At 42.9% G+C, this 144179-nt stretch overlaps 3 protein-coding genes across 5 annotated transcripts; 1 reads left to right on the forward strand and 2 right to left on the reverse strand.

Annotated features, from left to right (window-relative positions):
• Positions 1–1813: 1813 nt before the first annotated feature.
• Positions 1814–77280, reverse strand: cntfr (ciliary neurotrophic factor receptor). 2 transcript variants are annotated; one of them, XM_079524828.1, is made up of 11 exons: positions 77218–77280; positions 63512–63570; positions 40742–40823; positions 28763–29002; positions 15707–15824; positions 13796–13962; positions 10396–10559; positions 7134–7202; positions 6882–7002; positions 6200–6344; positions 1814–5447 (listed from the first exon to the last, which is right to left on the reverse strand). In XM_079524828.1, coding segments are annotated over exons 3-11 (1107 nt in total). In that variant the 5' UTR covers positions 63512–63570; positions 77218–77280; the 3' UTR covers positions 1814–5446. The 2 variants fall into 2 exon arrangements, with proteins under 2 accessions (XP_079380954.1, XP_079380955.1); XM_079524829.1 differs by lacking the exons at positions 63512–63570; positions 77218–77280 and adding an exon at positions 54442–54458.
• Positions 77281–87673: 10393 nt separating this feature from the next.
• Positions 87674–93826, reverse strand: LOC306939294 (uncharacterized protein). Its single transcript, XM_079523881.1, has 2 exons — positions 92247–93826; positions 87674–89647 (listed from the first exon to the last, which is right to left on the reverse strand). Exons 1-2 carry the CDS (start codon positions 92919–92921, stop codon positions 89552–89554), a joined length of 771 nt encoding a protein of 256 aa, XP_079380007.1. The 5' UTR covers positions 92922–93826; the 3' UTR covers positions 87674–89551.
• A 531-nt stretch (positions 93827–94357) lies between these two features.
• Positions 94358–120418, forward strand: LOC306939165 (methyl-CpG-binding domain protein 2-like). 2 transcript variants are annotated; one of them, XM_079523682.1, is made up of 7 exons: positions 94358–94880; positions 97407–97569; positions 102542–102673; positions 106671–106761; positions 107305–107485; positions 118595–118712; positions 120314–120418. In XM_079523682.1, the coding sequence occupies exons 1-6, from the start codon at positions 94768–94770 to the stop codon at positions 118683–118685; spliced, it is 771 nt and encodes a 256-aa protein (XP_079379808.1). In that variant the 5' UTR covers positions 94358–94767; the 3' UTR covers positions 118686–118712; positions 120314–120418. The 2 variants fall into 2 exon arrangements, with proteins under 2 accessions (XP_079379808.1, XP_079379809.1); XM_079523683.1 differs by lacking the exon at positions 94358–94880 and adding an exon at positions 94920–95033.
• Positions 120419–144179: the final 23761 nt, after the last annotated feature.

Genomic DNA, 144179 nt, shown 5'->3' on the forward strand with positions numbered 1-144179 from the left:
CCCCCCAAAGTTTTCCTTTAAGCACATTGATTGGGGGCCAGTCAAAATTGTGTCACGGGCTGCAATTGGCCCACTGGCCAGACTGTGTCCAAATTTTACTATAATAGACTGTCTCAGCTGAAGTCTACCTGAGGCTCATCACTGATGAGTCATCAGCCACGGCCAATCAACTACTGAGGCCCACCACTGTGGTTGTGTGGTTTATTTTGTGGTGCAGACCCGTAAAGGGCATAGGGGTAAAGGGTTGTGTCACGCTTTTCTTGCCACAAAGCGGGATGTTGCCTCCTGTAGTTCCAAACATTGGAACTTTTGCATTAAGATAGAAAGAGAACTTTCTTACAATGGGAGTCTATGCTATAGTGACGCAACTCTCTTTCTCTACGGGTCTGGTGTGGTGAGGGGCCAGGGCTGAGTAAAAGTGGTTCTGCCATGCCGTGCCTGTACGCTTCTCATACAGAATAAACAACACAGACACAAAAGTGAATTTCCTTCTTTTGTCAAATGTCACATTTAATGAAGTTTTGAAACATTGTATGTACAACTAGAAAAAACATACAAGCTAACGCTAATACATACATTATTATCATTATTATTATTAATATTATTAATATTATTGTCATTAAATAATATTATTTTTTTGTGTAGCCTACTTTCCAGGTAAAGTTACATTTTTTATTTTTTGTAAAACAAAAGAAAATAACTTCTTTTCTTGATGAAGGGAGAGGAAAATGCAGTGAAAATGCATTTTGGGGATTTTAAGAAAAGGAAAAAAAATTCGGACACATTCTGGTGAACATTTTTGGATGTGAGAACAAAAGAGAAAATAAATACAAAATATAAGAATTCATGAGAAATTCAATTCAATTTTTTTATTTTTAAAACAAATCTAAAATCTCTAATGTGAAATATGTACTATGAGGGCATAATTCTGGCAAAAAAAACCTTATCACAAAAAAGTAAGGAAAATAATCAAAGGGGACTAAAAAACTCGAGGATCCCAATTTTGGTTTGAAAAGCTGTGGCCTTATTAAAAAAATAAAAAAGCTATAGATGAAGTGGACATCCTTTATTAAGCTATAAGGAATTAACTTCAAAGAACCCTGACGATGATTGATGACATTAGTAAAAGTGTGATAAATGTGTGGAAAAAGAAAAACAACATTTATTTATTTTACTTTCAGTGGGCTCTTCAGAATGGCTGAAAAGAAAACAGAACAGAAGGACCCTTTCAGAATTTTGTTCTGTATATGTTTTGCTATGGATTCCCATCTCAGAAGTTTTATTAAAAAGTCAAATAAATTCAGGACCCCGTTCTGAATTATTTTGGTACATGCCTGAATGAAACAAACAAAAATAAATAACATTATTTGAGTATGCTCTCATGAATGCCTTAACGTAATTTCACAAAATGCACAAGGACCCTGTCTGATTATTATGATGACATTAGTAAACCGTTACGAATGCCTAAACACAAAAAGAGCAACATAAACTGGACCCTTCATGGATATTTTAGTAAGCAGTTAATTAAAAAAGAAAAAAAGGTAGGACCTTTGAGTATTTTTATTTTAGCTGGCCATTATGAATGTCAGAATATAAACAACTGCATTTTTTTTCAACTAAAATAAAAATCTAAGGGTACACAAAACCTTGATTCTGCCAATGTGGAAAATTCTGCCAAAGCTTTTCAATGGGAACAGAGCGGTTGGTTACCATTCTGCCAATGCTTTTCAATGGGAACAGAGCGGTTGGTTACCATTCATTTCAATGGGAACAGAGCGGTTGGTTACCATTCTGCCAATGCTTTTCAATGGGAACAGAGCGGTTGGTTACCATTCATTTCAATGGGAACAAAGCGGTTGGTTACCATTCTCGGATTTAAAATACAAAAAAACAAAGGCAACTTTCAGCATTGGCTGAGTTAAAGTTTGGTGTGTCCGCATCCTAAGGACCAATTTAAGGCCAACATGTGAGGGCAAAAAATGTAAAGACCCCTCTTGAATCTCTTTAGGCAGCCATCATGGAATGCCTTAAAACTATATAAAAAGTGCCTAAATAAGGACCCTTAATAGACATTTTTTGTCAGCCATTATAAATGTCTAAGGAACCTTTTAGAACAGTTTTTAGGCAGCTAACAGTAATGCCTGAAAAAAAAGAAAAAAAGAAAACACAATAACAACAGCAACAACAGACAAATAAGGACAATGTATAAATACATTTTAATAATCTATGATGAATGCCTGGCAAAAAGAAATTATAGAAATAAAAGTCAAAGGACCCTTTTTTAACCTTTAAGACAACCATCATTATTGCCTGAATACAAATGACAAAAAAGTCAAGGACCCTATAAATGGACATTTTTAGTAAGCCATTATGAATGACTGTGAATGACTAAAGAAAACGAACAACCCTTTTTGAAAACAATGTTGTAGGCAGTCATCATGAATTCCTGAATATAACAAACCCAACAATATAAGGACCTTCAATGAATATTTTAAGTAACCGACATTGAAAGTAAAAAAAGAAGTTTCGTCAGTGAAACATCACAGTAATCATTTCAGTCGAGTAATGAAAAAAGGGAGTCGTAACGAAAACAAAATTATGAAAAGAAAAACTGCGCAACACAAAAAAACAAAGCCAGATAATCGTTATTCTTCTTTTCCGCGTCTGTACAAGCGACAATTTAAAAGTCTTGTAAATCTCTAACGTCTACATTTATTTGATCTTTTGTCATCAACGTTACTTAATTTACTTTATGATTTTTTCTTTACATCATTATTATAGTTTTTTTTCTTTTTTTTACAGCACAGCAAAGAAATTGTAATCAGGTGTTTTGCCTTTCTTTTTCATTTGTACAAAAAAGATTGTGAGCTTGAGGCTCAACACACACACAGAGAGAGAGATAGGAAGAGAAAGGTCAAATTATCATTTAGATCAAGTCGCTTAGATTGATCAGCAAAATAGAAAACACAAAAACATTTATTTCAACGTTATAATTTCCTTTATGTTTTTGAGGGGGGATTTAATTTTAAACTTATATTGTTTATTTAAATCCTGCACATATAGTGAGTTCCCCTTTGGATATGGGGGATAATATCCTTCAGTTTGAACCATTCAGATTTAATCATTCAGATTAAGCTGCCCATATCAAATAGTTCAGATTAAGTCATTCGGATTGAGTCATTTTGATAGAGTCATTCGGAATCGAATTGAATTGTTTTGATTAGGTCTTTTTGAGCCATTCAGAATAAATCGACCTGTAGAAAAGTGATTTACAATCATATCCAGGGTGGGTGTGCATTCCTTCATAATGTACAACTGCGCAAAAATAATACTGGAAAAGGTGTACTAGCAGTGGCTGTTCATACTTTTGTGAGTACCTTTGCGGACATAATAATTTGGCAGCTATTTTGGAACAGTGTGCGTGTGTGTACACTTTTTTATACTACTTTTTTATTTTCTAATACTTGTTTCGTGTTTACTTTGGAGCAATAGTAGTAGAGGAGGCTGAAACAACAGCCAAAAAGGAACACGCACATCCAAGTGCCTATTAGGCAGGGTGCTGGATTAAACAAAGTCACAAGTAAAGAAATAAAAAAATCCGCACACCATTTTATGCTCCCAGAACTCTTTACTTAAAGTGGTAAAATACTTTGGAGCAATATTCACACCTTTTCTTTCTTGCAATAATGTTTTAGATTTTTTGCCTTTTCCTCCAAATTATGTGTTATGCCAAGTCCAAATCCCCCTTATACTGTAGTAGGCCATTGCCATTACTGATGAATACTGGCTGGTTTATAAGGGAAGGTGTTGATTAGCATGTTTTTCGGTACGGCGAGGCACCCGCAACCAACCTGCAGGATTCAATAGCAACATAGATAACCACCCCAGCTCGGCTATCCCTCAAACACGGTCAGTTATGAATGATTGTTAGAGCAGCGCCTGGCCAATTTGGATGCACAGTGGAGCGTTCAAAGATCCCTATAGTCTCTTGGTGGATGGGAAGGAAATTTACCCCTACGCCCATACATTTGCATTCTATTGTTGGAGTATTGCACTTGTGCATGTCGTATGTTTTGTTTAGAAGTCTGTTTACATCGAAATGCTCTTTGTACGAGTGTGTTTTGCGTTCAAGAAACACAATTTGTGTGTACATTTTGTATGTGTGTATACCTTTTGGGTACAGCTGATACGTTGTAGTGGAAAAGTAATTTTACTACTTGATGTGTACTAATTTGTGTACATAATCATATTTGGGGGAGTGTACATTTTAGCATATGACAGTAATTTTCTGGGGGTATGTGTGTATCTGTAGGGGTCATAAGCGGAACTAGTAGTAGTGGTGGTACTACTAGTACTAGTATTACTACTAAAAGTAGAACTAGTAGCACTATTAGTAGTAATACTACTTCTTCAAAATCTTTGGCAATATACATGTAGCTTGGCGGGAAGGCTAGCGTTAGCATTAGCTACTTTGCTACGTTAGCGAAGGCGACATTTTGTTTTTTCAATACGTTAAAAAAGTGAGAGAGCAGGTGAAATAAAAGTACACATTTTATTTACAACATGAGAGAGAGAATGGACAGATTAAGAGAGGGCGATGATAAGAGAGAAATAGATGAGAGCGATAGAGTGAATGAAAAAGGGAGAGAATGTTTGTAGAGTGACAAATTGCGCCATTGGATGCTATTCTTTCGTCTATTTCCTTTAATGCATTTTCACTTCCTTTTCCCATGAAAAAAAGATGTAAATAAACGAAACATTCTGGCAAAGTTTCCATTAGCACAATATATACATTTTCCTTTTCCAAGAATTTCACTTTCATGAAGTCGTATTTCGGGAGGGGGGGGGGGGGGGGGGAATTTGATGTTACTCATTGCCACATTTTCCCCAACTATTGCAGAAAATATTCTAAAAAGCACTTTTAAATTTTCAGCGAACGTTTCCAGTTTCTCTATTTTATTCGACTGCGCATTTAAAATAATTTCAAATCCACTCAAAAGGTCCTTCTTTGTGATTTTTTTTCTTCTTTCAGTTTTCTTTTTTGTCCTATTCTACTAATTTACCACCATAGGCAGGGAATCATTCAACGGGACAGTTTCTTCCACTCACAATTTTCAAAATTGAACCCAAAACCTTACCCCACACACCTGCGGGGAATCTCTCAACAGTTTTGCAGTCTCCAAAGTCCTTGGAAGCTTTCCAAGAATTACTTCCCCGACGATGGCTTCCTCTCTTCGTTTTGATCTCGCTTCCTCTCCTGTCTTTTCCTCCACGAAGCGTTCTGATGCTAGTCATCGCTACGCAAAAGTTTGTCGTACAAATCGGATCTGGAGGACGGATCGGAAAGAATGAACAGATGGATGGATGGATGGATGGATGTGTGCAAAAATAGAGAGAGCGAGTGAATGAAGGAATATCTTCCTCTGTTGTGTTCCTTTCGATTCTGTCTGAAGGAGAGAGAGTAACAGAGAGAGAGAGAGAGAGAGAGAGAGAGAAGAGGAAGGGTTAAGTGAAATAAATTATTGATAAATGATTTAATTGAGGCTGATTCTCAAACTATTTTGTATAATTCAAAATTATATAAAGAAAGAAAGAAAAAAATCTAAAATAGCAGATGTACAAACTGGCAGCACTGCATGAAGTGATGCGCTGTGAGCAATGTTTTCAAAAATTTTAATGCCATGGCCCATTATATATACGGCGTTTTGAGCCACGGACCACCATTTGATGACATTTAGCCTCTCAGACCCAAAACTAAAGAATATTTTGTTGTCGTTGTCGTTGGATTTTCAAAATAAAAAAATCTTCTACATTTCTCTAATCGTATAGACTAAATTAAGAATGCAGATGTTTAACAATAATTTTACTTTTGAGAGTCTAATGATAAAAAAATAAAGGGAGGCTCCGCACACTCAAATCTGTGCACAATCAATAGATTTATTGCAAGCTTTCGGTCTACTGACCTTCTTCAGGCATCGCAATATTTTTTCAATACCTTTGTGACTCCAGCAGCTACATTTTTGTCTAGCCAAATTGAAACGCTCTCAAGAGTTAAATATCTATAAGCGTCCATTTGGTTACAAACTCTCCATCATTTAGCTGGGGACCACCTGGAACCCCCTCGAGGACCACTGGTGGTCCCCGGACCACTGGTTGAGAACCACTATTTTAGAACCTTTCAAAAAACATACTCACGTACCACATGCACATTAATATTGGCATCAGTGTTGCGGATCCGCCCAATAGCAGGGAGAGGAGAAAGGGGAGGTGCCTATCGTTGGCTCTGCCCACTGGAGAGCCGCCCAATCGTGGCTCAGCAGAAGCTGGCGCGGGAGAGGGCGTATCTAAACAAAGCACAGAGCGAGAGAGAGGGGGGGTGGGGGCGACAAGTTTTAGTGCTTTTTCTGGTTTTATCCTCGTAGCCGTTTTTGTATTGACCTGTACTTTCGTTGAACTGTACTCATTCTACAGTTATTTCAATCAATCAATCAATCAATCAATCAATCAATCAATCATCATTTAAAAAAAAAAAATTACAGAACATATCTCTGCTGTCGGGAAGAAACCACCTAACTCCAAAATATTCATTTTTCAGGAAATTATATATTTCTTAACCAACACAGAAGGGTGTTCAATAGCATTGATTTATGGAGAAAGAACATCCCAAACCTCAAAAATGGAGTTAGGTGGTTTCCTCCCGACAACAATGATGGACATACTTTGATTGATTTTATTGAATCGTTAATAATCTTTTCATAACTAATTGTGATACTTCAAAATTGACAGACTTAGTATTACTATTTAGAATGAATACTAGTGGTGCTACTACTAGAACTAAAATTATGACTACTACTACTACTACTAGTACTACTATTACCTACCTATACCAATATCAGTGTCAGTAGTAGAAGTAATTTGTTTGGGTTCTTCGATCCAGGGAGTTGCATGGACAGCCACACTCCAGTCACTCCAAGTTCCTATCTCAGTGTCCTTAGCGGCGACCTAGGAGTCAAGGAGAGGATACAATATATGGAGGAAACAATAAGACATGAATACAGGCAAGAAAAAATTAAGAAAACATACATTTCTATAAAAAATATATAACTTAATATTAAATAACTTAGACAGATTACCTGAATAATGTACTCTTTTCCTGCGTATGCGTCAGTAATTGTATGGGAGGTGCTGTCTGACAACTCCACCTGCAGCAGCCAATCAGAAGAAAGGACCCATAGAGAGAGAGAGAGAGAGAGAGAGAGAGAGAGAGAGAGAGAGAGAGAGAGAGAGAGAGACGGAGACGGAGACGGAGATGGAGACGGAGACGGAGACGGAGACGGAGACGGAGACAGAGTGAGATAGACAGACAGACCAGGGCCGGTCCTGAGCAATCTAAATTATGAAAAAAAAATTGGGAGGCACTGGGGAGGCACTGTGGGGACACTGGGGAGGCACTGTGGGGGACACCGGGGAGGCACTGTGGAGGCACTGGGGGGACACTGGGCACTGGGGAGACACTGGGGAGGCACTGGGGAGGCACTGTGGAGGCACTGGGGAGGCACTGGGGAGACACTGGGGGGACACTGGGGAGGCACTGTGGAGGCACTGGGGAGGCACTGTGGAGGCACTGGGGAGGCACTGTGGAGGCACTGGGGGGACACTGGGCACTGGGGAGTGCATATGGTCGCAACATAAGCACAGTGCAAGGAATGAGTGCATTCGCCATGTATTTGAAGGAAGCCTGATCTAACCACTCTTAGATTTTCTCCAGTTTAGTCCTGAGTTTAAGTTTACCCTATTGTTTTAGGATTTTTGGTTTATTTAGCCTTATTGGGCTTTGTTTAGGGTTAATTCACCCCATGGCTCCTCAATTAGCCAGTGGCAGGTTTTATGACTAGCTTGTGGCTTCCTGTGAGGTTTAGGTTTAGCGTTGGAATTTTAGGTTTACATATTTGGTCTATTTCTTTAAAACTAGATATATTTTTTTGTTATTTGAGTTTTTACTGTTTCCATTTAAAAAAGAAAAACCCCCAGGCTCTTCTAATTAACATTTATATTTCAAGGTGTCCCTGTCATATGTTTCTCTTTTGTTTCCTGGGCCCGGTGTCTAATGGCCCATTTGGTGTCAGTAGGTGCGTTTCCATAAAGCCGTTTTTTTTGCGCATTAAGGCTCTTGCGCAAAATCTCCTGGATGGAAACACATCAAAGTGCGAATAAGTCTCCATTTTTCGCAAAAACACTTTTTCGCTTAGAGGTTGCGGATTTAGGCTTTTTCGAAAAAATGGAAATGCGCAAATAGTGTATGGAAACACTTGCGGAAAAGGTTTTTAATTAGAAAGCATTGAACTCGCATTATATCGCTTTTGAACAGTTGGAAAATAAAAATAAAACCGATGGGGAGGCAGTGGAGTGAACGGTGCATGGGAGGGTGGCTAGGGAGAGGGAGTGATGTTGTGGATACATATAAGGTCCCAATTTACTACTACCCGACCCGTCCGATTAATAATTGTGTAGTGTGTTCAAAGATCCCCAACCCGACCCCATATGAAGTCTGAATCCTCCCGAGTTGATCGGGGCGCTCCGATCATTTTGATATCTGGATCGCTAGGCCTACTGTATGGATGCAAGACACACACACACACACACACACGTGGTGTAGTAGACTAAACTTTTATATAACCTAGCTGCCTGGGTCCCTGCAGGCTATTCGATTTCGATCCATGCATATGCTTCATCTATTCTTATATATATTCATTGCATAAGATAAGCAACCTAAACGTGTAGGCTAAGTTATTTACAACTGTTTGCAGCTGCAATCAATCAATTTACAGTATAAACGACCAGTATGCTCCAATCGAGTCCCGCGACATATAGGCTACATGTGCCCCGAATATATTAAGACAAGCATTACACAACAAATCGTTCTTTGTACGTTCTTTGACTGTATAGGTGTCGTCAATACTGTGAAAGCAGCAGATGCCCGCTGGGCGCTGGCTTGCTGTAGACTTGCTGACGGTCGGTCAGCCGCTGACCAGGGATCAGATTACAGCGCAGTATATGGGGTCCCGTCCGTTAAACTGAGAGCACGCACAAACGCATCAAATCCCTAAATCAATGGTGTGAACATGGATTAGGACTACTTTACATGAGCCTCACTTTACTGGCAAAACAGTGCCAACTACTGCATATTTAATGAACTTATTTCATATGCGCATTTTATCAGTTTAATGGAAACACCGACAATTCGCTTTTCTTTTTTCGACTTAATGAACAAACGCTTCCTTTTTTCGCAAAGGCTTAATGGAACCGCACCTAGTGACACCTCTTGCTTCGTGTCCCAGGTTGGCTTGGTGTGGAATGTGCTAATGTGTCCCCTATTCAAAGTCTGATTTCCATTGAGTGTTGGCTTTGTTTATCTATGTGGCTGTGGAGTTTTGGTACAAAATCAAAACAACTTGTCTAATATTTTGGCGGGGACACTGGGCAGACAGAGTTGGGACAGAGTAAAACTTTTTTTTTGCCCCCCATGGCGCCCCAGGCGGCTGCATGCTCGGCCTGTAGGAAGGGCCGGGCCTGAGACAGACAGACGGACAGACAGAGAATGAGACAGCACAATCATGGTCCAGCCGTTAAGAGTATCCCACAACAATCTGGCCTCGCTCCCAGCCTGCAACGTCCTAATGCAATTCCATCGTCTGTGCTTCCCCCGCAAGCTGCCTTTTTCGACCAATCAAAACACGGGGGTTGACGCACCGGGGAACGTAACAACAGACCTGCGAAGCATCAAACTCAACTTCCTTCGGGCCGTACTTCCGCTTAGACATTCTCACCACGTGGAATGGTGGAAAGTAACTAAGTACATTTACTCACAAACTGAACCTCGCATCCGCCAGTGTTGATTTTGATTTCAGTATTAGTCATAGTCTTTGAATTAAAACTTTTTTTAAGTCACGTTTTAGTCATCTGAAATCTTTTAGCGTTAGTCTAGTTTTAGTCGACTACGTGTCATAAGAGTTTAGTCAACTAAATCTACAGTTGATTTTGTTGATGAATGATTGATGGTGTTGTAATGGCAGATTTTACACTTACTTGGTTGCATGCTGAAAATAGCCAACCTACAAGCTCACAACGCGTCGCTCTGCAACACGCGTGTAGATGTGCTATTTTCAGCATGCAACCAAGCATAAAATGTATTTTAGTTCTACTGGATCTCTTGTCTACTAATCCCTCCCTAACATTTTAGTCTAGTTTTTATTTGTTGATGAAATTGACAATATATTTAGTCATAGTTTTAGTCATCATATTTATTCCGGTTTCATTCAGTTTTCCTCAGTGAAAAAAGGTAGTCGACGAACATTTTTCGTCTTTATAGTCGACGAAATCAACAGTGCTACTCACATGCTGCCACTGGTCCTTGATGAGCGGCCGGTAGCGCAGGAAGTACTTGAGCGGGAAGTTCTCGACGTCGGGCCACGTGGACGGGCTCTGCCAGGACACCTCCAGACGCCGGGCGTTGTTGGCGATCGCTGTGGCCACCACCCTCTCCGGGGGGTCCGGTTTGACTGGGGGGAGGAGAGAGAGAGAGAGAGAGAGAGAGAGAGAGAGAGAGAGAGAGAGAGAGAGCATGGGACACAGATCCAATTCATAGATGCAGGTTTACCTGCATCCAACTTTGAAATGCAGGTGACACACCTTTCTGTCCAAAATTAAATTAAAGACTTTTGTAAAGCTGCAGGGATGACGTGAGCAATTTTGCACGGCTTCTAAGCATGCATAATCAGTTTTGCCTGTAAGTGTCAGAATGCAATTTTAAGTAATACAGGGGCGCTCAAGTGGACAAAAGTTAGCAGAACTGCCACTGAATTATTGGCCTAATTCAGATCCTGAGTCTATGGGCCCCCTGCGCCTGAAGCTGCCACAGGGCCCCCACCACCCACCCACACACCCCCTCATCTCCCAAATACACATTTGCATGCCGGTACCACCAGAACCAGCCTACAGACAAGTGCCTGCCCGTAATAATTATTCTTAATTTATATGGTTGAGTAGATCGCAGCTCTTGCAGAATTAACCCATTACGACCCGAGGGCGATTCCACAAATGCCTTCTAAATCAGTAGTTCGCACACTCTCAAGCTATTTTTGAGGGGTGCTAGCCCCTCCCATGTCCAGCCTTGAGGGTTTGTGTAAACACAAACATTGAATGCCATTGACAATGAATGGCCAGTTTTGAGTGTTTGTGCAAACACAAACATTGCGTAAACACAAACATTGAAGACAAAAGTGAGGACGCAAATAATTGTGATTGGCCGGAATGAGATGATGTATAATATGATGATGTACGATGATAAGAGCGCCCCTCACTTCACACGGGTGGGATTTTTTGATTAGCCAATTCGCTAAAATCTAAAATGACGCAGATGATTTTCCGGTTTTAATGCGTTAAAAAAACAAAACAACATCATTTGAATTGGGAATACACCGGGGAGGATAAAATGCACACTTCACATTCAATCAAAATCAGACACAGCTCCACTCGGGTGTTTAGAATCCATAGACCTCAGCAATACATTAGAAATTAATTAATACAATAACATCTAAATTTAAATGCAACGTACGTACGGTATTAGGTGCTGTACATCGTCACTGTTTTAATTGTTTGTGACCGATTTTCTATCAGCAGCCAGAGAGAAATCCACCACCTAAACTTTAGTCACCTTTTCAAATAGTAAAGACAGTTTGCACAGCTTTTATATTCAGAATTTCAGAATTAATGAGATACAGTAGGTGGTATCAGCCAAGGGCATAATAATAATGTGCTGTCATCTGTATTTTAAGAATGCATTTGTCTCATCAGCAACAAACTGCACAGTGATGGTGAAGAAAGGCAACTTGGAAAGACACTTTCAGGCAAACCTTAAATCATTCCACAATAGATTTTTCCAGTGACCTTGGAAAAAGAAAGAAGGAACTGAAATGTCAACCATGTGCACTGTACATAAAACTGTGAGTACCGTCATCAGTATTTTAAGTCACTTTTTTTACGTGCATAACACATCATTTATCTTGCCTTTATTATTCATATTAAACTATTGCCTTATTCTGTGTTTGCAGTACTACCAGGTGTTGACACTACGGGTTTCCCACCTGCCCCTGACAGGTAAATAATACTTTGGGGCAGGTGGAATTTGCTTTCAGGTTGCCCGACTGGGCAAGTGCTCGTTTGAGAGGGGACGCAACCGTCTATGAACACAACACGGGATATCTGTCTAAACACCTGAGCGTGGCATACAAATTGAGGTATGACATAAAATGTGTTAAATTGAACGTACAGTAATTCAAATTTGATCTATCATTTTATAATGGACGATTTACTTTTCGGGCAAGTGGGCATGACCTTTGGCAAGTAGAACATGACCTGTATTTGCCCGACAGGCAAGTTGCCTGTGAGACCTTACTTAGTGTCAACCCCTAACATGCAAAAGCAGTAGTGATTTTCAGTGTCTGGTGAAGCTCAACAGCCTTGGAAAAACAGCTAAGCAGATCTCTCATGCCCCAAACGGATGACCTGCTCTTGAATAACCTATACAGAAGGTCCAGGGGCTGCTGTGGTGCAACCAGAACGGACAGCGAAACTAAATATTGAGCCTTTCACGAGCAGAGCTAATTCTTGAGACTGTGCGACCCTGTGCGGAAAATCCCCACAGGGTCCTGAACATTCTGATCATCTCGAATGAGTCTGTTCATAAAAACGTTAAAAAAAAATGAGCCTGTTGATAAAACGTGCCACTGTTTGTGGGGTCTTTTTGGTTCAGCTTCTGAATTTCAGGGTCAGGCTGTGGAACAGTGGGTCTCAGTTGGTCTCAACCCCCCATCCCCCCTCCCGACCTTTGGGTCTGGCCAGCCCGTTCCGGGAGCCAACTCTGCTGCTACTAAATTACTGGTAGACCACGTGGTTCTCAAACATTTCCATGTCAAGTATCCCCAAATATGTATATATTTTTGTTTGCTTGCTCGCTCTCTTAAAGTGAGGACGCTTCGCTGCTTGCTCTCGCCTATGCTTAGATTCTTCAACTGATATCCTGATGTTTTGTTTGTTCTTTCTTTGAGGAACCACGAGTGGATCCTGGATACTTGAAACCCCCTGGGACTGTATTTCTTCTATAGATGGTGAAGCAGCATTCATGACTTGGAATAAACTCCCATTACACCTTAGACAGGCCAGCCTTTGTAGACAGCTTTAAAGCACAGCTCAAAACCTATTTCTTCAAACTTGCTTATTATTAATTCCCTGTGTTGTTGTTATTCATGTCCCCACTGTTTTGACCTTATTCACAGCCATTTTTTGCTATTGCCGGTATTTTAATGTTGTTTCATGCTTTTGCTTTTCTTTTTTCTTTATTGCTCTGTAAAGTGCTTTGAGCTGCATTTCATGTCATGAAAGGTGCTATACAAATAAAGTTGTAATATTATCAGTGTTGAGCAATATTACTTGTGAGAGTAATATCATTAATATGTTACAAAATTACAACGCTTATAGATCAGCCATTTAAAAAAGATTTTTATACATTTGAAAACTTGAAATGGAACATTCTGCATACCGAGAACTTGGGACTCCTCATGCATGGAAGGAAGCATGAGGTCAGTCCGTTGCTCTCCCCAGGTTGGTGGAGGGAGTGTAGAGCCCAGGATTACATTAGATAATTGAGACTGGGTGAAAAATGGGTTACAAAATCGTGGGATAAAAGAAATGAAAAAAGTAAGAAATGTGAGTACTTGTGAGTACCACTGGTACTCACCGATGGTGGACTCCTCAAAGGAGATGGCGGTGGAGGCTCGTCCGAGTGCATTCAGCGCAGTGACGTTGACTCGGTACGGCACGCTGCTGAACACCTCCGGGAATCGAACGTGCACGCGGTTCTTGTGCGCGGCATCACGCTGCGTCTCCAGAGGACGCTGGTTGTGCCTGTGGACGGAGACATGATTTGTAGAGTGAGACATTAGAGTGATTCGACCCATTAAGACCCGAGAGGACCAGATTCTGCAAAATGTCTTCTAAATCATGACAGTTTTCTGAAAAGCCCCATGTGTCTATGTCAGTGGTTCTCAAACTGTTTCATGTCAAGGACCCCCCCCCCCCCCCCCCCCCCAAATGTAATTGGCCGCCGACCCCCATCTGAAAATATGTTGTTCCAGGGACCCCCCTAAAAACGTTCGATGTGAAAGAATATATATTCAAAGATTTGCACCACATTTTCAAAAATAGCAGATCTACAAGCTCATAGATGTGCATGCTTGTAGATCTGCTATTTTTCAACAGCTAAAGTTTGCCTGAAGACACAGATGCGTCTGTGTCAAAACGGTGACGGACGGATTTGTCCATACGGCACCATTTGACGTTTCGGGGGTACCCGGCCACAACGTTGCCTACTGACACTTTGAAAAAGTATCACCTGCACGGAATGTATTGACAGAAAGTATAGCTCAAAACACATGTATGGTGGATTTTAATGAAACAAACACTTTGCATATAGAAAGAGGATCATTCAAGCTTTTTGTACAGCTCCAATGTTGGCAATTTTATCGTCTCATCATCTGTTTCGATGTATGGGCTGTCAAAAACCCATTAAAAAAATCTAGTGTCGCAAATTGTGGCTAAGTAGTATAGTAAAAGTAAGTACTGAAATACTGTACTAAACATTTATATTTTTTGATGGATTGTACATATTCATTCAGTGACCCAGCCAGAGCAGATATCTAGAGCCAGAGATCTGGGGGCTCCATTTTCGTCACCGCTAAACCCCTTATCCCTAAACTTCTTTGCCTTTTTTTCCTATTTTGAAAAACATTTTTGAATAGTTCAACTAGCCAATCTACATCGATATGTTGTGAGCTTGTAGACTGGCCATTTTAACTATTCTAAAATGTTTTGAAAAATAGTAAAAAAAAAGGCAAATAAGTTTAGGGATAAGGGGTTTAGGTGACGAAAATGGAGCCCCTAATCTCCTTCATCCTTATGCGTTATCTTCACTGCTGTTGCTCATATGACACCTGGAATTACCTCCAGCGATCGATAAAGGTCTGTCTTATCTTATTTGATCTTGTCTTATCTGTGCCATGTGCAGGTATTGTGTATGTTGTGTCTACATGCGAAGTGGTTAGGCTGGGTTAGTGATTAGGATTTGGCTCTTTGCCGCCGTGTGCCACTCTGCGAGGGTAAATGAGGGGATCACATCGGAGGAGGAGGTCACTTCACTCAATGATGGACACTTCCTCAGTGAAATCAAAACAATGCAATCTACGTGGCAGATTCCATTAGGCGAAGGACTGTTAAAGTAATTATCTGTGACACTTCTGTAACTTTCAAGATGGACACAAGCACAGATTGCAGCCTAAGTAAGTAATGTCAGGTGAAACCTGTCACAACCTCAGATTCCTGCCCCGGTTATCCAGTGATTATGCACCACACAGCCCTGTTCATTACTCAAAGTGAGGACCCCACCGGCCCTATATACATCAGCCATTTTCAAAAACAATTGACATTCTTTGAAAATCTTTTCAGATGGGGGTCCACGGCCAAATACACATTCATTTAGGTGTCCACAACATGAAAAGGTTTGAGAGCCACTGATCTATACAATACTATTTTCATTTTAGCAGCAGCAGTAGTAGTAGTAGTAGTAGTACAACAAGTAGTAGTGAGTACTTACAGAACTTCTACCTCATACTCAGTAGGTATGAAGGTAGGGTGCTGGAGGTGCCAGCTGCAGTAGAATCCTCTGGGATACGTGTTGGATCTGCACGTCACACTGGGCTCCCTTGGGGGCACTATACACACACACACACACACACACACACACACACACACACACACACACACACACACACACACACACACACACACACACACACACACACACACACACACACACACACACACACACACACACACACACACACACACACACACACACACACACTCACACACACACACAAGAAAACATAAAATATGTGGAGATAAGAGGTTTCTGCCTGACAGCAACGGCACGCACGCACGCACGCACGCACGCACGCACGCACGCACGCACGCACGCACGCACGCACGCACGCACGCACGCACGCACGCACGCACGCACGCACGCACGCACGCACGCACGCACGCACACACACACACACACACACACACACACACACACACACACACACACACACACACACACACACACACACACACACACCCACACACACACGAGCGGGCAACATGGTCCTAATTAGCTAATTGATGGCCATTGATTGGCCAATCAGTTATTGGGTGTGATTAGAATGACACCCAATAGCAACTCAATTGAGGAGAGAAGAGAATTAGAGAAGAGAGGAGGCGAGAGTAGGAATGAGAGAAGAGACATCAATACACAATCCATCAAAATGTGTAAATGAACTCTGGAATTGCACAGACAACAACATTCTTGCAATTAAACAAAATGATACAATTTGAGTATTCATAGAATTAACCCTGTGTCTCTCTCTCATACACACACACACACACACACACACACACACACACACACACACACACACAAATATGCACGCACCAAATAGCAGTTGCCTCAGTGTCTGTGGCATAGCAACCAAATCCTTTTCAGTGTCATTGTTGCATTCTCTTCCTATGACATCATACAAGCAAGTGAATAGCTGTTTCTATTGGTATTACTATCACTATTGCATTTTACTATCACTGCTACTAAACCTACTACTACTATTACTAATAGTACTATTACTATTACACAACTACCAGTGAAACTACTACTATTACATTGATAGTAATACTGTGTGTGTATGTGTGTGTGTGTGTGTGTGTGTGTGTGTGTGTGTGTGTGTGTGTGTGTGTGTGTGTGTGTGTGTGTGTGTGTGTGTGTGTGTGTGTGTGTGTGTGTGTGTGTGTGCGCGTGCGTGCGTGTGTCTTTCTGTTGAATATCTCGAGAACCGTTCGACCATTTGACATGCCGCCCGTGTGAATTTCCGAGGACCCCGTTGTGAAGCCAGTTGCATGGATCAACGGCTGGTTCTCAATTAAAAGATCTACAAATCTCTGTCTGTCTGTCTGTCTGTCTGTCTGTTTGTCTCCGTCAAGTTTACACTCATATGGAGATCCCTGATGTCATCAATATGACGTTGGTGACGATGGGTACTGGAATAGTGACTCAAAAACGGTAATTGCGACCGTATGAAAACCTGCAAAACCTGCCAGTCAGACCGTCGGTCACGCCTCGTGACGCGCTCCATATATGGCCAATGCAGCAAAACGCCAGCGCTCGCCCAGCTGTCTGCCGTCACCCAGGCGGATGCGTGCACGCGGTGGAGGAATATGTCTGGACATGTAACGAAGTGACATTTACAAATCCGCGGAATGCAGCGAATAGGCTGGAACCCACAACCCAGGCTATGTGAGTGCAGTAGTGTCAAGTATTAACTTGGTCAGATCGGTGATTGTCAAGAGCCAGCGTGTTAGTATCGGACAATATTATTACAACTATACTAGGCTTACTACAACTACTTCAACAATTACTATACAACTACTACTACTACTACTACTGCTACTACTGATACTACTGCTACTACTACTACACAGTATAGCGTATTAGTAGCGTGCTTAGCTTCATTCTTTCCTGATGTCATTTTGGACAAAAGGCTTCTTTCCAAATGCGTGTCTGGAATGTGTGTGTGTGTGTGTGTGTGTGTGTGTGTGTGTGTGTGCGTGCGTGCGTGCGTGCGTGCGTGCGTGCGTGCGTGCGTGCGTGCGTGTGTGCGCGTGCGTGCGTGTGTGTGCGCGTGCGTGTGTGTGTGTGTGCGTGCGTGCGCGCTACAATATCATGACATACCAGGCATAGCTAGAAGAGAGGTGAAAGAAGAGAGACAGAAAGGGAGAGAGAATTGGAGAGAATGGGAGAGAGGGAGAGAGAGAGAGATAGAGAGAGAGAGACAAAGAGACAAAGAGGGAGAGAGAGACAAAGAGAGACAGGGAGAGAGTGACAGAGAGACAGAGACAGAGGAAGACAGGGGAAGATCAGGGGTCAAACTCCTTGATTTTTAATTGGCTGGAAGGCTTTTTTTCATCTGTTGCTGGGAGACACTTCCTTGTAGGTCGCTGGGGAACTATTTGGGTGTGAGAGTGCATGAGACACTACTAGACCTCTGGACCACTACCATCCAATGCTTCCAAATAAGCCCCCAATAGGACCAATTACTGCAAAACGCTGCCTCAAAGTATCTAAATTGCACTTCAATTCATATCAGAATATGTATATGCACGCACGCACGCACGCACGCACGCACGCACGCACGCACGCACGCACGCACGCACGCACGCACGCACAAATCTTATAAGGAATCAGACTCAGACAACCCAGAATGCACTTTTTGTTTTGCATTAAGAATAATACATAGGCCTAGAAAAGACATTTTCAGGTCTGGGTTGTCAATTTCATCCGATCAGGAGAGACTATATCCGTTCATCAGTTTCAATTTGATGGTGTTCCGTTCAATTTTGTCTGCTGTCTTTGTGTTATCACTTTACAATTACACTCCAGACAAAGTCATCGCTCCTGATCGGATTAAGGTAGGCCAGTATAGCCAGACCTGAAAATGAATTTTCTGTTTACTGAAGTCCAGACAGCCAGACCCCTTATTTTAGTTCTTGTAAAATTAATGTAGGCTATACTACGCATTAATACACCGTAAACTGCAGAATTGTGGGGGTCAACTCAATTGTTTCTTAATTACATATTTTTTTGTAATTATAGAACAAATTAAATTCAATTAAAAAATAAATATTGCACAGATCTCCGCCATGCTTCTCCATTGGGACGATATACTTGCTTTAAGAGGCAGAATGTGACATTGGCAGGAAGATGTGTGGCGCTGCATCAACCCACCCAGGAGGCACGCCCTACCACTGTTGCCAGATTCTTTTTTTTGTGTGAGAGAAACAAGCAACTATGTCTATGAAAACAAACCCAAAAGACGCAACTATATTAAAGGCACTTTAAACCCATAGATTGGCTATTTGAAAATAGCCTGTAGCTTGTAGATCTGCTATCTTACCCTAAAATAATCTTGAGGAAGTGGAACTTTTAAAATCTATACAAATACAAAATCCACACAGGCGACTTGACAGAAAAACAAGCCCATAAGTCGCTTACAATAAGCAGACATGGCAACACTGCACCCTGCCTCTCTCCGTCTGTCTGGCCCATGTGATAACAATGTTGTGGGGTTTTGTGTGTGTGTGTGTGTGTGTGTGTGTGTGTGTGTGTGTGTGTGTGTGTGTGTGTGTGTGTGTGTGTGTGTGTGTGTGTGTGTGTGTGAAATGGCAGGAGCAAAGGGGGGAAGGAATATAATGAAGGACTGTCATCATGGCATCATCACTGCATGGTTTAAAATATCTTTACTAGCCAATTATTTCTTTTCCCTCCCAATTAATTTAATCTCTATGCCGATCAACAATTCCCACAGCATCTCCACTGATATTGTCCCCCACAGATTTACACATAGATACCTCATTAGCTCCGCTCTTCATTGAAGCGATGCATCATCGTGGCCATATTAGCTCGGTCAATCCATGCCTCCTAAATGCAAACATGCCTATTGAAGCGGGAGGTCTTTAAAATCTTCATAACGCGCTGAATTCTCAACCGAAGTTCAACTGGTTTGGTTTATTGCAAATATGTAGCGGCCGCTATGATACTATGATATTTGTGGGTTTTCAAATCGAAATACCGCATGTTTCTGTAACTGCATTGCCTATTATTTGTCACATCAATCGTTTTCAGATACATGCGCACTGTTTAATCCATTAAACCAGGAAAGCATTTTCAATTTTAGCTAGTTTTTAGCTAAAATAAATCTTTCATAAAACTCTTAGGATTTAGAACAGTCTTTCTCAAAAATAGCAGATATACAAGCTCACAGTGCATCACTTCGTGCCACGCTGCATGCTCGTATACATCAGCTATTTTTGAACATTCTTGAAAGGGTTTTGAAAAATGCGCTTGCAAGCTTGTACATCTGCAATTTCTGAACATTTTTGGTTAAAGTTTCTTTAACACAAATCTTCTCTTCTGCATGGGGGTTCCTGCCTGCCACAAAACATTTTCAGATGGAGGGGTCCGCGGCCAAATACATATCATTTTGGGGGTCAGCATAGAATAGATATCACCACACTTGGCATAAAAGGCATTTGTAGAATCCGCCTCCGGGTCTTAATGGGTTAAAGACGTAGTGAAATGAAAAATAAATGTTCACACTTTTAGAGCATTATCCGTGGTCATCATATGGGGTATACCTAACAAGTATTATTTATATCGAAAGTCCATAAAAATCTAATTTTAATGACTTCCTTTGAACGAAAACGTGATGCGGGATGACGTGTCGTCGAGTCCCGCATGAATAAAATGAATCTTGATTTCATTCACCTGTTTGATTCCCATAGCTGCAGTTCCTCCAAACACAGCTGATGTGGATTACAGAACTACTCTGTTTTTAATCTCATTCAAGATGACATCCAGACAGTGTATTACTCATTTTAAACTTAATCAGGACGCTAAAATATGTATCTGAAAACATTATATGTTAAGCCACGTAGTAGCTGCATGCTCTGTATCTGAGTTGTACAATTTCGTAAACCAACACCTCCAAGCGTCGCAGAGCTCTGACCCAAAGCCTGAAGGGATGCGACACTCTGATTGGTTCAGAAGCACACAGCCTTCCGTTTTAGACGGAGACATCAAAATAAAAAAACCCAAAAAGCCATTGCACCCTGTCTTTAAGGTTGAAACGGGAACGAGAAACGGGCCGTCATCATTGAATTGGATTGAGAACAGAGTAGGAGTCCTGTGTAGTGTCTCCATAATGAGAAAAGGCTGTGTCTTTGAGCAGCGTTGAGCCAGGGGAATCCCACAGGTGAATGAAATCTTGCTTCATTATGGTTATTCATGAGCGCTTCATGCTGATGTGATCACGCATTAGGTTTTCCTTTTGACGGGACGCGATCGTGATTGGACTTTGAGGAAGTGATTGGGATTGTCTTGGGTCATCTATTGTTCATTTAATATCTCCACTGTGACCACACGGTTATACGCCTCCATCTGGGAGTGTGAAAAACATTTTTTTCATTTCATGACAAATAATGATCGTCCGATTGATAGTCCAGATGTAACATAAATGGAGCGGGCGGGGACAGACAGACCCTCGTATTATTCATTTTATTCACGCAAAATGGTCCACAGCTGCGTGATGTGCACAGGTGCTTGATGTGCATCAAAAGCAGCTGTGTGTCAGTCAGTGTATCGATCACAGACATGAATACAAATGAAAGGAACCCAGCATGATATGTCTGTGGCTATAGCGGCTCTGCAGTGGTGTAAAGTAACTAGGTACATTTACTTAGGGACAGTACATTTTGAGCTATTTGTAATGTACCAATACTTTTGATGTCGATACTTGTAATTGAGTAAAAATGTAATTTTACTCAATTACATTTTGGATTCCGGATTCTATATTGCAGTATTTATACTTTTACTTAAGTAAAAAATGTGAGTACTTTTTCCAGCAGTTGGGGAATCCCAGGGGTCCTTGAGGGAAGGGGTTCCACTTTGACAGAATATACATCGGCCATTTGAAAACATCTGCTATTTATCAAATTTGGATGGGGGTCCCTGGCACAAATTTGGGGGTCTTTCCCTACCTTTTGTTTTGCAATTTTTTTTTAGTTTTTAACAATATCTGAACAGCAGTTGCTGTTTAAATTTGCATCAAATATAAATAATCACATCCAGTGGGCGTGAAATTGAAACCAACCTGTTCACCTGCACGAACCATCTGGATGGGTTTTCTGTTCCTGATGTCGGCTGGCGTTTCCAAACAGCGAGTCAGAGACTCGCTAGAAGTAGGTCACCACTTTCGGTGTAAATAGCGACCTGAAGCCCTCGGTTGTAATTGTCGCCATGAGGCGTGGCCGAGACTATGACTCCACCCCCGTCCGGATCCGTCCGTGTGTGTTTGTCCGTCTGTGTACAGCAAATCTTTGCCCGATCAACATGAAACCGTGCATACACACTCCCTGGAGGCCAGAGCAGAACCTCCGCCCCCAAATATTTCACATCGGCCTGTTATAGCGCCACCAGGAGGTGGATTTTTGCTAAACACATTTTGTTTTATATTACTCCTGGCTAAGATTGGAAGCCAATCCGTTTTGAACACAATGTCTCAAATCAGGCTAAGCCTACTACTTGGCCTAACTCCCAGAACCCACCTCACCCCCGCTCATTTTGATGGGCTGGAATGGCTTCGGGTTGACGACAGAGTACAGCAACTCACAATGGGCCTGGTCTTCAAGATTCACTACACCACTAAGATGTGTCACAACTCTGAGAGTGTACAAATAAAATCAAATTAGACTATAGCACTGTGGGACATTATAATGCCGATCGCAATAATATGCCGAGGTAGGCTATACAATAAAATCCCTGCTGTTAATTTATCTGTGAGAGCGTACAAATGAAAGTGTGAGAGTGAGCAAGCCCTGTGATTAAGAGCAACCCTCGTTTTTAGTTAACTCTCTAGCCAAATTCCGATTCTGTTTTTTCCAGCCTTGCGTCCCGCACTTGCGTCATTTCCTCACGTCAGTGTGTCTAGTGTTTGTGTTGGTCACTGTGTGTGTGTGTGTGTGTGTGTGTGTGTGTGTGTGTGTGTGCGCGCGACTGTGCGTGTACATGCCTGTAAACAAAGTTTATGTGTGTGCGCGTATGTGTCTTGAAAACGTGGTGTTGAATGACACACACTCGGTCTGTATACAGTCCAGATGGACTGATATAGTTATCATTGTATACAGTCCACATGGACTGATAGTTATCATTGACAGATTGGAGAAATATTTGGGGAGTGTCTTCCTTGGCCTGCTGGCAGCAGGCCTGTGCTCAAGGTTTGGCGCCGATTGGTCCAGTAGTTTGGTGAGATTAACTGTGAAAACCCACGCACATAAACGCCCACACCCACTCATGTGTTTCGTGTTACGTGGGTTTTTTTAATACTATTTGCAGCTATTCTATTTTATGTGCTATATGTATTTGTGAATTACATTTCTGTGGTGTAATGCAGTGGTGTAGTCTACCGTTATGCGCTATACATACGTAGTATGCCGTGAGAAAGTTTTCGGGGGAAAAAAAGAAGGAAAAAAAGCGTATATACCGTCTGCAAATCATTGACATCCATAGACCACGTGCGAGCGTATAGCCTATAAGTGCACAGGGAAGATGGAATAATTCCCTCTTATTAGATGGAATAATAAGAGGGAATAATTATGGTATAACCTAGGCTACAGCACTACCGTAAAGTACTGTATATCACTGCCTTGGACTGCAGGTAGACTAGTTTAGGCGTCAGCAAATACGGATCCACTTTAATAAAACAAATGAACAGTGAACACGAGGATGAAAACATAATCTCCATCGCAAAGCAACGTTATTCCTCTTGTTATATTAGTTCTCATTCATTCTTATGCCTTCGTTGTATTTTGATACATTTTTGAACAATCTCACCATCTTTGCAATATTTTGTAAAATGATAGTTACTCGCAGATATGGTTATGAAGATGCAATCTGAGTACCAGTGTATACATGCAGATGAACTGAGGTTATACTAGTAACTAGAGGTCAGTGTGCATGTAGCCAAGAAAGATGAAATCAGATGATTAGTATAAATGTTTTTCACTGTATTACAGTAGACGTATTCAGATTAAATGGGGGAGGAAAGGCGAGAGAATTCCTGTGTGCAAGTTGGATTTCAAACCCGCAACCTTGACTTTCAGCCTGACTGACCACAGTGTGTGTGTGTGTGTGTGTGTGTGTGTGTGTGTGTGTGTGTGTGTGTGTGTGTGTGTGTGTGTGTGTGTGTGTGTGTGTGCGCGCACGCGTGCACACGTTTGTGTAAGAATTTGTGTGTGTTTGTGTGTGTGTGTGTGACACAAACAAGGTCATGGTTTGTCAAGGTTGTGGGTTTGAAACCCAACTTGCACACAGGAATTCTATCTCCTTTCCTTTACTCTCCTCTCCTCTCATCAAAATAAGCAACTATATCATTAGCTAACACTAGCCTACAAATGTGTGTGTGTATGTGTGCGTGTGTGCGTGTGTGCGTGTGTGCGTGTGTGCGTGCGTGTGTGCACTGACGGGCGTGTGCGTAAATGAATAGGTTCAACAAGCCAATGTTGGGAAATTCCAAATTAAACTTTTGTGAGTACTTGTACTTGTTGCTATGCATTTATCTCTCTCTCTCTCTCTCTTTTACTGGAAGTAGTTACATGTGCAAGTACTTGGAAGTACTGTGGAACACTCATAATATTATGCGGAAGTACTTTGAAGTACTAGTAAGCATCTGCAAGCAGTTTGGAGTTCTGGGTAGTAATTTGGAGGAGTAGAACTATTACTATTATTATTATTATTACTATTATTATTACTATTATTATTACTATTATTATTATTATTATTATTATTATTATTATTATTATTATTATTATTAGTAGTAGTAGTAATAGTACTAATAATTCACACATTGGATACAGTGTGTGTGTGTGTGTGTGTGTGTGTGTGTGTGTGTGTGTGTGTGTGTGTGTGTGTGTGTGTGTGCATGCGCGCACACATGCGGATGTGTGTGTTTACATGTCTGAGAGGATGATTTGTGTGTGCTTTTTGTGTGCAGCCATACATTCAGGGTGTGTGTGTGTGTGTGTGTGTGTGTGTGTGTGTGTGTGTGTGTGTGTGTGTGTGTGTGCGCACGTGCATGCCTGTGTGCCTGCATGCATGCATTTGTGTATACAGTGTCATACTACAACAGCCCTACTACTTCTATACTACCAGTAAGATGCCTGAGGGTGAGAAGTGAGGTCAACATATGGAATCAGATCAACATATGGAATCCATATATGGAGATCTAAGGGTGGCAGTGGGGGCAGTGTCTTGAATGTACAGGGTTTGATGAGGGCCCAGGTAGGGCACGGCCTTCATTTTCGGGCCTGTTGAGAACTCTAGTTTTTGCCAGCTGCCCGGGCGCGGCTGCACAAATAACTTTGGGGCAGGCCCGTCTAGAGTAGAGGTCTTCACGGGTCCAATTTGAAGGACCCGCACCGTAAAAGAACCGGAGATAATGGAGCCGACCTCCGAATACACCCGCTGCTATTATTAGAATTCTGGCTCCGAGTCCGAACAGCACCGACGGTGTCGGAACCGCAGCCCGAACGGAACCAAAGCCCGAACGGAACCGCCTATGATAATGAATATGAGAACCGTTACCCGCACAAAACCAGATTACCCGAAATGACCGAATGCCGTTATTATTAAGAGTTCGATATTTATATATTATATTATATTATATTAATATTATATAATATTAACTTCTTTCTTACCTAAACGTAGTCCGCTGTTGTTGTTGGTGGTGCTGCAGCGGCGGCGCTACATGCTCATTAACGTGAATGACACGCCACATAAATCCCAGTCAATCATTGCGGTGTGGACGCAGTTTGTAAATGATTTTTTTTTTAAATAAATCCAGCTGTGTGTAATCTTTCTTCTTAGCCATTGCCAATCCACCGTTAATGTATGTTGCACCATGGTTGTTTATCATTATATCTTCAGCTTGGCGTTTCCATCCGTCTTTGCACTCAGTGCCGAGCATAAAGGTGAACACGCTATGATGACAACTCGATTATATTACCAAATTGTCACGAGACCTGGGCACAATCTGGGGTTTTTTCCCCATGTATGCAGACTTTGAATGACAAAAATGTATGGGGATTTTGAGTGACAAAAACGCAAGATGTCAAAGTTAACATATGGGCTTAATATCAGGGATCTCCATACAGTACATGGGCTTAATTGCGACAGCAGGTCGCAGCTAACTATGAAACCTTGCATTCTTTGTCACGTCACGTCACGTCACGTCACGTCACGTCACGTCACGTCACGTCACGTCACGTCACGTCACGTCACTCACAATTGTCACTCAATCTGTCACTCACAATCCTGGGCACAGCCCAGGTCTCGTGACATCACTATGACATCTTCAGGGATGGTAGTAAATCAGGGATCATATCATAGTTAACTACGACCTGCTGTCGCAATTAAGCCCATATATGGAGATTCCTGATATTAAGCCATATGTTAACTATGAAATCTTGTGTTTTTGTCACTCAAAATCCCTGCTGTACTACTACTACTAATACTACTACTCTAGTGTCTGCTGTACTACTACTACTAATACTACTACTCTAGTGTCTGCTGTACTACTACTACTAATACTACTACTCTAGTGTCTGCTGTACTACTACTACTAATACTACTACTCTAGTGTCTGCTGTACTACTACTACTAATACTACTACTCTAGTGTCTGCTGTACTACCACTACTAATACTACTACTCTAGTGTCTGCTGTACTACTACTACTAATACTACTACTCTAGTGTCTGCTGTACTACCACTACTAATACTACTACTCTAGTGTCTGCTGTACTGCTACTACTAATACTACTACTATAGTGTCTGCTGCACTACTACTACTAATACTACTACTATAGTGTCTGCTGTACTACTACTACTAATACTACTACTCTAGTGTCTGCTGTACTAATACTACTAATACTACTACTCTAGTGTCTGCTGTACTACTAATACTAATACTACTACTCTAGTGTCTGCTGTACTACTACTACTAATACTACTACTCTAGTGTCTGCTGTACTACTACTACTACTAATACTACTACTCTAGTGTCTGCTGTACTACTACTACTACTAATACTCTAGTGTCTGCTGTACTACTACTACTAATACTACTACTCTAGTGTCTGCTGTACTACTACTACTACTACTAATACTACTACTCTAGTGTCTGCTGTACTACTACTATTAATACTACTACTCTAGTGTCTGCTGTACTACTACTACTACTAATACTACTACTCTAGTGTCTGCTGTACTACTACTACTAATACTACTACTCTAGTGTCTGCTGTACTACTACTACTAATACTACTACTCTAGTGTCTGCTGTACTACTACTACTAATACTACTACTCTAGTGTCTGCTGTACTACTACTACTAATACTACAACTCTAGTGTCTGCTGTACTAATACTACTAATACTACTACTCTAGTGTCTGCTGTACTACTACTACTAATACTACTACTATAGTGTCTGCTGTACTAATACTACTAATACTACAACTCTAGTGTCTGCTGTACTAATACTACTAATACTACAACTCTAGTGTCTGCTGTACTACTACTACTAATACTACTACTCTAGTGTCTGCTGTACTACTACTACCAACGGTATGCCCCTCTGTGGGAGCATGTGTGCGTGTGCATGTGTGGGTGCGTGCGTGTATGTGTGTGTATCTGTGTTTGCTGTCAGCAAGCTGTGACCTCATGTATACACACTCCATTAATCAAGTATGCATTTATAAAAACGCTTGTACGTGCGCACACGCACGCACGCACGCACGCACGCATGCACGCACGCACACACACGCATACACACGAACACACACGCATACACACGAACACATGCACACAGACAGATGGTTGAGGTTAGCAACTGACACTATTTACACAGTGTGTGTGTGTGTGTGTGTGTGTGTGTGTGTGTGTGTGTGTGTGTGTGTGTGTGTGTGTGTGTGTGTGTGTGTGTGTGTGTGTGTGTGTGTGTGTGTGTGTGTGTGTGTGTGTGTGTGTGTGCGTGTGTGTGTGTGTGTTTACAAGCTGTTACATTTCAGCAAGGCAAAACAGAGAGAGAGACAGTGAGAGTGAGGGAGACAGAGAGAGGGAGGAAAGAAGGACTGAAGGAGTGACATTGAAGGAGAGAGAAAGGGTGGGAGAGAAGGAGAGAGAGAGAGAGAGAGAGAGAGAGATAGAGAGATAAAGAGAGAGAGAGAGAGAGAGAGAGAGAGAGAGAGAGAGAGAGAGAGAGAGAGAGAGAGAGAGAGAATGAGATAAAGAGCAAGACAGAGAGAGATAGAGGGAGATATAGAAGGAGGGTGAGAGAGCACGGCCACACTCCCCCACACAGGCAGCACTAATAAGAAATCACTTACAAATAACCCTTGAAAACTCCTTGCACCAATAAACCTAAATAAAAAATCAGTAACCAAAGGCCCTTGAAAAGCGCTTGCCCCAATAGACCTAAATCTAAAGACTGGCACTCACACGCGCGCACGCACGTACGCACACACGCACGCACGCACAACAAAAAAAACAACTTGAGACATCATCAGAACCAACCAGTGTTGATTTCGTCGACTAAAACTATAACGAAAAATGTTTGTCGACTACCTGTAAATATATTGATGATTTGACAAATAAAAACTAAAATGCACTAAAATGTTAGGGAGGGACTAGTGGACAAGAGATCCAGTAGATTGCAACGCATTGTATGCTTGTAGATCGGCTATTTTCAGCACGTGCAAAATCTGCCATTACGACGGCATCAAGTCCCGCCAAAATTTTAGTCGACTAAATCAACTATAGATTTAAGTGTTAGTCTAGTGTTATAGTCTAGACTAAAACTATACTAACACTAAAACGTCCCAGGTGACTAAAACGTGCACGAAAACAAAAGGAAAACCATTCAAAGAGACTATGACTAAAACTAAAACTAAAATCCAAAATATTGCTGTCAAAAATCAACACTGCATCATCAGAACCAAGTATAACTCACTTCCGACTCGGAGGTTGATGGTGTCGCGCCGCTCTCCGTCCGGGTCCTGGAAGCAGCTGTAGAGTCCGCTGGAGCGCAGGTCCACCTGCTCCAGGGTGAGCAGCGGGCCGCGCGCCGCGTGCTTCTGGCCGGGGCCCAGGTCCGACCCGTTCACCTTCCACGACACAGACGCCTCGTCGGCCAGCGAGCCGCACCGCATGGTGGCGGCGCCGCCCACCCTCTCGTACTGGGACCTGGCGCCTGTGTCGAGAGAGAGAGAGAGAGAGAGAGAGAGAGACATAGAAAGAGAGAGAGAGGGAGAAAGAGAGACAAAGAAAAAGAGGGAGAGAGAGAGAGAGAGAGAGAGAGAGAGAGAGAGAGAGAGAGAGAGAGAGAGAGAGAGAGAGAGAGACATAGAAAGAGAGATAGAGAGGGAGAGAGAGACAAAGAAAGAGAGGGAGAGAGAGAGAGGGAGAGAGAGAGAGGTGGAGAGGGTTGGTGTAAGCCGGAATAGACAGTCAGACAGACAGACAGACAGACAGACAGACAGACAGACAGACAGACAGACAGACAGACAGACAGACAGACAGACAGACAGACAGACAGACAGACAGACAGACTAGTTTTTCTCCAATTGAATGCAGCATTACTATAATAAAGTGACAATAATACATGACAATAATAAAAGGCATGCTAATGTGTCTACTCTACCGTATATAAAAAGCAAAATGAATGCACACAAGGTAAAGTGCGGATGCCGATCCCAAGGAGAACAAAGGAATGACATTATTGTAGACGGAGATTGTCCCCTAACCCCTAAGTATCCTCCTTGCTCCAGCGTAAGATGTCGTGTCAGTGCAAGTGTAGTTTTCTGTCACGGTTGAGAGACACTGAGCGAGAGGTGATCACCTCGTCGACATAATGGGAGCTTGTCCACAATCCTTTGTGGATGTAGCGTGTTTGTAAAAGATCACATCTTTGTGCCGGCTGTTCCTTCCTCTCTTCCAATGCATAAGAAGCAACTTCCTTGCAATCACCAGGCCATAAGATAGGAAACATTGCCGGGCTTCGGTTAACTTCATAACATCATCAGATATTCCTTAAATAACAATGACTGGATCCGGTTCTAATTGAATTTGAAGTATTTCAGATATTAATTTTTTTTTAACTGTGGGGCATAAAGCAATGCTATATGGAGCAACGAATCATCGATTGAGAGCCATCTGTCACAGGTCACAAAGACCTCAGGATATATTTTCTGTAACCTCGCTTTAGAATAATGCGTGCACTACTACTACTTGTTGCTGTCATTGTGCATATACATGAATGCAGTTTTGTTTGGTTGTTTGTTTGTTGGTTGCTCATTGTTTATTTTTATGAAAAGTGTATTATTATTATTATTATTATTATTATTATTATTATTGTTATTATGATGAATGTGGTTGACTAGCTAAGAGAATGATTTTCTCTTCTCTTTCTTTCCAGTTAGCGAGTGCTTAGTTAGGAGATAGGACGACCCATTAAAGGGACACTTCACCCCTTTTTCAACCAGATCTTATTATTTTTATGATGTTTAGGTAAACACTTACCTGGGGTTTTATGTGGTTAATATGTGTTTTTAGATATTTTAGTATTTCAAAGTGTCCATGATGTCATGGACAATGGGCTCACTTACAGTACTTCCTGGACTACATATTGTCTCAGTAAGACAGCCCTCCCCCTATCCACAAGGAGGAGTGGTGCACCAAAGCATTATGGGAATTGTAGTCCAGGAAGGAAGTGAGCCCAGTGTCCATGACATCATGGACACTTTGAAATACTAAAATATCCCAAAACACATATTATCCAAACAAAAGCCCCAGGAAAGTGTTTCTTGTCTCCTAAACATCATTAAAATAAGATCTGGTTGCAAAATGAGTGAAGTGTCCCTTTAAGAGAGAAAGGAGAGAGAGAGAGAGACAGAGAGGCAAATAGAGGAGAGAGAAAACAACAACACTGTAAATAATAATGGAACACATATATCTTTCATTATTTCATTCAAGGACCGAGGACGACTGCCTTTGATATTGAGAGCGGAAAAGTAGACTTCGCCCAAACAAAATTGCGGACACGGATGGATATCACTGTCCTACTACAGGAGACACGGTGGTAGAGACACTGCCCCGGAAACTACAAAGAGCTTGTATAGTCACAACAACCACCGAACTAAGAGACTCTGTCGGGTGGTATGCTGTTGTTGACCAAGTCGATGTGTTGTGCAGCATGTTAATACAATGAAAGCTGATGGTGGAACTCCAGTCCGGTCCGGTCCGGTCAGCTTTACACATCACGTTTGACCCAGAGTAGATATGGGCAATGTTGGCCTTAAAATGCAATATCGGTATCGAACCGATATCAATGTAATATATTTAGCCAATATTTTATTTTATAATAATTAATTATGTTTAAAAAAAAAAAATGCCTGAAAAAGCCTTTTGCGATGACGAAGGCTGCAGCTCCTATCAGTGTTTTCTGGGATGCTTTCATTCCATTTAATTAAATACTACATTCAAGCTGTTTATAATGGGATGTGGGCCAACATTTCAATTACGGTGCATCCCTTGTTTTTGAATAAAAAAAAGAAATATTTGATTTTTTTCAAATTGAGCCTTTTTCAGAATTACAAAATTTACAAAATTATTATATATGTTTTAAAATACAGAATTAGATCATATCGACCGTTTATATCGGTTATCGGCAATAACAGCACTTAATTATATCGGATACCAATGTCGGCCATTAATGTCATATGGCCCATCCCTAACCCAGAGCTGTGTTTTGACATCAAGGTTCAGTCCTTTGCTTTGTCCAGCTGAGACAACTGGCACACGTCAGGCCCTTCCTTACCGCTGCAGAGCGAGGAAAGGTCATCCACTTCAGCTTCTATCTCTCCACCAGACTTATGCAATGCCCCTCTCAAAGACGCTACTGCTGATACAAAACGCAGCTGCCAGGCTCCTGACTCACACAAAGAGAAGGGAGCACATGACACCAGTCCTTGTGGCCCTTCACCGGTTTACCTGTGAGGTTTAGAACAAGCTCATGCGTATATCTGTGATCTTTTAAGTAACTCCCTATGAGCCAGGCCGCTGCCTGAGATCATCCAGCAGCGCCCTATTGACGGTTCCAAATGTCCTCGCCTTTATTGTCACAAAGGGGCGACCGGGGTTTTGCCGTTCGGTCCCCTCGGCTGTGGGACTCACTGCCTGGGGACCCCAGGCAGGCAAACTCAGTGTCCTCCTTCAAAGCTCTTCTAAAAACTCACCTTTATCGCAGAGCGGTTTCTAAATGTATGTACCCTAACTGTTGTACTATTTATTGTATATATACTGTTGTTATTGTAAAGCACTCTGTAACTTGTTTTCGAAAGGTGCCATATAATAAAGTTATTGTGACCGTAGGTCGCAATTACTATGAAAACCGCCTCCATATGTGGTCACGCCTCGTGACATCACGCCTCTCCATATATGGTCACGCGTCGTACCATCACGCCTCCATATATGGTCACGCCTTGTGACATCACACCTCCATATATGGTCACACCTCGTGACTTCACGCTTCGTGACACGTCACGGCACCATATATTGCCATCTCCAAGATCACAACACTGACCTCATCTAACCCTGGATAGCCATACATGGAGAAGACTGGATCATCACCTATATCTGCATATAATTATGGAGCCGGCCAGCAACTCTAATCTGACCTCAAACCTCAAACCCTTAGATCTCCATATATGGAGCTGACCTGACATTCCATATGTTGATCTGACCTCATCAAACCCTGTACACTAAAAGACACGCTCCATATATTATGGCCAGTACAGAATTCATTCCACGTGTTGACCTGATCACAAGCACGCGTGCCAATTTACGTTTCTGCTGCTCAATTCCACATCCTCATCATAAACTGCAATAACCAGCCTAGACAGACAGACGCATGCATTTCAGCACCACAGGGAGTGAACAGCAACACACACGCACACACACACATGCACACACACATGCGCTTGTGTGTGTGTGTCTCACTCCGATCGCACTGCCACACAGACGTGTGTGGTTAGTGTTAAGACATCCCCAGAGTTTTGCCATTGACTTGAATGGGAAATCACATCGGTGCCAGAGCTCCATAATCTCTTCCTAATCTCGTCAACACTCCCTGCAGTGTGCTATGCGCATGTCTGCCCGTCTACATGGATAAATACATGAATAAGTAACAATATAAATAGACACACAATTCATCTCAAAATAGATCTACTAGTGAATAGTGTTGTTGTGTTGTTTAATGCTTCTTCTAAATTTCATTAGAGTAAACTTGATTTCCATGTGGTACAATCTGGTGCCGTTGATCTTTGTGCGTGCGTGCGTGTTTTCATTTAGTTTTAGTCACATTTTAGTCACCTGGAATGTTTTTGTGTTAGTCTAGTATATTAGTCGACTAAATATCATGAGATTTTAGTCGACTAAATCTACAAATAGCCGATCTACAAGCTCACACCACGTCGCAGCGTGACACGTTGTGAGCTTGTAGATCTGCTATTTTCAGCAAGTGTAAAAATTACTTGTGTGTTTGGTCTTTGTCCACTAGTCCCTTCCTAACATTTTAGTCAAATTTGTATTTGTTGACGAAATTGTCAATATATTTAGTAGTCGACTAAATCAACACTGGTGTGTGTGTGTGTGTGTGTGTGTGTGTGTGTGTGTGTGTGTGTGTGTGTGTGTGTGTGTGTGTGTGTGTGTGTGTGTGCGTGCGTGCATGCGTGCGTGCATGTCTGTGTGTTAGCATGCTGGTCTAACTATTCAGTTCAGTGCATTAGTTTGGGGGGGGGGGGAGGAGGTGGATCAGGAGGTAGAGTGGCCGTTTGGGAACCAGACGGTTGCCGGGTCGATCCCCATCTCGTCCTGTCTTTGAAGTGTCAAAGTGCCCTTGAGCAAGACAACTAAACCCCCCCAACAGCTCCCGACGAGGGTCGTACCTCGCATGGTAGCATCCATGTGTGAATGGGTGAATGTAGTGCACATTGTAAAGACAAGTGCTTTGGATTAAAAACAAATGCACCGTGGAAATGCAAACCATTAGTTCTCTTTTTTCAATCTTTTTTCCCCCGTCCATGGACCTCCCTCTCTCTCTCTCTCTCTCTCTCCCTCCCTCTCTCTCTATTGATTTAAAACACAGAGAAAGTAGTGATGTCAGAGATCAATATATCTCTTTGACAGAGTGAGTAATGAAGAGAGAATAGGAGAGAGCAGAGGAGAGCAGAGGAGAGCAGATGAGAGCAGTGGGGAAGAGAAGAGAAGAGAAGAGAAGAGAAGAGAAGAGAAGAGAAGAGAAGAGAAGAGAAGAGAAGAGAAGAGAAGAGAAGAGAAGAGAAGAGAAGAGAAGAGAAGAGAAGAGAAGAGAAGAGAAGAGAAGAGAAGAGAAGAGAAGAGAAGAGAAGAGAAGAGAAGAGAAGAGTGTACATTCCCTCCATCCAATCAGGATATGAACCTCCATAAATAATGCACTTCTCCCACTGAACAAAACAATGTCATCATCACCCTCTCTCTCTCTCTCTCTCTCTCTCACTCCATCTGTCTAACATAGCTGGAAACAGTACACCTGGTATAGAAGCAGCCTAGTACAAACTAAGTACACATAATGGTATACCAGGGGTAGGCAACTAAGTTTTTCCCCGGGCCAATATCTCTGAACGACCTTATGGGGGGCCGGACTGTGGCGCCGCCCGTGATCTAAAATAAATTAGAGGAATATCTCAATTTAAATTAACATTGTTTTCACCCCCATGCCAGCTGCTGTATCAGTATATTATACTAAGTATAATAAACCTTCTTTAGGTGGGCATAGTTTCTCTATTATGACATAAAATAATATGTAGGCTATTGGAGACTGTCGGTCTGATATTGTATTAAAAAAAATCATATTCTCCAAAATATCTCACAGGCCAGATAAAATTTCTGTGGCGCCAGAATATTAATATTAATGGTTAATCTTTGGAGGGGTAATGCACCTCAGGAAATTATAATTCATGAATATAAAATAATAATATCATAGGTGCTGGGGACCAGCATTTTGAGGAGGAACGAAAATGCAGGAAGCAGAGAAACATGAGGAGGAGGGAGACAAGTGAGAAATACAAGAGGGTTCGCTCAGAAGACCTGTCTGGGTGGAAATGTCCATTAAACCTCGAGGTCATATGTTTCTAATTCACACAGCACAATGCCAGAGTGGGAATTAGCATAGCTATTTATTCTATATCACCCCAGCCAGGGCTCGAACTCACAACCTTAGATACCAAGGGCAACGCATGAACATGATACACCTGACGAAGGCCACACAGGCCCAAACGTTTTTATTTTTTACCACTGCATAAATAAATATATCTTTCTGGGAGCATTACGACGGGGTGTGCAGACCTTCTCTCTCTCTCTCTACACTATTATTTATTCTGATCTAGCACCCGTCGAAGTAACCCACTTGTTATGGGTTGTTGTGCATGCAGTGGCGTGCACAGATAGACACTAGGGGGTGCTAGAGCACCCCCTGCCCTTTTGGCAATGTGCCCTTTTGAAAAAAAAAAAAAAAAAAAAAAACTTTTTTCTTTCTTTTTTTTGATTTTTCAAAAATAGCAGACCTACAAGTTCATAGCGCGCCACTCGGTGGCGCGCTATGAGCTTGTAGATCTGCTATTTTTCAATAGCTAAAGCATAACATAATGCTAACACCAAGTTTCGCACAAGGTGCCCTTTTTTAACTTGAGCACCTGCCCCTCTATATGTCTGTGCACGCCACTGTGTGCATGCACCTCTTGACCGCAATTGTTGAGCAACGTGTCACGCGAGAAACAACAGCTGGCCTCACACTTGTGTGAATGAACAAGACCCGAGGTCGACAAATGCCTTCGTAATCAGCAGTTATCAAACCTTTTTCATGCCAAGAAGAACCCCCAAATTGATATATAATATTAGGCTGCGGAGACCTCATCTGAAAATGTCTTTAAATTGGCTTTTTATACCACCACTTAGGCTAGTCTAGACCAATAGGCTTCAATTGAATCCATACATTTATTTAAAAGGTGTGCACAGAAATTGATTAATTGAGTTATTGAGTTTGCATCAAAGAAACACAGATTAAATCCCATATTACAAAAAAAATAAAAAATAAATCTTTAAATACAAATAACTAACTAAAATAAACAGAAAAACAATTTGGAAAACTAGCCTGTGGCACTTGCCCTATAGGGTGTAAAAACGTGTACGTCACCAAGAGGGGGGCGGTGTCTGAAAAGCTAGCAGCGCCATTCTTGTGGGCTTTAAACTCTAGCCCACATCACTCAGAATAGAGTGACGGTGGTATGTTTTTGTAAATATTGAGCTCGTTCTTGGCGACAACATAGTGAACCAACACCAGGATGGATAGAAAGGACGTCAGGCCCAAATACCTTACAAGGACAAGGAAAATGTCGTGAACAAACACGGCTGTGCTTAGATACTTTGTTGAACGTTATGTCTCTGCTACGGTGCTACCGTGCGCCGTACAGCCGAGATCTAAGCCATTCTACGTCTTTTTGTAAACTCGTCAATCTGGGTTCCTTGATGCTGTCTCCATGCTGGAAAGCTGAAAATCTAATTCCGTTTTCTGGCTAATTTCCTCGACGTGACCTGCTGTGGCACTTATTTACTGAGCAAGTCTGCACCATTGTGAGGTCAGTTTAAAAAAAGAACGTATACAAGCACACCGGATAGTCGCTCAATGTAAACAAACCAGACAAGCCAACAAGTATGGCGGCCGCTACCACGTGACACATATGTTGACGCCCCCTCAAGGAGATTTTGGTACACTATAGCCTTGCGGCCTTGCAGGCTAATGCAAAGGCTAAAATGTAATTTAGATAGCATGTTATGTAGACAGATGCCAGGTTAATTTGTAGACCTGGCATATCCCAGTGTGTGCACAGTTTCAATGTACAGATTATAGATAGACTGATGATAGGTTCTTGGTTTACCTACAGTATGATTCTAGATTACTATTTCTATAGGGCCAGTGCATAGGGAGGAGTTTCACTCAGAACGGGTTATTCTGGTTGCCATTTCCCTGCCTACCAGTATAGGCTAGTAGGCTATAGTAGTAGGCTGCTATAGGCTACATTTTCCAGCCTCACTGTGGAGACATATATACCATTGTAGATATACAATTAAATAATCACTGTATGGTTTGGGTGACAGATGGCAAAATAACATAACCTTGATCCACAACAGTAATGGGTCTGCCCTGTCCGTTTTTTATACTCTAACTTGTCCATTCCACCACGGGCCGTCAGAATTATGCTTCCATTGTAGCCTTGCAGTGCGTTTACTGTCGGAGATATCAAATAATTAAATACACGCTGTATGGTTTCTTTGATTTGGGTGTCAGCTGACAAAATAACATAACCATAGCAACATAGCAACATTCCCAAACACATGTATGCTCTACTCTCTATCTGTCCTCAAACGAGCATGACAGTGTAATCAAAATAAAAATGATTATTTGTCAGATCGCATACAGACAGATTATTTATTTACTGCGGAGAGAACACATGTTTGACTGATCACTCGTCACTCTCGTGGTGTTTTGCCCCTCTCCCTGGTTCCATAAGGATATCCACATGTCTTCTCGTCAAGTAAGATGTAAACATTGAGAACTGTTTTGACGTGAGGGGAGGGGAGGCGGCTATCAGATCAGAACACCCGAACATTTTCTAACGGCAAATAATAATAATAATACCACCGTCGATCCAGAGCCATAGAGTAGAAGAGTTGTGACATGTCAAAGATAGTAGAGAGATGGAAGATGGTGTACTGCAGTGACAGTATACACACCAGCGTCACTGACAAGCAAACTTACGAACTACAGACTGGCAGTGGCAGCCAAGTAGCCTAGCATGATAGCATCCTACTAGCTTACATGTAGGCAGGAAGATGGCGCCCAAATAAGCCAAAATCCTACCGAACTATGCCCTCCCCCTATATGCATTTGATGTATTTTCTAATTGCGAACGCAGTGAGCACTAACTATGAGACCTAGCAGAACATGTCTGTCTGTCTGTGTGTGTGTGTGTGTGTCACGCTGTAACACCACCCGCCCGCCACCAGAGGGCGCATCTGTATCACACACAAAAAACACACACACACACACACACACGCACACGCACACACACACACACACACACAAAAAACTTAACTTAAAAAAACCCTTAACTTAAAAAAAAAACTTAAAAAAACGTACAAAAAAAACGTAACTTTAAAAAAACCTTGTTGTTATTGCAATTTACGAGCTGCGTTCGCTTCCCGCGTTCGCGCGTCTTACTTGTTCTTGCTTACTGTAAGTCGCTCTGCTTTAAGAGCATCTGCTACATGCATGCCTAAATTGTAAATTGTAAAAGAAAATCACACCTGTGTGAAGTGAGGGGCGCTCTTATCATCATACGTCATCATACAGAACATCATCTCATTCTCAACCAATGGCACATCTCCCACCCAATCACGCCGGCCAATCACAATTGCGTCCTCACTTTTGTCGTGTTTACACAAACACTCAAAGCTGGACATAGGAGGGTCTAGAAAATATATACTGTATATATTTAAAAAAAATCACCGACAAAGAAAACTTACATAAATTAAGATGCACACAAAACCTTAAGAAGGAAGCAATTTGGGAACACAGTCCTGTGGAGTGGTGAATGAATAAAGGAAGATTTGTAGTGATCCCAAAGGGGAAATTGCTTCTCTGCATTGACCCAGCAGTGGCTTGCTCAGAGAGAGAGGGGGGGAGTGGGAGGTTAAGTGTCTTGCTTAGGGGTACTTAACCACTTAAACCCTATACTTGGTTGACCGGAGTCCCTCAGGGCTCCGTACCGGAGCCTTTTCGCTCTCCATTAAATATCGTTGCTGAAATTAGCCCGATCTACAAGCTCACGGGGCGAGGCGTTGCGGCGCGTTGTGAGCTAGTATATCGGTAGCAGTGCCGTCGCTATACGTATATGCGCAATACGCACTGTGTGTAGGGCAACACGCCGAGAGGGGGCACCAAAACGTGCCAAAAAGTGCCGAGCCGACCCTCATAATAACACTTTTCTCCGCGGCGGCTCCGCCGCATTATAACCGATCTACATGAGGAAACACAGCGCTCTCGTCGGGAGGGGCGGGGGGGCAGCACAAATATAGGGCAACCAAATGGTCAGCGACGTCCCTGATCGGCAGCTATTGTCTGCGACGGTTTTCTACACAGTACGGATGCTGGGGTTTAAGTGGTAAACCAGGCAACACAAAGCCTGGAGCTCGAGGGCTTCCACTCGACCTCCTGGGGTCAGTGGTGGAAGAAGTGCTCAAATTCTTTACTTTGGGTAAAAGTATCAATACTGCGCGATGTAGAACCGCTCCATTACAAGTAAAAGTACTGAACATTTTACGTATTCCAGTAAAGTGCAAATACCTCAAAATTGTACAGCACTTAAGTAAATCTACTTAGTTACTTTCCACATGCCTGGGGTACTGCGTGAGAGAAAGTACATGGAATCAAGCAAATTTGTTTCTGAAACATTGATTGATTGATTGATTGATTGATTGATTGAAGTATGTATTAACATACGCAGAATGGGTACATTTCAAACGAAAGCACAACTCAAAACAGCTGGGTAGAATCTGTAAGAATGCTGAGGGATTGTGTTGTGTACAGTAGTTTGACCCAAAAGTCTAATACCGTTATCAAGACAAATTTCGTCTTAACAACATAACGTGATAGTTGTTATATAGGTTTTCTTTGTTTTAACAAAGATTGAGAGCTCCATATGTGAAAAGGCTAATGTTGCCTTGACTGCAATTAGTTACATGAGTATGTAAATCAAAATACTGTCAAATATTGAACTTTTTGAGTCATCCAAGTTTTTTTCCAATGAACATTTATGTAGAGAATTTGCAGCTGTAGCTGTTTACAGTAAAACATTTTGGTGTCTTGTAGCGGAGGCTGGCGTCGATTGAGCAACAAAATGTGAGAGGAATTTGTTTCGTTTAGTTCACGGGGTAAATGGACTTCAACAATCCAGCACGATAGAAGCATCTTACTGTAGCATGTCTTTCCCACTTGGGCCTATGCAAATGGAACCAGCAAATTTTTTCTTCTTTTTTTTGCCAGAAGAAGGAATGCAGACAAATAATGAAACAGCATTAACATATTATCTATTATTATTATTATTATTATTATTGGATTTTTATGACAAGCAACTCAGCGGTCGGTGCAGTGGCTGTTCAAAGGTAACTTTAAACATAAGCAGGGAATCCTGAAAGACGGCCCGTAAATGGTCCGCAGTTAACCTGTTAATAATAATAATGAAACAGCATGGTTTCTATTGGTCCATACTGATTTCCTTTATAATGGTTTGGTTGTAATGTGTAGTGGTTTATATACTGTTGTTTCCTTTCGTTCATACTCTAAATACTGGTCTCTATTGCTTTACAATGGTTCCTTTTGGTTTCCATTAGTTTGTACTGAATTACTGATGACCGCTTGCTATTGTTATATACTAGTCTGTACTGATTTCTACTGGTTTGTTCTGTTGATTATTCGGTTGAAGTGACATGATGGTGTGTGTGTGTGTGTTGTTCTATACATAATCTATTGCTTAAAAGCTACACTACGTAACTTTCCTTCCACCCCGGATTTGAACCTGGTTTCCTGCGCAAGTACTCTTTTTTACCGTTGAGCTAATAGAGCCTGCCTGCTTGCTCAGGGGATAAATTTGAATCTTGACCATCAGGTTTAAAACGATCTAAATGTCGCAAGAAGGCAAAATACAAGCACCCCAGTTGTATACGTTATATTGTATAAACATGCACTACCATACAGATTGGACAAAATGACAAGTTGTTCATTCAAAAAAGAAAGTTTGTGTTGTTTATCCTGAACGGGTTTATATGGGTTTCTCACCCAATTGGCTCCGCCTCTGGGCGTAGACGACGACAGCCGTTGCCAAGACGACGTAGCGTAGTGATGCGGCAATGTTGGCCATCTGCGGAAGAGAGAGAGAGAGGCAGAGAGAGAGAGAGAAATATGTCACTATAAAACATATTGAATTGAAAAATTGATATACAACTTAAAGTGTGCGTGTGTGTGTGTGTGTGTGTGTGTGTGTGTGTGTGTGTGTGTGTGTGTGTGTGTGTGTGTGTGTGTGTGTGTGTGTGTGTGTGTGTAATATCACCACTTAGTGATATTGCACCGCGGATAAGTGTTCATATTTCAACGTCGCACAACAAACATCATAACTCACACACACACACACACACACACACACACACACACACACACACACACACACACACACACACACACACACACACACACACACACACAGAGAGAAATGTCTCTGTGTGTGACAGACTCATAGACGCCAATTGCAATTTCCTCTCTCTCTCCGTCTCTCTCACACTGTCTCTCTCTCTCTCTCTCTCTCCCTCTCTATCTGTCTCTCTCTATCGCTCTCTATCTTGTCTCTCTCTGTACTGATCTCCCTCTCCCTTTCTCTAACTCTCATTAATACATCTATTTTTCTCCAAATGCTAGAGTAGTACTAATGATAGTTCTATAGACTAATATACTAATATTATAGTATCACTAATACATAAGTAAGAGGTTTTGTTTAGTGCATATACTCATTGCTCGATCATACACTTGTATATGAGCATGCAAGACTGCCCAGCTGACCGCCAGACTGCAGACTGTTCTAACTAGGGTTGTCCCGATCCGATCGCGTGATCGGAAATCGGGGGCCGATCACGTCATTTTCAAATAATCAGAGTCAGATCGGGAGCAAAAAAAAAATCGGGACATCCCTAGCATCAATATTATATTCATAATATCATAATATTAGACTGGACATTGTCAGACTTCCCAAAACAAACTGGTCAGGCTACTACTTGGCCTCACTCCCAGAACCCACCTCACCCCTGCCCACTTTGACAGGTTGGAATGGCTTAGGGTTGACGACAGAGTACAGCATCTTGCAATGGGTCTGGTCCACAAGATTCGATACACCACCAAGATACCCATGTACCTGTCTAAATACTTCCTTAATGTCAACGAACACCAGAGCGAGCGCAACAAACCATGTGCAACCCAGATTTGGCACAAACAAGGGACTAAATTAATTTCGCTCCTATACCACTAAAATGTGGAATGCCCAACCAACGGTCATTAAGACATGCAAATCCCTTGACTCCTTCAAAACCGCTCTCAAAGGGCACCTATGGATGGCTGCAATTCGAAACTGGCCCCCATAAAATCTGAATCCCCCACCCACCCCTTTTTCCCCTCACTGTATATGTTTTCTTTTCCATTTTTACCTCCTTTATGATGATGATTTCCTGTTTTTTGGCTATATACAGTAGAAGTGTATATTTGTATGTCTCTAAATGTTATGATGAATTGAACAAGGTTGACCCTTTTGTAAACAAGTGTAGTGCTCTATTGGGTCGTCCACTCACAGTTAACAGTTTTTTGTATTGAGTTGTGCTTGAAATGTACTGTAATTCTGCAAACTGTTAATAAATACTTCAATCAATCAATCAATAGATTTAAAAAAAATAAAGTACAGTGTGTTTTTGATTGATCGAATACTTTATTCATCAGAAATGTAAACGCAACGCGGTATACAGTCAGACATTATAAGGCTAAATGGATAACACACAAAAAGAGTTCTGGGGACTTGTTTCCATTGTGGTCCTATGTATATTCAATTCATCAACATAGCATAATGAAATACCACAACAATACACATCATCAACAAACACACAACACTATATCAGTACAAAGGGGAGAAGGGAAAACGGCACCTCCTGTCTATGGGAATTTGCATTTAACTCCCCTTGTGGTCTCCAGGCCTGACAGACGATTTGTCAGGCCAATTTTAAAAGAAACCAGCGATTTAGATCTTTTAATGGATGCTGTCAGGGGGAGGGCATTCCACAGTTTGGTGGCAGAGAGCACTAGAATGAGCAGTAGAATAAAGTGCGTTCACTCTGACTGCTACACAACAAAATAATATAATCATGAGATAAAAGCAAGTGCACGCACTAAAATGCCGTTATTGCGCTCGTGCATCCCCTTTGTGGTCTTTTCCAATCAAGCATCATATCAGTCACTCCTAAGATGGCTTCCTCTGCTCTTCACCGCACTCATAATCAGCATGGGGTGTTAATGGGGAATAATGACGACTGGGCTCCGTCTGGCTCCCCATCTCTTCACCTTCCTCATGGGCAGCACACGGTCTCCCCATCTCTTCACCTTCCTCATGGGCAGCACACTGTCTCCCCATCTCTTCACCTTCCTCATGGGCAGCACACGGTCTCCCCATCTCTTCACCTTCCTCATGGGCAGCACACGGTCTCCCCATCTCTTCACCTTCCTCATGGGCAGCACACGGTCTCCCCATCTCTTCACCTTCCTCATGGGCAGCACACGGTCTCCCCATCTCTTCACCTTCCTCATGGGCAGCACACGGTCTCCCCATCTCTTCACCTTCCTCATGGGCAGCACACGGTCTCCCCATCTCTTCACCTTCCTCATGGGCAGCACACGGGCTCCGTCTGGCTCCCCATCTCTTCACCTTCCTCATGGGCAGCACACGGTCTCCATCTCTTCACCTTCCTCATGGGCAGCACACGGGCTCCGTCTGGCTCCCCATCTCTTCACCCTCCTCATGGGCAGCACACGGTCTCCCTATTTCTTCACCTTCCTCATGGGCAGCACACGGTCTCCCCATCTCTTCACCTTCCTCATGGGCAGCACACGGGCTCCGTCTGGCTCCCCATCTCTTCACCTTCCTCATGGGCAGCACACGGTCTGGCTCCCCATCTCTTCACCTTCCTCATGGGCAGCACACGGTCTCTCCCCATCTCTTCACCTTCCTCATGGGCAGCACACGGTCTGGCTCCCCATCTCTTCACCTTCCTCATGGGCAGCACACGGTCTGGCTCCCCATCTCTTCACCTTCCTCATGGGCAGCACACGGTCTGGCTCCCCATCTCTTCACCTTCCTCATGGGCAGCACACGGTCTGGCTCCCCATCTCTTCACCTTCCTCATGGGCAGCACACGGTCTCGACAGCGCAGCCTCGACAGGAGTGTTGACTTTGACAGCAGATTTTTTTGTTCAGTCATAGTCTTTTGAACAAAAGAAATTATGTTGTTTTATTTATATTTCAGTCATCTGAAATGTTTTAGTGTTATTCTAGTTTTAGTCGACTAAATAGTAATGACATTTTAGTCGACTTTAAGTGTCTATTTTATTTTGTCAACAAAAATGTATTTGGGCAGGTCGTGATAGCAGATTTTACATTTGGTTGCATGCCAAAAATAGTCGATGTGCTATTTTCTGAGTGCAACACCCGAGCGCGACTTTTAGTTCTACTGCATCTCTTCTCCACTAGTCCCTTCCCTAACATTTAAGTCTAGTATACAGTATATCTTGACAAACTTGTCAACTTAGTTTTAGTCATCGTAGCTTAGTTTTTATTTCATTTTTATTTCGTTTTCGTCAGTGAAAAAAGGTAGTAGACGCACATTTTATGTCATGTTGTTTTAGTCCACAAAATCAACACTGTTCGACAGCGCCATCGTCGTCAGCGGTCCCACTTTCCCCAGGTGCGGTTTGCTATGCGGGTGTAGTACTTTCCTACCTCTACGTTTTCTGCTCTGAATAGGTTCAAGGAGTTTTATTGTCATTCCCCACAGGCACAGAACAAAATTTGTTACCCAGGGCCTGGTCATGGCAGAATAAATTACACCTAAACACTACATAAAACACTGCATAATACCTAGTGCAAATAAAGTAATTGCACTTACCCAGTAAAATTGCACTTGGCCACTAAAAACCAAAGACTGATGCAATAGCAACAACACACCTTGAAACTTTTTTCTCAGAGTTTCAAAGAATAAGACCTTGGTTCTGTCCTCCTCCTCTAGAGAAGTGGTCCCAAACCTTTTAGCCCGTGTTGAGGCAGGATGCTGGAAGACCCAGAGATGTATCTTCACCAGAAGAAATTGCCTAGACCAGTCCCGTTGATCAAGCTTAGACAGTATTTATTTAACACGCATTAGACATACAGCAAATACGGTTTTAGGCAGCACTCGGACAGAGTATCCACTATCCACTCGATATCGTAGGGAGAGCCCCCTCATCCAAACCTTTTATACTTTCCGTTTAGGTGTCTGTTCCAAATAAACATCTCATTAGATGGATTACAAATATTCTGCTGATAGCCTAATGCTGGCAACAAACTCCTTGTTTGTCCAAAATGTTCTTTCCATGTTCTCCCCTTCGCCTATCTCCTTAAAAACATCTGGTGTGGCATGTCAAAGGTCAATGCTCCAGTTGGAAAAACATGTACTCAGCTAATATTCGCTGTGCTTGTCAGAGCTTAAGGCCTCAGTTGGATAACCCTTGATAACCCTGTTTTTAACCTTATATGATTGATTATATGTTTTTTAACCATGTAGCACTTTGGGATTCCCTGAGTACTGAGTTATATTGATGTACTTTTACTGTTTTTCCACTACACCCGTGACCCAAAAGTGAAAGCTGGGGTCTGTTCTTAGGTGCCCTGCAGGGTGGTAAGGTACAGTAAAGGAGCTATTATTGTCCTATTTGAACGGGCAGGTTCAAAGCGCTGACTGTCGACCTCGTTGACAGCTCGAATTCTATCGCTCGTTGTATTGGGATCAGAAGTGGGATATCATTGATCAAAGGAAAATCGTTGCTGGTCTCAAATGTCTTGACCGACCAGAGGACAAGAGAGAGAGCGAGAGAGCGAGAGAGCGAGAGAGAGAGAGAGCGAGAGAGAGAGAGCGAGAGAGAGAGAGCGAGAGAGAGAGAGAGAAAGAGAGAGAGAGATGGATGCCAGTGGGCAGACAGACACTCACAGCCGTGTGACGGTGCCGGATTATGTGGTTTACTATGAGGCACGCATGCACACGCGTACACGCACAACCCCCCTCCCCCCCACACACACACACAAACAGAAACACAGTGGTGGAAATCTCTTGAAAATAGCAGATCCACAAGCGACGCATTGTGAGCGTGTAGGTTGGCTATTTTCAAATGGCCAAAATACATAGCCTATAGGACTGAAGTGAGTAATGTATGTTCTGTAATAATAATCAAAACCTACAAAATAACTAGTAACACACATTTTCAAAGAATTGTAGTGCAGTAAAAAGTTGTGCAGTCCGGGTAGGGAATGAGGCATTACCCCAAGGAGACCCAGGGGCAGACCAAGGCGCAGTTGGAGGAAACACATCGACTCACTGCCCTCTGGAGAGGGAAGTCTGGAGCTCTCTGGTGGAGCTGTTGCCCCCGCAACCCGACTACGGATAAGCGGTGGTAAAAAGTGGGGTAGAAGTAAAAGTTACAGAAAATTGGAAATACCGGTACTCCAGTAAAGTAAAAAAAGAAAAGAAAAGAGAAAGGAAAAAAAATCCACATTGTACAAAATAGTACAGTACTTGAGTAAATGTACATATAGGTACTTTACACCTTTGGTTTTGTGGTCCTGTGGTCTCTGAGTCTAATATGAAGCCAATGCAAGAGCTTCTGAAACAGTGATCATCCTTATGTTGACAATACACTCTGAACACAACCTCTCTCTCTCTCTCTCTCTCTCTTTCACACAACCTCTCTCTCTCTCTCTCTCTTTCACACTCCCTCATTTCAAAAGCCAGCCGGGAGAGATTATCTTCCAAGCCTGTGAATTATCAAAACAGAAAAAGAAAAGAAAAAAAAAAGATGACATTGCACGAAAACAGACCGAACCATCTAAAAGTAATTTATAATTACTGTTGTTGCTGTTGCTTACCCCAAAAAGCATTGATAGCTTTTTGGCAAGCGACACATTGTGATAGTTGCGTCATGATCCAAGGAATCCAACTGGGACTGCAGGGAGTGGCGGATAGACGCATGAATGAATGAATGCATTTTTATTTGGTGATAAAAAGGAAAGAGCACATCAGCGCTTCCACAACATATAGCAGACACAATATCGGCAAGGATAAAAAAACATACTAAAGCCCTAAGGCAGGGGTCTTCAGCCGTCCCTGACACACATAGAGAGCATCCTACGTGCCAAAACCATGCCAGTTGAACCGTATGTAGTAGAAACGATATTTCCTAACAGAGATTCCATGGGTCCTGACGGCTTGGGTAGGCCACCCAGCCTGGTGGAGATACTGCATGTATGTGCTCCGCAGAGTGACCCTTTCTGTTACTTTGCTTTCTTTCTCCTCTCTTTCCTTCTTGTTAGTGGGGTTGGCCACAGGGCAACCACACTACTATTGTAAATTGTCAGTTTATTGTACCGGTATGTTACTTTCTAGAGTAACTTCTGATGTCATGTCAACATGGGTCTATGGGGTTTTCCATTATGATGTCATCATGATGATGCCATAATAATCTATGGGGCCTATGGGGTTTTCCATTATTATGATGTATGACATATTGCATAATATGACATCAGCATCTTTACTTATATAAAGTGTGCTGGTCAGTCAAGACACAGAGCACACCGAGCGTGACTTATTTGCTAATGACCAGTTAAAACTGGCTGTTTTAGGGGTGCCCGCATGCCCGCATGCCACATATAGGCTTTGGCCTGACAGCGCGTCAAGTGTTCTTGTCCCGTTCATGATGAAAAGAATCTAGCAAATTCCATAAATAAAAATATTAAATAATAATAACTGATAAGTAGTGAAGTAACTTGTAGATCTGCCATATTCACTATATTCACTATTCACGGGGAGACAGAAAATTTCTCTCTTGGGTCTTGAGCTAAAAAGTTTGAGAACCACTGCTCTAGATGCTACACTGATCTCTCGCAAGGCTAGCGCAAGGAAATGACCAAAAGAACAATAGAATCCTCACTCTCTCTCTCTCTCCATCCTCCACCTTTCCCTTCATCCCCAATCCGCTCTTCTTAAAATGCATGACTCATAGCATGATATCATTGCTTTTAGCCGTGTGTGTGTGTGTGTGTGTGTGTGTGTGTGTGTGTGTGGCATCATTTGCATTTAAATTGGAAAAAGCCAAGAGCGAGAGAAGAACGCCAGAGAGGGAGAGAGAGAATTCTCTTATTTCATTCATCCATTTAATCTTTCTCTCATTCACGGGCTGGAAGACAGACTACATTTCCCATAATCCCCCAAAGGAGAAGAGAGGGGAATAATTTATAGATGACACACATCTATTGTGAGGATATAAATATACACTATGTACAGTACATAGAACAATCACATCATCATAGATTAACCAACAACATACCGTATTGTGCCAAATATAAGACGACTCTGATTATAAGACCACCCCCATATGTTTTTTTGAGACTACTCATTTGTGTCAAATAGTCTAGTCCCCGATTATAATATGACCCCGTTTTTTTAAGATATTTCCATTGAAGAAAAACGAAGTCCTATATTCAGAACAATAGGGTTAATCACTTACGAACAAACAAACAAACATTGGCGGACTTGTCTGCATGTTAGACATTGAAAACCTGTATGTTTTTAATTTTATTGTCTTTCTTTTCTACTGTACTGTATGTTTTTTGTACTGTGATATGGATCTCCCTGGGTCTGAAATAAAGTATTGATTGATTGATTGATTGATTGATTGATTGATTGATTGATTGATTGATTGATTGATCGAAACAAATATAAAGAGAGAAACCGGGTAGGGGCACTCCAACATGCCCAAAGCGCACTCATGCCACAAAGTATAAGTCTATAATATTATGCACAGACATAAATGTGAAACTACACACTCAAAATATGTGTATGTACACACACACACACGCACACACACACACACACACACACACACACACACACACACACACACGCACGCGCACATGCACACACAAACAAAAACACACACACAGTCACACACACACAAGCGTCCCCTTGTTCTAAAAATAAAGTTTTAGGCTCCCTCGTCCTCCACTTACCTCCCACAACGGGACAAACTGGACTGGCAGCCCCAGCATTTCAATGAGGCTGCTCTAACTCAGCGCTTCTCAACCTTTTTTACTTAAGTAAAACATTTGATCACTTTTTCCCCACCACTGCTTGTGTGTCTCTATGTTTAAACGGTATATTCCCCAGCGGTGATGACAGTATGAATTTCCCCGTTGAGGATCAATAAAGTATATAATCATCATGACATTCCCTGCTGCCTCAACTGACCCTGGTGATGATCAGCCTCTTATTTTCATGGTTCCCACACATTTTTACCAATGCATTTCCAAAACTTTTCCTGAATATTTAACCCAATTTCCAGGCCTGAACAAACATTCAGTGCAATAATGAGTCTCTTTTACTCCTATGTGCAATGCCCAAAGACAGGCAGTGTAGCAACAATAAAGCATTGAATATAGAATGCTATAATTCTATTACAAATGTTGTGCCAAATGTTTTGCTACACCACATCCTAGGACCCCTAGGGCAGGGGTTCTCAACCCGTGGGTCGCGACCCCTTGGGGGGGTCGCCAAATTATTTTGGGGGGTCCCCAAATTATATATACAAAAAAAAAAGACATTGCCAAAGCATTTCCCGCGGTCCCCGGCCAAAACGTTGAGAACCCCTGCCCTAGGGCATAGGATAGGCTATTTTTGTCACATACTGGTACAAATTAGGCTGCAATCACGTTGCCCGTTTGGCGAATAATGACTTATGTTACATATTTCGTGTAATGTTATACATGTTTTGGAAAACGTTTTTTATGAACAAAATCAATTGCCAAAAACAATGCATAGCCAACTATTAAAACAATGCATAGCCAACTATTAAAACAATGCATAGCCAACTATTAAAACAATGCATAGCCAACTATTAAAACAATGCATAGCCAACTATTAAAACAATGCATAGCCAACTATTAAAACAATGCATAGCCAACTATTTTTCCAGGACTCTTGAGAAATTCCAAACCTTTTCCAGGACTGTAAAATGTTTTTTCTTCGAAATATTTCCAGGAATTTAATGACCGTGGGAACCCTGTATTTTGTCCTGGTTTTCCACGTGGCCAACTTTAAGCAGACACACCACATCAAACCCTACAGCCTATAGCCTAAGCAAGTGCTCTAGGCCAGGGGTGAAACAGTAAATATAACTAATCCATTGAATCGACTATAAAAAAAAAAGGAACCAATAATGTTTTAATAAAATAATCAATTCATAATCTATCTATCCCCATTTTGGGCATGTCATTATAGACAAACGATTCCGATTTTTTTTTAAATAGCCTTTCTACAAGCTTACAACAGTTATTTTCAAAATGTTTGAATGTTACCATTGACGAAGTATAAAGTAATGCTTAAGTTGTTCATTGATTCATTGATATATTACAACATTTAAAAAAAACATAAAAAAACACATGCATCTCGATGATTCAATGCATCAACAATGGAAAGTGCTCCACACAACAGACAGACCTCCCCCACAAATAAAAGCTGTGCCACATGTTCATGTGCAGTGGTGGAAGTACATTTACTCAAGTACTGTACTTAAGTACAATTTTGAGATACTTTTACTTCACTGGAGTCATTCCAATTTTAAATACGTTTACTTCTACTCCACTACATCTCAAAGGAAAATATTGTACTTTTACTCCACTACAATTATTTGAAAACTTTAGTTACTATAGGTTACGTTATTTTGATCTTGATAAGTCATTTTCTAATTCCAGACTTTTACTTGCAACAGAGTATTTCTGCATAGCAGTATCAACACTTTTGCTTAAGTAAAAAAAAAATCACACCTGTGTGAACTGAGTAAAGGTGGTTGCACACTGCACGAGTTTTTTAATTTTTAGCTGCGTTTTTCCGTCGGTTTTACGAAAAACGTGTCCAGTGTGCAACCACCTTTACTGTACTGTACTGTGCTCTGTACTGTATTGTAGTGTAGTGTACTGTGCTCTGTACTGTATTGTAGTGTACTGTGCTCTGTACTACTTTGATTATTTTTGGAAAAAATCTTTGAGAAATTACAGAGTTACCGTGTGGGGGTCCCCGGTAACCTGACTCTGCCAGATGGGGCAGCAGAGAGTACACTGGGTTCCCCCCCTCCTGCTCCCATCTGGGAACGCTCAGGCAGACTTGATACTCCGGCCACAAAACGGCCAATCAGCGGCAGCTAGAGGCGGGATCAAGGCATACACAGTGCTGCCTTGATCCCGCCTCTAGCTGCCGCTGATTGGCCAGGCCTTTTTGTGGCCGGGCATCAAGTCTGCCTGAGAGTTCCCAGATGGGAGCAGGAGGGGGGAACCCAGTGTACTCTCTGCTGCCCCATCTGGCGGAGTCAGGTTAGGTCCCCGGAACAACCAGACCATCGGGCCGGCCCGGTTCCGGCGAGCCTGTACCCGCATCCGAAACGGTAGAGAAATGACAGAGTTACCGTGTTGCAGCTTTCCGTGCTCGGACAGACACAGGGACACAGGGACACGCATACGTAGGGACACACATAGCTGCGAAATGGAGCGGAGGCACCGCTCCAAAAAGCGAGTACTTTTTTTCACCACTGTTCATGTGTAGCAAATAGCAATGGCCCCGTGTATAATCCTCCTCCACTTCTCCACTGGAGGCTTAGACACGCAGTAGTAACTCCTTACGGCACACTGCTTCCCCATTCCCCTCAGGCTGTCTGTGTGCGTGCGCGGTGTGTGTGTGTGTGTGTGTGTGTGTGTGTGTGTGTGTGTGTGTGTGTGTGTGTGTGTGTGTGTGTGTGTGTGTGTGTGTGTGTGTGTGTGTGTGTGTGCGCGTGCGTGCGTGTGTGCGCGTGTGTGTGTGTGTGTGTGTGTGTGTGTGTGTGTGTGTGTGTGTGTGTGTGGGGGGGGGGGGGGGGGGGGGAGATGATTTCCAGAATGCAGTGCAGTGGAGGGAACAAGTACTCAAAGGTTTTACTTAGGCCTAAGTAAAAGTAACAATACTGCAACGTAGAACTACTCCGTTACGGAGTAAAAGACCGGAATTCAAAATGTCATTGATTAAAAGTACGAAAGTATTGGCGTCAAAATGTATTTAAGTACCAAAAGTAGAAAGTATTCTTTACTCAAGTTTTCAAATGTATACACATGAAAATAGCAGATCTACCATTTGAAAATTGCCGATATACAAGCTCACAATATGTCACGATGCGACACATTGTGAGCTTGTAGATCGGCAATTTTCAAATGGCCGAAATGTATAGGGCTGAAGTGGTTACTGTATGTTTTGTAATAATAATCACAATCTACAAAGTTACTAGTAAAGTTGTCAAATAAATGTAGTGGAGTAAAAGTACAATATTTGCCTCTGAGATGTAGTGGAGTAGAAGTAAAAGTATTGGCAAATGGAAATACTCAGGTAAAGTACAAATACCTCAAAATTGTATTTAAGTACATGTACTTAGTTACTTTACACCACTGATGATTTCCAGAACGTGTGAAACTACAGACATTAGACAAGTATTCTCTCTGACCCGCCAGGCCAGGTTGCCTACCCAGCGCCCACAATCTTCGGGAAGTGGTCATAGCCAAATGGGAATCGCAGAATTTGAATGATACATCTTGATCACATCAACATGACCCCAGAGATAATGTGCACCGGTTTGTGTGAGTTTTGGACAAGATTTGTAGTAGCAGCAAAAAGTGTGTTTTCAACTAAATGCTAAATGGCGGAAAATCGAGTTTGGCAACAAACGACCGGGGCCTGATATGGTGAGTTGCGTCACGATCCAAGGGACGCCAGGGATAAGATTTTGATTGTATGACCTGGTATGGTTAATAACTTCCTTGGCTTACTGGCAGTATGCACAAGAAGACAGATAGACAGACAGACAGACAGACAGACAGACAGACAGACAGACAGACAGACAGACAGACAGACAGACAGACAGACAGACAGACAGACAGACAGACAGACAGACAGACAGACAGACAGACAGACAGACAGACAGACAGACAGACAGATTTCTCTACAGCTAGTCGTCCCCTACAGAGCCACCATGATGCTGTGCAAAACAATATTTTAAATGTAAAATTAGCAAGGTGCACTCAATTGCATGCAGCTAATTAACTAAAATAAAACAAATCCTTATGCATATTATTTTCATCAAAGTGAAACGTTGATTAGTACCGTCACCAAAGAGAAAGCAGAGAGAGGCCATGCAGCCGAGGAGAGTGTAGAGCTACAACCATCAAGAAGGCTTTCATCGACCTCTAGCACAGCCACGAAAGGAAACCGCCGTGTGCGTAAGGACTTATATTAGCAGTCGACCAAGCCTTCCCCCCCAAGTGTTGGGAGGAATACTGTGTATCTAGTATGCGTTCACATGTGTTGTTGTCAACAAAGCACAACATCCCCGACCTCAGTGGCCTTGTGGTTAGAGTGTACGCCCTGAGACTGGGGGGGGGTTGGGGTTCAATCCCCGGCCGAGTCATACAGTACCAAACCAAAGACTATAAAATGGTACCCAAAAGCCTCCCCGCTTGGCATTCAGCATCAAGGGTTGGATTGGGGCTAAATCCCATGTGACTATACTAGCGTCAAAGACTCAGATCCAGAGGCTGTGCTTGCACATTAACTGCTACCTCAAACCATGGAAACAGGAGATAGGCTCCTGACCCTATGGTAGGGAACTGTTGGTTCCCAAGGCTACTTAATTACAACATCCCCAATGTGTTGTGTGCACTTTGTTGCTTGCACATGGACGCCTAAAGCTCAAAAACACTACGACACTTGAAAACTATGCACCCCCCTTGCTGTGAAACCAGTGGATTTTTTTTCCACCTAAAGGAATGAGAGCTGGTAGGCCAAAACAAAGTTCTATGTCTAACCAAACAAACAACTATCCCTGCCAAAGCTCTAAAATACATCATATGAGGATGAGGTGGCATACTTAATTGCACAGGCTAACTAGAAAAGTGTGCTCCTCGGAGCACAGATCTCCGCCAGGCTGGGTTGTCTACCCAGGGCTGTTGTGTCAGCTGTGGGAGTTTGCATGACAAACTTCCCTATGGGCAGAAGTGACCAGAACACGTTTTTTGGATGGGCCTCGACATGCGTTTAAACTCTGGGTAAGCAGCCTGGCAGACAGAAAGCAAACCATAGTCCTAGAGACCTCTCTCCCAGTGTTATTTTTGGTTAAGAAATAGGCCTTGCCCGCAAATTTTTAAAGTCAATTACAGGCAAACGGTAGGGCTGTGAATCTTTGGGTGTCCCACGATTCGATTCCGATTCTGATTCTTGGGGTCACGATTCGATTCAAAATCGATTTCTTCGATTCAACTCGATTCTCGAACCAAAAAAGATTTATTCGATAGGATTTCAGCACGATCTACTCCAGTCTTCTGGCATGAAAGCAGAGTACATTTAGTAAAACGTTTTTAGAATTGTAAAGGTTTTAAAGGTAAATCCAAGACAACATCATGTACAAAAAAAATTTCTGACACTTTTTCTCACTCAGTTACCAGAACAATACATTCAAGTAAAAACTGCTGTAAAATAAATAGAATTGGTAGGCTTTGGCTAGCTGGCAGTAAAAATGCACACATGCACAGTATGCAGAAACCATAATGTATTGTACAGGTACTTTTGAACTCAATCACTTACTTGTGTTAGTGCAGAGACTAGAGACACACTCACACTCAAGAGTTGCCTTGATGCTACTAATATTAACGAGGCTCAGCTGGATCCTCGTTGACAGACAAACCTCAGCTGTTCTGAACTGAAGTGACTGGAGTAACTTGAAAATGACTGAAGACATGATGTTTACTGTGATTAGGGTAAGCTTACATTTCATATCACAGACACCATATAGTGAAAACCTGTAACTGTAACAAAAAAAATTTTTTTGGAAATTATGAATCGATTTTGAATCGTTCATAACGGGAATCGCGATTCTAATTCGAATTGACTCTATGGTAACGTGTCATTGTTCCGAGCGCTCGTTAGCCTGACCCATTACTAACCCTATCCCAACCCTAACCATAACCGCATGTGGAAGCCACAGGGTGAGTCTTAACCGGCCACGTAGTTGGACTAATGCTCTATACCGTTTGCCAGAAAGACCATAAAACAGGGTTCTGATACTCCATACAGAACTATTTTTGGTTGTCACATGGCTCACGAGAAACACATTTCAGCACTGAGCAGACATTTGTAGCATTTGTGGAGCACACAGTAAAGTGAAAATGCTTTCGGCTCAGCGTTGTTTCAAATATGGGGCGGATCGGACACAGTGAAGCGTTTCACGCCAATAATTGGTCCAGCTGTGTCAGCTGTGAGATAAGCTGCTCACAGACACAGAGACACAGACAGACACACATGACACACAGACACACAGACAGGGGCAAAAGCATAACCATAATCCCTGCTCTGGCAGTTCTGGCCTGGCAGAGATTAAAAGCCACAAACAAATCAGGGAAACCCTAATCAAGCGGGCTACAATAGCTGAAAGGGAATTAACTGGCCCATGAGCTAAGAGCAGTGCCACTGTCTAACAGCAACATTACCCGGTGCATCACCGACATGGCCCATACCAGGAGGATCATAATATGTCAGCTTTAGTAAATATGCTTTGCCGTTAGATGGATCCACATTATATTCCAAACCATGCCCCCGCTGCACATATTTGTCAGATACTGTTTTGATGGGAAACTCTGAGGAGGACGCGCGTACCTGCTTATTTGCACCGCGCCGGATCGGAACATGCACAGGCCAAGGTCATTTTCACAAAACCAGACAACAAACTAAAAGTCGACGAGCGCATCTGGGATCCGTGCAGACAGTGCTGGTGCAGCGACGGTAAAAAAAAGACGAGACTGAAATGTAAGTCTTACAAGTGGGGCCTCACATAAGTTCACGCACTGTGAGCACAGCGAAGCTCTTGCAAGAAAAACCACCCAGAGCTTAACGTCATTCTTGACACTGCCTTAAAAAATGGACAACTATATAAATTCACAACAACAAGGTGTATGCCACTCTCTTCAAGCTTGCATGCTGTTGCATACTGAGGTGAAGCTGGCTTTCGCGAGGATATTTTCCTCACCTGCCCGAATGCCAGCATTAGGTGTGGGAATGAGGTGTGCTTATTTCTGATGGAGAAAACCTCGCCGAGCACCTGACCTGACTGAAACTGGACTTAATATGTCATTGCAAGGTGAGGTATAAGCATCCATCCTGCCGCTGAATGCTAAAATCCACACGGTCAGGACAAAAGACATACAGACTGACCATGTGAAGTGTGTTTATGTCTCTCGCAAACCGTTTGAGCGATCAGCGCCAAACATTGTATGCATGCTGCCAGTAGGCCACAGAAAGTACTTCTAAAGACGTAGTGAAATGAAAAATACGTTTTTTACACTTTTACACCATTGGTCATCATATGGGCATACGTATACTTAACAATGGATGCCAAAACAATGGGAAAATGTCCATTGCTGTGAATTTTTATATCAAATATCCATAAAAATCCAATGTTAATTACTTCCGTTGAACTTGATGCGTGATGTCGAGTCCTGCATGAATAAAAATGAATCTTGATTTCATTCACCTGTTTGATTCCCATAGCTGCAGTTCCTCCAAACACAGCTGATGTTGATTACAGAACTACTGATTACAGATGTCAAGATGACATCCAGATTCCAGACAGTGTATTACTCGTTTTAAACTTAATCAGCACACTAAAATATGTATCTGATAGGTTAGAAATAAGCCACGTAGTAGTTGCATGCTCTGTATCTGACTTGTAAAGTTTTGTCAACAAACTCCAGGCATCGCTGAGCTATACGACCCATAGCCTGAAGGGATGCAACGCTCTTCACAGCCTTCCGTTTTAGACTGAAACTTCAAAATAAAATTCCCAAAAGCCATTGCATCCTGTCTTGAAAGTCCAGGGTTTTCTTTTTTGTGTATTTTTATATAAAAACGTCAAAAGTCCATAAAAATCCAATTTTTATTTAATACTTTGAACGAAAACGTGATGCGTGATGACGTGTCGAGTGTCAAATGAATATTGATTTAATTCACCTGTTTTATTCCCATTGCTGCGTCATCCTCCAAACACAGCTGCTTCTGATTACAGAACTACTCTGTTTTTAATCTAATTCAGGATGACATCCAGACAGTGTATTACTAGTTTGAGTCGTTTTAAACTTAATCATCGCGCTAAAATATGTATCTGAAAACAGTATAGGTTAGAAATAAGCTACGAGCTTTGCTGCCCGTGTCTCTGTCACTTTGAAAACAAACAATATGCATGTGTTGTGCGTGCATGCGTGGCGCACGTAACAAAGCTACGTCCCATAGTCTGGAGGGTTTTTCAGAGTGAAACTTCAAAATAAAATGCCCGTATTTTTCATTGCACCAGGCCTTTAAAGTACATATTGAAATACTTCATCATTCATTGAAAAAGCTCAATGAAATTTGGCCCAAATGTGGAGTCACAAATCACAGATGACTGATATGATTGATATCCCAGTCTGAGTTCCACTTTGGAGCCAAGTCTGAGATCCATATTGAAGCCATGCTGTATCCATTTGGATACCGAAAAACACATACATTCCAAGTTTTCATCTAAAACACAATTGCCCACAGACGTTCCTACCACTAGAGACCATGATTCACCTCGTTTGAGATGGCCTACACCGTATTAGGTAACTCCTGACAAACGTGTTTAAAATTGACTGCAGGAGTGGAACTCTTTTCAACTTTTAAAGCAAAATGCTGAAGGCACCGTTTTGGGGGGGGAAGTTATAAAGCAAGAGGTGGAACTGGGATTTTGAACCACCGTTTACTGTGGTCCCCCAAGGGGTCTGTCCTTGGCCCACTGATTTCTGACCTCCTCTGCGCAGAAATCGCTTTGCTGAAAACAGCTGATCTGCAATTGCAATCGGTTGGCTTTAACTCGGCTGGCGGTCAAAAATTATTACATAATCGTCTAATTGCAATTATTTCAAATAGTCACACATTTTTTGTCATCATCGCAAATATTTTGTCATAATCGTTTCCATGTTGAAAGATGTTCGTACATAAAAGAGCAGAAATAGCAGATCTATACGCTTGTAGATCAGCTACTTCCACAATTTTAACCTTTTTATAAAGTAAAACATTTATAAAAATGCCAGCAATTTCTTTGTATATTTCAGTTATTTGTCATATCTGCCCTATGCACTTTTTCATTATGAAGCCTAAAGCCCAAACCACACCAGTTGCAACTCCTTGATTTGCATTGGTGTGGTTGACCTTAAAACGGTTTTGTTGCAAAGTGGATTGGGCCCAAAAGGTGGAAAAAATCAATACATTCCAAATTTTATAGAATGGTACATAATGAGAGGCCTGTAAAGTACAATCTCAGTCCTGTTGCTAACAGGTCTTAGTTGGACTGTGTCTTTTGGTTTGCCAAAATCAGGCAGTACATGCATACCATACCAGAACGATTGGGATTGGAGAGATGGTTAGAAACACTTAGAAATAGGATATAAATAGGAGAGGTTTTTGGTACGGGTACAGTGCTTCTACGCGAGTCAAGTGAATACTCTGTCCGATTGTAACACGCTGTCTTGCTGCAACCTACTAAGCTGATTTCATCGTATCTGCCTAATTCATTTCGTCTGAGCTTGTCTTCTCCGTTAGCTGCTTGGCTCCCACAAAGGTAAACAGAAATATGTCATTTCTATTCACATTAAATGTTCCAATGTCCAATGCCAGTCCAATTACATTAAATGGTCCAATGTCCAATGCCAGTCCAATTACATTTGTGTGTAATCGTGACAGCCCTAGGATGTTCACAGCTCCACCTGCACGCAAAGCTTCTACAACTGCACACACAACGTTTCTCCACCTGCACTGACCTGCATACAAAGCTTAACCACCTGCACACACAGAATCTTCACCTGCACACAAATGCACACACGCACACACATACTGTGACACACATTATCTATCTGCATTCTGCACCTACAGTGGTCCCTTAATTTGCTACTAGGCGGATGAAGAGGGAGGGAGTGGGAATGGCTGGTTAACAAGGGGGATGAATTCTGGTCATTTTTGGGGGATGGAAGCCCTCCCGTGTCCCCTCAAATGGCCTGCTGGTAACACACATTTTCATTTGTTATTGTGACATGCTATTATTGTATAATTGAAATAACACCATATTTCTGGCGTTGCGGTGATGTGTTGGCGTGGCTCTCATTCAACCTACAGCATAGCGGCTTATATATATTAATGCTGTCAAATGATTAAAAGTTTTAATCAGATTAATCACAGCTTCAAAATGAATTAATCATGATTAATCACCATTAAAACTATTTAGTTCTTCACACATTGCTGCAAGCTATTGTCAATAGCCCATAGAACCACAGAGTAGAGCTGTTTAATTGTTTTTGGTAAAATAAATTCTTCAAATATGTTGTTTTTATAAAAAAACAAAAAACAAATTAAATAAATCCCTTTGGGATGAATAATAAAGTGACAACTTTTACAATATGTCCATCCATTACCATTATACAAATGAATTCCTTATTTATTTATTTTACATTTTGGAGGAAAAAAAGCCAATTTAACACTGAGGTGCCCACAATGTTTAGGTGCCCTCTCTTCCTGCACCCTTTTGCAATGTGAAATGCCACCGAATCAGTAGGCCTAACCTTTTTCCACTTTGCTTCTGTCTTGTCATATATATGGGCTATGTGAAATATGCCCATATATGCTGATACTGTAATATTCATTGTACCTTCCTTGTACCTGCAAATAGCCGATCTACAAGCTCACAACACGTTCCGGAAGCGATGCGTTGTGAGCTTGCAGATCAACCATTCTCATCAGCATGCAACACATCGTACGACGAAGCACAAGTCAGGCTTCACTTGACAGCTGTGTTTTGTTGGCCGAGGCGTCGTTACACAGCGCTCCTCGACACAAAAATAACATGGGAAGCTAGTTTTCGGTGGCAGCGTGGCACGTTGTGTTTAATCAAACAACATCAAGTTTACCTCAGTGTTTTTGGGTCGGGACATGACGACATGTCAACTCTATGATGCACATCATCATAGAGTTGTGACTCTGAGCTGCGCACATCAGAGAGTGATTACGTTTAATTTGCTGTCAGGAGTCAGGACAGATTGGTGTTTTTTCCGCTGTTTAGGGTGTGTTTTAGCATGGGTTTTCGCCTAGAAGACTATGGAAATCTGGGACACTGTTGAACGAAGTGAACTGTCAAGAGACTGATCGCACATGTTCAGGGACAATATTGCGGGTCAAGACTGTATGCGTTAATTGCGTTAAAATATTGTAACGCAATTAATTAACTCAATTAATTTGACAGCCTTAATATATATACTTTTTTGGAGAGAGAGAGAGAGATAGAGTGAGAGAGAGAGAGAGATATAGAGAGAGAGACCTACAGAGACCTGTATGAAAGAAGACGGAGAGAGAGGAAGAGAGAATTCTTTAGTTCAATTCTAAGAAATACAATGAATGCACTTGGTTAAAGATGAAACTAATGCCATATTTGCATTATGCAAATGAGAAGAGAACAAAAGAAAATAAAAGGGAGCAGGAGAGGAGAGGAGGTGTGTTGTAATACTAAAAAAAATGAATTCATATTTTAGTTGGACAGGAGCCAATACTTATACGAGACAGAGAGAGAGAAAGTGTGTGTGTGTGTGTGTTGGTGTGTGTGTACACTGCTACACTGAGTTTCACCATGTACTGCAAACTACCACAGCGTACTGCCTCCTATAGGGGAGGCCGGAGAGGAGACACATCCAAATATGTTGTCACCCTGACAGCAAATTGCGATATGCAAAACATTACGCAATATTGTATTCGTTATTTCCTAGAATGTTTTTCAAAACTAAACCTTTGTAGTTCTTCTGAACACAAATTTAACAGATAGCATATCTGTGATACTTACTTACACAATATTATCGCAAGATTTTGGCAACTTTAGTATTTATGTATGTATCTATCCAGTGACGTAGAGTCTGTGGGGGCCGGGGGGCCAGGGCCCCCATGAGGAATTGGACCAGGGATCTCGGCCCCCATGAGGAATTGGACCTGAATATATATTCGCCTCGGTTCGTCCCGTTTGTGCCGCATCAGGTCGCGCTTGTTTGTATGTAATCGCGCCGCTTTAACCATCCAAGTCTGACACCTTAACACGTTTGTTTTCCTCACTGTCCGGGGCGGGGGGTGGTGGGGGGTGAACCGCGTTGCGTGTCCTCTTTAACATGCAGATCAGGCATTGAAATGCTAATCTGGGTGCATAACCTGCCAGGTAGGGGGGGCGGGGCTGCACGGGCCCCCATGAGGATTATGAAAACTATTCGTCCCTGTATCTATCGCTTTCAACGTTTTGAGTTCAGACAAAGACACTCACAATATGCCCATCAACAACAGAAGCAGATCACAACCCAAGAATTACGCATTTAGGAGCTTCCACTATGCGTAAATGGTATCTTGCGGCCACTATACCCACTATACATTAAACATTATGCCGACACCTTTATTTGCGGGTGGAGGTGTGTCTGTAGGCGTGTTGATGCGCTTTCCCTTTAATTGCTATCTTATGCACACAGGTTTAGGACAACGGATTAATTTAAATGCTGCATATCACTCCCCTCCTCTCTCCCTCCTCTCCGGTTTCTGTACACTGTGACTATCGGTGAAGGCAAGAAAAGCAAGACAAAAGTCACTTCTGCATGGACTTCAGTTTTCATGGACCCAAAACCCAGCAAGGGCGAAATCCAAAAGAGCCGGCCGGCCTGCCGGCCGCTTCGTAAGGCCGCCCACAAATCCAACAATCACAATATATTCCTGTTCCCCATCTGCTAGCCATGGTGTGTGTGTGTGTGTGTGTGTGTGTGTGTGTTTGTGTGTGTGTGTGTGTGTGTGTTTGCGTGTGTGTTTGCGTGCGTGCGTGCGTGTGTGTAATGTGAACCATCCTCTCTTGACTCTCTCTTGTCGGCCTCTCACACGCACACACATTGCTCACATGAACTCTCTCTCACACGCACGCACGCACGCACGCACGAACGCACTCACGCACGCACGCATGCACGCACGCACGCACACACACACACACACAGTACACACACACACACACACACACACACACACACACACACACACACACACACAGATAAGTGAGGTCATTTATCTAGCTTATCTGTCCCAAGCTACATTAGCTAATTCAGTTAGTCCCTCTCTCTCTCTCTCTCTCTCTCTCTCTCTCTCTCTCTCTCTCTCTCTCTCTCCCACTGTCTTGCCTTCTCTTTGTCTATTTGTTTTGCACAGGAAATGGCTCCACAATATTTATACACACTGAGTGTATTACGGCCTATTAGTACAGTAGCAGTAGTAGTATTAGTAGTAGTAGTAGACGAACTAGTACTAGTAGAAGTACAATAGAAGTAGTAGTGGTGGTGGTGGTGGTGGTGGTGGTGGTAGCGGAAAAGAGCAATATTATTTCAGTCATATTATTTATTTTATAGACAGACAGACAGACAGACAGACAGACAGACAGACAGACAGACAGACAGACAGACAGACAGACAGACAGACAGACAGACAGACAGACAGACAGACACACACAAGTAGATCGTTCAAACGGTGTGCCCACTGCCCACTCTGAATTGTGAGGAGCAAAACAATTTATCAGTATTCTTTTTAGCAGCTTCCGGCGTGACTAAAACATTATGTTGTTGTTGTTGTTGTTGTATGGTTGATAGAATGCCGATTGTTGATTCATTTGGACATTATTCAGAACTATACAATCCCACAACAAACCCAAATGTATTGCATGGCAGCTTTCCAAGTCCACCAGTAGCCTTGGCTGGTGGAACCCCCCACCCACACCCCCCCAACCCCCCCAGTAGCCTTGGCTGGTGGAACCCCCCACCCACACAATAGAGGTATTAATAGGCTGAAGGATTTATTATCTTCACCAGGCCGACAGGCTGTCCTGCTGTCTGTGCATGTGTCTGTCATTCTGTGTGTGTCTGTGCATGTGTCTGTCATTCTGTGTGTGTCTGTGCGTGTGTCTGTCATTCTGTGTGTGTCTGTGCATGTGTCTGTCATTCTGTGTGTGTCTGTGCATGTGTCTGTCATTCTGTGTGTGTCTGTGCGTGTGTCTGTCATTCTGTGTGTGTCTGTGCATGTGTCTGTCATTCTGTGTGTGTCTGTGCATCTTGCATGGTTCCTGATAGATCAACCCCATACTAGTCCCATACAGGCCTGGGCACGCCCATTTCCGCCTAACTAGATTTGCAACTTCCTTTTTGCATTTTCTTCTAAACACACTCAACATGTCACAGCTGCTTTTGCAGCTTAGTCTAGAGGGCGACTGGTGCATCAGAAAGGCCTAAAAGTTGCGACTTTGTTACAACTAGTAGGACATCTGGTCCAGTGTCAATAGTAAGGCTTCTGGCTGACCTAGTGCAACCAAATGTCAGAGCTTACACAGACTACACTAGTAGTGGAGGAAAATTACATCTGATAATTATGGATAATTATCCATAATTATCAGATGTCATAAATGAGCAAGCAATAGTAGTACTAGCACTAGTAGGCGTCTTACTGGTAGTAGTACTACTACTACTACCAGTAGTAGTGGTAGTAGTAGTAGTAGTATTGGGTACAGAACCAGAAAATATAATCCAAAACAAATCCATTCACTCACCTTGTACTTCAATGAGAGATATTCCCAATTGAAATTTCCCAATAATCCGCAATGTCACCCTGCAAAAACAGAGAACGATGTTCAGTATAGTTGAAGAAAAACACAATTGCAATCATCCAAGAAACATCACCCCTCACTAGAAAAGTGCAATGTCCAAGTCAAGGCTCTGTCTAGTCCAGGTCATGCCTCAAGATTCAGGTCGCATGTCATGTCTCAAGTCCAAGTTGACGATACTCGAGTTCAATTCAAGCCTAAACTCAGTGACTTCAGGTTCCTCGTGTGTCCACCTTACTGAGGGAGCACACAAGCCACGCGGTGAAGAAAGCACAGCAATGTCTCTTTCTTTCAGCGAGTGAAGAAGTTTGACATTCAGTCCGAAGATCCTACGGGCCTTCTAGAGAGGCACTACTGAGTGTGTCCCGACCAGTTTCATCATTCTACTCAACCGCAAAGCACAGGACAGCCCACCAACAGACCGTTTCAGATGCTTCAAGCCATTCCACATCCACAAGACCGAGGGCAGTGGGCCCCGAAACACCTACTTCCCCCCAGGCAACGTTTGACACTAATATAGACCTGCTGCCCACTATATCATACATCCACATAGAGGCAGCTATGCACACACACAGTTACACATAGCACCCCTCGCACATGTGGCAATATGTTGACTCAATGAATGACTTTACACTCCAGTTGACATTGAGTTTTCTTTTAATACTTTTTAATGGCATATTCAAAAACATTTCTGGAAAAGGTTTTTTCCAAAATAGCTAATTCTAAATATAAAATAAAAAAGGAAAGGAGGAAAAACAAGCCGCGCTGCTTTCCAAATGGGAGCAATAATAACAGACTGTCCCTCTGGTCGTGTGCACACTCTGTAGGAGTTTCATTTCCTCAAGCTGCACGGCGGCCACTGTGGCGGGTGTTGTGAGTGTGCTGTGGGACCATTTTGGCAAACTATGAAAAGAACAGTGCCATGCAAAACATGCAGTGCTAAGTTTGTATATCACACGTCCGTGATGTTTATGAATCACACAATGCAAAATACGTTGTGAACTTGTTATTATTATAGATCTATTTTCACAACGCGTCTCGATCTCATAGGGCGGCTATTCTCAGCGCAGGACAATGTCGAACGACTGAGTATAAATCAAGCTTAAAACATTTAAAATCTACATCATCTGAAGGGGAGCCTGCTCTGAAAGAAATACAAAACAAAAGTATAAACACCGGACCAATAAAATACTAGCAGCACAAAATGTCTCTCCCTCTTTCCCATCCCTACTTGTCTTCTTCCCCCTTCTCCATTGCGTGTCTGCATGCATGGTGCTTTAGTTCCTCTCCATCCCTGCCTCTGTGTAAGTTGTCTTTGTCATGTTATATGAACGTTGCATCCCTGTCCCTTGTGTATTCTGTCGTTGTTGCCTGCCTGCCTGCCTGCCTGCCTGCCTGCCTGCCTGCCTGCCTGCCTGCCTGCCTGCCTGCCTGCCTGCCTGCCTGCCTGCCTGCCTGCCTGCCTGCCTGCCTGCCTGCCTGCCTGCCTGCCTGCCTGCCTGCCTGCCTGCCTGCCTGCCTGCCTGCCTGCCTGCCTGCCTGCCTGCCTGCCTGCCTGCCTGCCTGCCTGCCTGCCTGCCTGCCTGCCTGCCTGCCTGCCTGCCTGCCTGCCTGCCTGCCTGCCTGCCTGCCTGCCTGCCTGCCTGCCTGCCTGCCTGCCTGCCTGCCTGCCTGCCTGCCTGCCTGCCTGCCTGCCTGCCTGCCTGCCTGCCTGCCTGCCTGCCTGCCTGCCTGCCTGCCTGCCTGCCTGCCTGCCTGCCTGCCTGCCTGCCTGCCTGCCTGCCTGCCTGCCTGCCTGCCTGCCTGCCTGCCTGCCTGCCTGCCTGCCTGCCTGCCTGCCTGCCTGCCTGCCTGCCTGCCTGCCTGCCTGCCTGCCTGCCTGCCTGCCTGCCTGCCTGCCTGCCTGCCTGCCTGCCTGCCTGCCTGCCTGCCTGCCTGCCTGCCTGCCTGCCTGCCTGCCTGCCTGCCTGCCTGCCTGCCTGCCTGCCTGCCTGCCTGCCTGCCTGCCTGCCTGCCTGCCTGCCTGCCTGCCTGCCTGCCTGCCTGCCTGCCTGCCTGCCTGCCTGCCTGCCTGCCTGCCTGCCTGCCTGCCTGCCTGCCTGCCTGCCTGCCTGCCTGCCTGCCTGCCTGCCTGCCTGCCTGCCTGCCTGCCTGCCTGCCTGCCTGCCTGCCTGCCTGCCTGCCTGCCTGCCTGCCTGCCTGCCTGCCTGCCTGCCTGCCTGCCTGCCTGCCTGCCTGCCTGCCTGCCTGCCTGCCTGCCTGCCTGCCTGCCTGCCTGCCTGCCTGCCTGCCTGCCTGCCTGCCTGCCTGCCTGCCTGCCTGCCTGCCTGCCTGCCTGCCTGCCTGCCTGCCTGCCTGCCTGCCTGCCTGCCTGCCTGCCTGCCTGCCTGCCTGCCTGCCTGCCTGCCTGCCTGCCTGCCTGCCTGCCTGCCTGCCTGCCTGCCTGCCTGCCTGCCTGCCTGCCTGCCTGCCTGCCTGCCTGCCTGCCTGCCTGCCTGCCTGCCTGCCTGCCTGCCTGCCTGCCTGCCTGCCTGCCTGCCTGCCTGCCTGCCTGCCTGCCTGCCTGCCTGCCTGCCTGCCTGCCTGCCTGCCTGCCTGCCTGCCTGCCTGCCTGCCTGCCTGCCTGCCTGCCTGCCTGCCTGCCTGCCTGCCTGCCTGCCTGCCTGCCTGCCTGCCTGCCTGCCTGCCTGCCTGCCTGCCTGCCTGCCTGCCTGCCTGCCTGCCTGCCTGCCTGCCTGCCTGCCTGCCTGCCTGCCTGCCTGCCTGCCTCTCTGTCCCTATCTCTGTCTGTCTTAGCAAGGGCTGAGTGGGGGAGGATGGAGACCTAGCCAGTTCTCTCTTTCTAATGAGTATCACTGTAGGTAAATCAGTGTTTTGTGTTCTGTCTCCTCCGGATTTAATGTGATATATATTTGTCATCTATTTTGGGGTTCTTGTTCTTGCTGTATCTCGTTGTATCCTTTAGTAAGTTAATAAAGGAATTTGTATCATTAAAATAATTCTCTATGTCTCTCTCTGTCTCTCTCTCTCTCTCACACACACACACACTCACACCAACGCACGCACACACACACACACACACACACACACACACACACACACACACACACACACACACACACACACACACACACACACACACACACACACACACACACACACACACACACTGTGCTAAAAGGTCTTGTGTTCTCCTTAATATTGTATGAGTACACAGACACAACGTAACAGTAAGCAAGTCATTACTTATGTAATTTTTTCGGTGGCAAGACATCAAACGGAGGAGACAGTACAAAAATAGTGCATAGAGACAAGAGAATGAAGACAAGAGACAAGAGGGAGCCACCATTAATAAACTGCCCATACTATACAGGCAGTATTTTGGCCGACTCTTGACCCCTGCTCTCTGTCTTTCTCTCTCTCTCACACGCACACACGCACACACACATACATACACAAAATGCTGTGCTAAAATGTCCTGTGTTTTCCTTAATACCGGATGACAGTAAGCAACTCATTACTTACACTACAGTATATACTTCCTTTCCTTTTTGTTTTTTTAGAGAAGAGGAGATGGAGAAGAGAGGCGAGGGGAGTCAAAGTCAAGTCTTAAACAGCGGGTTTGGGTGCGTTTGACACTACTTAAACGGCATTAAGCCAGGGAGCATGTATGGAGCATGTATTTAGTCAGCTCACAAACAAATAGTCTGAAATCTCTGATCCAATTCAAATCTGAATTCAAGTTTCTAGACCAAGTAAAATCCAAGTCAAGTCTATTCTTATGTTTCAATTTCACGCAATTCAGTCAGTGTATGGTCAACGTCAAGTCTCAAGTCAAATCTCAAGTCCAAGTCAAGTTTCTATTTCAAGTCAGGAATCAGGTCCATTTCAAAACTGAATTCAAGTCTTGTTCAAGACAAGTAAATCAAGTCTCAAGGCCACATTTAGTAGTAGTAGCTGTACAAGTACAAGTACTTGTAATAACAATAATAGTAATAGTAGTACTACTACTAGTAGTTGTAGTCATAGTACTAGTAGTAATAATAGAGGGACAACTTCCCTCTCTCTTTCTCTCCATCTGTTGTTCATTCTCAGTGTCAGTAGGAGAGAAATTACATGGTTCACACACACACACACGCACGCGTCGCACACACGTGCGCGTGCACGCACGCATGCACACACACACACACACACACACACACACACACACACACATGCACACACACACACACACACACACACACACACACAACACACACACACACACACACACACACACACACACACACACACACACACACAGACGGACAGCCGTTACGCTTAATGCTAGCTTAGCCTTAGCGCGCTACGCTCTGTCAGCTCAGCTGTAAAATGGATGTTAGCGACATTAGCATGCTAAAATGGGTAGAGAGAGAGAGAGAAAGCAGAGAAGAGATATTCTGTCACTCTCTTTTTTCTCTCCATCTCTCTCTATCTCATAAAAACTAATTAGCAGCTGTTAAGCCCACAGACACTTCCTGCCAAAATGTGTGTGTGTGTGTGTGTGTGTGTGTGTGTGTGTGTGTGTGTCTGTGTGTGTGTCACTGTGTGTGTGTGTGTGTGCGTGCGTGTGTGTTGGTGTGGGTGTGTGTGCATGTGTGCTTGCATGCATGTGTGCGTGCATGCGTGTGTGTGTGTGTGTGTGTGTGTGTGTGGGTGTGGGTGCGTGTGCATGTGTGCATGCGCGCGCGCGCGTGTGTATGTGTGTGTGCAACTTTCAAGGGCAGACAAACACACACACACACACACACACACACACACACACACACTGCAAAATACTCATCGGCTAAATTCTTAACAAGCCAACAGCTTGGCTAGTTACAAGCACAACCACACACATTCTTATTACACACGCACGCACGCACGCACGCACGCACGCACGCACGCACGCACGCACGCACGCACGCACACACACACACACACACACACACACACACACACACACACACACACACACACACACACACACACACACACACACACACACACACACATCAAACGGATAACCACTCAAGTGCACATATACACGCACACCATATTGGGCGTTTACATGGGTGAGTGACCTGTAATTATCAATTTAACTGTTAGGAACGAGAGAAGAGAAGAGAAGAGAAGAGAAGAGAAGAGAAGAGAAGAGAAGAGAAGAGAAGAGAAGAGAAGAGAAGAGAAGAGAAGAGAAGAGAAGAGAAGAGAAGAGAAGAGAAGAGAAGAGAAGAGTCTTTTTCTCTCATCTTCTCTTCTCTTCCCTCCATCATCCTTTGTTCATGTTGTGTCAAGTTTCCCTCTTTCTCCATCTCAGATTTCACAGGAAGGATCCCCTCTCTCTCCCTCTCTCTCTCTCCGTCTCCCTCCTTATCTGGTCTCTGCATTTTTAATGAGGACCTACTCATCTTTCTTTTCTCTCTCTATCTCTCGCTGAAATATCCCAAGGTTATTTTTATTTCATAGGTATTATAGGTAATGTATTTTTTATTTGTGATGTTATTAATAATTATAAATACTAGAGCGGTGCCAGTAGGGCCTCTACAGCGGTGCCCGTTGGGCACTGGCCTACTTGGAACGATGCAAGTTGGAAATGTATGCCCCACCCAGATATTATGTCTGTGTCCCTTTTATGCCCATATATGGAGTTCGTTGTCAGGCCCAAATATGGAGTCTTCAGACGTCAGAATGATGTCAGAACAGGCCAGCTCCATATATGGACACATGGGCAGGGGCCATAGTCCAAAGCCCGGGCAGAGGCCTTTTGTGGCGGTTCTGGACAACCGTGGGTCCGACCAACTCGACACCGGGTACTGCACTCCCTGTGGGGGTGTGGAACGCGTGTGTCGAATTTGAAGTAGGTGGGGCGAACGGTTCTCGAGTTACGTGGATTACAGACGTACGTACAGAGACTTGGTGCATTTATAGTTAGATAATGGTCATATACTTTACTATATATATGCGTGTGTGTGTGTGTGTGTGTGTGTGTGTGTGTGTGTGTGTGTGTGTGTGTGTGTGTGTGTTTGTATTACTACTGCTACTATAGTACTAGTAGCAGTAGACAAGTATACAACTATACAGCACAATACTAGGCTACTACTGCTACTAATACTATACTATAACTCCTACTCCAACTCCTGTTACTACTAAAACTACTACTATTAGTACTACTACACTAATACTACTAGTATTATAACTACTAATAGTATTACTATAATACTATTACTACTGCTGCTCATACTTCTAGCTTAGTACTACTATACTATACTATACTTAGTACTACTATTACTCCTTGCTGAACTGCCTGCAATGCCCTGCATGCTCACTCAAAGCCCTTCAACTGATCCAGAATGCTGCGGCACGTCTGGCCTTCGACCTCCCAAAGTGTTCACGTCTTCCCCCCCTTTAGCGTTCCCTTCCCCTGCTAGCCCCGCATCCAATTCAAAACACTGGTGATAACCTACAAGGCACTCAAGGGCACGGCACCCCTTTCCTTCAGGTCATGTTTGATGCCTGCACACACCCCTTACCACTCACTTAAGATCAGCTAACACAGGAAGTCTGTTCATCCCCTTCCCCAAAGCAGCCTCGCCAAAGCTCTCCCAGTGTCCGGGACTCTTCTCCCTCCTGCCTGGCTCCCAAAGCTGTGGAATGACCTCTCCCTCTGAGTCAAGACTGCACACTCACTCCCCATTCTCCCCCATGCAGTTAGATAACTATAACCTCTTTGCATTTTGTTGTTCTTTTTTCATGTCATGCATTATGAATTGAATGCCCAGGAGCTGAATGGAAACAAAAGACCGCAACGAAGTGTTTGACTGTACTCTGTACCGTTTACATTTCTGCCAATAAAGTATTCAATCAATCAATCCATCAATCAATCTGATCCCCTAGCACTCCACATTCTTTGTATCACTTTTTGTGGCCCTTTTTGATTTGTTTTGTAGATACTATAGTTATATGAAAATGTTGGTTACTTGTTTAGACAATACTTTACTGTTTGTTCGACCGCAAATCCTAATGTTATTTAGATAGCATGTTTAAAAGACACAGCGTGCTACACGCACACAGTCACACACTTCACATTTATCATTTGGAACGGATAAATTAATGGCAGTCCTACTATGACATCATAGTCACAACAATAATAACGCACATGCCTCATTTGCTACCGTCAACAAGCTAACAAATCCTATTGTGTCAGTAGCCTCTGAACTGTTATCCAACGGGGCCTGCGATGAATTTGTCTCCTTCTTCACTGACAACATTCAGAAAATTATACAAGCAGTCAGCGCCTCCACATAAAAAAAAGAAAAGAAAAACTTGGAGGACATTATACAACATCTGAAATCCTCCTACAGCTGCCAAAAGGCCTTTTCACAAATGTTTCAAATTGGAGGCCTGGCCTCAGATCTTCTACAAATTGTCTCTTCTCTCGGGTTTCACGCCCCACAGGCCCTGAAAACTGCCATTATCAATCCGACGACTGGTGTGAACTGTGGTTCTGTATAAGCCCACAGGACCAGGGGCAAGTGGGGGTCCCAATCTGGCTGTTGTCGGTCTGACAGGACGGCGGGCGAGCTGGGGAGCCAAGGTGCGATTAACCTGTCTACGAACCCGTCAATTTGGGTGTGTGTAGACAGTAGAGTGGTAGTTCTCAACTTCTTCGTCCCCAGTCGCTGACAAACACCTGGGCTTCAAAGTTGTGCCCCTGGTCATTGTGGAGCTCCTTTTTTTTAAGACCTCATATCCCACGGGGGAACTTCAGTCTTTTCAGCTTCACCCAGCTGACTGTTGTTGTGTCTTGCTCAGACACACTTCGGCACATTGCTACAATAGTTGTCAACTAACAACACATTTAAGTCCTGAGTTTGTTAAACTCAGAACGAAGGCCTTAATTGAACGGTTAGTGAGCCCGCCTATAGGACTCCGGAGGTCCAAAGCTACGATTCCAGCCCTCAGCAATGTGGCGAAATGTCTCTGAACAAGACACATAACCCCCAATCGCTGCCCCCTCCGCGTTCCTCTGTGGGAAGCAACAACAGTCAGCTGGGTGAAGCTGAAAAGACTGAAGTTCCCCCGTGGGATATGAGGTCTTAAAAAGAAAAGAGGAGCTCCACAATGACCAGGGGCACAACTTTGAAGCCCAGGTGTTTGTCAGCGACTGGGGACGGAGAAGGTGAGAACTACCACTCTACTGTAAGTACAGTATTTAAGTACATGTTACTTAGTTACTTTATGATCCCTGGGTCGGCGGTTCGAATCCCGGCTCCTCCTGTCCACATGTCAAAGTGTCCTTGGGCAAGACACTGAACCCTACATTGCCTCCAATGAGTTGGTCGGTGTGAGCTCGCCACCATTGGTGTGTGAATGTGGGAAGTGAGGACGCTGGCGTCGACTGTTCGCCGCTTCACCTCCCAATGTATGAATGAATGAACAATTGTAAAGCGCTTTGAGCACTTGGAAAAGTGCTATAAAATTGCAATTAATTTCCACCACTGATTATTTTGGTGTAACACCGGCTAGCTGTCCAGAGGATATTGCTTTGTTGACTGTACAGGACAAGCTTCGCTCATCATATGAAACTAAAATGGACTTTGGAATTTCTCAAAGGTATAAAATGTGTAAGATTATGTATTATTTGCCCTGAGTATTATGAGAGGAAATTAAAAAAACATGCGTCATTTTGTCCTATTACATATCATGAGTCATGACTGAACTTTTCCAATAATTTTGCATTGTGCACTTTAGTTACATATAGCCTATATCTGATTACCTCCTTTGGACAATATTTTTGGGGTGATTGATTATTTTGCCATAGTTCTCTTATCCATGTCATACAGTCTGCTGGACGACACATTTAAAACAAATGAAGTTGATAATGAAATGTTACTGCTACCGACATTTATCTTTTTGTCCTCGGTTTACTGCCAGGCGGCAAAACTGCAATTGCTGTCAAAATATGAGATTATTTCATGAGCCTGTGCAGTACACTGCTGTTGGGAGTGCAAAGCACACATAGAGGACTCATCCACTCAGGCTGGTCCCTTTAGTTTATTCTTTTTACTTTTCATAGACTGACTCATCTGCTGCTTCATGTGCTTTGGCTGCATGCTCGCAACAGAGCCCTGGGGCGCTCTGGTCAATTAAGTATGATTTTCAAGTGGTTAAATGAACATAAATCAACTCAGAAAAAAGATAATTAAGAGTAGCCAATTATCTTTTCCACCCCTTGTTCGCCCAATTTGGCCATTACGCCAATTCCCAAATCCACCACACATTTCTGTGTAGTCTCATCACCGCTGAGTGTACAAACCCATTTGTATACTCTCAGAGTTATGGGAGTCCTTGAAGTAAAAAAGTTTGAGAACCGCTGTACACTAAACTGGAACAGACTAGCCTTCATTAGTATCATCGGTAACACCTGCGAAGGAAGAGGCCCGGAAGCTTTGAGGTCACGTGACTGGACACCGGGGGGCTGAGCCATGACGCTCATTGGTGGCAAATCTCGCACCGGAAGTGCGATGAAATATATGGCAGTACCAGCTGGCTGGACCAGCTCTTGAACAAACACTATTTTTGAACGATTGCGTTTTTTGTCATATAGTCTGTTCAGGAAATATAAAAAAAGACATATCACAGGTTTTCTAATCACTTGCTTTTTGATGTGCACAGTACATCCTAATTTCTAACAGCATCTAAACAGCGGCAGGTATATCGTTTCTGTCTCAGAGGTATCACAAGATTTGTTTGCCAGGCAGGAAACATACGGTGGACAGTCTCACAATACTTCATTCACTGCCATGTATTTCATCGAACTTCCGGTGCGAGATTTGCCACCCATGAGCGTCATGGCGCAGCCCCGGCGCCCAGTCACGCGACTAACGTCTTTTCTTTTCATTTTGCTCTTAGCGCGGATGTACGAAGCGTTATTTCCAAAATAGCTGCTTGCATAAAGCCTATTGTGCTTGTATGGACAGTCTACGCAGCCACGCCAGATGAACCACAGAGGATTCAAGACCCTAATCTCCTCAATGGTCGACAGAAACTTTATACCCCAGTGCCACACTGAGCACCACCAAAATACATTTCTTATCTTGCACCACCACTGCTACTACTGCTGCTATTACTACTATTAAAAGTACTACTACAATGACTACTGCTATACCACTACTAACTGCTGCTATGGCGTACTACAACTAGTTCTACTACTGTACTAAAATAGTACTGAAATTACTATTATTATTAATATACTACTATGGCTGCTGCTACTACTACTACTACAAATCCGCTCCAATTGTATTTCCTCTTGAAATATAATTCCTTCAATCATTCTGTCTCTCTGTCGCCTCTCCTCTCCTTCCCTCTCCTCTCCTCTCAACTCCACTCTTCTCCTCTCATCTCCTCTTCTTTCCTCTCCTCTCCTCTCCTGTTTTTCCAAGGTGTGATCAAAGGAAAGTTGATACTAGCACAATATTTCTCCTCGCCCTGAGCAAACATAGTGTGTGTGTGTGTGTGTGTGTGTGTGTGTGTGTGTGTGTGTGTGTGTGTGTGTGTGTGTGTGTGTGTGTGTGTGTGTGTGTGTGTGTGTGTGTGTGTGTGCGTGCGTGTGTGTGTGTGTGTGTGTGTGTGTGTGTGCGCACGTGCACGCACGCGTGCACTTGTCCACATTCCAACGTGCACATCAAAGCAGTGTGTGTGTGAGAGTAACACACTCAGTTACAAATTGGAAAAAGGTGTTGCGAAAGAATATATTCTATCTATCTATCTATCTATCTATCTATCTATCTATCTATCTATCTATCTATCTATCTATCTAAACTAGCCATTTAACCATTAAACAGTGTTTCCCCTATAGCTTTACGGCTGTTGCGTGCATGAGGGACTTGTGTCAGTATTACCAGTATACATACTCTTTTTCGCAATTTATCTGGCTAACTTTCTAATTCTGCTTGTGAAATATACAATTCTAAACTCCCCCAGTAGGACTATCATACATGCAACTCATATCATCTATATGCCTATACATCTATTCTGGGAAAATATTTTTATTATTATTATTATTAGTATTGTTATTATTATTATTAGTATTATTATTAGTATTATTAGTATTATTATTAGTATTATTAGTATTATTAGTATTATTAGTATTGTTATTATTATTATTAGTATTATTAGTATTATTAATATTATTAGTATTATTATATATTTATATTGTTCCCATAACACTACTGTGCTGTATGTAGTTATTTCAAGAATTGTAACCGAATATGCAATATGTTTGTTTTTGACAGTCTTGGGCAGATTCAAATGGATTCTAAAATTATATTAAATAAAACACAAGTAATTCAGTGGTCTGAAAGCACATACGTTTCATAAATAACATAAATAAACATATTTTGTTTCTTTAATAAGTGAGTACTAAATCTGCTCTATATGAAAAGTGCCTTGGGGTAACCTACATTGTGATTTGGTACTAAAAAAAATTAACTTGACTTAACTTTTGGGGCCGGGGTTCCTTGAGACCCACCCTGCTCCAGTAAATTGGAGACGGCAAACCTCTCCAGTGTGTTTAGGAAACTAATTTCCCCTACCGACTAGAGTGCTGAATTGTCGCCATAATTTACTCGAAGAGGACTAAATTTACCTACATTTGGCTATTCATGTAGCAGTTTCACGACCGCAAATGCATTCCTGGCGAGAGCTAAATTGGGACTCTGAGTGTGAGTCACCGGCATTCGTCCATTCTATATATTACATGTTAGGACCATTAATGAACCAGATAACAGCCATAACATTTTAATTAAATATTAGCATACCTAGTGTATCTGTCTGTCTGTCTGTCTGTCTGTCTGTCTGTCTGTCTGTCTGTCTGTCTGTCTGTCTGTCTGTTGATTTACCACCTGGGGGATGCTAGGAATGAGAGAATGTAACAGAATATTGAGGGTGAGATGAGAATGAGTGAGAAAGAAATGAATTACAGATGGAGGGAAAAAAAGAAATGTTAAAGTCCCAGCATGATCATAACAATCAAAAAGCAAAAGAATGTCAAAGAAAGAGAAATGAGGAGAGAAAAGAAGTGAGGTGGGGAGAAGAGAAGAGAAGAGAAGAGAAGAGAAGAGAAGAGAAGAGAAGAGAAGAGAAGAGAAGAGAAGAGAAGAGAAGAGAAGAGAAGAGAAGAGAAGAGAAGAGAAGAGAAGAGAAGAGAAGAGAAGAGAAGAGAAGATCTGTAAACGTCTCATAGAACCTCGGTTTCCACAGGAGGCAAAGATATGTAAAAGAAAATATATATAAAATAAATAAATGAATAATAAATAAATAAAAGCCCAAATGTGTTTCCAGCACTTTCAAGGTATACATACCGGCCTATACCAAAGCTTTTCACAACTTCAACCAATTTCAATGGAAAACAATTACAAGCCACACTTTATTGGAAGCATTTAAAAAGTTAAAAACAATCACAGCTTTTAAGTATCCTAACATGGCAGGTGAGGGAAAAAGAGAGAGAGAGAGAGAGAGAGAGACAGACAGACAGACAGACAGACAGACAGACAGACAGACAGACAGATGCGCACGCACGCACGCACGCACGCACGCACGCACGCACGCACGCACACACACAGAAAGATCCATTGAAATCTCTTGACAGCCACTCCCTGAACAATTAGGCACACACACACACACACACACACACACACACACACACACACACACACTGGGTGACCCCCAGAGGTCAAAGGTCACAGTCTAAACCTAACCCCTCTACTCTCCTCTCCAAGCAACCACCTGTTAACCACTTAGCAACCACCTAGTGACACCTAGCAACAAGAACATATGAATACGCACGCATGCACGCACACACAAAATTGAGGAGCAGACATTCTCTCTCACACACACACACACACACACACACACACACACACACACACACACACACACACACACACAGTCACACACACAGTCACACACACAGTCACACACACACACGCACGCACACACACACACACACACACTCACACTCACACGCACAAACACGTGCACAAACACACACGTGCACAAACACACACACACTACTTGAGGAGCAGACATTCACTCACACGCTTGTGCATGCACACACACATACACACACACAATGAGGAACACATACACATTAAGGCTAAACAATTTAGATTTAACACACACGATAGCAAATTGCACAAAATGCACAAGACAGCAAAATGCATTACACACACACACACACACACACACACACACACACACACACACACACACACACACACAGGCAGAGGGAGAGAGTCAAGACACTCTTTCTCTCTCAATGGCATTCCAGTCATTCCAAAGACACGCGCGCATACACGCTCGCGCACACTCACGCACGCACGCACGCACGCACGCACAGCTCAACATGAAGACATAGACAGACCTCTCTCTCTCCATCATCCATCCATCCATCCATCCCTCTCTCGCCGACACGCACGCATACGCGCGTGCAAGAGAGAGAGAGGGAGAGAGAGAGAGAGAGAGAGAGAGGGTGAGAGCGAGGATGACAAAACGGATCGAGCATTATAAAAAATGATAGACAGAAAGACAGAGAGAGACAGAGAGAGAATGGATAGCTGGTATCTACTCACGTCGCTTGCTATCCTCTCCTCCGCTTCGCTCCTCGCTTCTCCTCCCGTCGGCTTGTCTTCCCTCCTACTCTCCTCCTCCTCCTCCTTCCTTCCTTCCTTCCTTCTTTCTCCTTCCTTCCTTCCTTCCTTCCTTCCTTCCTTCCTCCCTAACTCTCCTCTGTTCCGTTCTTCTCTCCGGGCGGACGACAGAAGAAGCGGACACACGCGTATACACACACAGTCACAGAGACACGGCGGAAAAAACGTGGGAGGGAAAAACAGAGGGATGGACGGAGGGAGGGAGGGTGGGTGGAGGCGAGGCGAGGCGCGGATGGAGGGATGGACGGACGGACGGGCGGAGGGCGAGACGCCGAGGCAGGGGGGAGGAGGAGGAGGAGGCGCGTCCCTCTCCTCCTTTTTTGTCGTCAGAGGAGGAGAGAGAAGGAATAAAACAACAACAACCAAAATACAAACAGTAACAGAGTCCGTCCCAGAGCCGGGACGAAACCACGCGAGAGAGAGTCAGAGAGAGGGAGAGAGAGGGGGGGGGGGGGTTGGGGGGGGAGCGTGTGTGACAGTGTGTGTGTCAGTGTGTGTGTGTGTGTGTGCGCGCGCGCGCGTGCGCATGTCGTCCCGGTGCAATAGGGATAAATCCTTATGAGCCTCGCGCTTTCCCGTCTCTCTCTCTCCCCCCTCCCTCCCTCCCCGCCCCCCAACCCCCCTCACTCACTCTCTCTCTGAGGGTCGAGCGCATGAAGGTACGGTTGTGTGTGTGTGTGTGTGTGTGTGTGTGTGTGTGTGTGTGTGTGTGCATGCGTGCTTAAAAATATATATAAATATATTATTCGGGCGCCGACGCCCCACGTGACGAGAGGCGATCGCGGACGTCGCTGTGGCGTGCGCGGGCACGGAGAAGGAATGATGTACACATGCACACACAGTGACTGTCTGACACAACATGCATGATTTGTAACAGTCGGTACGGATACACGTGCATGCACGATACACACGCGCATGCGCGCACACACACACACACACACACACACACACACACACACACACACACACACACACACACACACACTCTCTCTCTCTCTTCTGTTCTCCTCACATCTCTTTTTTCTGTTAGTGTGTAACAGAAATTATAATTAACCTCTTTCTGTGTGAAGAAAATGGGCTTTTCACACACAAGCAAAGCCCGTCTCAAAGTGGGTTCCCACCTCCAACGAGCCCCAGGGGTCCTTGAGTGTCGTTTCAGGGGGTCCCCAGCTAAATGAGGAACAGATTAAACGTATGCATGCCCTGGCCTGTTTTATTTTGGGACTAAGCTACTCAAAAATAGCCAATCTATGAACTCACACAGTGTGTCGTGATGCAAGCCGTTGTGAGCTTCTTTTTATATTTTTTCCAATGGGATCCACGGCATATCACAAACAACTTGGGGATTCTTGACATAAAAATATTTTAGTCTGGGCGACTGAACTGCTGATGTCGGCTATACTGACTAGAAAGGTGTGCTCAGCAGAGTGCAAATATCCACCAGGCGGCATGCCCAGCTACACCTCCATCTTTCCATCTTGATAATGTGATGACATGTTTTGGCGTTCTTAACTTCCATGACGGCAAATGGGGACGGACGTCGATGAGAATGGTGACTCGCTTGCCTGACGGCTCACTCGGCGGTATGCCTACCTCTCGTGACTCAAGTCCGCTTTAGACGGTGCACATCCGTCGCTCTGTTTTTTATTTTATTTTTATTTTTTTGGGGGGGGGTTTGCGAACAGCACTTCCACATTCCTGGAGTGCGGAATAAAGGTCCTAATCAGTGTTGCATTGGTGAGACGCCACTCTGGTGGGACGCCACTTTAAAGACGTCACACGCACGGCACTTAATACACTACAGGTCACACAAAGGACCATTGATAATGAGAAAGTACGCGGCGGACGACACAACAGTGATATATATAGGCCGAATCCTCGACAACGCCAAGTCCGACTACATGAGATGAGATCAAAACACTGGCACTCTGGTGGCGGGAGAACAACCTCTCGCTCAACGCCGACAAGACCACGGTGCTGATCGTGGACTTCAGGAGGCCGCGGAGATACTCATCGATTCAGCGAGTTCAAGTTCCTCGGAGTACACATCCAAGAGGATCTCAAATAGGACTTGCACCAACACACGTGAGGAAAAAGGCTCCAACGCCTGAAGAAGTTTGGAGTAGGACACCACATCCTCAGGTTGTGTATTACAACAGCTCAGTTGAAGGTATATCCTGTGTTACGGCCTGGAATGGAAACGGTAGGCCTACTGCCCGAGAAAAGATCAGCCCGTTCGGCGGAGCGCATAATGGGAGACGAGCTCCAGGGACTGTACAACAAGCGGTGCGTATAAGCCAAAGCCCAGCACATCATCAAGGACACGCACCACCCAAGTCACAAACTGTTCACCCCTTCACAACACCCGCGGAAGGGCAAAGGTAGCTACTGCAGTATCAAGAGACGCGCTACTAAGCTAAGGAACAGTTTCAACCCGACAGCCGTCAGATTGCTGAAGCATGGCATGAGTCTGCCATCAGGTCACTGAGTGTACAGGGTTTGATGAGGTCAGATCAACATATGGAATGTCAGAACAGGAAGGATGGGTGGGGTAGGATCAACATATGGAATGTCATAACAGGAAGGATGGGTGGGGTAGGATCAACATATGGAATGTCAGAACAGGAAGGATGGGTGGGGTAGGATCAACATATGGAATGTCAGAACAGCTCACTCCATTTGGAGATCTAAGGGTTTGAGGTCAGATGTAGAGTTGCTGGCCGGCTCCATATATGCAGATCTAGGTGATGATCCAGTCTTCTCCATGTATGGTCCATCTAGGGTTAGATGAGGTCAGTGTCGTGATCTTCATATATGGAGATGGCCATAAATAAGGTTGTGTGACATGTCACAAGGCGTGACCATATATGGAGGCCTTAAGGTCTCCATGATGTCATGTGATGTCACAAGGTCAGATCCATATATGGAGATCTAAGGGTCTCCATGATGTCACGAGATGTCATGAGGCGTGATGGATTGGCAACCATATATGTGTGACGGACGGACGATGCAGGTTTTCATAGTAAATGCAACCTTCGGTCGCAATAAAGGACTGTCGTTACAACTTACATCATTACGGTGCAACCAGAGTGACAGGCTGCATGGAGACAAATCTTTGGACAGTGAAAAGACATGTAATATTGTCACCTTTGCTATGACAAACAACATTACAATTCAACACATTCTCTCAACCAAATCGGTCACATACAGCCACTTGGGCCACTTGGCATTGCTGGATCAATGCTTGGCATTTAGCATTGTTTTTCAATATTCAGGTTAGTCCAAGACAAGTCACGTGACTGATGACAGAAAGCAGACGTATGAAATTGAAAGGACAAAGTTGTCATTAAAATGCGCAAAACAAGAAGATTGGAAAGAGAATTCATAGAATTTAAAAGTCAACTTTTGACGTTCTTTTTTCAACCAAGGTTCATGTTTTAGGTTGTTATTAGAGAAAGTAAAATATGAGTGTTAATTTTTTTTTCATTTGCTGCTTTCTTTCGTTTTAACGATTTCAGCTATTTTTGACTGGGGGCGGCCGGGCGGGGGCATTCAAACAAGTGGCATTTTTATAGTCTTTGGTATGACCCGGCCGGGGATGGAACCCCGACCTCCCAGACTCAGGGGAGACGCTCTAGTGATCTTTTGTGGCCAGGTAAGGTAAAGCACATCAAACAGCTGATCAGTCAGTGTATAAAAAACGAATACAAAGTAAAGGGCCCCTACTGTCTGAATGATAGTCTTCTACAGTATGGGACCAGACCCCTACTGTCTGTTTTGCAAATCACACAGTAGTGTCCTGCACATACAAATGTTACACCAACATTGGCGACCTATCAAAATCCCTGAAAGCGGTTGCTGGTTCTAATTTTCAAGATTAATCTGATCCAGTGCCCGTGAAATTGAAACCAACCTGTTCACTCGACAAACCATCTGGATGAGATTTCTCCCCCCGATGCCGGCTGAAAATGGCAAACCAGAAGTACTGGAGTCACAGACTCTAGCACTAGGCCTACTTAAGTAGGTCACCAACTTTGTTGATTGATTGATTGCAAATTGTATTAACGGTTTGTAGAATGGGTACAGTTCAACAAAAGTATGGGTCAATATAAAATCTGCTTTGAGGATAAAACCAGAAAAAGCACTATAAGATTTGTTTAGATAAGCGTCCTCCATTTTCAAATCACCAGAACACAGACATACAAATATACACTTCTATGCAAAGAAATCAGTTAGAAAAACAGAGAAAATGTGTATAGAAAAATAAGGGGGGCAGTTTCGAATTGCAGCTGCCTGTAAGTGCTCTTTGAGGGCGGTTTTGAAGGAGTCTAGGGATTCACATTTCTTAATGGCTGTTGGTAGGTCGTTCCATCAAAATGAGCGGGGGTGAGGTGGATTCTGGGAGTATAAGCGGGCCAAGTAGTACTAGTAGACTGACCAGTTTGTTTTGGGATGTCTGCAGCCTTGTTTTAAGGGCCTTTGAGGTGCTGTGGTACCACGAGGTGCATGCATAGTCCATAGACCTTGTATGAGGGCTCCTGTACTAGGTAGTCAAGGTATTTTTGCTGACCAGTGAGGAGATCATGTTGTACAGGAATCTTGTTCTTTGGTTGACCCTTTTTGATTACATTGGTAGCCATTTTATCACAGGAAACATTTGCCTCTGGGATGGAACCTAGGTAGGTTGTTGTAACTAGCTACTAAGATGAGCCTGTTGACAGCATTGATTGATTGATTGATTGATTTATTAACAGTTTGCAGAATTACAGTACATTTCAAGTACAACTCAATACAAAAACTGTTAACTGTGAGTGGACGACACCATAAAGCATTACACTTGTTTAGAATAGGGCCCACCACTTTCAATTCATCAAAACATTTAGAGACGTACGAATATACACAACTATAGTCAAAACAGGAAATCATCATAGGAGGTAAAAAGGGGAAAAAAACATATACAGTGAGGGGGAAAGTTATGGTCTTATTTTGTTGTTTCTGTGTCAACAAAATATCTATCTTATCTGTTGATTTTTGTGTGTGTAATATCTCGACAGCGTTGCAAATGAGGATAAACCTTTGATGCTCTTTTCGAGAATAAATCACGTTTCTTTTTTGTTTTTTTTGTATGTTGTCATGTTTAAGCCTAGTAGTTCGCGAGATCAGCCTCGTACAGACAGTGATCATCAATGCATGAATGCACTATATCAGAATAATGCACTTATAACCCTGAGGTAATTACGGTTATATACTTTAGCAATGTCCAGTTGTCTCCATGCAGTGAGAGCAACACTTTTGACATGTTCCAACTCAATTTCCATACAACTAATGCATTCTTTGTAATTTATTCTCATTGTTATATCTCATGCATCATACATGTATGTCATGTCCATAATGCAACGTATAATGCAAATATGGTAATACATTATAAACGTACAATATAAGTAAGAGGTACTAAGTAGCAATAAGTAATTCAGTTTTTTAAGTACATCTGAATAAGTGTGCAAAAAACAGCATCAATATACACAAACAAAATTGCTCCTGTCCCTGGGTTAATGGCATAGGCATAGTTTCAGGCAAAAACAAAACATACAGCATATAAAATAGGCAATACAGAATATAACTGGATGAATAAATCAGCGTGCATCCATTTTCTTCCAAGATGAACCCAGGCATCCTGACAGTTAAAACAGCAGACAGGTCTGTCAGTCCAGCGACATGTGCCTGGGGACCTCACTACCGAGCAGCACGACTCCAAGGCCAGAGGCATTCATATGAATGATGGTGCTATTGGTAGAAGGTCGCTGCTATTTGAGCGCCCGCTCCAGTTCTCTGTTTATCATACTGTTTATTGTCACTTTTGAACATCAGATCGGAGGCTAACTTCATCAGAAGAAGCGGCTGACTTAAGGCTGGAGGAAATACACATTTATTCAGTTCCAAATGCAAAATAGCAATACTGATTTGGCAGACTATTAAAAACAAACAGCGATGTACCTTTATTAACTTGTACATATTTATACACACAAATAGCAGCACAATGTATTCATAGATTCATACTATAATAAAAACAAAACAATGCAGCCTACCTTGCCTGTACACCTAATTTAAGTTAATGAATGTATTCATTATTTAAATCACCTGCACATTACTGGTCATGCATAAACGGAGAGTGAATCAATGTATTCTATTAATTAATTCAGTTTTATTCATGTAGCCCAAATATTTAAGTGACAGGCAGCAGCCATTCACTGAAGAGATGTCAGGAGTCAGGACTGTATAGCACAGTAATGGCATGCCATCTAGTGGACTCAACAACCAAATGAATAGGAACAAATTAAGACTAGGAGTGCAACAATATATAAATTGATTTAATAGATAATAAAACATGTAAGATAATCGATTTCTTTAATATAATAATAATCGATTGCTATTTTGGCCATGTCATCATAGGCCTATATGTGAAAAGTAAACAAAAAAAGTGAAAATAGTTGATCTACAAACAAGCACACGCTTGGGTCATGTGTATATAGATCTGCAATTTTCACATTTTTTGCACAACATTGTTATATAGTGTATAGTATAAAATAGTGGTTAATAGATTTGTTTGTTTTGTTTATTCGTTTAAAGATGGAGTGCCGTGATTTTTTTCCACCCTAAAACATGATCATCAGGTATTATTATTATTATATAAGGAGGAAGAATTCCTCCTTATTTAATAACAATTATTAGATAACAATTAATAGGTGACATTACAATATTACAGAATTATATTATATAATGCATGGAATAGCTCCTGAGCCCCTGCTGCCCCAATAAAGGAGTTCACCAACCAAAAATACTTATTTTCCATCAGTGAGTACTATAGACGAATAACAGTCAACGAGTAATTATCCATTATGTATAAATGATGGATAAGGGGTCAGGAGTCAGGACGAGGCTTTTTCATGGAGGGGTCAGAATAAAATTTGGACTTAACTGTTATTCGTCTATAGTACTCAAAGCCACCCCACAAACTCTTTAATTCATGGAGAGTTTTTTTCTTTCTTTCTCACATTCCTAACTTAATAATTTGATACCGGAAGCGTTTGCATCTTTCCGCCGGTCATCAAATTATTGGCTTAGGAAAATGTCTCATAACAAAACTGCACTGATGGGAAATATTTATGGATATTATAAAACCATCCATTACAGACATAAGGAGAGAAAAGTAATGTTTTTTTATGAGCATAACTCAGCTCGGACATGTTTATTTCCACATCACAGATTTGTTTTCACCTGAGTTTAGTAGCCTACATTTCAGTTGCTTTTTGTAGTACCCTATTGGCCTGAATATAAGACGTTTTTTTCCAATGGAAATATCCTAAAAAACTGGGTCGTATTATAATCGGGTACTAGACTATTTGGCATTCAATGTTATCTTTCCACAAATTAGTCTTGAAAAGTGGGGGTTGTCTTATAATCAGAGTCATCTTATATTCGGGACAATACGGTAAATAGTTTGGATAAATAAACAGTCTAATTTGACTAACAACCTGTTGTGTTCTCCCTATCTTTGTCTGATTGTAAGCCTACCATATGATCTGGTGCGTTGGGGGAGGTCTGGAAATGGCATGATCTCCATTTTCTGGTTTCTTCAGGTATGTATGGTTTTCGTCGGTTGCTATTTTGTTGTTGGCTTGTTGCACCCAGAGCAGAGGTTGCATACAGTGTGTAGGTCACTCAAGCAGATAGGTTGATGTCTAAAATACAAAAGTCAGATCACATGTAACACAAATAACAGTGAGGATAGCCAGCTCTAAGATATTTGAGAATCAAATTGGATTTTCCTTAAGTCTGAACTAAGCCTTTGAGGCTGTTCTGAGTTTACAGCCCCCAGCAGGGTTCTGGAAGGAGGGTTCTCTGTTCTCACAAGTGAAACTGGGTCCTGCAGCTAGCTCAAGATGTACAGTAGTACCTATGGGTTCAGTGAATCCATGGGAGGAGTTACAGTAAGTGGTGCCAATATGTTATTTAGACCAGTGGTGAAAAAAGTACTCAAATTCTTTACTTTAGTAAAAGTATCAATACTGCAATGTACTTGAGTTAAAGTACAAAAGTATTGGTATCAAAATGTACTTAAAGTACCAAAAGTTGAAAGTACCCATTATGCAGAATGCCCTATTTCACAAGTTTAAAAATTGTATAAAAATACATTGTGAGCTTGTAGATCGGCTATTTTCAAATGGCCAAAATATATCTAGGGCTGAAGTGGTTACTGTATGTTTGGCAATAATAATCAGTAGTTAGCTACAGCTAGTAACTAAAGTTTTCAAATAACATGTAGTGGAGTAAAAGTATATTTGCTCTGGGATGTAGTGGAGTAGAAGAAAAGGTGGCCTACTGATTTGAATTGTTAATACTCCAAAGTAAAAAAAAGAAATACCTCAACATTAACCACATCCAAAAGATTTTGTGTCAGGGATCCCTATAAGATGACATTTAGCCTCTCAGACCCAAAACCTGAAGAATATTTTGTTGTCATTGGATACGATTTTTCCACAATTCCATGCTGTATTGATCTTGGTACAATAAGGAGAGATAATAGGCAAATGTTGATCAAAATAACAATTCTTCTACATTCTCTAATTGTGTAAACTTCTTGTAAATTAAGTAATGCAGATGTTTAACAATAATTTAACTCTTGAAAGTGTAAAATGAAACCATAAGGACCCATAAAGGTCTGTTTTAATTTTACATTCTCAAGAGTTAAAGATCTAATAAGCGTAGGGTTCAATTGGTTACCAATTCCACATTTAGCTGGGGACCACCTGGAACCCCGTCAAGGACCACTGGTGGTCCCCGGAACACGGGTTGAAAACCACTGCTATAAGTGAATATTTGTCAAAAAATCACACCTGTGTAAACTGAGCGGTGCTGGCTGCAGTTAGTTCTAGTAATTAGTGTGAATGGCTCTTTAGGCTAATTAACAAGTGCCACTTTAGGTCACCCAGCAGTATTGCAGCCTCGACGCGTAGTCTCAGACATACGCGGTCATTGGAGCAGTTTGGCACAGCTCAAAAATAGCAGATCTAGTGAAGCCGGTGTTGTGAGCTTGTAGATGGCTATTTTCGAATAGCCGGAAAACAAAAAGGGGCTTAAGTGTTTAAACTGTTCCTCGCTTTGCTGGGGAGGAGAGGGACTCCTGGGGAAGTATATGCTGGGTGAGCAACTTTCATTGAAATGAGTGGGCGGGGTTTTCTGTGGCCTCTCCAGTTCCAATATGCTGTAGTTATTACTAATAGAGCACCAAAGTCCTGACGTCACTGCCCTCTACTACCAGTAGAGGGCAGTGAGCGCCATGGTTCATGTATGTTTTTATAAGCATTGTACTCTCCATAGGGGGATTTTAGATCGCCTCATATAAGAACTGTGTTTGAAAAATAAACCGATCACCCCGGCCTTTTCACTCATATGGATATGAAGCATCGACTGAAGGTGGAAATGTACAAATATACCCAAAGAGTAACAAAATAAGCGTTAGAAACGAGCCAAACAACCCAGAGACTACATTTCCGGGTAGGCTGCTTCTGCCCGCAGCCCGTCGCACAACAGAAACTGAACGTTAATTACGTTTATTTTTATTTTATTGATATATAATGTATCGTGGTTAGTACGAGTCGAGTCACCACCAGTTGAGCTTACGTCAACGAGGAATCTCAGGAACGCAATATGTTGACAGCTGGGCGTGACGTATATGCTCAGCGACATTGCATTCATATGTAGTTTCAAGGCTTTTGCGGTCACATTAATTCCATTTTCTCTAGAAACTGGCTGTATCAAATATGAATGGACATCATTAACGACGCACAGCCACTCCCCTGACAGAAACGCCGAGGTGGTCGGTTTATTTTTCAAACACAGTTCTTATATGAAGCGACCTAAAATCGCCGTTTGGGGATCTCAATGCAAATAAACAAATACATGAACCTGGAGATTGACGCCCTCTACTGAAAGTGACGTCAGACTTCGGAGCTCTATAGTTATTACTACTACAAACATCAGTATAGTACTACTAGAATCTCATCCCACTCTGGCATTCTCCATTGACAGTACCAGTTTAACCCATTTACCCTAGACCTTCTGAAAAATGTATTTAGCTATATCAGTGGTTCTCAACTTAGTCATGTCAAGGATCCCCAAAATTATATGTATTTGGCTGCCGACCCCCATCTCAAAATATTTTGTTCCAGGGACACCTAGAACCAAAGTTTTGAGTTAAGTTCTTTTTTAAATGTATATATTCAAAGACTTGCATAAAATGTTTTTAATTTTATGAATAGCAAAAGCATAAAACGACACGGTTTAAGTCGGTTAAAAAGGCATGTTAAGTTTACAGATGTAGGTAGTACCGTAGTAGCTATTATCTGTGCATGAAAAAGAAACAGAAAAATCATCAGACGTCTTACTGACAAAATTGAGCTAACAAGGCATGTTTTATGTTCATGTGTGTTGCATTTATTCAGTTTGGGAAATCACAATCTCCAGAAAACAAACTCAAGTTGGCTGAACGATTCAACAGCGACTAGAAATGGTCTCATTTCCAAGGAAATGGAGACAAGACAAAACCATTGTTCGTTTTGAGACTGAATTGCCCTACAACATGAATCCATTTTGATAATACAGTATGTTCCATTTTGTTGCTAACCGTTTTTAGACACAATATTACACTCAAATGTGTGCTGTACCGTCATTATTGCCACTTCTGTGACGCTTACGGAACTCTACCAACTTCCTGACCACATCACTGCCATGCCAATGGTGGTAATGCACAACCTCCAGTGGTGGAAAAAAGTACTCACATTTTTTACTTAAGTAAAAGTATCAATACTGCAATATAGAAATACTATGTCACAACTGAAAGTTCGGAAATCAAAATGTACATGAGTTAAAGTACAAAAGCGTTGGCATCAAAATGTACTTAAAGTACGAAAGGTAAAAGTACTCATTATGCAGAATGTCCCGTTAACAATCTTTTGAAAATGGCAGATCTGATGCGACACATTGTGAGCTTGTAGATCGGACATTTTCAAATGGCCGAAATGAAGTGGTTAATGTATGTTTTGTAATAATAATCAAAATCTACAAAGTAACTAACTAAAGTTTTCAAATAATTGTAGTGGAGTAAAAGTACAATATTGGGATCTGAGATGTAGTGGAGTAGAAGTAAAAGTATTAAACTGGAAATACTCAAGTAAAGTACAAATACCTTAACAGAGTACATAAGTACAGTACTTGAGTAAATGCACTTAGTTACTTTCCACCACTGACAACCTCTTATGCAATATTGCTTGAACAAACCACACTTATAAAGTCAAACTTTATTTACAAACAAAGTCTTCACAAAGTACAGAGAGAGAAACAAAGACAGCGAGAGCGAGAGAGAAGATATGAGCAAAGCATTTCAGGAATTTATATCACTTCCTATTTTTACGCCTTGGCTGTGTAGATGGCGAACCGTCTACAAGAGTCTGTGTGTGTGCACGCGCGCGAGCGTGCGCGTGTGTCCGGGGCTAATGTCACAAACCGCTGGACCAATCAGCATCAAGTTTCTTTGTGCATGCTGCCAGTACGGCCAAGGAAGTACATCCAAGCATTTTCTTTTTCACATCTGTTTTATATATTTTTTGAAATATTTGACGGTAATGAATGGAAGTGAAAGGCCGGTCGGATGGCGCTGAAATCTTGCCCAAATATCATTCATTATGTCATAAATGTCACAGATGACTGATGTCCCCAGACTGGCCACATGAAGTCCCCAGATCCACATAACACTGTTGAGTCACCTTGAGTTTACCTCAACCATGACATCATACTTCTTCTTTTCAAGGACAAAACCTTTCAAAAGTCATTTGCGTCCTTCTCAACAGTGATCACATCCATCCACGTCAAATCGGCAGGGTCATTTCCTGCTTTGCATGACATCACTACTTCACGTTTAGCTATTTACAAAAACATCCCTCGGTCGACATCGCTGCGTTGTCAGTGTGGAGCTTAGTGACATCACGTCCTGTTTGATGTCAGAACAATTTACAACCAATCCCGGTCCGGGATAAATTAAAGAATATTAAAAAAGTCAAGAAAACAAAAAAAAACATTATATAGAAATTTGTGAAAGATGAAAAAGAATCAGCCGCCCCCCTTTCCGCTCTTCTTTTCCTGTGGCTGTCGCCCTCTCTCCGGCGGCCAATCACGAGCCTACTTTACGTGCAGGAGCCAATCAAGAGCCTCCTTTACCTGCCTCCTCTGTGTCCAGGTCGTCACCATGGGGAACACCTTCATCATCGTCGTCATCATCGTCGTCTTGGTTGCCGTCCTTAAATGAAAAGAAAAAAATAATAATTTACCAACAGAAAAATCACTTAAAGACATCACAAACAAGAACCCCGGTTCGAATCCGACCCAAGCCGCTATACTTAACGACAGGGCAGTATATAGATGAATTTTAAACAAGATATAGGATGAAGCAACACATTTAGATGGATATAATTTCATGCTACATACTTACAAACAATGCTGTTTTTTCCCCAAAAAGCTTGATTGTTTACATACAGCTCCTACTCAAATTACATAAAGCTATTCTCAAATCATTGTGCATAAAGTGAAGTATTTAAAACCATTCTTTGTTTTAATCTTGATTATGGCATACAGCTCATGAAAATCCTATCTCAAAATATTAGAATATTTTACGAGACCACTAAAAAAAGATTTTTTAATCAAGAAATGTCGTCCATCTGAAAAGTATATTAATGCATGCAGTTAATACTTGGTCTGGGCTACTTTTGAGCAAATGATCTCATCAATGGGGCGTGGCATGGAGGTGGTCAGCCTGTGGCACTGTTGTGGTGTTATGGAAGCCCAGGTTTGCTTTGATAACAACCATAAATTCATTGGTATTGTCTTATTGTATTGTCTTATGTCTCACACCTTCCTCTTGACAATACAACCTAGATTCTCACACGGCACACAACCCAACCCATTCTCCCTCTGCACATAAGTGCAAACTCACAACATGAAACATGGAGCAAGAGACAGTGCCGGTTCCCGTTTCTGAAGACGACCTTGACCTTGTCCATTGTTAAAGATATGGTCCCGGTTGCAAAACCGGAACAAGAGAGCTTTAAAAAGGTGCGTAAAAACATTGACCCAAGATACTAGTTGCCCAGTTACAACTACTGTGCAAGAGAAGCAATACCAGCAATGTAACTGTTCACAGAGAGAACCTTACTGATCAGAAATGTAATATTTTCCCCAAGATCCCAAGATTCAAGGTTACTCTCTCACAGCAGAGAGTATATAGCTGAAGCCCTGCAGGATATATTACTATAGTGTATAGTAATATAGCCACGCCCTGAAGAGTGTGTAAAAACCAGTCGGCTTGGAGTGGAGGCTTTTGATTTGTTTTTTAATATAGCCCTGTCTACATAATAAAGGCTTTTTAATCTATCCTTGCTCAAGTGTCCTTGCCCGTCCCGACTCCCGATGGGACCCCTCTTCACTAATAACAGTACAGGCGTCACTACTTTTGATAGTTATTTTTCATGAACTCATGACTATGCAGTCATATCATCGAATTACATACTACTAGGGATATGCGTTCAAGTGCATCTTAGTTTGAGAATGCACAAATCTATACAGCCGTTTCCACTTGGCTGACTGGTCATATTTACTAAAACTAATTATATTTCTGAGTTGACAAGAGGGCGAGAGGCAGGCAGGGCAAGAGAGGCAACATAAATGTGTAGTCAATTAATCTCGCACGGCCCTCCCAAACAGAGTCAGTGACCTGTCTCAATAACAGTAAAATGAAAAAGATCTCAAAAATATTTTGTTCAAATCAATCAAATGCGTAATTTGTCTGTGTGACTGTCAGCGGCTTGTCATGGCAGCAAATGATCGAGATGGGTGTCCTGGAACGGCAGGCAGCGCTCTCTAAAGTCCTGTCCACTGACAGAATGTCCGGGCATCTTGTCGCTAACTGATACACGACAGAGGTCATGTAGGTAGGAGGTCCAGGAGGACAGTCTGAAACCACTTGTGGACTTCACAGAAGCTCTGTCAGGTGTGTGACCCTCTCATATGTCAGACCCAGTGCAGTAACTACGACAGGCCGTAAAACAAGACGTGAGGGGGAGAGCTTGTGTAATAGAAGGCCGTGCATGGCGGGGCGTCGCGCTGCGTCGGCCTCTTCTTTGGGTGTCTTACCTGCGCAGGTAAGATTCTATTAAACAAGCTCTGCCCCTCACGTCTTGTTTTACGGCCTGTCGAAAAATTACAAAATGGCGGCTCGGAATATTTTGGACAGAAAGTAGCTCATAACATGTCTACGGGGGATTTTTATGAAAAACAAGCTTGGCAGATTGAAAGAGGATAGCTTGGACTACAGCTGCAATGTTGGTGAGTTTAACGTAGTTTAAGACAAGCAGATCGCAAATGCAATTGGATGAGTGGGGAGTCAATGGAGGGTATTGCAACTCTAGATTCATCCCATTGTAAAAAAATCTAGAGTTGCAAATTGCAGCTAGATCTTACCTTGGGTTCTCAAACATTTTAATTTCAAGGACTCCCATAGCACTAAATGGACCTGGCTAAGAGGGAACAGGCCCGGCGGGAGGAGCAGGGGTCATTTGCATAAGAGAGGGGTAGCCAGACATTTGCATACCAATGGGCGCTTAGCGCTTTTGTTGCGTTCTGTGCTACTGTAAGTGGTGTGCGCCCTTTGAAAAACAATCTTGACAGGGGGTCAAGGTGGTCCGTTTAAGGGGGCAATGACCCATTTTGACCCCCCGTGGCACCGGGCCTGAGAGGACATTAAAGTATTGGATTGAAACTTAGAGAGGGAAAAATAAGAGTACTGGACTATAGGCATTAGGCAGAAACTCGTGGTTGTGGTATCGGACAAGAAAAAATGGTACCTTGACCATTGGCCGTCTCTTAGGTAGGCGGGACTTCATCCTTTTGGACAGCGCCACAAGGTTGTCATGGCGCTGTCTCTTCTTCTGCGCCTCCTTGTCTTCCTCCTCGTCCTCCGAATTTGTCTTCTTCCCGTCTCGCCTCTCGTCATCGTCCTCACCGTCCGAGTCAGAATCGGGCTTCTGGATTCGCTTCATCACCTTCCTCTTCTTACTCGGTGGAGCCTTCCCCACTTTCTTCTTCCTCTTCGCCGGCTTCTCCTCCTCCTCGCTGGAGGACTCTGACGTGGAGTCGCCATCATCCGCACCGAGGAACGAGCGCTTCCTGTGGCCACGCGGCGGCGGCGACGATGAGCTCTCGCTGCCCGAACTCGACTCGCTCGCAGACGACTGGCCGCCCCTTCCTCCGCTCCGGCCCACCCTGGGCGCCACGGGTGTCCTCCTCGTCGGCTTCTTCCGTTCACGTTTGTTGCCGTCCTCCGACGACTCGTCGCTGGTGACGGTGAGCTGTTCCTCGTCACTCGACTCGTTGGAGCTGGTGGTGGAGCTGCCGAACGAGCCCTCGTCACTGTCGTCCAAGATCTCCGCAGAGAGGCCGATATGTCGCTTCTTCAACGCAGCAGCTGCTTGGGTCTTTCGCATCGAGGCGAAGACTTTGCGCTTGTACAGGCTCTCCATGGCGACCACGATTAATAGCTAACCCACGATGAACTAAAGGTGCTCAGCGGTATTTAGTTTTAAGGACAGGATCAATGAAAAAATAACTGATGGATGAAAGATGTTTAACGTTATTTCGTAGACAGATATTTAGTGTAAAAATAAATTCAACCCAACAATAGATGATCAAAAGACAATAAGGATTTATGAAAGGCGCGTAATAATATTTCACGTAAAAGTCAAATCAGTGAAAGATGTGTGGCCCCCCGGCCCATCCTCTAAAGTAATTTTTAATAAGTATAAAGTAATTGTTTGGATGAATATTATAGAAAATGAATTCTAGTATTTTAACCCAAATAAAGGTTAATAACAGTAATACAGGAAAGAAACAAATAAAACAGTCTTTACAGGTTAAACTAAGCCAAGAGGCTGATGGGTAATCTTGGAACAGCTGTAATAGGCTAACGGCGAGGCTAAAATGTTAGCCTCGATAGCATCACACAGTGCAATGCCAAATGGCTAACTCTGAATAACACTGGAGGGCTATGCAGCAGGCGCGCGTTAACAAACTGCGCACAAAATCCGTTGTTTGCGGGCGCCACGAAATCGGAATTGCCAATAAATAATATAATCCGATGTACATGCGTGACGTAACGATGCTAACGGCTATGTTCAACTGGCGCTCATTTAGGCTGCTTGCACTTTGCACGGAGGAGGTCCAATTTAATTCCGATTATTCGAGATCGTTTCATAATCCGGTTAAAATGAAGAGGTTACGTTTGATGCGCGTGTGTCTGTGTGGACGTGTTTGTTATTATTAATGTTAAATGTCGCGTTCGTGGCATTTTGTTGTGGTCGCCATTTTAGGATACTGCCGGTCATCTCGCAGGCAGGCCCCCTAGTGCTTGGGGTGGTGCGGGGGGCATAGCGCCACCGCTGGTTGGAGGTCGACTCATTCTTGTCATAGGAGGGATTTGAAAATAATTGGCTCTCACATAATCTGATGATACTAGTACTAGATTATGCACTGCACTTGATAGTATATCTTTAGCATTTAATTGCTATTATGATTATTTGTTAGAATATTATATAGCTATTATCCATATATTATATTATACAATATTTTGTATAATGGCATATTATGTTTTTGAGTGGTGCAACCACTCCTATAGACAGCTATGTGTGTCTTTTTTCCCCCTTTTACTGTAGGCCTATGTAGGAAGATATATAATATATGCCTGAAACAGGCTAGCTAATGCACACTGGTTCATTGAAAATAGAAACCACAGGATCTGCGAGTGCGACTGCTAGCCTGGCTTTGGCCAGACTCTCATTCACGGCCAGGCTACGGATCTGCTAGTCTGACGGCCATAGCTAATCTCCCCCAGAACCAAGGCAGAATAGAAACCCAAACGGTAGAAGTCTATGGTAGAACCCCCACGACGTCACGCTGTGACGTGAACGACGTTCCACCCACACACGCACGCAAGTGCGCGCCGCACACAAACACGAGTGGAGGAGTGCTGCGCACACACACGGACTGTCAAACATGGGAGGCGATACGAACCGGATTACGTAAACAAAACAAAACAAAAAAATGTTTACTTTTATCTCCGCAGATCGACTCAACGGATTTCCTTCGTTTATTCATCCGTTTGTTAATCCGTTTATTCTGTGATTGACTTTATTTTAAACCTCTCTCTCCCCCTATCTCTCTCTCACACACACACGCGCGCGCGCCGACAACCCCGCTGGACTTGTTTTGTTTTTTTTCCTCGTTTCTTTGGACTTGTAATAGATCGGATTGGAAACATTTAGATTGGATTAAACTCGACAACATTCTCCTCCTCCATGTTGTTGGAGGAACATGGAGAGGAAACGGACCAGTGATTGTCCCGCGCTGCCGCCGGGTTGGAAGAAGGAAGAAGTCATCCGGAAGTCTGGACTCAGCGCTGGAAAGTGCGATGTGTACTATTACAGGTGTGTGTGTACACGCACGCACGGCGCGCACGCGCGCACACTCACTCTATCACATACACACACACACACACACACACACGCGGCTTGGTTTCACTTCAGTCAGTCAGTGCAGTCGATGCCCCGTTTTGTTCGTGCGCAGTGGCTACAAACAAAGTACGTTGTAGCTTGTAGACTAGTCTCTAGAACCAGTTTATTACTGATATTGTATTTGATATCAATATGTGAAATAGTGAAAGTGTATATCACTGGACCTAGAATGGCTGTGATATTACATAGGCTAGTACTAGCCTACTAGCCTATGTAGCCTACTATCGCAGCCATTCTAGCAGTGGTGGTAAAAGTACTCAAATATTTTACTCAAGTAAAAGTATCAATACTGCAATGTAGAACTGCTCCGTTACAAGTAAAAGTCCAGAATTCAAAATGTAAGTAAGTACAAAGTACAAAGGTATTGGCATCAAATTGTACTTAAAAGTACCAAAAGTACAAAGTACTCATTATGCAGAATGTCCCATTTCTTAGTTACTTAGTTTACTTAGTTACTTTTCACCACTGCATTCTAGGTCTACTACTGCTATACTTTCACTAGGCCTACTACTACTACTAGGCTACTATAAATTATAATACTGCTGGTGCACCGTGCATCGTCAGTCAGTACCAGTTGTCAGAGTTCTCACAGCAAGTCTGGCATAATTCCAGTGCAATTACATCATTTTAGGGGCACGGCCACTTGGCCAATGGTGGTGTCTTTTTTTGGAGGGCACAAAGGCCCTCAATGTGAAATTGTTGGCTATTTATTTTTCCCAAAATGTGAAAAAGTAAATTATAAAAGTAATGTAAAGTATAGGTACCTACCTAAAACACACAATTTGAACACGTACATTTACCTTTCAACTTATTGTTTATGCCATAACGAATCTGCAGTTTGTAGCAATTTGAGCAACCATTGAAATATTAGGCCTTAAATGTCACGTTCAACTTCAAGCATGTTATTTCAGACCAATTTCCGAAGCATACACATATAATCATTTTTTTTTACATTTTGGAAAATAGCCAATTTAACATTGTTGTGTGCAGACTTCCTAGGCTGCTTCTTCCTGTTACCAAAAAAAACGTTGATTTTAAGTCCACAGAAATAATTAATTTAGCTAAAGGGATGATTCCATCTTTAATGCATAGTATTCTATCAGTGAAAAAAAATTCCCAAACATCTCCTCAGTTCAGACATTCTCACCCGGGGGAGTTAAGAATTCTGAATCTCAACAAAAGACACAGGTGTCTATAAAAAACACATTGACAGGAATGAGGCAGAGAAGAATACAGTTAAAGCTGCCTGGTATGAGGCAGTGTGGGTGGGGAACCCTATGTCCTCCATCTAATTCCACGTCAGTACTGTGATGTCAGGCATGTCCATATATTTTGGCAATGCGCACACAGGACATGTGGAAATCATCAGTACCTGTTGTCAGAATACTTGGAGCCCTAGCCTGTGACAGTCAGTAGTCTACTGTCTACTTGTCTACATCAGTGCTGTGATGTCAGTACTGTGGTGTCAGGCTCGGGATGTATGACATTTCACAGTAAGGAGCTATATCCATCAAAACTAGACCGATGCCTGGCTTTGGCTGATCTATAAAAGCAGTTTCCAGCCACTGAACACAGGTGGTGTTTAACTGCAAAATACACTGCCCTCTTGCTGTATTGTTTTGTTAGCCCAAATAAATCTACCAAAAATGTATTCCTCCCCGCACACATTTGCGTGTTGTTGCCACTGCTGTTGTATCCTACTGACTCACCTGCCTGTGAGATGAGCCCATATACGTTCAGTGACAAATATCACCCTCCCAGTCCGAGCCAATGTGTTCATGCAGACGCTCGACAAAGCCGGATGCACCACAGTGGAGTGGAGTGGATTCTAACCCACATCCTCCGTGGTGGTTGGCAGGCATTTTTTCACTCTGCTACCTGAGCGTCTTTATTAAATAAAAAAATGTTCACCCCAAATCATGCTCGCCCTGGTTCAAATCCAGTGACGGACACTCGAAACAGTCAAGACGACTCATATCTGGCCACCAAAGTCCACTTTCCCCCAGTCAAATCGCATCTCCGTTGTAACTTGTTATAACGTTTTTGCCTAACTACTTCCTAACTTGTTAGGAAGGGGCTGTAGTCTATTCTCACCAAGTGGGGGCGAGCGTTCCGCACCGGCAGGGCGGGTGGTCCACCCCTGGGGGGCAAGAGTTCCGCTCAAGAGGGGCGAGTGGTCTGCCGAGGGTTCCGGTTATCCTTTCATATGTTTAATTATTTCAGTGGAGGAGAAGAAGGGAAGTTCACACAATGTAGCTTCCAGTAGAAAAATGTATTATAGTTCTCAAACAACGTTTTCGACCACTGTATTGTTGTTCAGCACCTGAAAAGGTTTTTGTTGAGATGTGAGTGCTTCCTTTTGGACTCTTATTTCTAATTATTTATCAGTCTCTCTCGGTACATTTGTTTATTCACTGATTTGTTGATTTGTCCTTTCAGTCCGTCGGGGAAGAAGTTCAGAAGCAAGCCCCAGTTGGCCCGCTACCTCGGCAACAGCGTGGACCTGGCATGTTTCGACTTCCGTACAGGACGCCTGGGCACTGCCGGCCAGCTCACCAAACACAAGCAGCGACGACACGAACGAGCTGCCGCCATCGCAAAGGTAGATGGCGTGCTAACGCTATGTGTGTGTTAAAGGGAAGAGTTCCGGTTTTGAATAGGTTCCTTCTCTCTCTCGTCTCTCTGTCTATCTCTGTCACACTTTACAACCCAAATTAAAATGAGCTTTATTGGCATGGCACATTTTTGTCTCCACCAGGCCGAAGGCATGGGGAGAGAGTATGTTTTGCACTCCGTCCGTGTGTGTGTCCGTCCGTGTGTGTGTCCTTCCGTCCGTCCGTTACCAGCTAATCTCCGGCACCGTTAACCCGGTCGATGCCAAACTTTGCACACACACTCCCTGGATGCCAACGATGAACCTCTGCCCCGCATTTTCCAGAACTTCCTGTTATAGCGCCACCATGAGGCAGCTTTTCAAATTTTTTACCTAAAACTGCACCGATCTGCGTGAAACATTGCATGCACACTCCCTAGAGGCCAAGGACAAACCTTTGACCTGCATTTTCCGCATCTGCCTTTTATAGCGCCACCAGGAGGCCCACTTTTGTAAAACACATTTTTTGATATTACTCCTCCAGATTCTGTCCAAAAATCTCACAAATCGTTACACAGTATCTCTATGGTCATGTGCTCAAGTCGGATCTGTCCGATATTTCATATTTCATCCTAATTGGCTATAATTGGCTTTCACAGTTTGCAAGATTGCCCCGTTTTGAACAAAAGCCTCAAATCATGAACACAGCATGCAATTTACGTGAAATCTTTCACACATTTTCTTACTAGGCTGAGGAATATATCCCACCCTTTTCACATTGGCCTGTTATAGCGCCACCAACAGGTTGATTTTTGCAAAACACATTTTTGGAACAAAATGCCTCAAATCATTCAATTGGCATCAAAGGCAAACATGTTTATATTACTCCTAAACATTTTGCCAAACATCTCACACAGTCCTATCCTCCTGGTGGAGACCTGTGCCCAGAAGGGCACTTTTTCTAGTTATTTATGTATTTATTTAGAAAACCTCTCATGAATCCATCTTTTTCACACAGTGCAGTAATAAGTGAGCTTCCCTAGAATGACAAAGTGCAACCTGGCCTGCCAGGCTGCCACCTCTGCCTCATTTATGCCGGTGACAGCCTGTATTCTGCCCTTGTGTCCTCCCGGTCTTGTGTTGCCAGACTGTTGCCTCTCGCAACAAATGCTTCCGTCATACAGTCTGGAGAACGGAAGCTCTGATCATCTTTTCAGTCGCGCAAATTTATCGTAATATAAATCAAAATCATCTAAGCATAGATTGCAGCTTAGCAGAAACGGAAATACAAAAATGACATGTAAAGATATTTTAAAATATATTTACGTGAACCGTCATCTGCAGCTTCCTTGCTCGGAGGTGTAGTTCCAGACTGTATATAACATTCGGAGATTGTGGAATTGTTGTCTGGCTAGGCGAGACTATCCCGGTTTAGGGTCAAACAATGTACTTTGTGATTTGGTTGTTTTGTTGGCCCTGCATGCAGCTGTGTTTGTGAACACAGCATTCTTTTTTTCCCCTTTTTTTTCCTGTACAATTCTGCATGCAGGGAGATGTTTTTCCCATTTTGTGAAATCTTGGCTTGTTAATGCCAATGTTCTAATTGGAATGCCAGTTGGAACTAGAACGGGGTGCTCCAGAGAGCATCATTTTGAACCCATTTAGGCCTGACCTCAAAATTTAAAAAAAATCTTCTAAATCCTCCAGTTTTCTGAAATAAATATTTTCACGATTTTTCAAAAATAGCAGACCTACAAGCTCGTAGCGCGCCACTCGGTGGCGCGCTATGAGCTTGTAGATCTGCTATTTTTCAATAGCTAAATTATAACATAATGTTTAAAACACCAAAAGGGGTTCCCGCCCAAAATGGGTTAATAAATCATGTTTTTAACACAGTGACATGCATCCCATTTGTGGTGCCTCCGATGGGTGTAAGTGAAGCCCTGCACTGATTAGAGGCCTCTCATTATGTGGTCATTGGGTTCATGGTTTTTGGCATTTTTAGGTCCCTCCCTCAAACTATGGAAGTCAATTATAGGGAATCTCAAGGAATATGAAAATATGGTAATAGTTCTTATCTTCTTTCTTCTAGTTCTTATCATATGGCCCTAGAAATCATGTCTAGTCATTTGTATAAATGTTGTGTCAGTTGACAAAATCTTAAGGTGAAAGGTGAGTTTTCAGGAAAATCGTTTCATGTTAAACATGAAAAAGACTAACATATAATATATCCTTTCAACAATGGCCCACTACTGAACAAATAAAGACAAGTTCACAGTAACCATACATTTTATGGTTTGACTGACTGATGTCCAGGCTCTGTTGTAATAACATTTTACCTCTGTGTCGTGCAGAGTCACAACGGGACCTGTGGCAGTGTTGATTTTGACTGTGGCAGGGTTGATTTTGACAGCAAATTTTAGTTTTAGTTATAGTTTTCATTTTAGTCGCCTGGAATGTTATAGGAATGGATATATTTTTTTTGCTTTTTCTACCTTTATTGATAGGTTGAAAGTAATCTGACGGGGAGAGTGATGGTGGGGAAGACACGCGGCAAAGGCCATCGGGATCGGGAGTCGAACTCGCGGCACGCTGTCAGGCTGGCTCAGCAGCCTAGGTGCCCAAACGGTTGAGCTAACTGTCCGGGCCCACGTGGAATGTTTTAGTCGACTTAATATCATAAGATTTTAGTCGACTAAATCTACAGTTGTTTGGCTGATTTTACACTTGCTGAAAATAGCCGATATACAAGCTCACGCTGAGATGCGTTGTGTACTTGTTGATAGGCTATTTTCAGCATGCAACCAAGTGTAAAATGACTTGTCTTTTACTTATACTGGATCTCTTGTCCACTAGTCCCTTCCTAACATTTTAGTCTATTTTCTTGTTGTTGATGAAATTGTAAATATAGTTATTCTCAGTTTTAGTCATCATAGCTTAGTTTTCATTTGGTTTTCGTCAGTGAAAAAAGGTAGTCGACAAATATTTTTCGTCATAATATTAGTCGACGGAATCAACACTGGCCTGTGGATTTCTGCAGCTGTTCTGCAAATGTATTTATATATATACTGCAGTGTGCAGTATACGTTGAAGAGGGCTGGGCTCATATTGCGTCCCTGTGTCACCCCACGTAATTAGGGGCCAGGCAGCTCTGCTGCCGCCAGTGCCCTCTTGTATGTGCCTTAATTATTCGTCTTTCTTCCTCTTTCTTCTTCTGCCAGGAAATCGGCCTTTATCATGCATGAAACTAAACAAAACTTTGCATAGGTCCAGTTTTGTGGACTAATAGTCCTGATGATGGTGCTGCGGCAATAGATAGATAGATAGAATTGTAATGCGTTTATTTTCTCGCTACTGTGTATAAGTGATATATTACACCTGTTCTTGAGGTCATTGTCCATCCGCCAGATGACAGTGAAGTGACAATTTAATTATTTCTCTACCAGGTCCATATATATATATATATATACGTACCTCCCAGCTATGGGACGTTATTTGCTAAGTTGCGCCCCAGAGCAGCTGTTAACATTGATCCGGTTGCTATGCAACGCCTCCATCACCACCAGCTATGGGTTACCTAAGTTCAAAGCACGATTTTCAAACCTCCATAAGTCGGAAATCTAGGAGAGCTGTCCAGTGCCGTCGCTACCTATATGCGCAATACGCACTGCGAGTAGGGCAACTCACTGAGGGGGGCAACAAAATGTGCCAAATAGTGCCAAGCCGACCCTCAAAATAACAATTTTCTCCGCGGCTCCGCCGTGTAATAACGAGCGGCCGTGTGTGTCCTCGCAAACAGCGGAAATAGCCGATCTGCATGAGGTGCGGTGAGCTTGTAGATATGCTATTTTCGCAATATTTATCTGTGGAGCCGAGTCAAACAAAATTGAATGTCTCAACCCATACATTCCAGTGCTTGTCAGGATGGGCAGTTCGAATCTAGATTATTTTGGGGATTAGGCCACTGATCCCTGTTTTGTAAAGGTTTTGTACCAGGGAGGGTCCACTGTTAGAGATGAAGAGATTGAATACTGAATCATTATACATAATAATCTCATCGGGTTAACTTCTAGCCTGTGAAACAAATTCAATAGTGAACTACAGTAAACTATTCCTAATTGTGTTGGGGACCCAAACAAATCTTAAACATAATGTTAATGGGCTACTCTACATATAGCTTATTTGTACAACTATAACCCAACTGAAAAGGTTTTTTTCCCACATGCAATGGAGATTTAAAGAGTCACAGTGCCATCTTGTGGTGAAATACTATAATAGAAAAGTGCATCACATTATTTTTCCTTGACATATCTCAAAATAAAAAAATGCTCTCCTTTTTTTCTCTCTCTCTGCTGTCGGGACGAAAGGTCCCAAATGTTAATTAATTATTCAGGAAATGAAAAAATAGTCTATACATTTTTCAGAAAATGAGGAAAACCTTATATTAAAAAAAAAAAAAAGCATTACTGCCTCATCAAAGTTGGTATTCTGACTTTGAAAAATGTCAGTTACTTGCATGTGTCATTATATTATCACTACTTTACCTGAATCCAGCTCAAGTAGAGATGGGAAATTATCCCTGTTATTCTCCGTCATTGATAACAACAGCTGACAATGGATCTCCATCGCAACGTGAAAGAAATGAATGCCCAGATGCTTCGTGACACTGCTTAATGCTTATAGACGCCTACAATATTAAGCAGGACTTTAAATTGTACAATAACTTCTGCAAAGAGTTGCAGTATTAATAAAACAAGGTTGTTGTCAATGATCTCTTGGCCTAATGCAATCACTTGAACATTAATGGCAAGTTTTTCTTCACAAAAAGACGCACCTCTGCCACATTCAGCTACAGCTGAATGAAAGCACATTTTAAGTTGTCCTATTTGGCCCCCCTGCCCCTTACCTGTTCGCTGTGACTAAAACTAAATCAAAAACATTCTGTCAAAATTAACACTGCTCTCCTCACTCTCTCTTTCAGGGTGACCTCAACACATCTCTTCCCATCCGTCAGACGGCATCCATTTTCAAACAGCCCGTTACCAAGGTGATATGTTACCCGGACAACAAGGTCAAGAGTGATCCTCAGCGAGGGACGGAGTCACCCAGACAGGTTCTATTCTATTCTATTCTATTCCATTTTTTACTTTAACGCTCTGTTAAAATCTATTCTATTCTACTTCATTCTCTTCTACTTATTTCTGTTCTGTTTTTGTTTACTGGTGTTCTACTCTCCAATCTATTTCATTTTAGTATACTTTTTAACACTTTTTAAACGTGTCACAGTGTTTAGATTATAAACAGAAGAGCTGGAGCATGTTTAAATCCCATGAGTCATCTGGTAGGCTACTCCTTTTCATTGTGACCAAGTAGCCTATGCAGAGTACAGTACTGTATGCATACCCTACCTGGCAGGTGAAAACAAGATTAGCATTTGAATGCCTGATCTGTACCTGGCGCGGTACAAACGGGACGAACCGACTAGGCGAATATACTGTACATATTCAGGTCTAATTCCTCATGGGAGCTCGAGCCCCGCCACCCCCACGTCACTGCCCATACCCTAGGTGGTTTTGGCGAAAGGGCCTTTCTGTGTGGAGTTTGCATGTTCTTCCAGTGTCCCCTATAGCATACCCTAACAAAAAACATGCAGTAATCCTGGTCTCTAAACTGCCTCCCCCTGGCCTGATGGAAGGGAAAGGAACTGGTTGGTTCCACGCGCTACGTCCGGCTGGGGAAACTCCCCCCTGTCAGTCCGTTGCTCTCCCAGGGTTGGCAGGGAGTGTAGAGCCCAGCATTACTGTACATTCGATAATTGACACTGGGTGAAAAAATGGGTTACAAAATCATGGGATAAACATTTTAAAAACAAAAACAAAGTGCTTTATAATTTTGCAATAAATGAACCCATTCACACACACTTACACGCTGATGGTGGAGGAAACCATGCAAGGCAGCAACCTGCTCAATGCCACTTTGTTGTGTGGCCAGGAGGTGACTGTGTATCAAACCCAGTGATGTAATGCAGTGGTTCCCAAACTTTTTCATGTCAAGGACCCCCAAATTGACACTAATTAGCCCCGCGGACCCCCATTTGAAGAGATATGCCGGGGACCCCCATGAGAGAAGATTTTTACGGCTCTAGTAGTGATTCTCAACCCGTTTAATTTCAAGGACCCCCAGTTTGACATGCATTAGTCTACGGACCCCCATTTAATGACATTTCTATCTCTGGGACCCCATATTTTTATTGTATAATCAATGTTAATTTTGTACAAATGGAACCAAACGGACCCTAACGTGTCCATTTGGTTTCATTTGTATATTCTCAGAGTTACAGACCCATTTGGTTCCAAACTACCATTTAGCTGGGGACCCCCTGGAACTCCATCAATGACCCTTGGGGGTCCCCGGACCCCACTTCAGGAACCACTGGTGTAATGCTCGTTGCACGGGGTACCATGAAGGCGTGGGCCCAATAGTGTTTTCACGTACGGCACTGTACGGTGCACGTGCGGGCTGCATGCTAGAACGTGTCCCCCTCAAGACACGCTCAAGTACCCAAATCCAGTGGTTACTCGCATAACAGGTTTACTGGCTGTGAGCGGCTGAACGTCCTCATACACGGTGTTACATCTGCAGTGTGTGTTGACACCCTTTCTTTCTATTATAGCCTAGGCCGGGCATTCACTTCTAGTCATTTTTACTAGTTGACTAGTTGCCTAGTTTACTAGTCGACTAGTCGAATAGTTGTTTAACTACCTATTACCTATACCTAAAGAAAATTTGGAAATAAATATTTGTACATTTAAACTGTACATTGGTGACTATAACTATAATCTACCTGATCTTGAGGCCTACCAAAAAAAAAAGAAATCTTATCAACTAGTCAACTAGTACCAACAAGGTCGACTAGTTGAATAGTCGACTAGTTGCTTAATGCCCTATTATAGCCTAGTACACCTAATTCAACGCATTCCTTGAGAAGATTTACAAAATGTTTCCTACTATTATTTATACACCAGTAAACTATAATACAATAATATTAATCACACATTAAGTTCATTAACAAGATATTTTCTAATGCTGGTCTCGTCACAAGAGTTGACTGTGCGCATACGCACGTGCCTAACATTTAAATGTCATTAAAATGCCCTACCACTGGGAAAATAAAAAACAAAAATCACTATTACACCACTGATCAAACCTGGAACCTTCTTATTCTAAGATCCTTGAGTCACTAGGTGGGTTTCCATCAAAACATTTCGAAAATAGGAAGCGAATAAGTAAGTAATTCGAAAAAAGAAAAGCGTATTTTTCTTGTTTCCATCCACTGACAAAATGCGCTTCTTTGGAGATATTAAATAAGCAGTAGGCCTAGATGGCGCTATTTTGCCAGTCAAGTGAGGCGCAGAGAGGCGCATATTATCTGACATTTATTTTACCGTTTGATGTCTGAAATCTGATAGCATCTGCATCACACACTACAGGATAATCTTACACGATTATTTGATCATGTCACACACACACACACACACACACACACACACACACACACACACACACACACACACACTTCTCTGATTTGTTCTTCACCACGGTGCATTTGACGTTCTTTTAGGCTATTCAAGTTGGTCTGCATGAAGTCCGCTGTCCAGATTGGCCACTGGGACAGGCTGTCTTTCAAACAGGCTGTCTGTCTGTTAAATAAATAGGCGTGTGTTTTTGTCTAGACAGGGGCTGGTATAGTTTCGTTTTCAAAGTACAGGGACGATCGGGACCCCTGCCCTGCGACTTGACAGTACATTTCCATTTTGACTAGTCTCCTCTCGTCCGTTTCGTTCCGAGCTGTTTAGGAGAAATATCACCGATCTAACTTCATGATCAACGGCGAACGCCCTCACCGGGGAGAGCAAAAGAGCCTCAGCCTGCAGACAGAGGCTTCGAGACTCGAGTGTGTAAATTTAATAATTTATGTATCCACATACATCCCACCCTCCCGTTCGATCACTCCACAAGTCCACTATACTCACCATCGCGTGTGTTTTTTTCTTTTCCAACTGTTAAAAGCGATATAATGCGAGTTCAATGCTTTCTAATTAGAAATATTTTCCGCAAGTGTTTCCATAACCCATTTGCGCATTTCACTTTTTCGATATAGCCCCAAAATCCGCCACCTTCTAGCGAAAAAGTGTTTTTGCGAAAAATGCAGACTTATGCGCATTTTGAGGTGTTTCCATCCAGGAGATTTTGCGAAAGAACCTTAATGCGCAAAAAAAAGGCTTTATGGAAACGCACCTAGTGCTGCCCTGATTTAATTTTATGCTACTCTTAACCTGTTCCATTCTGCTGTACTCCATTTTTGTAATCTATTATGCTATTCCCAACCTATTCTATTCTACTACATTGTACACTTTTTGCTATATTTTCTACTTCAGTATGTTGTACTATTGTGTTCTATATTCACAGTATATTCTGTTGTTGCAATCTATTATATTGTATGGAACTATATCACAATCTATTCCATTTACCACACCAAAATGTATTGGATTATATCTCATTCTGTCGTGCTCTTGTATTTCTACCAGTGTTGATTTCGTCGACTAATACTATGACGAAAAATGTTCGTCGACTACCTTTTTTCACTGACGAAAACTAAATGGAAACTAAATGAAATGACTAAAACTAAGACTAAATATATTGACAATTTCGTCAACAAATCAAACAAAAACTAGACTAACATGTTAGGAAGGGACTTGTGGATAAAGGGATCCAGTATAAGTAAAAAACACAAGTCATTTTACACTTGGTTGCATGCTGAAAATAGCAGATCTACATGCGTTGTGAGCTTGTAGATCGGCTATTTTCAGCAAGTGTAAAATCAGTCATTACGACGGCATCAAGGCCCGCCAAAATGCATTTTAGTCGATTAAATCAACTGTAGATTTAGTCGACTAAAATCTTATATTTAGTTGACTAAAACTAGACTAACACTAAAACATTCCAGGTGACTAAAATGTGACTATGAACACATTCAAGAGACTATGACTAAAACTAAAATCTAAATTTGCTGTCAAAATCAACACTGCTTTCTACTCTCTTCCATGCAGCTGTTCTGGGAACAACGGCTGAAGGGGATGCGCTCGTCCGACATCGACCAGGAAATTCTCCGAACTCTGGAGCTTCCCACAGGACTCCAGAGTGAGAACTGGGCCATTTAATCATTCTAACATTCCCTTTGCTTCACGTTTTCTTGATAGCCATGATTAGGTACAGTAGTGGCAAAAAATGCATATTTGCTGGTATTCGGTTCGGTTGATTTTAGAGCCGAAACCGAATGGTCAAAGAACCGGGGTTACCTTTCGTAACCTACTGTTTTGTTATGATGGCGTGATCAAAATGTAATAATGTGTTTTGCCATTATCATGTAGCTCTACAACAAAGGTACGGCCATGGCAGCAATGGTACAAAAACTGGGTTTAAAAAAAAAACATGACATATAATATTAGTCAAAATTGGTGACCTAAATCTTAGGTCGACTATTTTCAAATGGCCCAATGTTTTTTTAATAATCAAAATCTACCCTATTGGCCTGAATATAAGACTAGGGTTTTTTAGGAAATATCTTAAAAAACGGGGTTGTATTATAACTGGGGACTATTTGACATTCAATGTTCTTTTTCCACAAATGAGTCTTGAAAAATGTCAGAGTCGTCGAATCAACACTGCTTCTTTATATTCAAGGCATGGGGCCAGACGGTGGCGACAGTGACACGCTGCTCGCAGCCATAGCCAGTGCGCTGCACATGCGCACGGCTCCGGTCCTGGGTCAAAGGTCGCCGGCAGCTGACAGGAACCCGGCCGTCTGGCTGAACCCAGATCAGCCACCCTGCCGCTCCTTCACCATCACAGAAGAACACATCAGGTCAGCTTCTCTTCTCTTCTCTTCTCTTCTCTTCTCTTCTCTTCTCTTCTCTTCTCTTCTCTTGTCTTCTCTTCTCCCCCCCCCCCCCCCGCTCTCTATTGTGCAGGCTGAGTGTCCCTGTTGCTTTCACTTTCTTATCTTTTTTAAGCAGTGTCCCTTCTATACGCAGCTATGCTTGTGAAATTAATTAGCAGCTGATTAAAACACAAGCAAGACCAACGCATGCATGCACACACTGGCCTGCACCATGCCTGTGTGTGTGCGTATTTGCAAGCAACACCTGATTTGCTTCAAGTGGCACTGGTGAGCAAAATAAACAACAAAGGCACAAATAAATCACACTTGTGCCGGGTGATATTTTTGTATTTATTAAATTATTTATTCATTATTGTCCTGTTCGGGCCCGAGAATCTGGATGGAATCCTGTAGTGTGTTATGCCTTTTAGATTATCTGCTATTATCTTGTAAGATTATCCTGTAGTGTGTGACGCTATCAGATTTCAAAATCGTCTACGATCGTTAAAAATCTTAACAGTATCTGGCATTCCCTGGAGCGAGAGTAGAAGCCATTTGGTAAAATGGCAAAGACTGGGCTGCAAGCATTTAGAAGTGCAGCATGTTCTGTCGTTTCGCAGACAAGCTTTCATATTTTCTTATTTGAGAAGATAATCACAATTATTATCATGGGCACCATTCGAGGTGTGATGGGCCCAAGGTTTTTGATACCGGTCACGGCGGTCATTGCAAATGTATCATATCAGTTCCACATAACGTTTGTTCCAATGTTAAATGTCAAAAACAGAATTCAACTAGATAAAGTGCCCCTCGGGGCCTCCTGGTGGCACTATAATAGGTCAATGTGAAAAGGGTGCCATTTCTTCTTACGCCTTGGATGGCAATTGGATGAATTGAGGCATTTTGTTCCAAAAATGTGTTTTGCAAAAATCCACCTGTTGGTGGCGCTATAACAGACCAATGTGAAAAGGGTGGGATATATTCCTCTGCCTAGTAGGAAAGTCTGTGAAAGATTTTACGTAAATTGCACGCTGCGTTCATGATTTGAGGCTTTTTGTTCAAAACGGGCCAATCCTGCAAACTTTGAAAGCCAATGTTAGCCTATAGAGAGAGTGTGTGATGATTTGGATTTCTGGACAGAATCTGGAGGAGTAATATCAAAACATGTGTTATTCAAAAGTCGGCCTCCTGGTGGCGCTATAACAGGCCGTTCTGGAAAATTTGGGGTAGAGGTTCATCATTGGCATCCAGGGAGTGTGTGCAAAATTTGGCATAGACTGGGTTAACAGTGCCGGAGATTAGCTGGTAACGGACGGACGGACGCACAGACGCACACACACACGGACGGACGGACGGACGGAGTGCAAAACATACTCTATCCCCATGCCTTCGGCCTGGTGGAGAAAAAATAATTAATCTAAATGAACTTGTATGACAGTTAATCGTTAAGTAAAATGTCATGATGGTGCAGACAGCCCTAGTGGGGATGTGAGTCATATAAGCGCCTTGCCTGCCCGCACAGACGGCAGACTGCAGACGACTGCAGGGATACATAGTTGACAGGAAGAGGATCAGACAGGACAACATTATAGGTTCTGGTGAAGCAAATTCCATCTCCAACCCTGTGGAAGAACAGCAGCTGAATATTGAACAGACTCAAACTGACCATTTTTGGTCGACTGTTTCGTCCGTGTGCTGGCTTCTTCCTCTTGTCGGTGCCACTTAAAAGCGAGAGCTGTCAATTTTCCCCCTGGTGCTCTTAAAAACATTTCTTTCTCACAGGCAACAGAAGCTTCACTGCATGTGCTGCTAGTAAACAATGTTAACTTGCTGTGACAGCAGCAGGCTCCTGGAAGCCTGCTCGCTTTATCGGGTTAAAACGCCTAAAGCTAAACGATCTAAACCATGTGGCTGCATTTCACACAAAAGCATTCAGACAATGGGACACTGCGTGTAAAAGGCTGAACGTGTCAAATTTACCGAAGTATCTCGCAGTGGAGGAGATGCACTTGAAAGCGGAGTGATTGCAGCATGTTCGAATGCATGTGTAATACTCAATTTATAGTTTTTATAGAGCGTCGCAGTCCCGCCCCCTTTCATGACGACGCCAGGCCCAGGAAATAATTCCCAATGCATTTTTCCCATAGACATTTAAAAAAGTATTTATTTAAAGACCTTTTAAGCGTCGTACAAAGCCAACTCGAGTTGTGACAAATCATGACAATAAACACAATATTTTGGACCAAACAAATAATTACAAAGAAGAAAAATAAGAAAAAATTTGTTGTAACCTGCCGTTTTCTTCTTCTTTCTAATTATTTGTTCGGCCCGAAAAATGTTGTTTGTTGTCATGATTTGTCACAACTCGAGTTGTCTTTGTACGAGGCTTAAAAAGTCTTTAAATAAATACTTAAATGTCTATGAGGAAAATGAACGGGGAATCATTTCCTGAGCCCTGTTAGGGGGTAGGGGGACTGCGACGCTCTATTGCACAGTTTGGTTGAATGCTTGATTGGTCGGCAATAACTGATTAATTCAGTTGTGTGTTATTTCTGAATAATAACCACTGAGCTCAATAACAGGCCGCTGTCTAATCAAAGGCTCAGAGCACCTGCTGCGCTTCTTGATTTTGTGCCGTATCCAACATGGCAACCTTCTAATCAAACACAATGTAATTTACAATGTTATCTAAACATTGCTCAGTCTGGAGAATGTTTTCTAAAGCATTTGAAGCGAGAAATAGACGATGCAGAAACCGAAAATGTATTCTGTTTGATCAACACTTCCTGTTGTTTTCCGAGGCACTGGACACACCATGACATTGCATACATTATTTTTCATTACCGTAAGCCAGTGGTTTTCAACCCTTTTCATGCCAAGGCCCATATTTATTCAGTATTTGAGCCACGGACCACCATTTGATGAGATTTAGCCTCTCAGTCCCAAAACTAAGAATATTTGGTTGTCGTTGAATAAGATTTTGTCCTCAATTCCATGCTGTATTGTGCCATAGTAGGAGAGAAAACAGGCAAACGTTGATCAAAATTACAATTGAAAAGTAAGTAATACAGATTTAACAATAATTTAACTCTTGAGAGTGTAATATTTTGTATTCACACAAGAGTTCAAGAGCTAATAAGGGTCCATTTGGTTACCAACTCTCCATCATTTAGCTGGGGACCACCTGGAATCCCCTCAAGTACCATTGGTGGTCCCGGGCCACTGGTTGAAAACCACTGCCGTAAGCAACGAAAAGTGTGGGCACCCCTGGCATAGTGCCACATACGTCTCAAAGTGTGGGCACCCCTGGCATAGTGCCACATACGTCTCAAAGTGTGGGCACCCCTGGCATAATGCCACATACGTCTCAAAGTGTGGGCACCCCTGGCATAATGCCACATACGTCTCAAAGTGTGGGCACCCCTGGCATAATGCCACATACGTCTCAAAGTGTGGGCATCCCTGGCATAGTGCCACATACGTCTCAAAGTGTGGGCACCCCTGGCATAGTGCCACATACGTCTCAAAGTGTGGGCACCCCTGGCATAGTGCCACATACGTCTCAAAGTGTGGGAACCCCTGGCATAGTGCCACGTACGTCTCAAAGTGTGGGAACCCCTGGCATAATGCCACATACTGTACGTCTCAAAGTGTGGGCATCCCTGGCATAGTGCCACATACGTCTCAAAGTGTGGGCATCCCTGGCATAGTGCCACATACGTCTCAAAGTGTGGGCACCCCTGGCATAGTGCCACATACGTCTCAAAGTGTGGGCACCCCTGGCATAGTGCCACATACTGTACGTCTCAAAGTGTGGGCACCCCTGGCATAGTGCCACATACGTCTCAAAGTGTGGGCACCACTGGCATAGTGCCACATACTGTACGTCTCAAAGTGTGGGCACCCCTGGCATAATGCCACATACGTCTCAAAGTGTGGGCACCACTGGCATAGTGCCACATACTGTACGTCTCAAAGTGTGGGCACCCCTGGCATAGTGCCACATACGTCTCAAAGTGTGGGCACCACTGGCATAGTGCCACATACTGTACGTCTCAAAGTGTGGGCACCCCTGGCATAATGCCACATACGTCTCAAAGTGTGGGCACCACTGGCATAGTGCCACATACTGTACGTCTCAAAGTGTGGGCACCCCTGGCATAGTGCCACATACTGTACGTCTCAAAGTGTGGGCACCCCTGGCATAGTGCCACATACTGTACGTCTCAAAGTGTGGGCACCACTGGCATAGTGCCACATACGTCTCAAAGTGTGGGCACCACTGGCATAGTGCCACATACTGTACGTCTCAAAGTGTGGGCACCACTGGCATAGTGCCACATACGTCTCAAAGTGTGGGCACCCCTGGCATAGTGCCACATACTGTACGTCTCAAAGTGTGGGCACCACTGGCATAGTGCCACATACTGTACGTCTCAAAGTGGGCACCCCTGGCATAGTGCCACATACTGTACGTCTCAAAGTGTGGGCACCACTGGCATAGTGCCACATACTGTACGTCTCAAAGTGTGGGCACCCCTGGCATAGTGCCACATACTGTACGTCTCAAAGTGTGGGCACCACTGGCATAGTGCCACATACGTCTCAAAGTGTGGGCACCACTGGCATAGTGCCACATACTGTACGTCTCAAAGTGTGGGCACCACTGGCATAGTGCCACATACTGTACGTCTCAAAGTGTGGGCACCACTGGCATAGTGCCACATACGTCTCAAAGTGTGGGCACCCCTGGCATAGTGCCACATACGTCTCAAAGTGTGGGAACCCCTGGCATAGTGCCACATACGTCTCAAAGTGTGGGCACCCCTGGCATAGTGCCACATACTGTACGTCTCAAAGTGTGGGCACCCCTGGCATAGTGCCACATACTGTACGTCTCAAAGTGTGGGCACCACTGGCATAGTGCCACATACTGTACGTCTCAAAGTGTGGGCACCACTGGCATAGTGCCACATACTGTACGTCTCAAAGTGTGGGCACCCCTGGCATAGTGCCACATACGTCTCAAAGTGTGGGCACCCCTGGCATAGTGCCACATACTGTACGTCTCAAAGTGTGGGCACCCCTGGCATAGTGCCACATACTGTACGTCTCAAAGTGTGGGCACTGCTGGCATAGTGCCACATACTGTACGTCTCAAAGTGTGGGCACCCCTGGCATAATGCCACATACTGTACGTCTCAAAGTGTGGGCACTGCTGGCATAGTGCCACATACTGTACGTCTCAAAGTGTGGGCACCCCTGGCATAGTGCCACATACGTCTCAAAGTGTGGGCACCCCTGGCATAGTGCCACATACTGTACGTCTCAAAGTGTGGGCACCCCTGGCATAGTGCCACATACTGTACGTCTCAAAGTGTGGGCACCCCTGGCATAGTGCCACATACTGTACGTCTCAAAGTGTGGGCACCCCTGGCATAGTGCCACATACTGTACGTCTCAAAGTGTGGGCACCCCTGGCATAGTGCCACATACTGTACGTCTCAAAGTGTGGGCACCCCTGGCATAGTGCCACATACGTCTCAAAGTGTGGGCACCCCTGGCATAATGCCACATATGTCTCAAAGTGTGGGCACCCCTGGCATAGTGCCACATACTGTACGTCTCAAAGTGTGGGCACCCCTGGCATAGTGCCACATACGTCTCAAAGTGTGGGCACCCCTGGCATAGTGCCACATACTGTACGTCTCAAAGTGTGGGCACCCCTGGCATAGTGCCACATACGTCTCTACTGTATGTTGGGTGTGTATGTATAGGCAGTGGTGGAAAGGAACTAAGTGCATTTACTTAAGTACTGTACTTAAGTACTATTTTGAGGTTTTTGTACTTTACTTGAGTACTACTTGAGTAAATTAATACTTTTACAAATATAAATTATTTGAAAACTTTAGTTACTAGTTACTTCGTAGATTTGGATTATTTATTAGAAAACATACATTTACCACTTCAGCCCTATACACGTTTCGGAAATTTGAAAATAGCCGATCTAGTGTGAAAGTGATAAAAGTTATTTGTAAAGGAGATGCTGTAGTTGCATCCATTGGCCACTAGATGGTAACATTCAACCACAAATAAAGTACAGTTGCTTTACTGTAATATTTGCTCGCTTTAAAACACTGGCCTAGCCCCCCCAATTTATTTCCCACAGACCGCACGCTCAGCCTCGGCGGTTCTTGTATTCTTGTATTTGTTTATCTGAGGATAGGGTTAGGAATAAGTTTAGGGCTAGGCATAGTTTTACTGAGGTTAAGTTTAGGATGAAGGTTTTTTTAGCATAGTTTTACTGAGGTTACATTTAGGAATGCCTGGTGGCAACCGTTCTGAGGTTGCCGCATTTGACCCGTTGCCGAACGCGTTTTGGAGCGAGCGCTCTTATATTTGTTTTAAATTGAACTATTCTCTACTAATAGTAGAAATTCAAAATATACTACGTCAGAGCGGAGTTCCACTACCATCACTACTACAACTACTACTACTACTATAACTACTACCACTACTCGTACTATAGCCCCATCTGTGACCTCCGCTTTTGCTGTAGCTGAAGGAATTAGTCACACATCGTTGCCATCCTCAATCAGGGGTGCCGGGCGAAACAAACACCAGCAAGACGCCCTGAGGGCGAGAAGCGTGCACACATCCGCCTGGGTGACGGCAGGCGGCAGACTGCTGGGCGAGCGCTAGCGCTTTGGCATGGGGGGTCAGATCAACATATGGAATGAATTCTGTACTGGCCATATATGGAGCGTGTCTTGAGTGTACAGGGTTTCATGAAGTCAGATCAACATATGGAATGTCAGAACAGGAAGGACGGGTGGGGTAGGATCAACATGGAATGTCAGGTCAACAGGTCAGCTCCATATATGGTGGCGTGACGTGTCAGTGTCACGTGCCGAGGCGTGATGTCACAAGGTGTGACCATATATGGAGGTGTGGTGTGACCACATATGGAGGCGTGCTGTCTCAAGGCGTGACCACATATGGAGGTGTGATGTCACGAGGTGTGACCATATATGGAGGCATGATGTCACAAGATCGTGACCATATATGGATGATTCCCTGAAGAAGACCTCCTAGGTCGAAACGTTGGATTCTTGTCAATAAATACTGAGTGTGCAGCCTTTTTCTTATTTTTACTTGTCTACTGCCTTAGGCCTCACCAACACTGGTGTGCTCCCTATCCTGTTTTGTCTACGTGACCATATATGGAGGCATGATGTCACAAGGCGTGACCACATATGGAGGCGTGACTAGTGGAGATGCGTGACTAACGGGAGATGCAGGTTTTCATAGTAAATGCGACCTATGGTCACAAAAAATTTAAAAGCAGTCCAAAGTTCCAACAGATGTATATCAAATATCCCGCTCTGAAACAGCGGTTTCAACCAGGTGTCTTAATTCTTTTTATGTTTTTTTTTTCTTTGCGGCTTTCGCCTTTATTTTATATTTTTTATAGAGGGACAGACAGTAGGCTGACAGGAAATGGGGGAGAGAAATGGGGGAGTGAGTGACATGCAGTAAAGGCTGTCGGGATCGGGAGTCGAACCGTGCCAAGGTGCCTGGACCGCTGACCCACAGCCCAGGCCCGGTTGTCTTAATTTTTATTAGAAAACATACATTAACCACTTCAACCATACATTTCGGCTTTTTTACCAAATTTATTTTTATTGAACCCTTGAACCTTTGTCCAAACTCTAATGCCTCTCTATGCTTTTAGAGAGGCAAATCTTCTCTTCTGGGTACACAAAATATTATACATCAATTTCCTTGACCTCTATAGCGCCCAACCCTGTTATGTTCCTCATACTGGCTAGGTCTGTCTGTGCCTTTCTGTGTCTCCTATATCCCTTTAGCAGCCTCTAAATCTGGCTCATAATGAGCTCCTGTACCTCTACCTCCTCCTAGTCCCCGGAGGCCCTAGGGGTATACAGTATGTCTGGCTTGGGTTGCACCAATTAGTCTTTACTAAGCCTAGTCCAGGACTCCTATCTGCTGAGTCAATCTTTGTTAAGACTATTCTTGCGAATGGACTTCACGTCGGTTGCAACCAAGGCTGTATAGAGTGGGGTGTGCTTTCAGAAGATCTGACAGCTGTGCCTCCTTTAATAGTAGCGCACATGCACTTAACACAATGGATCATTGCTAGGACCCACCCAGCCAGGGTCATTCCTGTGTTCATTCATGGCGCTGTTGTAAGACACTCAGCAGCTTTTGTAAGACAGTGCGAATCGTTGTTTTTGATCGATACGCGGCCAGGTAAGTGGATCACACGCCGTGCATTTGTGCGAGTGAGCATGCAGCTCAAACAAACTAGTGGGGCCCTGACTCGACTACATCCCTGGTTGGAAAACCAACCAAATTTAACCCATTATTAAGACCTGAGGCCGATTCTACAATTGTCTTCTAATTTCGAGTTCTGACATTCGAGATATTTCTATAATGTTAAAAAATAGAAGATATACAAGCTTGTACATCTGCTATTTTTGAATATCCAACGCAACAATCTAATATGACACAGACGCTTTCCTGGTTTCAACTCTTTCTCTGTGGAAGACGACATTGAAGACGACATTGGACGACTTTTAGAAAAAGTCCCACAATGCATCGCATCGCGACACATTGTGAGCTTGTAGATCGGCTATTTTCAAATGGCCAAAATATGTGTTTAGGGCTGAAGTGGTTAATGTATGTTTTGTAATAATAATCAAAATCTACAAAGTAACTAGTATGTTTTGTAATAATAATTGTTCAGATTTATAGCTATCTACGATTTAATTGCTAAGTTGATAGCATCGACTCATAACTATCCCTACTGAAAGGGTCACAACTGCACAACGAGTATGTCTTTACTCGAACTGTCTAAATAATATAACTCAAGTGTCTTTTATACTTTTATTGTCGTTCAACAAACATTTAAACACATGAACTAGTTATCTAGGGTTGGTTTTAGGGTTAGTAGTTCGTTAGGTTAACCCAGTTTAGGTTAGGTAAAAAACCTGTACAGATGAAGACAGACATATGTCACAACTAGAAAAAGTGCCCTTCCGGGCACAGGTCTCCACCAGGAGGATAGGAGTGTGTGTGATGTTTGGCAAAATGTTTAGGAGGATGTTTTTTTGTATTTGTTTTTGCAACAATTTGCTTCATTTTGTTGAGGAAATGCAGAGCCAGATCACTCATAGCATCTCTGAGGATAGAATTCTGGATGAGCAAGACATGTGCAGCATTTTGTACAAAACGGGCCACTCCTGAAAACTTTGGAAGGCAATCTTAGCCAATCAGTGTACAATCTGAGAAATCCAACAGACTCGTCTTGATCACATGACTACAGAGATCATGTGTACCGATTGCCATTTCTTCATACGCCTTTGATGGCAATTGGATGATTTGAGGCATTTTGTCCAAAAATGTGTTTTGCAAAAATCAACCTGTTGGTGGCGCTATAACAGGCCAATGTGAAAAGGGTGGGATATATTCCTCAGCCTAGTAAGAAAATGTGTGAAAGATTTCACGTAAATTGCATGCTGCGTTCATGATTTGAGGCTATTGTTCAAAACGGGGCAATCTTGCAAACTGTGAAAGCCAATTATAGCCAATTAGGATGGAATATGAAATATCAGACAGATCCGACTTGAGCACATGACCATAGAGATACTGTGTAACGATTTGTGAGATTTTTGGACAGAATCTGGAGGAGTAATATCAAAAAATTTGTTTTACAAAAGTCGGCCTCCTGGTGGCGCTATAAAAGGCAGATGCGGAAAATGCAGGTCAAAGGTTTGTCCTTGGCCTCTAGGGAGTGTGCATGCAACGTTTCACGCAGATCTGTGCAGTTTTAGGTAAAAAATGTGAAAAGCTGCCTCATGGTGGCGCTATAACAGGCCGTTCTGGAAAATGTGGGGCAGAGGTTCATCGTTGGCATCCAGGGAGTGTGTGTGCAAAGTTTGGCATCGACCGGATTAACGGTGCCGGAGATTAGCTGTACACAGACGGACGGAAGGAAGGACGGACGGACGGACACACGGACGGAGTGCAAAACATACTCTCTCCCCATGCCTTCGGCCTGGTGGAGACAATTACAGACAGGTTCACAATGCATAGAAAACGTATTATTCATTTCTTATTACTAGCATTATGTATCAATAATTACCATTGGCCGAATGTGAGTTGTGTTGGATCATCGTACGTTTCGCACGAGGCTGGACTCATCTTAGTTGGTTCCACTAGAATCTGACTTGCTAGAGTCGCCGAAGTGGCTTATAAAAACTCTGTTTAGTGGAGCCCGCCTTGTGGGCCGGTCTTAAACCAGCTTGGCATCATTGGCTGCTGAGCACATTGTAACCGCCTTTCCTGTGCCTTACTATTGGTTGAAAGACCAGGAAGTATTTCCCAACTGACATGTGCTAGCACATGGCCGGAGCACCCTGCTGTGAGGTTTACTCACTGTAGCCATGAGTGTATGGTAATTACATGGGCTGGTGGAATGGTCTATTTTCCCACTCTACTCTCAACTGGTTTATGAGAGTTTAGGGTTTAACACATTAATCATTTACATTCCTTTTAGGCACTGGGATTACATATCCACCTTTAGATAAATGCAGGCATAATGTTTTATAGTTAAACACAGTCATTGGAACATGTTGATCTGTTGTTCTTCACCGGCAGTGGGACAGACTTTACTACCCTTGCATGGTGTCGTAATTCACACTCTTATCTCGTTCCTCCAGCAACTGCCAGGGGTCTGACAGGGGTCCTGCTGGGCAGTTTTGAGCTTAGGTGCATGTTACTGTTATTCCACAACATATTTATTAAACATTAACACATCCCAATATCCTGGATATTTCCACAATAATCAAAATCTACAAAGTAACTAGTAACTAAAGTTTTCAAATAAATGTAGCGGAGTAAAAAGTACAATATTTTCATCCGAGATGTAGCGGAGTAGAAGTAAAAGTACTGGAAATTGGAAATACTCAAGTAAAGTACAATACCTCAAAATTGTACTTAAGTACAGTACTTAAGTAAATGTACTTAGTTACTTTACACTACTGAATAATTATTTCTGTCTCCGTTCAGGGAACAGGAAATGAAGGTGTTCTACGCCAGGAGGAGTCTGGAGGAGGCACTGGCTGCCGACAGCAGAGCACGACTGGCCGAGAGCTCATAGGAGGACAAGGCCACGTAGGAGAGCCAGGTATGTTACAATTTACAATTTAGGCATTTAGCAGACGCTCTTAATCCAGAGCGACATACAGGAAGCAAGAAAACAAAAACATGGCAATACATCAAATACATAAAATAGTCATCAAGACTCGTACGTGAGCTAAGACCCTAACAGTGGAATATCTATATAATGAAACAATACACTATAGAGTGCTATGTCTACTAGGGGTGCAGCGGTTTACGGTTTAAAACCGAACCGTTCGGTACAGCATACACGGTTCAATACGCCCTAATGTACCGCGGTCTTTCGGTTTGAAATGTATTAATTTCTTCCAGCTGCGGAGAATGTATTTCTCGGTCACACACCGTCCTACTTAGAAGTATAGCACTCTATCGGTCACACACCGTCCTACTAAGAAGTCTAGCACTCTTTCGGTCACAGAAGTTTAGCACTCTGTCGGCCCACCCCCTTTCCCCACACACACACACACGGCATGGTGAGGAGAACCCAGCCCTCGTCTTTAAACGTCGTTCTTGAAAAGACCACTCTGTGGAATAATTATTGATCGTCATACACAGTGACACACACAGCGGAGTAACCTCCCGTCAACAGGCTTCTATAAGCACCGTTTTTGTAAGTTTGTTCAGATCTGCTTCTGCTTCTGCACTCGCTGTTTGAGTGCTACAGAGAGAGGGAGAGCAAAAACAACCCGTTGTTGTTGCTCTCTCCACCCGCAGCAGGAGAAGAACATTCCGTCAGAGTCCCAAAAAAATACTCCATGTCCAATCCATGACTGTAGATAGAAACCTTTCTTCTAATAATATAAGCATAATATCCTTAAATCTTTTTGTAAACTTTAGTATTTTTCTGTGCGACACGACGCACTCTGCTGTGTGAATCCCTCCCCTCCCAGGAGCCACTCTCCTCTCCTCTCTTCCCTGCATGTGCTCACTCTGCACGTGTGAGCGCATAGGTGCATTTGTTTCCCCTTGAAAATAATGAGGCACATTAAAATAGCAATATAAGGTTTTTTTCTCTTTAAAATAATGAAAAGGCAGTAAATGCCTAATACAATAATATATGCTAATAAATAAAAAATTAAATAAGCTATAAATAAACTTTTTTATTTTTTATTTTTTTTAACCGAACCGAAACCGTGGCCCCCATACCGAGGTACGAACCGAACCGTGGGCTAACTGAACCGTTACACCCCTAATGTCTACATGAAATGCTATCTAAGTTACATAAGTTGAGCATTTGCATACGCCTGTAAGGTAGTCGAGGCTAGGGCAAGTGCTACGGGGCTAAGATGGAGTCTGAAGAGGTGGGTTTTCAGACTACGGCGGAAGATTGGGAGTGAGTCTGCAGTTCTGATTGCAATGGGAAGTGCATTCCATAGTTTTGGAGTCAGAAGGGAGAAGAGTTTGGGATGCATGGAGCGTGTTCCCAGTAGCTTTACCTCAAAGTGGGATATCGAGAGAGGTTTCTTCACAAAATGAGAGTGGCTTATGAGTAGACTATACGTGAATTTACGTGTATATGCACGTATATTGCATGGGTGAAATATACGTAGCCCTCCCTCCCTCCCTTTAAACCCCATTGCATATTAATTTAAGACTCTTTCTTTTCAGAATCCCTTCTTCAAGCAAGATTGGACTAACGCACGCACGCGCGCACACACACACACACACACACACACACACACACACACACACACACACACACACACACACACACAGGATTACATAACGTACAGACATCAACAATACTTGCCTTACTATCAGATTGCTAGCCGGGAACTTTGACTCTATCCCCCAAAATTGCCCGAAATAAATAAATGGATACATAAAAAAACATTATAATATATCATGAATATAAAATACAGACGACGATGAATATATCATGAATATGCAATAAACACGCAGTATCATCAGCAAAATGGAGATGTCGTATGCTTCTGCTGTTCAGTTGCAGTCCACATACATGTCTGTCCTGATTCAGATTTGTTTCGAAGACTTTGAAATGACCTTGACCTTTGGCCAGCACATTTCAGCCAGTTAACCCATTAAAGGGATATTTCACTTTCAAATAGAATAATGTATATAAAAGTAATCCCTCACCCTTTAGATTAGAAGAACATTTTCGTGTGTGTGTGTGTGTGTGTGTGTGTGTGTGTGTGTGTGTGTGTGTGTGTGTGTGTGTGTGTGTGTGTGTGTGTGTGTGTGTGTGTGTGTGTGTGTGTGTGTGTGTGTGTGTGTGTGTGTGTGTGTGGGTGTGTGAGGGGGGGGGGGGGGGGGATTTTTACATTACTTTTTTCATTTATTTTGTATATATTTCATCAATGTTAATTTTATTTGAAAGTGAAATATCCCTTTGAGACCTGAGGCCGATTCTACAAATTTCTTCCAAATCAGTGGTTTGCAAACCTTTTTGTGCCAAGAAAGGACCCCCTAATTGATATACCGGTACGGACCCCCATCTGGAAATGTTTCGTGCCAGGGAGCCCCAGAAGAACACAGATGTATTGTACGCACTAGCGTGCTGTGAGCTTGTATATCGGCTATTTTTGTATAGCCAACGCTAAAATGTAAAATGGCACAGATGCTTTCCTGTTTTAAACGGGTAAGTCATCCTTTCCTCCAGGTGGTGCTGATATTCATGAAGTGGCCACAAAACGGCCTGGCCAATCAGCAGCAGCTAGAGGCGGGATAGCTGCTGCTGATTGGCCAGGCCGTTTTGTGGCCCAAGTCTGCCTGAGAGTTCCCAGATGGGAGCAGGAGGGGGGAACCTAGGACAAATAAAGAGGATGGTGCACGGAGGTGCGGCCCACTCTCCTGCGGGAGGTTTGCACATGCTCAGTGTAAACAGGAACTGCGATGATGGAGTGTTCCAGCAGAGGTGCTAGATAGAAAGCTCATAACTTTCATGTAAATAATGAGATCCAGAACAGTTGAGAATTAAACAGCAGTCACCCTTCCCTTTTCAAATGTTTTATATCATCCACAGCACTTGAATGAACAGTATCCATGTCATTTCACAAAAATAAAAGTTTGCCACTAATTAAAGAACATGGAAAAACCACAAAAGAAAATATACAAAAACATTAACATTTAGTAAATGTACTTGTCCTTTATCTTTCAGTCTGTTATACACAACATTTTTTCCACAGTTATGAAATTGATATACTTTTTAAAATAAAAACAAAATCTACTTTGTACTATTCTCTTTTTGTGATATCCTTTTTATTATTTCAGTTCAGGGTCAGCAACTCTCATGCACCTCTAGCACCTCTGCTGGAACACTCCATCATCACAGTTCCTGTTTACACTGAGCATGTGCAAACCTCCCGCAGGAGAGTGGGCCGCACCTCCGTGCACCATCCTCTTTATTTGTCCTAGGGGGGAACCCAGTGTACTCTCTGCTGCCCCATCTGGCGGAGTCAGGTTAGGACAGACAGGCCGACAGACCAAAAGAATAATGCCTCTCTGGCAGTGTTGATTTTGTCCGCTAAAACTAAGATGGAAAATGTTCGTCGACTTTCTTTTTTCACTGACTAAATGAAAACTCAGCTATGATGACTAAAACTAAATATATTGACAATTTCATCAACAAATACAAGCTAGACTAAAATGTTAGGAAGGGACTAGTGGACAAGAGATCCAGTATAAATAAAAAACAAGTCATTTTACACTTGATTGCATGCTGAAAATAGCAGATCTACTAAGTTGTGAGCTTGTAGATCGGCTATTTTGAGCAAAAATACATTTTAGTCGACTAAATCAACTGTAGATCTAGTCGACTAAAACTAGACTAACACTTAAACATTCCAGGTGACAAAAATGCGGCTAAAACTAAATAAACTATTAAAAATACTATGACTAAAACTAAAATCTAGATTTGTCAAAATCAACACTGCTCTCTGGTTGTCGCTGCATGGCTGAGTCACAGAAATGCTATAATGCCACAAGAACACGTACTTTTTGCAGTGGTGGACTAGTACTCAAGTACTCAAAATGTTTACTTAAGTAAAAGTATCAATACTGCAATATATAAATACTCTGTTACAAGTAAAAGTCTGGAATTAAAATTTTACTTGAGTAAAAGTACAAAAGTATCGGTATGAAAATGTACTTCAGTATGAAAAATAAAAAGCACTCATTATGTAGAAGGTCCCCTTTTTAACAAGTTTTCAAATGTATATACCGGTAATGTCTAAAAATCGTTTGAAAATAGCCGTTGAAGTTGTGAGCTTGTAGATCGGCTATTTTGAAATGTCCAAAAGGATTATAAGGCTGAAGTGGAAGAAACTAGTAACTACAGTTTTCAAATAATTGTAGTGGAGTAAAAATATAATATTTGCTCTTAGATTTAGTGGAGTAGAAGTACTGAAAACTGGAAATGCTCCAGCAAAACAAAAATTACCTCAAAATTGTACTGTACTTTAGTACAATACTTGAGTAAATGTACTTAGTTACTTTCCACCACTGACTCTCTGTTAAATAGTTATCAGCAGCCAACTGCCTTCAGTCAACCTAAAAAAAAAAGTCCTACTCTTCTTTTACGTACAAAATAATTTCACAAAAATGTGCTTTATTTTCAGCGCCGAGTTTCAAAATACACTTCTGGATCTTCAAAAATTGTGCTTCTTTGCAATGAAAGATATAACCATGCATTGTTTATGTCTTGATGAATCTGGGAATTGAACATTGAAAGGAAATCTTAACAATGACAGGGATAGGAATTTTGACCATGCAGAAAAACCGTACACCTCCAAATATTTTGGCCCTCTTTTTGTTATTTTAGTCATCATGCATTTCGTAAACATTTTGTAAAATGCGGTGTAGGGCGGAGGGGCAAATACTAATGTGCTAAGTTAATGTAAAAAAGAAACTCAATAGATTCCCGTGAAGATAAAATACTCGTTGTACATACTAGTACTACTGGTAATATTTCTTTATTAGTAAGTGCTACTGGTGTAGAACATATGGTGTGATATTTGTAGTACAATAATACATCTTTCCCAGCATTTAAAGCATTTTTCCCTTTGCCACTGCATTGGTCCAATATTGGTTTAAGATGTTTTCATTGTACCTTTGTGCATATTAAGATTTTCATGTTTTGTTTATTTTTCTCTTTTTCTATGTAAGAGTTTATAAATTATAAATATGACCATATTCTAATTTTATGCACATATGAGATGTGCGGAATGGATTATTTAATAGCGAATTATTATTTTTTAGATTTTCTTTTATATTTCAAGTTAAAAGTGCTTGTATAAAAAAGATCTTGATGTGAAATAAAATAAATATATACAATTGATGGATGTCTTGTCTTGTTACTAATACTACTACTTCGTAATGAGTTACATGGTGTCACATTTACTTAAAGGATCACAAAAGGTCAAAATTAAAGTAACAAGCATTAATATTGCATTAAAACTATTCTCACAAGTACAATTTATTCAAAATGTTACTTACATATAATTGGTCCTCACTAATGCTCATTATAATATAGTACCATTTTTGTCTACTCAGTCTGTGTCTCAGAGGAAGGCTATGGACAGCCTAACCGTGACATCATTGATGGGGAATCCAAGCTAATAGAAACTGCAGGCTTTCTATTCCTGGAAAGTTAGCATGCAATTAGAAGGCATTGTTCTCACAATAATATATCTTTTTAAAATCTTGTTTGAAATGACCAAATCTGCCTACCAATGATGTCACTGGTATGGTATATGAAGTTTGGTCGAAAAGGTGGAAAGTTACTATTTTAATAAATTGTACTTATGAATAGTTTTAATGCAACATACTTTTCAATTTGACTACTTGTTGCTTTCAATGTTTTGGCTTTTAATGTTTTGATCTTTAATTTACGTCATATTTAGCGGACATTTGACCTAATTTCTCCGTCAGTGGCATGTGGGGACAAGATTTAGCGGACATTTGACCTGAATTCCCCTTTCATTGTCAATGGAAAATCTTGAGACGTGTGGGGATAAAAGCTGTTTATAGGCCCCTCAAAAATCACGCCTGTGTGAAGTGAGGGGTCCATCATACATCATTTCATTCTGGCCAATCACAATAAGCGTCCTCACTTTTCCGTCCTCGCTTGTGACTTTTCCGTCTTCACTTTTCTGCCCTACATCTATCTATAATGCACCAAGTCTCTACGTCTGTCTGTATGTACGGCTGTAATGCACATAACTCAAGGGACGTTCACCCCACGACTTCAAATTCGACACACGTTCCACACCCCCACAGGGAGTGCAGTGCCCGGTGTCCAGTCCGTTTGGACCCACGGTTGTCCAGAACCGCCACAAAAGGCCTCTGCCTGGGGCTCTGGACAGGGCCCCTGCCCATGCTCCATATAGGAGCTGGCCGGGTACAGGCTTTAGTTTAGACATACTATTGGTTCCGACTGTTATTAGACCGACAACCTATACCTCAAACCCTAACCTAACTATAACCGCAAGCACGGGAGAAGCGCATGTTCGACCGCATGTCCGACCGTTGTTTCCGTATGTCGGTCCGTTGGTGTGTCTAATCTGCGTGTGCATCCCGAGCTGGCCTGTTCTGACGTCACAATACTCCATATTTGGGCATGCCTGGCATAGAACAACATAGTGCACAGAAAGACAGATACAGAAATCTCTATATATGGGCATAAAGGGGACACAGACAGGTGGGTGGAACGGGTATTCAATAAAAATGAACTCATAGGGGAAGCAGAGGCTTCTGGTGGTGCTGGGGCGGCAGTGGGCGCAAAGAAGCACTTATCCGTCAGTGACAGCGAGAGGAACATCAGTGGAATGAGGTAGCCTAAGCATGCCTAAGCCTGGACAGTAATTAAGTACATTTACTTGAGTACTGTACTGTATGTTTTTAGAGTTTCTTTTCAATAATTTTTTTGTCCCGTTTGCAAGCACATGACCTTCTCTCTGCTACATTTCAAATAGAAATATTGTGACTCCACTACATTTCTCGGAAGGGACTCTTTCTTGGGACTCAAACTTACAAAAAATATTATGAATTTGTCATAGATTATATTGTTTTGTTTTTAGTTAAGTCATGTAGGATGGGGCATATGTTTGTCACCTGTGTCCTGTGAAGTTTGATTCTTTCTGTTTTACGTATAATACGAGTCCATACTTAAGGCCATGACTGCAACTCGGCTACAGATCCCTAGCCTGCCAAATTAAATGATAATAAAAATCTTACAAAATTGTCAATGCCCATGTGCAATTTACCAACTGACCAATTGACCAACCCACTGAAGAGAAAAATGCATTTGAACGTTCTGTTCAACTGTTTAAAATGATCCCTGGCTGCCTATTGGTTATTTATTATGCCACTGTAGCTGCTATAGTGCTTTATTACCGTTTACAACTCGGCGCGCTACAGTGTAGCACGCTGAGTGCTACTGTGGTTTCTTGCTGACTCAATTGATGACAGTTTTGTAATTAAAGCTTCTGCACGTTATCGACTGCAGGCACGTACATGAGCAACAACACAAGAGGATTATATTGGTGCGCCAAGTCTATATGGGCCAGCCTTGCTGGGTCTGCTGCTTGCATTGTGTTTAAATCAAAATCCTTTATAACTGTTGAGCCAGCTCTCTTTCTCTGCTAACATTCTGGCAACGTGTGTGTGCCCAGGTCCAGCAATTAGCCATTATTATTGGAAACACATGTCGATCAATTAAAGACCAGCAGAAATTTAAATGTGTTTTTCGCCCCTTTAGGGGGAAAAATACATTTTCAAATGTTCCCACCCAAATACTCAAAACCATTTAGGTTCATCTTTAACCCTGGCACTAGTCCCGTCTCTCACCTCTTTCAAGGAGCATTCTAACCATAACCATAACCTCACAAACACTATGCCTAACCCTAACCTTAACCTGTCCCTAACCTCACAGAATAACCTCAAAACCATGCATATCGGGTAGAATGCTCCGGGAAAGAGTTAGTTTCAAATCGATCCCGTCAGCCCCCCCCATCTCCACCCACAGTGGAGTCCAAAATCACACGCCCTACCACAGTCACTACTCACTGCTGACAACTAACTATCAACCAAACCAATACAACTACGACATGGCTATCCTCCTGGTCTGTGACATGTTAGGCTCATCCATATATCCCCCCCCCCCCCCCCCCCCCCCCCCTCCTTTACAAGTCTCACTGACTTTACATGCGCGTTCAAGTTAGTGCGGCGGCTAGGGCTGTCACACTGTCAAATCGTCAAGTTCATGAGGGCTCCGAAGATAGCCCTTTATGAAGCCTTTCCATTCATAAGTCTGCCTTTGTGCAGACTTTGCCCGAGGGAATTACCCCACAGTTCATTTCATTGTGATGTTAAATACGTTGTTGCCAGGGTATGCTCCAAACATCAATCATTAAGTATGCAAATTAATAGAATGTCAAACAAGCAGTGCATTATCACCGTTTACAATTTGGCATTTAGCAGGCGCTCTTAATCCAGGCTGATTTAAGTGTAGCGCCTCACCTCAGTAATCTAGGCTCATATAATAATAGGTAAACCAAGAACCTAGCGTCAGTCTAAACATTATAATATAAATAAATAATGTATGTGAAAACGCTCGAACTGCCAAGGTTCCAAAAAGTTGACAAGTCTACCAATACAGGTTTTTTTCAATTTATTTAACTCCGAGGTTAAATCACAGTGCAGGCCCAGGCAAAATAATATCACAATTAAACACTGGCCAAAACAAAACTCCATATTCGAACTGAATAAACACTTGACAGCTAAAGAAAATGAAACAAACCAGAGGAACCTAAGAAACTATACTAAACAGGAAAAGCCTTATACAAAGGCTGGTAGCTCTCCGCCGGATGGTTACATGGCTAGCCTCAAGCCAAACTGAACGGCCTATACCTTCACCTGTAGTATGCCTTTTAAACAGGTGAGGCAAACAATCACCTGATTACTAATTTGTAACTCTTTTACTCAAACCAGGCTAACCATGAGTTATTTTACACAATTAGACCATGAGGTATAGAGCACCAAAGTCCTGACGTCACTCGCTCATCCCCTGGTTTGCGAGTCGTCTCATATAAGAATTGTGGTCCAAAAATAAACTGTCTCTGCAATATTGTCGGTGTCTGTATCGTTTACGACAGTCAGTCACTCATATTTGATACAGTCTGTTTCTAGCGAAAATGTAACAAATTCGGCAGCAGTAACATTAGAGTTTTCTCCCTTTCAGTTGATTCTTCATATCCATATGAGTGAAACCGCCGGGATGATTTGTTTATTTTTCAAATACAGTTCTTATACGGCAACCTTCCCCGTGTTTTTTCACTAGTCCGATCCAGAAGAACACAGTTTCCCAGCCACTGCTATCAGAGCTGATCATGAGGTTACAGTATATCTTCCCTTCTTCTCTAGAAGACCAGAGGTAGAAAACTGTCGTTCCCTGATGTCATCGCTAGGGACATGCATCAAAGCAGGAACTGGGGATTGAAGGGCAATGAAGGACCGGGAAGTCTGGCATGGCAATGTGAAATCCATGATCTCGACCACGGTCGAAAAATGATGATCTTATATGAGGCGAGCTAAGATCCACCTATGGGGATTATAATACAAATAAGAAAATACACAAACCCGTGGAATTAGCGCCCTCTAACGATATTGACATCAGACTTTGGTGCTCTATTGAAGTCACCAATTCACTCATAGATTAAGCCAAAACATGATACAAACATGAACACACACCCCTCCTCTACATTGCTTGGCCCATTCCAGTCAACAGGCCAGCACTTCAGAGGAGAAACAGGTGACCCCACAAATAATTCCACTTCCCCACACAGTGTGAAGCAATAAACATTTAAGATTGGTGCGTAGCGTTAGTCCGACGTCCCAATAATCCGACTATCCAATATTCCGACCATACATCACCATAGTAACCCTAACCCTAACCACATGCAGAAGGCACGGGTGAGTCTTAACCGGCCACGTAGTCGGACTAACGGGATGTCGGACTAACGCATGCCCACCATTTAAAAACCCTTTGAGTCATTGGGCCCTATTATGCATGTCTTAAGTACCAGGTCTTATTACTTAACTTAAGACCTGGAGGCGTGATCAATGCCATTTGGCTATTCTGAGTGGCCAAACAGCATTGACCACGCCTCCAGGTCTTAAGTTAAGTCATAAGACCTGGTACTTAAGACACGCATAATAGGGCCCATTGAGTGTTAGAATGTCTTCAGATATATACCTATACGGAAAGATGCAATACAACATTACCAAACCCCGTTCCCAGCCGGCTTGTCTTATAGTGCTTTTTCGGGTTTCATCCTCGTAGCAGTTTTTGTATTGACCTGTACTTTCGTTGAAATGTACCCATTCTACATACTGGGGGAAAAAATCAATCAATCAATCAAGCAAGCAGCTGTGCAGTGTGTGTGCATGCAACTATAGGATGCCAGCAAAGGTCAACAAATTAAACTTGCATCTGTCTAAGTAACATGCTATCTAAATTTTATTTCAACCTTTGCATAAGACTGCTTGGTCGTTGAATGAAATTAAATTGTTTCCACGGAAGAGTAAAAAAAAACAGAAACAGGAAAAATTATGCTGTGTAGAGTTATGGAACCTGATATGAAGTTGTTTCACTCCAAGTCAAAAAGTATTTCCACAAAAAGAATAAGACACGGTGTGGTTCAATAATAATAATAATAATAATAGTTCATTCTATTCAGAGAGAAAGGTAAAATGATTTTCTAGCAAACAATGGAATGGGCATTTTATATGATATATCCCAGCATGATATCAGACGTCACAAGGCATCACGCAGTGTTCAAGCACAAGTATAGTCACTTGTCTTTGAACACTTGACAAGAGAATAACAGTTGAGTGGGTCGTGGTGTGTCCGTCCATAGGCTGAGACGAGAGGGTGATATGATGGTGCTGTTGTCCAGTTGTCGCAGATGGTCAAAGGAGATGTTATTGCATTAACCCTTTTGGTGTTAGCATTATGTTATGCTTTAGCTATTGAAAAATAGCAGATCTACAAGCTCATAGCGCGCCACCGAGTGGCGCGCTACGAGCTTGTAGGTCTGCTATTTTTGAAAATCGAAGAACCACTGACATAGAAACATAGCTTTTTCAGAAAACTGTCAGGATGTAGAAGACATTTTTAGAATCTGATCTCAGGTCAAAATGGGTTAAGAGGTAATCTGTGACCTTGCAGGGCAGGTGCTATTTAAGAAAAACATGCACAGAAAAGCCTGACTTCTACTGTAGGTGATTTGAGTTGCACAATACCTCATACAGTAGTATGATTTATATATAATTGGACATATGATTCAAAATGTTACACAACAACTAATAATTGATCGATAATTATCAATAAACCAGACCTATCAGTCGTCAAGGCTAGGGCAGTTGCTACGGCAAGTGCTACCAGCTATAGTGGAGTCTGAAGAGGTTACTTCCAGGGCGTTGTCGATGGAAATAGTTATATCCTGCATGAGGACTTGCTGTACCCATGGGAAGAAGAGAAGCTTGGTCTTGTCTGGGTTCAGCTTGAGGTGGCAAGAATACTGTGATACATGTAGCAAAGAGATAAGAAATTAGTCAAATTTAGAAAAAGTACAAATACAGTATATACAGTATAGAATAATGAAATATAATTGAAATTTGTGATTTGGATAATGTGTTTTTAGAAAGATGCCAGCCAGGTTCATTGTTTACCTGGTATGCCATTTTCTTTGAGGCACTATATACTTTTTTCTCTCTGCACTATATTTGTGAAGCACTGACTAGTGCAATTAAGGCCACCAAGGCGTTATGGAAAGTGTCATGAATGAAGAACTCAACTTCAAAGTGCTGCCCCATTCCATTTATATCATTTCGAGCACTTGGGCTCAAAATGGCTCTGGCGCTCAAGCACTTACCAGGTGATGTCAAGTCTGAGGGTTCAGGGCTTAATGCTTTAGGGAGGACAATGGCAATTATCCCTCAACAACTTAATTTGGGAAGAGTGAAAAATCGTTTCAATCATACATATCTCAGTGATCAATGTGCAATTTTAAATTGATTGGTCAATGCAACAAGGAGAGAAATGTGTAACAGCAGAAAGAAAGAGTTCAGAAATGTGGGACAAACAGTGAAAGATTATCAGGTACTTGCCTGTGAATTGCCTTCATTACATTCTTCATATAATGACCAATGCCTGGGTGCAAAATTAGATCGATTGGTCTGAACAGACTGAGAATTGTCTATTTTATAGTAGGAGATGCAACGCATAAAGGCACTCAGAGGCACAAGAAAGTCAAGAAAGAAAGTCTATACCCAGTGATTGGCAGAGAGCCCCGAAATGTGTGCTACACCCTAGTAGGCTACCACTAGTAGTATTACTACTTGTCAATCAATCATGAACGGACTCACGGTTCAGACACAAATAGGAGGGAGACTGGCACAGGAAATTCCTCTTTTTGACTAAACTAAAGACTGTTCAATCAATTTAGTAACAAAAATAAAGTAAAGGAAATTTAACAAAATAAGTACAAATCAGTGATTTGGGAAAGTTAATAGAAAATAAGAACTGAAGATGAATGAAACGGGCACACAGAGAGAGAGAGAGAGAGAGAGAGAGCAGTACAATTGCACCCTATAGAATGGGGACATTTGGATGTAATTCAAATTGTAAGTACATCGGCCAGAGAGAGAGAGACTGAGCCAGCCGGCAAAATAGACTCAGCCACCCAGGTGAACATCCTCCCACGAATGACCTCCACTCTGCTGCCACTTCCTGAAACGGGAGGAGAGCACATAGATACCGCATTGGCTGCTGCTGCTCATTGGAGCGATGCGCCAACAGGTCCGCCATGTTGGTTATTATGGCAAGCCGTGCCTCCTGATGCACGCATGCCCCATGTACAGTATATGTGGAAGAAGGTCTCTGCACAATTAAAATCATCATAACTCGCCACATTTTCAATAGAAGCGGTTTGGTGCCTGGGCCATGGCTCAGTGGTCCAGGCACCTTGGCTGGTAACCCAGTCTGGCAGTGTGCCGTGGGTTCCCCATCTCTCGCCCCATTTCCTGTCAGCCTACTGTCTGTCCCTCCATAAAAAATAAATAAATAAAGACGAAAAAAAAGAGAGAAGTGGTTTGGTTTTTTTAAATGTTAAACATCAATCAATCAATCAATCAATCCGTCAGTCAATCATATCATATTGTCACAACACAAATACAAGGGTAAAAAGTGCCAGTTGAGGCTGCAATTGTAAATAAGAATTATTTTGTTCTTAAACTTACAAAGGTTATTCACCTTTTTCATATGGCCCATAAGTCTTGTGTCTGTGCGTTTGTGTGTGCATAAGTTCCTCTTTCTCTTGCTGTGTTGCCAGTTTTGCAAGAGAAACAAGTGGCCAGGTCTATGAAAACAAGCACAAACTAGAAAAAGTGCCCTTCTGGGCACAGGTCTCCACCAGGAGGATAGGATTGTGTGTGATGTTTGGCAAAATGTTTAGGAGTAATATAAGTGTGTGTGTGTGTGTGTGTGTGTGTGTGTGTGTGTGTGTGTGTGTGTGTGTGTGTGTGTGTGTGTGTGTGTGTGTGTGTGTGTGTGTGTGTGTGTGTGTGTGTGTGTGTGTGTGTGTGTGTGTGTGTGTGAGACACGACTTGGCCTGTTTTCCTTGGCCTCTAGGGAGTGTGCATACATGGTTTTACACAGATCGGTGTAGGTAAAACACAAATCGGCCAGTTATAGCGCCACCATGAGGCTGAGTTGAAAATATTCAAGTGGCATTTCTTCCTTGACCTAGTGGGAATGTGCGTGCAAAATTTCACGGAAATCACACCATGTGTTCATGATTTGCAGCATTTTGTTTGAAACGGAGCACTCCTGCGAACTTTGGAAGCCAATGTTAGCCAATCAGGATGGAGTCTGAAAAATCTGAAAGACCTGTTTCGTTGAATGGCTCTAGAGAGACTGTGTACCAATTTGCGTAATGTTTGGACAAAATCTGTAGGTGTACTGTCAAAACATTTGTTTTGCACAAAGCGGCCTCCTGGTGGCGCTATAACAGGCCAATGTGAGAACTTTGGGGCAGAGGTTCAGCTCTGGCATTCAGGGAGTGTGTGTGCAGAGTATGGCTGCGATCAAGCCAACGGTGCCAGAGATTAGCTGTTCACAGACGGACACACGGACGGACACACGGACGGACACGCGGACGGACACACGGACGGACGGACGGAGTGCAAAACATACTCTCTCCCCATGCCTTCGGCCTGGTGGAGACAATGAAAATAGCTGATCTACAAGCTCACAGCAACACATGAGGTTGTACATCTGTTATTTAAAAACACATTGAGAATAAATCGAAATATTTTGAATATTTTTTAAACATTTTAATAAAAAAGGCACACAATATTTTCAGATGGATGTCTGTGGACAATTACATATTAATCTGGGGTTCCTTGACATCAAGAAATGTGAAAACCAATGGTTTAAACAACATTAGGAAGCAAGCCCAAATAAGCAACTACTGTGCACTGTAGAATCAATCCCAAAAAAACATCAACCAGTAATCACCAATAATTTATTTGCAAATGACTTTACAGAAAAAACAAGTCAAAGGTTGCTTATAATAAGCAGTCATGGCAACACGGCCTGAAGGAAGCAAAGCACACACACAAGGAGCCCCAGTACGTTGGCGGGGAAAAACGTGGATAAAGGTTATAAAGGTTACAAAAATGCTTGTTTATGCATGCTGGCTTACGCTGTTGCAGTTTAGAATAATAAAAAGAACGGAGAGTAAAGACCTATTCATACTCCAGTTTTAGGTGATAAGGTTAGTAAAACCAGAGAGATGTGTCCGGGTGAGGTGAGCGGTGAGTCGCTTATCACCGCGGAGTGACGTCACGTCATGTTGTAGTTTTCTATAACCACCTAAAACTGGAGTCATGTGTGGGCCTTAAAGAAGGGAGCATAAAAAGTCTGAAACTAACTCCATGTTAAAATCACTTGTCATGTACGAAAGGGATTGTTTTTCCACTGAAAAAAACAAAAACAAAAAAAAAACGTTTTACTTACTCCACTGCGCCCTCTACCGATATTGCCCAGAGAGAAACCTCATAGGAAAGATTTTCCCGTCCGGTGAAAACAATCCCTTTCTGGCCAAAAAGTACATATTATACGTGTGGTGGTTGGCTCAGAGTGCGTCCACTAAGGAAAGTTTCTAATTACACAACCCCATCTTTGTATTGGTGAGTAGGTAAAACGTTCTTTATATTCCCGCTACAGAAGAGAGGCTGGTCTGCATTTCATGCGAGAGCTAGACGCCATGGGTCCCATAGCCTTAATGCAGGGCAGAATTAGCATTAGGGCTATGGACCAGAGCTAAAGAGGTCCTAGAGATAAAACATGTAAAGAAGCATTCAGTATAATTCACAATCGATAAAAGGCGCAGACGACAGGCTTGGGTTTTGTTCCACAATCTGACAGTTGCTAGATAAAAAGTCTGCAGAAGATTCTGGTATTGTGGCTATTAATACTATAGTATCACAATAATATCAGAACAAAACAATAAGAATGATTATTTAAACAATCTCAGTTACTTCTACAATCAGGCATATATCTTGCAGTGGAGTCATGGCAAGCTGCCCTGCTTAATATGGGGGTGCATGGGACCAGTGGCCACTGAGCCAACTGCATATTTGTCTATGCAGAGAGAGAGAGAGTGATAGATAGATAGATACTTTATCAATCCTGAAGGAAATTTGTTTTGTGCAACAGCTCCAGTGCAATACATACATGCAGAATAAAAAGAGCATGATGAACACAAAATTACATCTGTAGAAATAGAATGCAGTATAAAAAAGGCCTAAGTTAAAACTTCAACACAACTAAGACAAAAACATTAAATGACCAACCCCCTCCCGCCTCGTCCCCCTCGTCCCCCCACGGCCCCCATTGATTCATTATACAGTCTAATTGCCCTTGGAATAAAGGACGGGGAGTACCTAAGTCTATCTGTGCTACATGTCTGCATCGGATAAAAACCTGTTACTGAATTTGCTCTTCTGCAAATAAAGTGCTGTGTGCAGTGGGTGACTGACATCATCCAGAATGGCTAGTACAACTAGTACTCCCCTTATACTTTGACGAAGCATCTTTTGCTAACCCATAGCTATTCATTGTGTGTGTGTGTGTGTGTGTGTGTGTGTGTGTGTGTGTGTGTGTGTGTGTGTGTGTGTGTGTGTGTGTGTGCGCGTGCGTGCGTGCGTGCATGCGTGCGTACGCATGTGTGCACGCGTGTGGGTGTGTGTGTGCGTGCGCTACATTGATCGCCACATTCATTCAAGGAGTAACTAATAGGAATGACACACACGCATGCAAATAGATCAATAGCCATTTTTCTCTCATTCTTTCTCTCCCTCTCTCTCTCCAAGTAATAATTGTTGCCTAGGGAACAGCCGTTCCCCATCGAAATCGGAGAGGGAGCGAGAGGACATGGAGTCACAAACTTCATCCAGTTACCAGTTCAGTTTGTGACTTTTGTGTTTAAATAAAATGTGAGTAAGTGTAATGTAGCCTAACGGTGAGCTCTGACAAGCTGTATACTGTAGGGTTCTTCTTACCACATCCGCACAACAGTATTCTGTCATCTCATAACTAGGAAATAAGTTGTATAATCTGTATGAATATCAATCAAATCAATACCATACTAATGCTAAATGCATAACGATGCCAAATCAACACATGGGATGATAAGTCAACATGAGGGATGATAAGTTGGCACAAGATGAATAACATCAATATTCATCTCATGGTGAATATGGATGCTAAAATGATGAAAAATAGAGATGTAAATTCCTGATCCCACTTTTCCTGCGCGCGCGTGTGCACACACAAACACACACACACACACACACACACACAAACATATTTTAATTTAAAATATTTTAAAATACACAAATATATGGGGACACGGTGGCACAGTCGGTAGTGCTGTCGCCTCACAGCTAGAAGGTCCTGGGTTCGATTCCCGCTGTGGGCGTGTCCTCCGCGTCATCAGTGCCCATACCCTAGGTGGGGTTGGCGAAAGGGCCTTTCCTTGCATGTTCTCCCCGTGTCCCCTAGGGTAGGTACCCTCACAAACAAAATGCAGTAATCCTGGTCTCTAAACTACCTCCCCCTCGCCAGCCGGGGCGCCTGATGGAGGGGAAAGGAACTGGTCGGAATAATGTGTTCCTTCCACGCACTACGTCCGGCCGGTGAAACTCTCCCCTGTCAGGTGAAAAGAAGCAGCTTGGACTACTCATGCATAGAAGGAAGCATGAGGTCAGTCCGCTTCCCCCCCAGGTTGGCAGAGGAAGTGTAGTGCCCAGGACTACATTAGATAATTGACACTGGCTGAAAAAATCGTGGGATAAAAAAAAGAATAAAAAAATACACAAATATATTGTATTACTGTTATTTGTTATTTGTGTACAAGAGCAGCATCAATATAAGTCAAATTAAAAAATCATCAAAAATAAGTTCACTTCAAGGCTAGGCTCATTGCAGTAGCAGTGGCAGGTTCTTCTTCAAGAAGATACGGATTTCTGCTGGGACTCCCTTCCCATCCCCAAGAACAACCTGCGACAAATGTCTTTGGCCTCTTTCATTATATGTTTTAAATCTTCTAGCTTCAGGGGTGGTCTGACAGCAAAATAATACACAAAAGAAAACTAAAACGTGGACACTGGACAACCTAAGTCACCTAAACAAATCAAAGGAACCAGAAGACAAATCACTTACCTATCATGTTATCGTAAAAAAAGAAAGAAAAAGAGGTTAAACATATACTATATAAACGTTACCCACCAAACCCTATATTCTCTGTAGCCAGATGATCGGAGGATACCCCTGCCTAATGATATATTGGTGACATGCTGCATATAAATTCCATGAATGGACTACAGCTGTGTGGATACAGCCCCGCAAAATGTAAGATAACGGCATTGCAGAACCAATGCAAAGACTAGGGCAGTCCTTCATATTGGGACGGTTTGTTTTCCAAAGCAGTAGACACTGGTTTTCTCTGCTGCTCTAGCCAATACATATTTTATATTTTGGCAGACATATCAGTAGGGCATATCTGCGAGACTACCCAAACTCAGGCTATTAAAATCAATGAACCCTTAGATGAGGGGTTCTCAAACCTTTTCATAACAGGACCACATTTTATGGGGGAAATCTTTTGGCCACCCTATACATTTGATTTATACCAGCTCAGGGGGGAGGGTTCAACCCCCGGTCGAGTCATACCAAAGACTATAGAAATGGTACACAATATCTCCCTGCTTGACACCATAGATTGTTAATTAAAGATACACCATCCCGATTGGAGCCACTAGAGGCGGCATGGTGCACAAATCCTACAAATCTCTATAAGTGGGTGCCGGCGTCAGACAGCAAATCTCACAAATGTCTCATGGGGTGCTAGAGTGCCGCAAGAGTGTGTTGCTGGGACAGAGAAAGGTTGATAATGAAGTGCATTTTCTCCTGATTTGACTCTGAAATAAGCCATTTTGGTATGAAAATGTTGGGAATGTTGTGTGGCTTGTGGCGAATATTTTCATGACCATGTGGCTAAAGAATGGTTCAGAAGCTGTGTTTACGTTCACTCTCCCAATGGAATGAATAGACTCCAACCTGCTTCCCGTCTCCTAAAAAGGCGTCCGGCCACTTCACGCATGCAGGAAGTGAACAGAGATGGCATGTCTGGCTATTTCTATCTTGGTTGACACTAGCGTTGACACTAAGTCCCTGCTACATACTTGCGTCATGTCCGGGGTGTGTACGTGTACCTGTACATTAAGCTGCCTCACACCATGGAAACAGGACATGGGTTCCTGACCTGTGGGCTAATTGCTCGGGAGCCGTTCCCCAAGGCCACTTACTTACTTACACTTTATTTATAGTTAGGTAAGTCAATAAATTAATGTTTTTCACTTAACCCCCCTAAAATATACTCCCCAGAAAGCTGTAATTTTCAAGATGGCGTCCCAAATGGCTGCGGGGAGCTTAAAATGGCTATACTGTATCTCAAATGGAAAAAAATGTCGCTGAGTTCCGTGAATCTGAATTGTCACTCGCTACTCAGTCTGGAAATGGTCCTATCTCCAAGGTAGGCGGGACATGCCCGTGGTGAAATTGACTCGTGGCTTCTGATTGGTCTGTGGTGCTGGTTGGGGGAAAAAACCCCACCCATATCAATATGCACCGCACAGCTACTGCTGTTGCCCTGCGCTAGCCCCTCCTATATACAGCTTTTGTCCTCACACGTCTCAATTTTTGCCATTGACAATGAAAGGAGAAATTAGGTCAAATGTCCTTCAAATATGACGTAAATCTGTGCCAACACAAACTTTAAATGCCATTGACAATGAACGGAAAATGTACGCCATATGTATAGACGAGAAAATCGGCTAACCAATCACATAAATTCAGTTCAATGAAGGGGGAATTAGGTCAAATGTGCCTCAAATATGACGTAAATTTTGTCCACACGTCTCATATTTGCCCTTGACAATGAAAGGAGAAATTAGATCAAATGTCCGCCAAATATGACGTAAATTTGTGGCAAACATTAAATGCCATTGACAATGAAGGGAACATTTACGTCATATGTAGATGAGCAAATCGGCTAACCAATCACATAAATCCAGTTGTTCATGAGATGATGATGTATAATGATAAGAGCTCCCCTCACTTCACACGGGTGTGATTTTTTTCCAACAGTGCATGGATAGAGTGGCGCTGGCTGATGACGTATCAGCAACAACTTGGCTACGTAACAGTTGACATTATGAAATGCGAGTCTGCTGCCTGCTGGCCAGACTGAGTAGCGAGTAGCGAGGAATAGGATGCTGTTGCTGCAGGTTGAACTAGTAGCATATATTGGATCTCTTATACACCCCCACCCAAAATCACCACCAGTCCCCACAATTTAATTGACATTCAACCATTTTAGTAGTCAGTTTGGGTCCCTGATATACTCCTCGTCTGTGTCTGTGATTCTCCTGTTCTTGCCTGTAACAATTGGTCCTTGTAGAACTTTAAGGGGCGCCTCTATATTGCTTCACACATATGACTACCTGGCCTACCTGCCTGATGGTGATGGTATTGAGTTGTTTTTTTATTCTGTTCTGTGTTGTGATATTGGGCTTAGATGCCCCACCGTTTGCATGTAATGGTGATTATTGTCATGTCTAGGTGACAATATCACCATGTTTGCTCTTTACATGCCTATCAATAGCCTGGTCCAGCCACCGTGATTTCTGGTATAGAGGGGCCGGGACTTTGGAAAGGTAAAAGACTTCACAAAGACAAGCCTATAAAGTGAAATGTATACATTATTTTGTGCCAATTTTTCTGAACAGACGTGTAATGTTGCGGCTCGTGTTAACCCCCATTTGGGTCTGTCTGGTGGGAGGGGCCATGGGGTGTATATATAGGCGGGAGCAATGGCATTTCTGACAGTCTGCTGCACTGCTCCTCTGCCTGTGACCCTGTCACAATGACATGGTCTTCACTGCTCCTCTGCCTGTGACCCTGTCACAATGACATGGTCTTCTTTCTCTCAAGTTCAGTCTTCCATGTTTCTATGGCTTATTGTGCATATTGTTCTTATATTGCTTATTACCTTCCTGCTTGGCCACCACCATTATTGCTGCTTGCAGCTATATTTTTTGCTTGTTTTTGATGCAGCCAATCATTTGATGGCCTGCTGTGTTTCCAGTAGCAGACACAAAGGCGACTCTACCAGAAACACAGCAGGTCATTCAACTTATTGAATGAAAAGACTCTCCCTTTTTCTTTCCCAGAAAACAATGAAGTGATGGAGCCGCAGTGTGCATTTTATCCATGCACACTGATTTACACCTGTAGTGTTAAACTGTGAGGGGGGGGGGGGGGGGAGCCGGCCCTTCTAAACTCCCCATAGAAGGCGGGAAGCATTCAGCTCACTGGAACAACCTGTGCAATCGATCACTCACTCATTCAGTCAGCCCTCAGCCTCAGCCGAGCACATACCTGCAACCCAATCACACAACACAATGACACATAAAACCCTTCACAGCCAGCCAGCCACGGCTCAGGAGACTGGGGGGGGGGGGGGGCTATGGCTATTTAGAGCGGGGGGGCTAATTAAATTTGGTTTACATAGAAGTCAGTCAATTGGGTTTGTGGGGAGGGGGGCTTAGGGGGGGCTAAGCCTCCACCAAAAACTCCCCCAGCCATAGCCCCCCCCCCCCTGTTCACAGCCACAGTAGAGAAGATCTGTCTGTCTGTCTGTCTGTCTGTCTGTCTTAATACCAGCAGTGTTGGTGGCATTGTTGATTGATTTGGATAGCGAATGATTCTGATTTAGTTTTAGTATAGTCTTTTAAATACAATTTCATTTAGTTTTATAGTCATCTCAAATGTCTTAGTTTTGGTCTAGTTCTAGTTGACTAAATAACCTAAGATTTTAGTTGACTAAATGTACAGTATATTTTGTTGACAAAAATGTATGTTTGCGGGCCTTGATGGCGTCGCAATGCTTGATTTTACACTTGGTTACATGCTGAAAATGTGCATTGTGAGCATGTATCTGCTACCACCCGAGCACATAACCAAGCATAATGACCACACACGTCTCATATTTGCCATCGACAATGAAAGGAGAAATTTGGTCAAATGTCCGCCAAATATGACTGTGAATGAATGAATGAATGAATGTAAATTTGTGGCGACAGGCAACAGGCATTCTGATTGGCCAGTATGAGATGATCCATGATGATGTACGGTGATAAGAGCGGCCCTCACTTCACACGGGTGTGATTTTTATTCTACTTTATATTTAGTCATATAGTTTTAGTCATCACTAGAACAGTGTCCGTTGGGGGGCGATCAGGTGTGATCAATTGGCTAATAAAGGGCGAGGTTGCGCATCATGGTGATGTCAGACCAGGCCAGCTCCATATATGGAGATCTATTGGGATAATCTCGATTTGGGCCCTGTCCTGGGCCTGGGCAGATGCTTTTGTGCTGGTTCTGGACAACCGGCTATCAGACGGACTGGACACCGGGCACTGCACTCCCTGTGGTGGTGTGGAACGTGTGTGTCAAATTTTGAAACCGGTGGGGCGAACGGTTCTCGAGTCACGTGGATTACAGATGTATACGTACATACTGTACATGCAGAGACTTGGTGCTCGTCAGGTACAAGCCTGGCTCAGGGAGTAGGACGCCCCTGCCATGCAGAGTCCATACAGGCACTTTGGATCTTTAACATCACGTCCTGTCTTTTCCAAATCAGTTATCGTCAGTGAAAAAAACGTAGTCGTTTCGTCATCGTTTTAGTCGACGAAGTTAACACTGGATGGTGGCAACGGTTCAACTGAAGTAGACGCAGTATAGTCATCATCATTTTTCGACCGCGGTCGAGATCATGGATTTCACAATGCCACGCCAGACTTTCCGGACCTTCATTGCCATCCCCAGTTCCTGCCTACTGATGCATGTGTCCCTAGCGATGACATCAGGGAACGACAGCTTTCTACCTCTGGTCTGCTTTGAGGCAGGACTCCAGAGAAGAAGGGAAGATATAACCTCATTGTCAGCTCTGTAGCAGTGTCCGGCAAACTGTGTTCTTCTGGATCGGACTAGTGAAGAAACACGAGGAAGGTTGCCATATATTAGATTAGTCGATGGGTGGCTCTTCTAAGACAGATGTTGCGATCTCATTAGAAGGTGGGTGTAAGTGCCATCCAACCGTTGCTCCAGTTTCTTTTAAAGTGTCCATGTCTCGGAGCCATAGAGTAGAATCGGCTCAACGCGTACACTTCCTTGCGGTGTCTTAGGACAGCGGTTCCAGGTGGTCCCCAGCTAAATGACGGAGAGTTGGTACTTGGTAACCAAAAGGACCCTTATAAGATCTTTAACCCTAGAGCGTGAAATGACAAAATCAAAACAACAAAACGAACAAAATCGTACCCAACGATACGATTTTCGGCTCAAATGCCGATTAAATAACGGACCTTGTTATGAAAAGGGTTCAAAACCAGTGGCTTCATCATCACCATTTTTCGACCGCAGTCGAGATTATGGATTTCACAATGCCACGCCAGACTTACCGGTCCTTCATTGCCATCCTGATGCGTCCCTATAGCGATGACACCTCTGGTCTGTTTTGAGGCAGGATTCCAGAGAAGGGAAGATATAACCTCATGATCTGATCAGCTCTGTAGCAGTGGCCAGAAAACTGTGTTCTTCTGGATCGGACTAGTGAATAAACACGGAAGGTTGCCGTATATTAGAGAAGTTGATGCAGGGCAGGGGTGGCTCTTCCAAGAGAGATTTTGCGCTCTAATTATAGAAAGTGGGTGTAAGTGCCATCCAGCCGCTTCTCTAATTTCTTTGAAAGAGGTGTAGGTAAGGATCCCGGTTCAATATTGTCGAAGTGTCTTTGAGCAAGAGACACTGTCAACCCTCTAACAACTCCTCCTGATAAGCAGGCTGGTGCCTTTCATGGGTGAATGTGTTGCACATTATACAGTGCTTTAGATAAAGGTGCTGCTATGTACAGTAAATGCACCATTTACTCTAGCCTATAACCAATGGGGGGCAGAACACATCCAACCGTGCAGGTCTGTCTTCCATCGCTGTCTGTCTGTCTGTCTCACAGCCAGGGAACAGCAGCGGTGAGCTGGCTATACTGTGATTAGAACCCCCGTCCCCCATCCTTGGTTCATTACTCCCCCTCTCTCACTCACTCTCTCTCACTCTCTCTCTCTCTCAGCCAGCTACTGTTTAGACCTCCCTTGTCCTTGGTTTATTGCTCTCTCTCAATTCAAAGGAGCACCCCCCCCCCCCCCCCCCCCTCTCTCTCTCTCTCTCTCAAATCCGCTCCATGTCTTAGTCGCCACCCGGTGGAGGGCAACTCAATGCATTCATGGAGCCGGAGGTCTCCCTCTCTCTCTCTCTCTCTCTCTCTCTCTCTCTCTCTCTCTCACACACACACCGAGAGCCCCCTCCCTCTCTCCTCCCTCTGCTCCTGCACATACACACACACAGAGAGAGAGACCCCCGACAGAAGAGGGACAGACGTGGAGGAGAGGGGAGAAAAGCCTTGTTCTCACATGGTCTTTTTTTTTTAATCACCTATCATTTAAATCTCTCTCTCTCTCTCCCTCCTCTTAATCTTTTTCTCTTCATGAACGACAACCGAAGGGAATGAAAGAAAAATAGATTTTTTTTTACCCCTTTCTTTCTTCTTGCTGGATTATTATCACTACTGTTATTTTCATTGTTTTTTTCTCTCTCTCCGTGACAATATAAGAACTGGAAGCAGCAGCAGGGCGATGGAGCGCACGGGACCGTAAGGTGCCGGGGAGAGCGTGCACGAGACGAGGACGCGAGGGGGAAATGCAACAGCCCAGCATCCTGACTGACTGAACGACTGATTGACTGATTGACTGCCAATCGATTGATTGAACGAAGAAAGGCACACAAACACACCATTCAACTTTTCTTTGTTATTCAAAGAGAAATAACGGATTTTATTCTAATAGACTCGAAGCACGGATTATTGATTTTTTTTCTCCTTTTTTTTGAAGGGATAGTTTATTTTTTATTTTTTTTAAACAGGCTAATTGGCATATTGACATAAGAACAGATATAAAAACACGATGGGATTAAAGCTGGTTGTGTCGTGGCTGTGGATAGCGTTCAGCCTCGCCGGCACAACGGCATCATCGGCGCGACCAGGAGAAGGTGAGTGGAATTCTAAATGACGCTTCTATTGTATTCTATAGCCTAGCCGGCTGAGTCAAGTGTGTGTGTGTGTGTGTGTGTGTGTGTGTGTGAGTGGGAGTGTGCGCAGCCGCGCACGCGTGTGTCCGTCTACCCATACCGTCTCTGATTGGGAAGACGTGAAGTGAATCTACGGTGCGTGCACGTGTCGACGGCAGACACACACACACACACACACACACACACACACACACACACACCGTCGATTGATTGCGAAAAAGCGCGCCCCCGTGTGTGCGCGATAGTGCACGAGCAAAATATCAGGATGTCTCTGTTTTTAACGTTATTTGGGTGGATTTTCCACACCGTTCCGGTATGACGACTGACGTTACAGAAACAATCGGATTAATATTCGAATACATTAATGTAAGAAATGTGGCCTGATGATAACCGAAGCCATATACAGATATAAGGGATGTTGATGAGGAAGTAGCAGTTTCCACCTGCCCATATCTATCTGTCTCTCTTCTCTTCTCTTCTCTTCCTAATTACTTTGACAACCGCCACAGGTCTCTCTCTCTCTCTCTCTCTCTCTCTCTCTCCCCATTCCCCCCCCCCCCCCCCCCCCCCCCAATTCAAAGTGCATTTAATTGTTTGGGGGACATCGAGCAAGAAAGCAAGTGTCAAATAAATAAACAACAAGCAAAAGTATGCCTATAGGCTACAGTTAAGGACATATTGTCC

Source organism: Electrona antarctica (genome assembly GCF_951216825.1).
Source record: "Electrona antarctica genome assembly, chromosome: 16".
Lineage (NCBI taxonomy): Eukaryota > Metazoa > Chordata > Actinopteri > Myctophiformes > Myctophidae > Electrona > Electrona antarctica.

What these genes read in the sequence shown, in the direction of transcription:
- cntfr (XM_079524828.1), bottom strand. Translation starts at nt 40,823, where the DNA reads ATGGCCAACATTGCCGCATCACTACGCTACGTCGTCTTGGCAACGGCT. An exon ending in CATCAACCTCCGAGTCGGAA is followed by an intron (nt 15,825 to 28,762) that starts GTGAGTTATACT and finishes GTGTGTGTATAG; the next exon opens with TGCCCCCAAGGGAGCCCAGT. An exon ending in GAGTATGAGGTAGAAGTTCT is followed by an intron (nt 13,963 to 15,706) that starts GTAAGTACTCAC and finishes CTCCGTCCACAG; the next exon opens with GCACAACCAGCGTCCTCTGG.
- LOC306939294 (XM_079523881.1), bottom strand. Translation starts at nt 92,921, where the DNA reads ATGGAGAGCCTGTACAAGCGCAAAGTCTTCGCCTCGATGCGAAAGACC. An exon ending in AGAGACGGCCAATGGTCAAG is followed by an intron (nt 89,648 to 92,246) that starts GTACCATTTTTT and finishes TTTTCATTTAAG; the next exon opens with GACGGCAACCAAGACGACGA.
- LOC306939165 (XM_079523682.1), top strand. Translation starts at nt 94,768, where the DNA reads ATGGAGAGGAAACGGACCAGTGATTGTCCCGCGCTGCCGCCGGGTTGG. An exon ending in GAGCTGCCGCCATCGCAAAG is followed by an intron (nt 97,570 to 102,541) that starts GTAGATGGCGTG and finishes TCTCTCTTTCAG; the next exon opens with GGTGACCTCAACACATCTCT. An exon ending in GCTTCCCACAGGACTCCAGA is followed by an intron (nt 106,762 to 107,304) that starts GTGAGAACTGGG and finishes TTTATATTCAAG; the next exon opens with GCATGGGGCCAGACGGTGGC.